This window comes from Cyrtonyx montezumae, unplaced genomic scaffold (assembly GCF_038088225.1).
Source record: "Cyrtonyx montezumae isolate F1298 unplaced genomic scaffold, pur_monq_1.0 scaffold_17, whole genome shotgun sequence".
NCBI classification, from domain to species: domain Eukaryota; kingdom Metazoa; phylum Chordata; class Aves; order Galliformes; family Odontophoridae; genus Cyrtonyx; species Cyrtonyx montezumae.
This window is the reverse complement of record NW_027071903.1, coordinates 3,254,299-3,398,477: the sequence shown is the minus strand read 5'-3', so window position 1 is coordinate 3,398,477 and position 144,179 is coordinate 3,254,299. Positions and strand designations below refer to the sequence as shown.

General features: G+C 39.1%; 4 protein-coding genes across 5 annotated transcripts; all 4 read left to right on the top strand.

Moving 5' to 3' along the window:
- The first annotated feature begins 45,677 nt into the window (after positions 1-45,677).
- LOC136047183 (hypoxanthine-guanine phosphoribosyltransferase-like) lies at positions 45,678-53,024 on the top strand. Its single transcript, XM_065734239.1, is given in 11 exon segments — positions 45,678-45,695; positions 47,999-48,023; positions 48,026-48,036; positions 48,157-48,263; positions 48,704-48,887; positions 49,723-49,785; positions 50,385-50,402; positions 50,620-50,702; positions 51,638-51,684; positions 52,096-52,172; positions 52,977-53,024. Coding segments are annotated over 11 exon segments (681 nt in total).
- A 598-nt stretch (positions 53,025-53,622) lies between these two features.
- Positions 53,623-57,021, top strand: NUDT7 (nudix hydrolase 7). Of its 2 annotated transcripts, XM_065733132.1 has the most exons (4): positions 53,623-53,684; positions 53,947-54,100; positions 54,453-54,611; positions 56,453-57,021. In XM_065733132.1, exons 1-4 carry the CDS (start codon positions 53,650-53,652, stop codon positions 56,834-56,836), a joined length of 732 nt encoding a protein of 243 aa, XP_065589204.1. In that variant the 5' UTR covers positions 53,623-53,649; the 3' UTR covers positions 56,837-57,021. The 2 variants fall into 2 exon arrangements, with proteins under 2 accessions (XP_065589204.1, XP_065589203.1); XM_065733131.1 differs by having other exon boundaries at positions 53,633-54,100.
- A 15,486-nt stretch (positions 57,022-72,507) lies between these two features.
- VAT1L (vesicle amine transport 1 like) lies at positions 72,508-118,328 on the top strand. Its single transcript, XM_065733130.1, has 9 exons — positions 72,508-72,853; positions 77,942-78,071; positions 81,431-81,646; positions 91,912-92,054; positions 92,859-92,962; positions 93,805-93,860; positions 94,372-94,566; positions 114,583-114,666; positions 115,285-118,328. The coding sequence occupies exons 1-9, from the start codon at positions 72,633-72,635 to the stop codon at positions 115,381-115,383; spliced, it is 1,248 nt and encodes a 415-aa protein (XP_065589202.1). The 5' UTR covers positions 72,508-72,632; the 3' UTR covers positions 115,384-118,328.
- A 12,663-nt stretch (positions 118,329-130,991) lies between these two features.
- CLEC3A (C-type lectin domain family 3 member A) lies at positions 130,992-136,666 on the top strand. Its single transcript, XM_065734238.1, has 3 exons — positions 130,992-131,106; positions 132,964-133,044; positions 136,166-136,666. Exons 1-3 carry the CDS (start codon positions 130,992-130,994, stop codon positions 136,549-136,551), a joined length of 582 nt encoding a protein of 193 aa, XP_065590310.1. The 3' UTR covers positions 136,552-136,666.
- The last annotated feature ends 7,513 nt before the right edge of the window (positions 136,667-144,179 follow it).

Genomic DNA, 144,179 nt, shown 5'->3' with positions numbered 1-144,179 from the left:
CAGCAACCAATAGTATTACACTGATCGCCTTGTCCCCAATGAGGAACTAATTCAAACATCTATCTAGCAAATAAGACTTGAAATTAGAGTTCTGGCTGAGAAAGGAACAGCATAATCAGGCCCAAGAAGAAAACCATTTCATTTTCATAGAATCACAGAATTCTCAGAGCTGGAGGTGACATTTGAAGGTCATCCAGTCCAATTCCCCTGCCATAAACAGGGACATACACAGCTAGATCAGACTGCTCAGAGCCTGGTCCAGCCTGGCCTTAAAAGTCTCCAGGGAAAGGGCATCCACCACACCTATGGGTAACCTGTGCCAGTGCCTCACCACCCTCACTGTGAAAGACATTTTCTTACATCCAACCTAAATCTACCCTCTTTAAATCTGAAACCATTTCGCCTTGTCCTATCACCACAGACCCTGATGAAAATTCTGTTCCCTTCTTCCCTGTAGGCCAGGGAAGACCAGTCATCTCAAAGTCTTCTCTTCTCCAGACTGAACAGCACCAGCTCTCCCAGTGCAGAGTAGAGGTGTGCTCACTGCTCAAGCCTGACTAGGTCCTCTCAAGCTTTATTTTCAAAACTTTCCCATACCCACAGTCTCTGAAAGTTTGTCAGTTTTGAAGACATAACTTTGCATAGAACTAGGAACACTGTTTATATCCCAGACTTTTAGTACATTGGAATAGATTAAAAACACTTTCATATTTTGACAATTAAACCACTACTATTGTTCTGTCATTACCAAATAATTACTGATAACAAATATAATAATCAGTAGGGACTATGACTATTCTGACACACACGGAGCAAAGCAAAATACCCTTCCCACTGGGGCCATTGTAATAGCATAAATAATTACATATTTCTGAACTGCAATAAAATTAGTAGTAACAAAGCATGTGAAACAAAAATAAGATTCTGCAACTGATTAAGCAAAAAGAATGGCATTGAGATTATGGTGTAAACAAAATGGAGTTCCAGCTTGGTGACATGACACAAATCTATACATTAAGAGATGGTTGAAGGTTCATATTCTTTCCCTCATTATTCTCTTGTGTTGCACAGAGGTGTAAGAGCAGTTCGGTTCATTTGGAAAAAAAAGAGAATCATATTTTATTATCTTTTCTATGATAATCTCATGTCTTGGGACAAACTATCCCAATGCTGTCTCAGCATCCAAGATACAGATGGATCTGTATCATTCTGCTGTTACTAATCACTACCTGTTTCTTATAGTTCTGAGTTAAGATGGCAGTTTGACTGAAATAACTCAGTTTTATTCAGAAAGGACCAAGGTCTTACATACACTCGCCTCTTTGTATCATAAATAAGCTAACTGTAATGACCAGACTGTTTCCCACTGACAAGCCTAATCCTTGCACATGCACTTTAGCTTGCCCATCAAGTCAATCCCCATGAAACCCCGAGTTATATTTTCCCATCAATATCAATGACATGATCAAATCTTTTCTGGTACTTATCTTTGCAATCAGGTTGTCATTCCTGAAATGTCTCTCATACTTTCCCACAACAAAGACAATCAACAAAGAAACTCAAAAAAATTCACTGTTTGATGAGTACAGATTTGCCTGTATCTTTTAAAGTTAGCTTATCCACTAAAGCTGTAATTAATTCTTATACATGATTATGTTTTTTCTTCTGATCCCAGCTTAAAGCCAAATCTGTGCAATAGGACCAGCCACACAGAAAATCCTTCAGCTATTAAACTAAAAAAAAATAAATCCACATCACATCTTAAAAGATGAAATTCAGAAATGTGTAATGACTACTACATGAACAGCAATCTGAGTACATTTAGTTTCAACTTGAGTGCCTATAATTTGAAATAACCTAATTACACTGGACTTCTTAGTATGTATTGTTCTCTGACCTTTTTGATTGGACTAGGAAACATTAGGAGTCAGAATGTTGAATACTAAATCACATTGGTGAATGATGAGTCATTCTGAAAAATGAAAAGAAGTATTAGTGAAAATACTAAAATTCCTGAACCCCAAAAAACTCTAAGAATCTCTCACACTAAAGCTGCACAGTAAAATGTTCAGCTGAGAGTATAATAATTAAGCACAAACAAAAATTCCAATTATATTTTAAAATATTAGACATGTGAGGCTTTGCCAAAAGAATGCCAGTTGCTTTTATGTAACCCTGTGAGGGAGAAGAAAATTAAATGTAGCTTCTGTTTTAAAATTCATACCAGAAGAACAGAATATCTAAAGTGAAAAACAATCTCATCAAGACTCCAGTGTTTCCCAAACAGAGTATGAATTATTATCCATGGACTTGAAAAAGTATGTTAAAAGACATAAAACCAGGAACATCCAGAAATAGGCTGCAATGATTTGACTGGGCTCTATCAGAATAGTAGGACAGTTAGGTTATTAAGTTATCGTCTCTCAGCTACTGTTTTCTCATGATTTACATCTAAGTTTATGTTATACAAACTAAACACAAAATATAAGTTTAAATTCTGAGTAGAACAATATTCAAACGGTCTCTTGGAGAGTGATGAAATCAAACCTCATTAACATTTCCTGCCTCTGAACATAGATAATGACAGGGTTTCAAAGAAAGACAGACTTTTGAATGAAAGATGACAATAGCTATTGTCATCTTTTAAATGTGCAGAAGCCATTCTGAAAATTGTTCAAAGTATAGGGAAAAAGTTTATACTTTCACAGAGCAGTCACTAAGACTGAGAGAAGCTTGTGTTAGGCCCTTGTCTCCAATTTTCTGCCCTGATTAACTACAAAGACTGCTAACTGTGTATGGATGTTAGTTAAAAGCATCTGGTATTTGGTATCTGTCTAGTCATGTCAAAATTAAAAACTTTCTGTGTAAATATTGGGTCAAGGAAAGTACAATAGTGGTTTTCGCTCATTCATTTTTGTTTATAAATCCTTTCAACTACAAGTATTTGTATTTATATCACATCAAATGTGAATGCAGCCAGTTAAGAAAGCACAAATTAGAAAAAAATCAATTATAAAAATACTCAGTGGAAAGGATGATTTCTAAATGTCATTTATCTGTGGCACAGTTTGTAAACAAAGAGAGGATCTGATTTTCAGCAAGTTGGACAGACCATTATTCATGTGTTGCACATCTAATTTCTGTTTACTGTTGTTTTACATCAATACACAAGTGAGCAGCTAAATTTTGCCTACTTTCCCTTGTCCAATAACACTGACACAGGGCTTCTCAAACATGATATAGCCTGTATCCTGCATGCTGACAGGACCATCTTTGTGCCTTACAGTCCGCTGAATTTCAAGTTCCAATTCACATTTTTATATTGTTTGCCTTTTCATTCCTGCTTTTACACAACCTGATTGATAGGATGATTATTCCGCAATGGGTTACACATCTGGGAGTCCAACATCTGGATATGTTCCCATTTAGAGCACGTTCCCAAGAGCCATCTTACACTGTCAGTGGTGAACTACATTTGCCTCCTTCTAACTTATGTGAAATAATCCAGAAGCTGCTGAGTCCTGGGGGTGGTACCTCAGTAATAGTTTTACCTCCAATCTTAGGGATTAATTTAGTGCCAGTTGCACGATTGCAAGTCATTTAAATGAGCACTAAACCAAGATATTAACTTCCTAACAAGATTCAGAAATCCACTGCAATTAGCTGTGGTGGAAGAACATGTGGATTTGGTCCATAGACTTTAACTCCACCTGGAAACTACATGCATACATAAAAACTATTTAATAACTGTTTAATAACTGATGTTTTAAAGCTTAAAACTGTGTCTTAAAATCAATTTTTAACAGCCTTTTTCTAATGTGACAGCAAAGTATAGTCTAGTGACTTGAAATTACCACTTGAAAATATTCCTAATGCATTGCACAGTGAAGTCCAGTCTCCCTTGTGGTGCAGTACTCCTGGGTGAACATGTTCAGCTACTGAGGAGTCCAAGAAAAATTTGAAACAGAAGAGTTCAGCTAAATAACCAGTTCAGTGGTTAAATAAAAGCCATCCTCTTGAAACTCTCCATGTCCATGGGATTCTAAGATACCATCACTGCACAGTTTCTGTGCTCCTGCAAAGTACTTGCATTCTAATGTCTTTTTTTTTTGTTGTTGTTGTTAATTTTTTACTTACTGATTAAAATGTTCATTTGGACATAAAAAAAAAGGATCTGAGTTTAGCACTCCTCACTGTAAAGTATATTTTAGGACTTGGTAAAATGAGCTTGTGTTCTGATAGTCCCAAAGGGTGCTTCCACACATCCCTTCTGCTCTACACCCTCTACACTATTCCTTTTGTCATTTAGAATTGATACTTTTACCTTTGTCCTACTGCTAAAATAATTTCTGCCACAAATAGTCATTAGATTTCCATTTCGGTCCTTTTGCCTATGCAAATTAATCTTGCTTTTAGCAGAATCAAGACATCTTTTTTCAGGCTTTCACTTGCAGCTGCTTAAAGAAAGCGAAACGTGCCCTATGAGGTTTACTGAGCTCCAAATTAGATGTCAGATGGAAGGGAAGGTTTATATTTCTTATTTGCTAGTAACTTTTTCGTATGTTAGAAGCTCTTTGACTGAATTTGAAAATGATTAATTGGTAAATAAAAGTAAAACCTTAGAAGTCACACTAATCAATTAAATGTGCATACATTACCTTACAGCCAGGTCATATCCACCTCTGACAGCAAGGACAGGGATTTCAGCACAGTTGCAAAAAAGTTACCAGCAGCTCATATTGAGATCAGAGTACTTGTTATCTGAGGACAAATCAAGAAAAAGTTCAGAAAGTAAGGCCAAAAATATTTGAGTTTAGATGGTTGAGAGACTTACAGTCATCAAAGGTGTTGAGCTATGTTTGAGATAAAACACAAGTATGAAATTGTAATGTATCAGAGTAAGTATAATGCCAACTCAGATAATTATTTTTAATGCTGTGGCAAGGAGGCTGAGAGCATTTAAATGAGTTGTCTCTCCCTATTCTACTGGAAGTCACTGCTAGCAATTTGGAGGAGCTACAGTTCTTAGTCTTAAGGAGCATTATGACAGCATTTTCTGAAGGTAATATAAATTGCACTGAATTCTCTTCAACTACAGTTTGTTGTCCTGAATATTAGGACGGTCACTTAGCAGCTTTCAGATAAATGTCGATCTTATATCACGGAATTACTTTTTGTAAAAGAAGACAAAAGACTTTACTGTTTTAAAGTAAGCCAGGTTAATTGAATAATGGGATATGGATTGCACTTCACGTCTCACCGAGAAATTCTGTTCCTTCAGATTATGAACGAGGATTGCCATTTACCACAGCAGATGTTATGCTAACAAGGCATACAATAAAATGCATCCTTAGCAAAAGATGCGGAGTTTATTTTCAAAGGAAAGTCAACAGAATATATAACATTGACAAAACCTTCGCAAAACTACTCTAAGTAACTTCTTATGACTATTTCTGTCCAGCTTCTATGGGTTTAACTGTGTTAAGAATGACAATGAAAGAAAGAATGACATAATCTGTGAAAGATTATTGAAAGATAAAGGGATTTGATTTCCAAATTATTAGTTTATTAATATTTTTTCCCCAGATTCATAGAGGAACAATTTAGATTAGCAGCTCATCTACTTACTTTCATGCTGGTTTTTTTTTTTTGTTGTTTTTTTTTTTGTTTTGTTTTTAATCACACAGAGAAAAACAGATTAGCAGGATGTGTCCAAAATATACCACAAAGTCTCATAAAAACCTAAGAATAGAGCCACACACACAGTCACACACACAAGAACTCCATTTGACACAACTGAGCAGAAGATAAAGGGGCAAAACTAATGTAAGCCACTATTGTTTTCCTGTAGAACAGGTGAGGTCCCCAAGGGGTTTCCAGAATTATTTAGAAGAAGCTGCAGGATGCTCTTAATTATGTCTGTTAAGACTCCAGGGCCACACCTGTTTCTAATGGCCTGCAGCACAGCTTTCCCTTCCCTCCTCCTTCAGGTAATGGCATAAGGGATTTGTTGGCAAGGAAATGTGGTTAGAAAGCTGCTGGAGACAGGAACTGCTGGAGTGCAGCCAGGCCCTTGGCCACAAGCCTTCTTCTGCACGCCCAGCACACCTGAATCTGTTAACACTGACACTGGGAAATAGCTGCTGCTGGTAGAGAGGGCTGCTGGTGATATGTAAAATCTAATTCTACATAACCTGTTTTCTACTTTTATGCACCACAGATCCATACTCCTGCACAGGACATGCAGCAAAATTCTAACAGCAAGATCAATATCAGCGTCCAACAATAACAACAACAACAAACAAAAAAACTGGAAGTGGTTTATTTACATGACTTCCTTCCTTCCTTAAATTCTTCAGCAATCCCCTTGCAATTAACTGCCAACTCATGTCACTTAGCAGTAAGTATGCCCTTGGAGCAAAACATTTTTTGGATGTTCTTTACACCACTTAAAACATGCAAAAGCTGGCTTAGCACACTCAAAAGTCAAATTCTTCACGGCAACTCCCATGTTACAGTAATGTAACAGATGCCTATGCTGAAACCTGAAATTACACCTGAAACACTGTAGCCTTCATTGCTGTTCACTTTTCCATCTGTTCTAATGATAGATATACAATTGCAGTCTCCATGATTATGCTGTTTGTAACACAGTGTGTGACAAACAGTGCATTTAATTGCTTGAGTGGAACTGAGCAGCCCATACTGACCGCTCCCGTGCTTTAATTGTGAGATGGTATCAGTGATGACAAACACAGGCATTCGGGCTGGACTGATGTGCATGCTGGTTACCTGGGGAGACAACACTCAGCCCAAGTTTAAGCAATCTGGCTTTGGCCCCGTAGGGACCATTGAAAATGTGGCATAGATTGTTGCATGTATATTACCATGCATTCAAAAATCAATGATTACTGAGATTTTGTAATCCTGTTCAGATACATACACACAATAGCCCATGGAGGCCACATCTCTCTTCTATCACTGCTGGACTTTATTTGGCAATATTTGGCAAAAACTTCCATGAAGCAGGACATGATTTTACTCTACACTATGATTACTTCCCTAGCGTGCTGTTGGGAGGTTCTTCAGTGTTGCACTTGCCCTCAGAGATGCTAGTGGTACTGGAGGATCTACGGTTGGACCATGATCTTAAAGGTCTTTTCCAACCTTAATGAATCTCTGACTCCATGAACCAGCAGATAAAATGTGGAAGCATACATTACTTCTGTGTTCCCGTGAACTCTCTGAAGGCAAATGGAAATCTGCTTTCTGCAAATGAGAGCACAGACTCTTCACTGCCCTTTGATTTGAAATGTTGTTCTAAAATTTCAGTGCTATGATCGTTTTTTATCGATACTCGAAAATTCTGAACAGATAGGAGATAACTATTGTGCCAAGACGCTAATAGTGTTTGTTCTAGCATTAAGATAAATGTGAACTAGAAAAAATTCTTCATTAATAAATTAATGTGTCAAAAGATACCAACTCAGTTGTTTTAAATGAGGTTCATTTAGTAAGTATAACCTCTACCCTAGACATATACCTTACATCTGTTTAATTTAATCAGAAAATACAGACAGTGTTAATTACTTTCTGATGGCTGTTCTGTACTATGGCTTTGGCAAGTGAGAAAAGACAAATTCCCATGGCTTAAAGATAAAGGAAATGGTTTCTAAGGGATAAAAACCACTTAGGCTGCACAGCAGTACACAATTTGAAGTGTGAAATTTTAGGGGTTTGTATTTACAATATGCATGAAATGATGCAAAAATATGCTGAGATAAGCAGTACCTATTTCTTCATTGTTTATCAGTATGAACTCTGATTTAGGGGAATACAGCAAAGAGAATATGTGCAGTTCTGAAAGGTTTACACTTTGAATACAATTGTCAGAAGTTTGCCACCATTTAAAACAAATCTTCAAGAAGTCACATTTGAACAAAGACTGGCTTCTGAGTTAATACTGCAGGGAGATTTGTATTTAATGTATCTTGAGTTAGCAGTAAAGGAGCATTCATGCTGTTCTTGCTTCGAAGAGTCAGGCTTGCCAGGAAACAGAAACATACTATCTGCTGTGTGTGCAAACTAAAGCAGTGTGATCTGTTAACTGTTCATAAAGACTCATTTGTCAAATGGTTTCAAATGAAAATATCCATAATCATTCCTGTGTCTCACAGGTATTTCGGGTCTATCGGTAAACTGTGTTCTTCACAAGTTGATCCCAGCAATTTGTGAACAAAACAGGAAAAACAGACAGAATGAACAAGGAACACTGAACGAGGACAGCTTCTGATACCAAGCTTCTGCAATATTTCCATGTTGAAATTTTACACTGCAAATTTAAGACTGCATTTGCTTCAGTGTTTCGATGGTGACTGTAGTAATTCTTCTCTTCATAAATGTAGTGAAAATCAGCCAAAAAGTCATGAGTTCTTCTGCACTGCATTGTGAGGTATCAGTTCTTTAGCAGGCTCTGCTATCACTCATTTCAGTACTCATTTAACTCTCAGCCTTCGAAAAAAAAAAACAAAAAAAAACCCAACAGCTTTTCCCATAAGTTTCCCAGTCTATACTTTTCTCATGAATGAAACACTACAGTTTAATCCTTTAGATCCAGCTGCAATATTGGGATTTTCTAATGTTACTGTACTCCCTTTGTTTCTGACTGCTGATCACATGAATGCAGATGCTGTGCTGAAACATCCCAGAGGAGTGTCACTGATTTTCTTCTATCTAGTGTTTCTCCACAGCTTTCTGTGAAAGGTTTTGACACAGCTTCTAACCCTTATTTTGATAATTAGACTTTTATGACATTACGATCTCACTGTAGCAAACAGTCTTGACTAAACATGGTACCATCCTTGAAAAAACAAATCCACAAATACGCTGACTCCTCACTGATCTGAACAAAAATCTATCAATTCTGCTAGTACCAAGAAAACCAAGCAAGCTGTAAGTGCTGGTAAAAGCAAACAAACAAACAAAAAAAGCAAAGATTAAGATATCTAGGTAAACAGCCAACGACCTCCACAGAGCTCATGGACATGACACAGACTTCTGGGAAGCCAAGTCTGTGCTGGTTTAAAATGCCATTTGATGCTTATTTTTGGACATTAAGTCAAATTCCAAACCATTCCATTTTTAAACTTCTTTTTAGTCTTCATATTATTAATGGACTTCAAAATCTTTCCTAACTTCTTCTGTTGTACCTCCAAAGAAAACTTTATAAAAGAAACAGCTGGTAGATCACCTAGAAAACAATGTAGATTTGTAACCTATTGCTCCTCCAAAGGTTTGTTCATCCAGCTGCTCTTTATCTGCACAGGATAACCAATTATGAGATGTAGTATTACACTGCCAAGTGTTGTAAGAGTAATTGCATTTTGAACATTTCCCTATCTATATCATAGAAAAAGGCTTTGCAAATTCACAGAGGTCTTGAGCATCTATTTCCCCTTCAAAACTGTATGTTAAGTCACCCAGCCCCAAAGCCAGTGTTCTACACCCATTACTCCATACCTAATGCAACATGATATATTTAAGATAAGATATTTAAGATAAGAACTGTTCTCTAGGCAGCCAACCCAAACTTTGAAAGGCAAGGATGGTGGTGTTACTAATATGGACCACTCAGATGTTGTAATTTCACTATAATTTTCACAAGTTTGTTCTTAATTTTCTTTAAAATAGGCAGTACACTAAATTCTGCATCATCTTTAAATTTCTGTAAGTGTTTAAAGAGGAATACAGATGGAAAATATGTAACTATCGTACACAATCTTCTTTCCTAGGACTAGGCTCATTCTTTTTGCTTTAGTGCATACCACAGTTTCATTTTTTGGTACTTTTTCGAGACACAATGCCATGTAACTTCTTTTCAAGTAACATGCGACCTGTAGTATGTAAAAACTCAGCAACTGCAATGGTTGTGTTTTATAAATTGCTAAGTTGTTATTTCCAAAAGATTTTTTTCCACTCTGCTACTTTTACACAGATTTCAGCATAAGCAATTCCCAGGAAACTCACATACACAATCTGGAATGACTTCCCAGTGTTTTCAGAGTGGCATGTCTGTGTGTGTCACCAAGCCTCCCCAGAGAAAGCTGCAGTTTCAGAGACCTTCTGCATCCCTTTAACAGAAATAGAGCTAATTTCAAAACTCAGGAGTTTGGTTTTCTGCAGAAACAAAGAACTGGAACAGACCTCCTAGATCTTTAAGTCCTCTGCTATTGTAAGCAACACATCCTATAATTTTTGTCATAACCTCTTTAGCTTACAATAAGAACAATGGTACAGATTTCAGCTGGCTTGAGTTCTGGGATAAACATCTCGAACTTGTGCCGTGCAGTCCCTATGTCACTAGGACAGGCTAACTTCAACTGCTTGACCTAATTAACCTTCACCCACAGAACTACAGCTGCTGTAAATCTCCAGCGGTGTATGTGAAATCTGCAGCTTGCCCTTAGTGGAAAGTCACTAACCAATTTTCAGAGCAAATTAACAGGAATACTATGCGGTGGTTAATAACTATTACCCCTGAGATTGCAGGTGATCTCTAGCAAACGAACCAGTAGAAGACCCATCAGCCTTTTGGACATCTTGTGTGTAGAAAGCTTAAACTGCTGCTTGTCCTATGTGGATTCTATTGCTACACTGCTCTGTCATACTATCCACTCAGCAACAATGCTGAAGAATTTTTTTTGGACTTCTGCTACTTCTGTATGTGGTGAAAAAGGAAATGTACAGTGAAATTTTAGCATATTTCCAGGATATACCTTGGATATACCAAGGGCACGCATGATGGAGACCAGCAAGTTACTTTTGGCCTGAAGCATGCAGGGAATCAGAAAGTGAAAGCTGACATTATTCCTTGTCTGGCCAAGGGTGTTGACTCCTTTGGTATTTCAGGATGACTGAAAAAGCATGATTGATCCAGCTGTGTGTGGTATGGAGAAAATTCAATAACATCAAGCATATTGAATACATACTAGCACATCATCTATCCTCCATGTGGCCACAGACCAAGAAATGGCCATCAATCATTCTTTCTTTGCATCTTCTGAATGTGGAAATAGCCAGATTAAAGAGAGGTCACCCATTCTATTTCCAACACAGACATGTTAGACTTCTTCAAAAGAAAAAATCTTTATTCTACCCATAAACAAAGCAGCATCTTTCACAGCCTTCATTCATCTGGCTGCCTTGCAGACTCACTGCAAAGTGTGCACACGCTCCTTCCAACAGCTACCTTGCTTTGCATTCTTGAGTATGTGGGGTCTCCTATGATAAGGAAATCATTTTCTGACAGATGCTCATAGCAGGTATAATGCATACATGTGCATAGGTAGATTGGTCCAGCTAAGATGAAATCACTGACTGACATTTAACTTTATATAAGAATTTTCACTTCAGTGTAAGCACCTGATATCTAGTAACAGTAAGGAACAAACTCAAAATAAGGCATGGTGGCCTACTTTTGTGAAACTAATCAACGTCAGCGTGGCAGTAAGAGTTGGTGAGCACATTAGTCACCATTAAGTTAAGAATGAAATCCCTTCTTTTCCTAAATTCACATAGGATTTAGACTTTTCAATTTAAATACCTCGGGAAAAACTTCCTTCTGTTATGTAAACACAGTTACAAACATGATAAATTTGTACTAAAAAGGCACACCAAAAAGACTACTCTGTGTCAAAACATGAACACAGAAGTTTTCCTACTTGCAGAACCAGGTCAACCCAAATTGTAATAGAGAAATGAAGAGTGTTTAGTAACTTCTGTGATAAATACAAACAGGAAATTAATTAGTCGTGCCAGTAAAATTCCTGCTTATTTTGGCATGTTCTACCATCACATTCAACAAAACAGAACATTTTCAACAGCCACTGCCTTTATGAAGTCTGTGCTGAGTCAGAACTATTCAGAAGCCAAATACAGCTTGTATAAAACATGTTATTTATAGATCTCTTCTGGCTGACAAGATCTATTAGAAATACAAAATGGATGTTCCAGAATGTAAATGTCTATATTAAAAATATTTAAAATATGCTTTGTAGAAACATTTTAATGAAATCAACAAGATATTTTTTCAATACATGTGGGAATTTACAACAGAAGAACACGATTGCGATAAGATCTGATCCTTAAAAGGAAGATAAAAAATGTGGCTTTCTACTCTTTTTAAATTTGCAAAATAAACCACATTTCAGGAAACCTCTTTTTCTCAAAACAACACTGCTTTCCAGAAGATGCCAAGACAAAATTGGCCCTTGTTCAATCCTATGATAAAATATACTTAAAAGCGTATAATCCAAAATTGAAATAGCATGAGGTTACCTTAAAGCTTACCTACACTCTAAGTGAAATGTACCTATGCACTTAAGTTAGTGCAGTGTAAAGTCTAGAAATAATCTGTGGCTAGTGAAAGGAAATACAGAATATGTTGAAACTGCTCAGTGGATGAATACTGGGTGAAGTCAAATCTCACATCTAGTTTTCTTGCTTAACTGGTCCCTATGCTCACAAATTTCGACTTCAAATATAGAAATAAAATGAAAGTAAGACATGGAATATGCCTTTTTAAAATGTGGAAATGAAGGTATCCTGAAAAATCTATATGAAATCAAATTATTTCAAAGATAACTCTGAATAAAAGCAAAGGTTAGAGACTCTCCTTCAACTCACACTGTAATACAATCTATACCACAATTCTAGCAAACATCTTTAAGAAGTACAGCAGAATGTATGGTAGGCAGCCATAACAGCAGCAGAGCTATGATTTATGCTTATCTGAGAGGAACAATTCATAAAGGTATTTAACAGTTCACTTCAGCCATTCACTTTCAGATGCTGCAAAACTGGTTGTTTAAATAAGTAATGTGCTGTCACTACTTTCTGATTTTACGCCTGTTTCTTTCTGAGTTAATGAATAAAATCATCAAGTCCAAAGTCACAGAAATATCCAACAACACTGAAAGTTCTGGTATTGGGGAAAGCATGCAAACCTGGCCTAATTCTACAGAGCATTTTTCTGAAACTCTACACTTTATAGAAGCAGATCACATTAGGAAAGTCAGAAGGTGCTTTCTGGATTGTTCTCTTCAGTAGTTGAAGAGACCAGTGTTAGTACTCACTACGTTTCTTCTTTTTCTTTACAAGCATATTTTTTAAGACATCGTTATTTATGTCTCTTTTCTACCTGTGCTATTCTTAAAAATTAGCTGTTGTGTTTTAGAAGCATGGTTTGAGTTAATATGGTGTACGCTGTGGAACATCTGAACTCAAATTTAGCTCATCAGCCTGTAAGAAAGAAAAATCCTCCTGCTGAGTTGAAGAAAATTATCCTGTTTTGTTGTACATTATGTACAATAGTTGGAAGAAAGGTGCATTTTCTATACATTTGAAACATGAGTGTTGTTTGGTACAAATCAGTTTAGGAGTTGATATGAGAACGGTAATCTCTGAGGTGGTATTTATTGTAGGGAAAGGAAATGTATTCCAGTCCTGGGTGGACGAGTTGATAATTTTTTGTAAAAACTGCTCTATAAGCAAGAACATGCTCATTAAATATACTGAGCTCCTGCCACTTCCAGTGAAGCCAGAGGGAGGTCAGCATTTCTCAGTGCTGTGACCAAGACACTCAGAGGAATTCAAACAGCCCCGTGGGCTTTCAGCTGTGCCACAGCGTACCTGATAATCTTGTCATGCCAGAATGCATTTATGAGCGTTTGCGTCGCTGAGGGATCGTTTCTGCTGCACACAGCGTTCACAGTGGTCTTCCAACCACATCAAATGCTCCCAACAACCACTTTTGTTATGGGCTACAGACACAGGGCAGGCTCATAGCCCTGACTAACAAAATGTGAGCCACTTCAGACCTTTACATTGAAACTGAGCTACATTAACAAATGATAGGCTTTTTTCTCTCAGAGAAAACTTTAAAATTAGTTTTAACTACTGCTGATTCAGATATTTTTCATTTACTTGAAATAGTTTTCAATACAAAGACGCTTTAAAATACTTGATAACAGTAAAGAAATTTAAAAACTGTGAAAAAAACCCACCCAGGTTCTGGGTTTACTTTTTTATGCTTAATATGGACTGTTCTTAAACACTTGACATCAGCATTTCTTTCCTGCAGCTGGTTTACCAGTTTCACAAAGCTTGTGGAAGGGTTATCTCTGCTTTTCTTCCTACATTCAGCTGTAATTGCACAAAGCTCATTGTCTGATAGTGACTGGGAACTTAAATATGGCCAGTCTATTAAGAAAATGGATTAAGCCATAAGCATGACTATTTGTTAAGTGTGGAATGGAATGCCTCTTATTCAGCAATAAGGCTGTCAGCATTAAACAATTGATATTCCTACCATTTTTTTCATTTAACCTACAGTCCCTTGGCCCCTTTTATTTTGACACAAATATTTGATCACTTTAAAATTACAGAGGGTAATATAAGACATATGTGAGAAATTCACCAAGAGTGTGTTCTACCTTTTCAGGCTCAATCAGAATCATTTATTTCTCAAGTCTGTCTACTTTTTGTTGTCTCCATTCTTTGCAATGTGTCAACATTTATCTTCTAATTAGTCACAATTTAGGGTCTTTGCAAATATTCTGGCTCAAAAACCCTAAGATATCTGGTATTTATTAGATTAGGAAATTTCACCAAATTTGATTGGATTTTAATTGAATGCAGCAATCTAGGATTACATTACTCTCCTACGTGTGACAATACGCCATCCAAAAAATGCATTCATTTTGGAGAAAGAAATGTCCTTTAAAATTAATTTAGTCTTTTAAAATATAACTTTTAAAAATAATGTGTGTTTATGATGAATATTTGAAAGCAATTTTAAACTAAAACACAACCAAAACAGTAGTATATGGAAGCAAAAACAGATTGTAAGTGTCTGATGGCAGTAAATGACATGACAGACCTTCCCAATTGGAAGCCAAATGAAATGATTTAAGAATTCAGGATTGAGAATAGTACACAGAAGAAGGGTATCTTGGCTTTAAGATATCCATGTCAGGAGGAAAACATCTCAGTGTTAACTACAGTGCTTGATTAATTAGCCAGGAATGTGAATATTACATGTGTTCTTTTTTGCAGCTCCACAGAATTGGGCTTCAGAAATTGTGCTTTGATGTAGCCAGATGGTGACAATGTTTCCTGCACTTGCACTGTGTTGTTGATGTCAGTATATGAAGAGGTTTAGGCAAATAGCACATGCTCAATAATCAAATTTTATTTTATTTTATTTTATTTTATTTTATTTTATTTTATTTTATTTTATTTTATTTTATTTTATTCTGCTCACATCAGCAATTATTTTGCTAGGTAGCAAGTTTCACAACTTGGAATCCTTCTGTGATTGTGTAGAACATGCCACTATTCAAGAAAATTAACTCTGAAATACATTTTCCAAGATGTGAAGAAAAAATGCATTGAGCTTAAAAATAATCACTAGCATTTAAAATATTCTAAAACATGCCTCAAGCAATACTTCATATATTCTCTGTGATAAGTGATAACACAATCTTTCTACATATCCCTTTACATTTTCCTACCCACTTCATGACTGAGAAGTCTGACTATCAGATATACTCAAAAGAGTAATGGTTTACAGGATTTTCTTTCGAAGGCAGGCATTTCCTTAAGTTCTAAATATAAGCGGAGAATTTGTGGGCTTTGCATACAGCGTTTCCAACAGAACAAATAACTAATTATTGAAAGTGAAAGACATTTATTTCCGTTTTGTCTTCCTTGGCCTGGTTTCAAGTGATATACTTCTCCGTTAGCCAGGACAGCCAATAGCCAGAACATCTCAGTTCAGGTCCCTCATCTGCTCACCTGTGGTGTGAACTCCAGCTAAGCAGGCAGTTTCTTGCATTTTAATTTCTGACAAGAATAAAAGCATTGCCCCATCTCAAGAGTGTTGTTAAGGAGAAAAAAAAGCCAACAAAACACACAAATCCATCAAAACAACAACAACAAAAATACAAGAATAGAAAACTGATAAAAACTGCTATCTGTCTATGGTAATGGAAGCAAAATGTATCTTAAAATAGTAATAATATAGTAATAATATTCTTTCATTTACTAAGTCTGCAAATTAATCAGGACAAGGAGAGTGTCTTGATCTATTTTGCAAAGTGCAATGAAAATACATAGTGGTACATACATGTTTGTTATTAATAATAAGAAACACTTCTAGATTTGGGAATGAAATCTGATTTTCCTGGCAGAGAACTGCAATTTCAAGGATATTGCATTCTTCTGCTATAATTCTAGAGCCAGTGCCCCAGGATACGTGATATCCCTTTGGAGAGGGGCAAGTCACAATAGTTTTGGTTCTTGGTCAGTTAAAATGGCAATGTTAGCAAAATGCTGCAAATAAATGAGCATGATAAAAACAGAAGATGGCTTGAACTGCCTGGATTCTGCAGAACTTTCAGCTCCTCAGTCTAGGAAGGTAATTTACATAGCCCATTCCACAGTGAAAAATGGATAGTGATATGCCCTAGTGGCCTTAAATTCTACGTTCAGCACTCTGGGGCATTCCTCATGCCCTGAACAGATTCCACTGACCAATTCTTGGCTATAACAAAGCCAGAATCACTCAACTCATTCCAAAAGACTAAGCTGAACTTTGATAAGAGGGATTTGCCATATGGATTTAAAAATGGATTTATTGCGACTCAGAAACTTCTCTGAATGTTCAGTACTCCTGCTTTCTAAACAGTCAACTGCTGCTTGTGATCAAGATTTTCATCGTGTATATCTCTGGGATTTAGATTTACTTTTATTTCTAATACTGACCCTAGGACATGTATTAGGTCCAAAACGTGATTTTGTTTAAGCATAATAGAAGCTATGTAAGGCTGGCCCACTCCAGTTAACATAATCCTCTTTTGTTTTAAAGCTTCACACTTTTCCTCAAGATTGAGAAACAGAATTATATTTTAGATTGTACAGAACCTAATGCTGCCCACAATATGTACTTGGCATATCCTGAATTTGTCTTTTTGCAAAAGAAGCAAGTTGACTGAATGAATAAATACTCTGCAGCATTTCTTCATCTGGCCCTACCATTCTGTTGAGGGGCAGCACACAAAGTAAAGTTTCTAGAAACTGGCTTCCGAAGCCCGTTGACTGCACAAAGAACAGCCAGTTTCTGTGACTTCTGTTTGAGCATATCCTGTACACTTGTGAAGAATAACAGCCTAAACTGATGGCAAATTAGAAACACAACTGAAGATGCATCAGGTTACCTACTGCTGTCAGCATGTGTTGCTGCAAAGCAAATGAGAATCTGTTGAAAGTTTAGAATAAAGTTTAGAAAAGAATAAAAATTATTTATTAAAAAGAATGTGCAGATATTTTACTTTCACAGTCCCACAAATCATGCTTCTTCTCTAGTAGCTTCAGACATCTCTTTCTTTGTTGCAATTTGATAGATAGACCAAACAATTTCATATTTTTTTTCCTGCTAACAAAATTTTGGCCTAATAATTAATTATAAGAAGCCTGAACAATTTTAATCTTTCTTTCTCTCTTTCTATCTTACTTATTTTCCTTCTTAATTCTTTCTTTTCCTTTCTCAAACTTGCTCCATATGTCAGGGTAGCATCAGGAAAACCTTTAACTAACACAGTCTGACTATTTAACATTGGTTCACAGTAGAAAATTGCTGAAAATTAATCCATTAAAGTTAAAGAGCAATCTTTCACTTCACAAATATCACAGAGATTGCAAAGCTTCCATCAGCAAAGCAACAGGCTTTCTCTGCAATATTTTTTACTAGCAATTATTTTCTCAGTTCTCACAATAGGAATTCAGAGTTTTCTTCTTGTACTAAGGTGTTACCCAATGAAATTAAGTAGCAGTGAGGATGGATCCTGTACATTACACAAACTGCTGATGACTTGTGAGAATGTAGATTGGCAGTTGAAACCACCAAATAAGAGATCTGCCCCGCCTCTCCTAGAAGGCCAAGAGAAGGGTTTAGAGCAAGCAAAAATGACCTGAAAATAGGCCTGTATCATGTAGTCGCTTGTCATTATGAAAGACCTCACTTCCCACACTTGATTTACAAATACATGAAGCCCCAAGCACCATTCCAGAATTTAAGTACACCTTGAACTCATTTCACAGATAATTCAGATCCTTCAGATCCTTCTGCCTTTCTTTCTACATTCCCAGCTTAAGAAAATTAAAAAAAAAAAAGAAAAAGAAAAAGTAAAATGATATTTGAATCAGTAGAAGACATTAAAATAGTTAATTAAACTTCCTTTCCTCTACCACATAATCCTGAACTTTGCTAAAATAAGAATGGGAGTTTTTGGCACAGAATCTTTGACTCCTGGTAATGTAATTCCATTGAACCTTTTGCATATTACTCCTATAGGATATTAGTTTCTAAGGTGTACTTTGGGGAATATGGCCTTTCACATTTAAGATTATTGGTGAGATAGTTCTTAATGATAATATTAAAATTAGCAGCAATTCTAAAATGAGTAGAGATTCATCAAAACCAATATTTGCCACCTACATTTCCCTATCAAAATGTGTACGTAAAGTACATAGGGTACAAAACAACAGCATGAGATCCATTATTCAATTACAGGGCTGCCATTAAATCAGGCAGATAATCTGAGATTTTCAGTTACTGTGGGAATTTTCAAAGTAATTAATGGGTTTTGGACAACATGACATCATTGCAATGACTGACATTTGGTTGAACTTAATATGTCACTTAGCGTTCACTGCTAAGCAACCAAGCTTTTGGTATGCTGAATGTCTGAGACATGAGGTCAATGTCTAAAGTGTATATGCAACACAATTACAACTCCTAGTCTGTAACAAAAGTGCTCTGACTTAGGTTATTATTTCAGTAATTCTCCTGTTTCAGAAAAATTGAATCTTTAAAACTGCCTTTCATACAGGCAAGTGCTTTCTCCATAATTTATAGTTTTGCACTTGTTCTAAACTTAGGTACCTTCCTTTTGTGATCTGTGCTGGTGCTTGCTGCTTGAATACAGCAAGGTATGTCCTGCAACTAATAAAGGCAAACCAAGATTAACTGCTTTAGTTTGGATGCCAGTTATCTTTACATTTAACTAAGGTTTGAGCTATTGACCAAGATGGATTTTTCAGGAGGTAAACGAAGATCCAGGGTTGGGTTTGATGTCAAGCTTCCACAGTGATGGACTGACGACAGTGATTCAGGCTCACTTGGTGAAAAATAATTTTACACAGACTCCACAGTGCAACAATAACTCTGATCATATCATCAGAAAGTCACTGTGTTTATTAAGGAGCGATTCTGACCTATATCAGCTTAATATTCCAAATACAGAGCTAACTTTGGTGGATTCTCATTGCAACATTTGTTCAGTCTGCCTGTTCTCAGGTTTTCTTACATAGCACTGCCTTACAGAATATCAGCAAAATGTAACAGCTTTTCACCAAATAATTTTTTCCAGTCACAGCATGTTGCTTCAGGAACTGGCCTCACCTTTTCCAGGAGTAATTTGGAAAAAGTCCCACCTTGGCCAAATTTGACCTCTGACTGATTGCTTCAAAACCTACACACCCCAAATGAGAAAAACTGTCCAGGATAAGACATGTAATAATGATCTCACCTGACAGAATGAGAATGATACAACTGAAGTAGAGCAGTGGAAAAGAAAGCGGATCATTTTCTTACTTGCTTATTTTCTTTGCCAAATACACTCAAACAGGAAGGATAATATAACAGATGATGTACTCTGAAGCTCCAGAAGTCAAGGACGAAAGTATGTGATTCATATATAGTGCAGCTAGTTAAGAAGAGATATATTAAGTAATTCTGGAAGGAAAGCAGCACTTGTCAGTATCATTTTAGTGCCCATTCAAGAAGTTTCAGACAACATAATAACCCAGATAAAAATTGGGATACTTACAAAGGTAACAATAGCTAAAAGCAAGAACAGAACATAATTTGGTGCTTTCATGCTTTATTTCCACACTTTTACTTTTAGAACTTCTCATCATAAAGATCTGTTGTGTTATCTATCTGAAAGATGAGATCTGAACAAAATTTATGCACTAAGAATAAGCACCAGACTGTATTAGTAATTAAAAATAGTTACAAGAGTACATTAGAGACTTATGCAGGAAAGGTAAATAACTTTTTGCCTCTTACTGCATGATACTGGAATGATGTATGGTAACTACAAATATGAAAACAGACTCCACCAGCTTATCGTCATCATGAAGTTTTCAAGAGAGTAAGTGAGGCTCAATTCAACTTTCAGGCCTCTATTTTCCTGCAAACCCTCCTTGAGATCTATTTCCACTAAGTGCAGTAGAATTTCCATTGATCAGGTAGGACCCCAATAAACAACCAGTCATACTCAAAACAAATGACAAAAAGAAGCCAAAAGTTATCATCTTGCTAAGGACAGCCAGTTCCCAGCTAAAAGACAAGGAGCTGCAAGGCTCTGAGAAGGCCTTAGAATCATGCATTTGAGTCAAGCATGCCTGATTAATTTTTGCAATTTTTCTTTTTTTTTTTTCCTTTGGTAACACTTCCACTTCTCAGCATAAAATTGCTTTTTAATGAATTGAGAACTGCTTTCAAGCAGCCAGACTATCTGGGATGGGCTGAATTTCAGTTATTGCTCATCTTGCTTTTAAACTTGCTGGTTTTAAACTGGTTTAAAAAAATGTTTCATGTGGTTGGACTTTGTGGGTCATATTGCAACTGTACTTTTAGTACTCTAACTAGAACATAGAGGCTCTCTTGTTGCATACTCTGCAGTCCTCGATGAAAAACGTACTCATGGCTCACACAGAATCAGATTTGGGATTCAGGACTCCTGGGAACGTTTCCAAGTTCACTTCATATAGGCCACATCGTTCCATGAAGAAGATGACTTGTGCCCACATGGCTACGCAAACAGTTTTGCTATGATTGTTGCAATGGCAGTCTTGTTTAGTAGATCATAAAAACTACCATGCATCCAACAATTCTTTTCACAGTTAAGTGCTAGCGGGGAGGTTTTTTCTGCTCTTTAATATGTTTCCATTTTGATATTTCTCTCCCTGTTTTCCACACAATGCAAAGTTCTTTGTCTGTTTGCTTTGCAGCTCAATATTCGTATTTTCTTGATATAGTTCTCAAACATGAGAATATTACATATGTTAAGAGTTGCAAAAGGTTGAAAATCACAAAAGCCCTAAAGTTTTGGGACTCATTTTAGCAAACTGCATTCTTTTAATATCACCTGCTTCATTTCTGTAGACATTTCAGTTAGACTGAAGAGGAAACCAGGCCCGTTTCATTTTATCAACTCAGAAATTATTATATTGGTAAACATTTAACAGTTGGCTAGAAGTGTTCTCTGCACACACACAGAAAATTAAGGCTATCCACCACTCTTAATTGTAATGATACAAGCTACTTACACCACAGTGCCCTGTGATTAGGGAAGGTGATTAGACACTATACAGTGTGGCCAGAGACTGAACTAGGCTTATAAGTAGAAACATTTGCATGGTAACTGCAGGGTTATAATCAAGGTCTACATGTTTTCCATCACACAAAAAGACAAATTATGAAACTGATTTTAAATTCTACTTCAAAAGCAAGTAAATTTCTCCCCTTCAGTAGTTTTTGGAAGTCAAGCATTCTCTATTTCCAGCCAGAAAACTCAAATATCAGATCTCAGCTGATGACCTCCGGACTCTTCGTTACTAAACAAAAACTGATAAGCTTATCCCATTTTGTTTGATTTCAAGTTTTTCCTTCAACATACATCTGTGTACATATATAAGTCAAGATGTTTTAGTCTTCACATTCAGCTTAATATTAGACTGGGAAGTTTGCCGTTCACTGTCCATTGCTCTCATTTCCAAGGTACTTCCCTTCATCAGCTATTAGTATCACTGCTTATCTTATCTGGTAAGATAGCCAGTGTCAGTTATATGCACAACTGAGCAGAAATGTGAACACTTTGAATGCTCTTCTTTCGCAGCAAGTTGTTTAATTCCTATTGTTACATCGCGTTTTAACTTAATCAGATAAAGTTCAATACTCAGTCAGCTGCATTTCTTTGGGACAATGGGGACATCTGCTGGTTAGTGGGGCAAACGGCATCACATCCCCACGGCTGTCACAGGAACGCAGTGGATCGCAGACTATTCCCAACTTGGAAAGGACCCACAAAGATCATCAAATCCAACTGCTGGCTCCACGGAGGACCACCCGCAGAACAAGCCCCATGTCTGAGAGCATTGTCCAAACACTTCGGCAGCTCGGGGCAGGGAGCACTTCTGAAAGCAGGAGCATCACGGCAAGCATCGCTGTCCCCCACCTATTTTCCATTGGATTTCAAAAGACATATCCTGTAATTACTCCCTATTGCTGAAAATCTTTCATTTTTGGAAGGCTGGTAACAGCTTGCAGTAATGTAAGCCAAGACACATATCTGAAGGAGGAAGCCACTGGCTTGTCACTTCCTTCCCAGTGTGTACCACTTGCACAAACACACTTCACACACCATTGCTTTCAGCTGCTGTGGCACGAGTGGTTCTGCTCACAGCAGGTACTCAGGGCTGCACAGCCTCCACAGTTCACTCTGCAAACAGACCGTCCTATTATTAATAAACCAGACGCTTCGTTCTCACATATTCTCCTCTAAAGAGTAATTCAACAACCAAAATCATAGGCAAAAATTCATGTTGGCTCACTGCAATGTAATTTAGAAACTATCTGGGAGCTCCTGAAATTATGCTAACCAAAAAGTTGACCACAGAAGTAAAACATCCCTGAAAAAATGCATCTGGGTTTGGGGTCACTGACCTGTAGCTGATGAACAGAGCTGTGGCCATGCCTGGCCATGCTGAGCAGGGCAAAAGAGAATAAGTGCAGAAGAACTGAAACTGGGCAATATTTGCTGTAGTTTATCTTTACATTTTGTTTGTTCTAATGGCCATTTCAGGAGAATAAAATGAAGACAACAGAAAAAACACATATATATGGCTGTCACCTTTGAATTCAAATGTATACAAGCTTACCATTTAAGTTGCAAATCCATTCTGGTCATGAACATTTATAGGACTGCTAGGCAAATCACTACCTCAAGATAATAATGCTAATACTTATTCTTAAAAAGTAGCCATGAATATCCTTCATCTTTTTCAAGGGATTGTTGCTGTGAGTCAAGGCTGCTGGATCCAGCATCGCATTTACTGTTAGCAGTAGCAAGAGTAATCAGAAAGAAAATAAGGTAATAAGTATACTTTGTTTGTCTTTTGGATAAAATTGCACATAACAACTCTGACTTGCTGTATTGTATCATAATTTCCCTCTTGACTTCAGCTGTCAACATGTCAGACTGTTCTGATCCCCTTTCAAGCTTTCATGACAAAAGCCCCCAAGAGATTAATTCCTTTCATTCATCAGTTTTCTACTTTAAAGTCTTCCATGCCTTGAGGGAAGGAGAGCAAACACAAGGGGGTCAGGAGGGGGTTAAACATTCTTGGACCATATGAAACAAATGTGCAGGCCTACTAGTTGTCATAGGGTGGTAGTGGGGGAAATTGATTAGCAAATGAAAGAGACAAAATGGCTAACTAATTCTGCACATTTATCTGCCAGAGTTCAACACTGTAGGCTACAGCCTTCTCATAAAACATTTCTATGAGCCTTTCTGGTTTTAACTGCTTTGACACACTTTCCACCAGTGCTTTGATTTTCAGCTAAGTGATTTCTACTTCAGTGAAAAATCTATCCCTTTGGAGAAGCAGCAGGTGTTTTGTTACTCTTTTCCATGCCTTCACCTGCTGGACAGTTTTCTTTTGATTTTCATAGTCTAAATGCCTCAGAAGTGTAATGCTTCTCTCAGTAACTAATACATGGAGGAGAAAAGGAAGCAGGTCCAGGAGTTCCTACTGTTAAAGTGTTAAGTTTTATCAAAATACATCCAGATAATCTAACGTAAGTCCTACCTTAAACTGCTCTTTGGTTAGGTGTTGTGTATGAAACATTTCACACAGCTTCTTTTGGAAATGTAAACTACCTACAGTAGCTCAGAACAAGAAAACTCAGGGGAATATCCCTTACCAGGACTGCATTAAGAGAGTTTTCCTTTCCAGATGACTGAAAATGATAGCTGTTAGTATTTGGTTTGAACTCTTGTACAAACTGAACTAGTTTTTGACTTGAAGCAAGATTTTAGTCGTTTCTAAAAACTGTAACCAACAAGGAGTCCGGCTTCGTGCAGCTGTCTGACTGATTTTTATTGGTCTCAGGTTTAGAGAAGATCGTTGCTGTGATCTAAATGTATTTGACTCTTCAAATTCCATCTTGACACATATGTTCTTAGCAACTTGTCCTTAACAACTGAACTTCCACTTCAAAATGAAATCTACTCAAACTATTGAAATAGTGTACATAAACACAGTGGAAAGTGAAAAAAAAAAAAAAAAACAGAAAATTGAAAATGCAGATAATATTGTTCTATCTACCTTTTTTTTTCCCACAATGCCTATGCAAACAGTAATTCAGCATAAATATAGTTACAGTCTTTCTAGAATTCTTAACGTATTCTGCTAAGAATGTGGCAAACAGTGTTCTTTTCTCTGTAATCCTCTTTATGGTCATCTGGCAACATCTCAGTGATCTTGGAGTGCAAGTGCTTGTGAAAAACATTACCACCTTGGTTCCCAGTTCACTTAAGGTGAGACATTTAAGGAACACAAACACTTGAAATTGCAGTTGCATAGGTAATACAATTATAGGAAGTCCCCAAGTTCCTAATTTCCTCTGTATTAGATTCCATGGTTGCTTTGAAAATCCTATTAATTCTCTAACAGAAATTTTATATGCATTTCAGTGCTGGAACTTTAAAATTGTTCCATTAAATATGTATTTTTTAACATTATCTTCTGAATCTCAAGATTATGAAGATCTAAGAGTTGGTCTCCTCTATGACTGGAATGGTATTGTGTGTTATAACTCATTCTACCCTCTGAAAGTTTTAAAGACTGCCAAGCGAGGAGGACACTCTGAATGCCTCATCTGGAGGCACCCTATTTTGTTATGAAGGAGCAGCTGTTTGGGAGCCACCCCAAGCATTCCCATTAGTAAAAGTATGAATGGGCAACTACCACAGGCACTGAGCATGAGATTTTAGCATGCAAATCTCCAGTAATTCACCATGCTCTCTGCAGTACCAAGCTCTGTCAACAACTTATCCATCCATAGATAGCATCTTTGAACTTTACCCGGAGACTCCCACCTGAGCTGTATTTACTCAGTTCCAAGCTGCCATCAGCTGAGTCTGTCCCCAGCTAGGTTTATAAAAGCATTTATCTGTTATCACCATTTCCCTTTTGATGTACATTGTAAGTGAGACATTTCTGGTGTTTTGTACGAACTTACAAAACAAGATATTCTTGAAGTGAACTCTACAAACATTTCACACGTGTCACTAGAAAGGCAATAATTACAAGTGCTGCACTAGCAGTCTGTATGGCTACATGGACTTTGAATAAAAAGAATTTGTAAGAATGATGATTATCTGGACCTAATTATCCCTATTAACCCTAATTATCACAAAATGTTAAAGCAAGTGCACAACAGTAGCAGTATGATTTCCTAGGTACTATCTTTACAGAAACACACATCTTACATGCCTCTAAAAGCTAAATATATGCAAACATAACACATTCGTTCAACTGTTGGTACAGAACATAGATGCATGTGGAAATGCAATAGGTATTCAAGGCCCTGGGCAAGCAAAGCAAGCTCTGTGGCTATGGCACATTGGCTGTAGCTTTTCCTTTGTACCATCTTGTGGACTGTAATTAAAATTGCACCACCACTCCTAATGACACTATGGGTGAATGAATCTCTTCTGGCACCCTGAACTCTCTGAGTGTCAAAATAGTTTCTGGCAAGATGTGTGATAGGAATTCCTTTATATATTTTTATGACATAAGTGTATAATATTCTGTTCCAATTAGAAGTGCACCAGAAATGGGCAAAAATAACTTTTTTCTGTAATTGGCAAATCCTTAGAATTCTGTGCTAGTTCAGTCAAGCCTGTTTATATCCATGCAAATCAGAAGCCCTCTGTACTCTCCTGTACTTCAAACCTTAGAGATCATCTGTCACAGTATGTTTTTATATATAAGGACCCCAGGACAGAATGAAAGATTTTCATTCCTGGGTATGAAATAAATGATGAGTTAACTACTGTCAGAAACATTCTGGCTCTTTCCGTGCAGAAAGGTTTGCAAGTGGATATGTTAATATATTTTTAGATTCTGTTTGAACAGCTGACAAAGACAAAATAATTGACAACAGATGCAAAGCTAGAAAGTGACAACTGAAAGCAACACCATAAGTCTGGAAAACTTCATATGGGGAGTTGGAGGAAGATGGGCAAAATAGTTTGATTTCTGGGACTGAGTTTCATATGTATCTGATTGTTATATGAGTCAACCTCAGACTACTTTTATTTTCATTTAACGCCATGTGGAGTGCTTGAACTATGGTAATTGGTTCTGGCTGAACGACCTCTCTTGGTTAAAAGGCTAAAACTCAAAGCCTGGAATCAGTGCTTTAAGAAAACTAGAGATTTTACTTGTGGACGCAAGATATGTAAAGACTTTTTAATTTTCTTTTAATTTAAGAGCAGGTCAAATAAAATCTGTAACAAGTGATGTTTTTGGAATGTAGAAGACACATTCAAGACAGACACACTTAATTTTTATGAAAAGTTCAGATGAGATGACTGTGGTTACTTTTAGTCTTGGGAAATTCCTCTTATGCTGTAAACATTTCATAGAAGAACATTCATATAGTGATCTTTAGTTTTAATATATTTTTTGGCAGATCATAAATGAAATATATACTGTCTAAACATGTATAGGTTTCTAATAGCAGAAGAGCCTATACAGATTGCCTACAGCTGTCCTAACCACATGAAACAATTGAACAACCTCCAGTAACCTTATTTTGCTGTTAATTCATTCATCAAATGTTAGATGTTGGGCCACAGATAAATGATGAACAGTTTGGCTGTGTAATATTGTCTGTTGGTACAATCTTTTGCTTCTACAGCAATCCAATCGTTTCTATAGGATGTAGATGAGAAAATATCAAAGACTTGTTTGCTTCAGTAGCTATTGAACTTCATAAATGAAGATCACGTCATGGAAGAAAATGCCTTTACGTGGACTGATTTTCCAATCTTCACTTAATGAAATTCTAAGTTCTATCATCAGAGCAGATATTGGCAACAACATTGCCTATGCACAGGAATCAACATTACCATCCTTAAGCGATAAGTTAAAAGCTTTGTTTGGTTTGGATACGTTAAAACTTTGTTTGGATGGGAATTATTCTACATAACTTAAATCTATACGAGATTTTTAACTGTCTTCACATAGAACTTGCTCAAACTGTGTGAGTTGTTAGTAATTACTGTGTCTCAGACTTGAAAACATTTCCAGCAATTCAGTATTTCCAGTCTCAAGTTTAAACCAAGAACAAACTGAAAGCCAGATTTATTCTGATGTAATTCAAGTGGAGGAAAAATCTGGTCTCAAGATTCCAGACCATGTTTTGAGCAAGTTTGGAAATGCCCCTATTTTATTTTTACTCACATTTGCTTAAGATGTGAAGCAGGATCATGGGCAGCACAGTTTTTCAGTGTAAACTGGAATGAAATTGCATATTATTCTTGAAGACTTTTCATACAACATTCAACAGAGTATATATAAGGCATAGAATGCACTTTTTTACCTTGAGTCTGATTTACCATTAGTCTGATTTACCATTTGTTTTTCACCAAACTAGTTGTATTGTTGTCACATTCCACATTAATCTAATATTCAAACTAGTGAGAAAATGTTATAATAGAATGGGTTTCACCTGTACTTAATTTCTGTAATGAGCTAGTGAAGTTTTAGAAATGGTGACATGGTAAGTATGCATAACTCATAACTGCACCTATATATGAAGTCCTTTATAGTTTTGCTAACGTTTGATGAATTTGAAATTAAAAAAAAAAAAATCAGCGCTGGAACTTCCAACATGTCATTTTGAGTTGCTGTTAAGTATGCATATGTGGGATGGATGGCTAAAATTTTATCCTAGGATTGCCTTTCAATCACTCAGAAAATTCTTCCCCTAAAATCAGAAATGTACCAGAATGCAACATAACAGTGGATTATTGGCCTGTCCGTGTTGTAAGAGTGCAAAATACCAACACAGTGCACATGTGTTAGACTCAGGACATTCTGATCAAGTTTTCTTATTGCCATAAAAGTAAAGTCACTTTATCATATTCTATCAGGTGGTCTTAGAAAGTGCTAAAAAGAGTTCTTCAAATGTTGTCTTTCACTTCATCATGTGTTTCACTCCTGCTCTGCATAATGCAGTTATCAAAAACTTAACAATAGAAAGCCATAGCGTAGTTCCTACCTTCAAAAGGTTTTGTATCCCTTCTGTGTAACAGACAGCTAGATTACTTGACAAGAGGAAAAAGCCAGAATGGCAGACATAGAGCAACTGCAGAAGGCAATTATGGAAGAATAATTTGGGAATTGAGTGTTAGATGAATGTTTTGCACTTTTTTTAATTTGTATTAAAAAAAACTTATTAGGTCTGAAATGAGTTCAAACACAGTTTGGGATGGAATGCATATGACTGCATATCCATTCTTTTCAGCATGAAATAATTGTTAAAAGATCTGAAATATTTTTTCATAAAATGATTATGAGTTTTAAGAGGTGACATTTGAAAGAAGGGTATAAATTATAAAGCAAACATCTAAATGTTTTCATAATGCTGAAATGGTTACTGTTATAAAATGTATTTGATATAACAGGAAGCATATGTTTCATTAGGCTGAACCCACAGAAAATATTCTCTGTAGCACAACTGCATAATCATTCACAGTGAATATGTGCCATTCACCTCACAAAATACTGTCATGTTCTTCACACAACAAACTGTGCTAATAAAAAGGAACTTGAGGTCAGAATTTTCTTATAGGCTTTCAACCAAGAAAGGGCATCTGCTCTCTATAATTTGAAAATATGATCGTAAGAAATGTGTTGAAATACAACTGTATGCTAATACAAATTTAGATGTATGCACTTTGCATACTCAGAGCTCACTTAAGCCACTGAAACCACCTCCATCACACTGAACCCAGAAATGTCCAATGGCCCCAATCTCTCCATTAAATTCATTGGACCTTTTGTAATAATCCATTTGAGTCAAGTAATATAACACTGAGCTCACAGCGTAAGAAATCTAAGAGGAGGATTTTACCAACAACACACCAATCTGTCCTTTTAGCTCGGATGATTTAGAGTTAAATGTTGCTTGTGCTAACCATGTAAATTTCCCACTGTTGTCACTGTATCAAGATAATATGGCCTGACCTCTGAAATTAATAATACATTGTGTACAATGATGAATGAGATTTTAATGAATTCATGATATATATTCTTCAAGTTTCTAACAAAGCATTTTTTTAGCTATATGAAATATGCTTTCTCAGAAAATCATTATCCACAGAGAGTTTTATTCATATCTAAGTGCATCAAAATCCTCAAAGAAAATTAAATAATCTTGATTTTGTAAGTGACACACCTTTGCTAACATTAATGCAGGAAATACACATACTCTTCTGAAAAGGAAGAGTAATTATCTAATCAGCCCAATACAAAAAAACCTACAGTTACGTATCCAGGTTAACTGAATGACCAATGCTAACACAGATATGGAAACAAGAAGTTCAAACATAAAAAGGCCATAAGGCGAAATGGGAAAGATAATGTTTAAAATAATGTTGTGGATTGAGAAAAAATAGATGGATTCCATAATAAGGCAGTCTGAATGAGAGTCTGAAAAGCAGAAGAGAGTCCATTTAATCATCCAACCTCTCAACATACAGTAATCATGAATGATGAAGCGGCTCAACGCCAGTCAGCTTAGACAGAAAACTATTTAGTTCATCATAGCACTGCAGTGCTAACAAACTAAAAATGTGCAGATAATTCTACATCCACTGAAGTCAAAGGAAAGATTCTGCAGTTATTAGTGAAGTTTCCTCATCTATGAGTTATTTATAGAGGAAAAAAAAAAAAAGAAGAGGGATAAGTGATGAAAAAACTCAAGTTCTGAGAATTCACCAGTATAACTGCATACTGAATCCACATAAGGTTTTGATTTTATACTATCTCCTCTCCCAGTTTACCCAAATGGTCTATCTAGTCCACATTCATCTTCCCTTCTTTCACTTGCATTATTGGCAGCTGGTGAGATTTTCTTATCCTAATTCCCAAGACATCTTCCCCAACCCAGTTCTTTTCTGCCCCTTTGACACTCTGATCATCTCTCCAAGAACTGAGTTCAGATTACATTCAGCTTTCTACTCACCCATATGATTCTCCACAAGACAGAGGATTCCTATATTTTACTGTGACATTATCTTACTGAAGAGAAAGAAGTAACAGAATAACTTGTGTGCCAACTGGAGCAAGGACATGGAGTGCTTATTAATGTTTAAGGCCATGACCCATGTCTTGACAATGTGAGAAATGTTCTACAAATCACCAAGTATCCATATTTTTCCTCCTTTTTGTTACTGTGCATACTTTCCTCTGACTATTTTGCTTTCTTTCCAACAAGTAAATAAAATCCTACTATTTTTCTTGCACATTTATAATTTATCAACATATATAACATTAGTCATCAAATGGACAATAATTATCCTATTTTTGTCCTTCTGTCACATAATAATGCATGCACGTCTACAGTAAAAGCCAAAAAATACCCAAAGCCTACTGTTTCCAAACAAATGATTTTGAACAAGATTTACTCTTCAAAAATGACTTTCACAAGATGGTTCCTTCTAAAGTTGTTCTAGATTTCAACGCTCTGGTTATTACTGTATAAGAACATTAGTACGAATTCAGAATGTAGCCGTCACTAGAAATTCACCTTCATCAGATGAAGCCATTCAATATATCTAAGTAATTATTTTTGCAGCTGTTCTGTAAATTAAATAATAGCTGATCCATCAACTCATAACAAACAATAATTTACTCTGTCTCCTCAGTGATAGTCTTCAGAACACACTTATCATTACAAATAATCTAGGTCAGTGCAGTGAAATTAGAATGATGTAAAATATTAGCATTCAATTACAGGAATAAAATGTGATGCACAGGCATGCACAATTTGGTATTCCTTTGGCATCTCCGACCTACCATTTTACTACTCAAAATTTCATTGTAAGCTACCTCTGAGCCAAACCAAAAACCACGCTGATTACTTTACATTAGAGAGTCTCCTTCATTAAGAAGTGGTAACATCGGTAATCTGTTGTTTTGTTAGGAATATTTTTGCACTGAAAGTGAGCACTCCTGTGGTGGGAAACAGCTTGTGGGCAGCTGTTGGGTGAAGGTGCTAAGTGCTACTGAAATATGGTCAGAGTTGAAGAAAACTGCCACATCACATACCAGAACTAGGTCACTCTTCTTATTTGGAATATGATCCACCTAACAGCCAGATGTCAAGAACACTTCTTTCCATGAGTAACTTTCTGCTGAGAAAATAAGGGGAAAAGATGATCTGATATTCATGATTAAAAGCAATTAAAACTGGGAGGAAGTGAGACAGGAGTAAAGTCTTTCAGAAGAGTTCTCCAGATGCATCTCAAAGAATTTGCCCTGACAAAGCAGGCTTTATGATCCCTGCACAAAAAATTACATCCTAAATGTATATCATGAAGATGAAATAGAAATTATATCCTGAAGAAATAAGGGTAGGAAGTAGGAGTTTGTGAAATTTCTATGCATACTCGATCAAGAGATACCAAAGAACAATGTAGCCTAAAGTGCTGCTTGAACCACGTGGTTCTTTCTCCAACTGTCAGCAGCCAGAATGCAAACCTTTCAAAGAAAAATAATCTCACATCTTTTTAAGAAACTCAGCTGATGTCCTTTATATTTTTCATTTGAAAACACTACGAAATCCGATGGGATAGATTAGACCACAGGCCAGGCACAGTCGTGACAGTTTGCCCAAAAGTACTGCCTACACTATTAGATGTTAATTTCCATGCATTGTAGAAACACAATTGCAGCACAATCATCAGATCAACACACTGCCTCACAGAATTTCTTGCCACAGGATGTTGTGGATGCCTCAGGATTGTTACAGTTTGCAAGCAATTGGACAAATTCATTAAGGAAACATCTAAGAAAGGCTTGAAAACACAAAGATGATCCATCAGTTCAGAAATTCCCTGATCTGTTCTAAAGCATCCACCACAAGCAATTATTTTTCTGTTCTTACTTGTTTTCTTTCGAGCAATGATTAAAAAACATTTAAAAGTGAAAATTTTGATTATATCTGTGCTCCTTTTACTATGAGCTGAGGAGACTTTTTACAAAGAAAAGGAACAAACAAGTTCATTGCTAGACTAAGGAAGTTAAAAGCACAAGGTAGTCATATGCAGACGTGGTCCAGAGGAGAGCAGACAGGTCTGCAGACTGCAGTTTTACTCCCATATTTCTGTGTCTCTACTTCTGATGATGCTGACATTTTAAGTTCACTTAGAATATGTGTAGGCATGCAGGCCTGGAAAGAGATGGCTATCTGTGTCATTCCTTCCCAGTACAACAGTTAAGAAATAAAGTTGGCAGGTTTGTCATCTATATACGCAGAGGTAAAACAAAGAAATATAGTCCTATCGAGGAAAGCGTGAATGAAACCAAGAAGGCTTTTGTCTGACCTCATCTGAGCCCATCACACCACTACACAGATTGGAAGACTGTTTTATTTCTTTTTTTTTCTTCTTCTTCTTTCCTGATGCTTGGAAATAATGGAACATAGGACAGCCTTGATTTTTGCCCTTCCTCTGATGCTACCCCAAAGGCTTAATCCTGCTTTCAGAGACAGACTGCTGTCCTGCTTTGTCTCAGACAGGTGTAGGGATGTGTTTATCTTTGGTGAGATAAAATATGTTCCTATCAGGGCACAAAGCCATACATATAATAGCATGTTCCTGTCATCAGGGGAAGAAGATTGTGCAGAGGGACATCATTTCCCTGACAGCTAGACAGCAGTGCTCCAGAAAGCAATACAGAAGCACTTTCAGCAGAGAATAGCAGTGCTCATAGGTTTAGGAAGGTTTCCAACGACATAGATCCATTTGCTGAGGCCTCGAAGACAAGGAACTGGAGGATGACACATATTACTGCTTCAGGCTGCAGTAATAACTGCAGGACACAGTTCCACTGCAACAGGTACTTATTGCTGCCGTCCATCATTCACTGTGAAGAACTCCTGAACAAATTATGTAAGATCACCCTCAACAAAAATTCAGACCTGAGATTTGAGTTCAGATTTACTCCAACCTTTCCACTTTACTACATCAAAACTGTTTCCTTAATAACGGAACATTTCTTCTTCTGGAAGTGTTTCTTGGAAGCATTTACCCTTGAACAAATCTAGCTCAACAGCATTGTTCTAGAAAACAGAGCTATGAAATTGAAATACAAATTGCAAGGGAAAGCGATACTGTGCTCCAGCTAAATAACACAAGGTTGGGTGCTGTTCTTAAATAGTATTAACAGTATGTAATAATGATATCCGTGATAACACAAGCTTTCTTATGGTTAATAGAGCCAACTGCTGGCAGTCTCCAATTCCTGGAGCATGATGTGATTTAGAGTTCACAGCATCAACTCCATACATGTTGCTGTCACAATGGCAGATTTTAGTATGGCTTAAATTCTGCATCTGAATATGGCAAACAATGCACAGTGCTAACAACTGCATCCTTTCAGAGGGACTGATTAATTGACTGGAAGGACACAATGAATTTAAATAATGACACAGTAGCCTTCTTCTGGAGACCTGCAGCTTTTATGAATGAGTTGCTCTCAGGATCCCTTCTACATAATGTTAAGTGCCACTTCATCTTGTTTTACTTGGTGATAAAGTTGAGCCATGAGATGTATTCCTCTACAGCTACCTTTTTATCAACAACTACTTAGAAACTAAAGAAAAAGATGAAGTTTCAAGAAAACACGAGCTGGGGCCAGGAATGGGATGCACTTATGTCAATTATCAACTGCAAAAAAGTCAGTGGATCACTAACACTTCAGAAAGTCTCCCTTACAATTGCACAGATGTTCTTATCTGACAAAAAAGAGTTACTGAAAAGACGAAGTTCACTCCTGAACTTGCACCTCAAAATTCCTCATTCTGCAATCAGTAAAGGTTGAAAGGTCGAAACGGTAATGAGAAATTATACTCCATTTGAGATTCATCTAGCATCTAGCTCACAGCAGAGTTTCCAAGATCAGAAATGTCTTTCTGCCTCTGATAACAGAAAGGTAACCTCTTCCCCTATAGGTAAGGGAATTCAAAAAGAGGGCAAACAGATTTAATGCAAAGGAAATGTCTGAGAAAAACACAACTTTCTCTTTTTATTTTCTTGAGTAGGTAATCTTTTCTTTTTGATTTCTCTAATCTAGCTTCTAATTTATGTGAGTAAAAAAAATACCAGTTCAGGTGGGTTTGATTATGAGTTGCAGGAGGTGGCACATTTCCAACATGCTACCAAGTGAACTGACATGCTTGTTATTCATGAATTCTTCATTTTGTGGGATCTTATCATTTGATTTATGGGTTGTTTGGGTTTATAGCTTTTAGACTGATGTTCAGGTTTGTTTAGTTTTTTTCCTTTTATACTTTGGCGACTATTTATCAAGTCAGAGCTCCAAGTAAGATCTGGCTAGCATTCCTGCACTTTAGCAATGTCTGGGGAAGGTTCTCAACAGCACACACACTTCTTGCTTGCAACGTGCTAATGAAATACTGTTTTCCAATAAACATGATGAGGAATAGACAAGGAAAAAAACAAGACTTTTCCCAGTAAAACTACAGCTGTGGAACAAAGCAAACCTCAAAGAGAAAAGAATTCCACAAACACCAAACATGCTAAAAAATGTTGACCTTAATCCTGTGGTTTCTTGGTAAAATCAGTTCTTAAAAAGCCTCACAAAGTGAAAGTCAGTCACTTAAACACATCAACTAATTAGTGATGGAATAAACTTTAAACGAATCTCTATATGATTTAGCTCAGTCAAATCCCGGAATGTCTGTGGCCCAGTGTAACCAGAGCAACTTTTACTGAATTCACGGTATCTTCTCAGATTTACTCCAGCTGAGGTCTGGTCCTTTTTATTTACTCAGACATCTCAATGGTTTCCATGTCCCTTATCTTCCTCTCTCTTTCCACCCATGCCAAACCAGAACCATCTCTGCTCTCCCAACCCACTCATTCCAGTCCTGTGACTCCCACGTGGCTCAGGGTGAAGCTATTTCAGATTTTATACAGTAAGCAGAATTCCTTCTCCCATCACTTCAGAATTTGAGTTAAGATGTGATTTTGCTGGTTAGTACAAAAACAAAACAAAACAAAACATTAAAACAAAAAACTTGCAGAGAATGTTCTTCCTACCAATAGTAACACTTGGTTTTATGAGCATATTGATGCTGCTATACTTGATTCTCAGGCTGAAACTGAAGAAGCAGCAGTTAAATATCTTCTATATGTGTGTGAGCCAGGATGTAGGAATGTATTTCTGCTGCAAAACAGAAACAAAACATTTTATCAGGACCTGAAAACAGCAACTCCGGCTGATGGGCACAGGGAAAAACAGTAGTCATTCACAACAGGCTGTTTTCCCAGTAGGATGTCATTGTTACGCATGCCACGAGCACTGTCTAAACTAGAGAGGAGGTAAATTCTGTTATCTGTTATCTGCAGAGCTAGTGCTCTGAAAAAATAGCGTCCATACACAAATGGATGCTATTCTCACAGCCTGGCCCCTTGACACCAGTGTACATATTGCCAGAGGGCACTGGATGCATTTTTCTCTGCTGAGTCAGCAAGCTGAGAGTGAACTCCATGTCAAGATGACCACAGCACTTCCTGTTTGGGTTGGCATGAAGCAAGAGCAGCCTGAAATTGAGTCCACCTCTGCTTCTGTGATATTTCTGCATGAATTTCACTTTGTGTTTCTTTTCTAAGTATAAACTTGCCTCCTCTAGTATGATTTATCCAAGGGAAAAAACATTCTATTACCACAGATTGCACAGATTGTGGTTTGAGAACTATTTGTCTCCTAAAAGTGCTATGTAAATGATGAAACACAAGGATAACCATATAGTGAATGTTCATACATGTAATTCACAAAGAGGCCTAATTTTGATGCTGTCATTAACGATACCATAAATATCCACAGTGCTGAAGACCAGAAGCCTACTGCTGAGATTTGACATTGTGACATTTCAGTGAAATTATGAAGTCTCAGTTCCACTGAAATCAAGTAGACTTGCCATTCATTTCAGTGGAACCAGTTTTTTATGCTTATAGTGATGGCAGTTCTTACTATCCTATCACAGACATTTTATTTGCTTTAGAAAATAAAACCATTTAGCTAAAATGAAGCTGAATACCTATTGTCACACTGCAGATGGAAATAAGGCTGAAGCCAAGGCTGACATTAGAGATTCTCATCCTGTTACTGCGACTTGGCTGCTCACCATCTGGTACACTACTATGGTTAAGGACTTGAGAGCTCCAGGGAAGCAAACAGTTCCAATGAAGATCATTTTATCTCATTACTCTTCTTTAAAAAGCGATTCAGACATTTTATGCAGACAACACAATGACCTGAGGGGCATAAAGGCCAGCAGATAAACTCTGTACTACAAGACCAGTTTGTAGCTAATTTTACTGGAAAAATGATAAAATTGCAATGTTTTACATGAATTATAGCAAGGAGTTGCTCAGTGGTGGAAACTACAGACTAGACATCTTGCACTGGGGCTTGACACGCAGCCAGCAAAAGCATTATTATCTACCCAACCACACTTCATTTCCAACATCATTTTTAGGATCATTTTTTTCCATCATGCTAATTAACTGCATTCACAGTTATACCACTATAAAACATGGCTTAATTTTCTCCTTTAAGAATTTTCAAGCTACAATTAGATACAGAGTCCTGGCATACACAGTTACAGAGGCATATTCAGTGAGTATACATGTTAAAAAAACTGGAGTAATCTGTAACATCAAATAAATACAGGAATTAGAATGTGGCCCAAAGTTATCACTATGACTAAGGCTATCAGTCCCTGTATTACAGTACAGACTTGGTAGAGAAAACTTGTAACTCTGACTCTTTGGATGGCAACAAAGTTCAGAGATGTTCAATAAAATACACAGATCAGTAAAAATGCACAAAACCTGAGAATCAGATGTGCTTCAAAAAGATGAAAAAGCTCCTTATTGCTTTCAAATCAGTACTGAAGTAAACTGGAGAAAGAAACAAAAAACCATGTCATACATCGTGACAAGTTTCATTTAGAACTGACAGAATAACTGGTTGCCACATAAATTATTTATTGTATATTTTATTTCATTCCTTTTCTTTAGATATCAGTTTTGAAATTCTACTTTGTATACACTACATTACTCAGAAGGTGCTACACAAAGTTTCACGTGTAAGTCTGCTTCAGCACTGAAGTTTGCACTGTTCTGGGAAGTTGTAGGGGCATTAAGCACCTCCCTAACTCCTGCCTCCTGCAGAATTTTTTTCCCATGTGGCTGTGACTGTTGTCTGGCAGTCCAATAAAAAAACATAACAGAATTTCTTGTATGTTTCTGCACTCCAGGTCTGAACTAAAAAGAGCCCTTAGAAGTGTGGGCACACAGTGCAGAGACTCCCCAGGAGGTTGCAGAAAGCCCAGGACTGCCTGGAGATCACTTCACCTGACCTGTGGATTGATTTCTTGACTTGAGCTTGGACCTGTCTCATGACTACAGTCTCAGCTGCTGACCTGGACTCTTTGCCAACCTAAGCTGCCAGACACAAGCCTGCCTTGCTCTCCTCACTGGGGTTCCGTGGGATTCAGCCTTGGATATGGGGGCCAAACCCTGCCTGTTGTTACTGCGCTTGGCTCCTTGTTCTTCAGGCAGCTGCTGTCCCTTGCAGCTCCCTGGCAGCCTAATTCTCAACATTTTCCAGATAGAAAACACAGCTTGAGATCATGATTTTTTTAATATACTTAAACATATCAACATACTCCATGTTTTAATTCAATGCAGAAGTCTTTATTTATTATAAGCCTACTGACACAGCTGTGTAAGAATACTATTATAACTCCTGGCTATCCAAACCTTATTTTTCTTTTAATAATTGCCTTGTTTTTTCTGGGTCGACTCACTATATGCATCATCTCATCCTCATAGAAACCTCAATGTTACAGACTCATACTAGCAAAGCCTTTATCTGTTTACTTTATTCTACCATTTCAGACAGACTTTCATACCTGCTTCTGAATATAAACATAAAGATTAAAAGTAAATGCCCCTCTGAAGCTAATGTATTGAAATGATTTCATTAAAACTAAATACTGTCAGCAATGAAAAGCCTGAGTGGGCAGTATGATCACAAACCCTCCCTGTTCTCACAGGCTCCTTTTTCTACTGTTTGCTAGTTTACATCTATGATAAAAAAGATTATTCACAGCTACAACATCCCTAGTTGTTGCCTAACATTTAATGAATGTCACATTTTTGTTGCAACTGTCAGGTGAGAAACAGAGCTGTTCTGCTTATGTTTCGAAGCATAAATTATATGCTGATACAAAACAGATATCCTGGTAACTCGGTTTGTTCTGGAGTACCAAGCTGTCTGGAGTGTGACTGCTCTTAGTCGAGGTGCTTCTAGGAGAACTGAAGACAAGCCTGAGTTGTTTTTACTGAATATGCCTATGTTCTCAACACTCTCATTGCCATTGTGAGAATGAACAAGAAACCAACCTCACTGAGTCTGAGACACAGGAGCAGTACCAAGCCTGAAGTGCATTAAAACTTGGTGAACACTTGATTAAACAAGGCTGTTTATAAATAAACAATTTTGATGTTATCAATATCTTTCAAATGAAACAATTTTATATAAGCATGCATAAACTTCAACTACTACATTTTAAATTCTATTATTTGGGGGCTTAACATCAGCAACATTAATTTCACTCTCTAAACAGACAATGGCATAGGTTTAATTACCACTGTACACATATCTTAAAGCAGATGTAAATTAACTCAGTATAACAGTAATAATTTTCAACAATTCGAACTCTAGATTATTTTTCTCACAGATCAAAGTTACCATAAAAGCATAAGAAAATTCTAAAGCAATGTGTTTCCTTAAAAATCTTTTATTTATTCTATTAATGTCCACAAAGCACACCCATCCTCTAAATTCTGGTCAGATTAAAAATGACATGCAAGTAATTTAAATACCAAGGACATCTGAAAATTTGAAGCATAATGAATTGGAAGTAAAAGTTGGATGTCAGTACTTCCAGAGACAGGAGTTGTACACCTGCATAAATTCCTTAAAATCCTGTCTGATTTCAATGAGGTCAAATACCCCATTTGGTCCTATGTATAATGTATAGTGCTGCATAGAAGAAATCAATATTTCACCTACAATTTTTCATGTGAGAGGACTTAACCTGTACCATATTTTACAGATTACAGAAGGAAGATTTGACCTTGCAAGTGGGTTAGAAGGATGTCTGAATGAAGCGAGCTGAAGACGCTTCTGTTGCTTTGATGATTGTTCTCTTGCACACTTCCTTAAGGTTTTTGAAAATGCAAATAAGTCAGTTTCAGAAATATCAGTGCTGACAACTTATCCTCTTTTAGAACTACAACCTAAAAAATATTGCCTAAGGAGGCTCTGTAAGAAATTTATATTACTTTATTAACACGTAAAGATTTATTGGAAAGAAATCTGAAACTAAAGGCAAGTTTCCAGCATAACATCTTCACAACTTTTTCTTGATTCAGTAGTGTCTGTCAAGTACCACAAACAAGACATGTTTAATTTTTAGACAGGCAAAACATATGCATTAAATACAAGAAACTGGCAGTTTGGCATATAGGCTGTTAAAGGGTGAAGAAAAACAATTAACTGGATTGGAGAATATGTGCAGAAGAGAAATGTGATGATCCAGAACTGCTCTGTGTCTGGAAGCTTTTGCTTACAGAGGACTCTAGTAGAGATAGCTGACTACAGTGACTCCACCACTTCACTTCAGCACTGAATCAAAAATTAAAGTAATACATCAAATTAATTACAACACTGTGATGTGTACTGAGGGCAAAATCCATGCATTCCAATTAAAGTAGGAGTTTTTATTACCTCTAATGTGGATAAAAGTGGAATGTTTGAAGTAAATCTCGACTGGTTTTTCAGCTACAGCTTTCTTATATGGTAGAAATAAAGTATGTTGGAAGAGATTGGAATATGTTGAGTGGAAGGAGATAATGAAATCAGAAGCAAATCAAGGACAAGTGTTCAGGGAAGAAGATACTAACCAGGTCAAAAGCTGCAAAGAGAGAAGAATGAACAAATGAGAACCCAAATATTTGCCTGTGGAGAAATGGAGAGAAAGTGAATGGAGAGAAATTAATGCTGGAATAACAGACTGAAGTTACCTTGATGACAAAGATTGCTTTTATGATGCCATTTGTGAGCTACAAGAACCAGGTGGAAATGAGTTCAGTGAGTAAGATGAAGAAGATATGGACAAGGGAAGTTCTTAACCTCATTTCTAGAATAAAAATAATCTTACAAGGAAAGTGAAGATATGCAACCTGAATGCTGGAAATGAAGGAAGGCGAAGTCTTTGGCAGCATGAAAAAAGATTTCTATCACATTTACTGACTTAACAACAGTACAGGCCCCTAAAACGAAGTAAACAGATTTCAAAGAGTCACCTATGCCATCAGCAAAATGGAAGAAGGAATTGAAACACCAAAAATCAGTAATAGCAGCTTTCTCTTGGCTCATTCAATTGTTTTATTTCTACAGAAATTCCAGCTCTGAATTGTCTTCTAGGCTGAAGGCAAGACTGTGCAGCCAATGCACACTAGCAGTGGTTTTTGATGCAAGCTGACAACCACAGAAGGAGCAGCAGTAAAATCCTTCTAACAAAGGGCATACAAAAGTGCCATCTCATTAAACAATTGTATAAAACAATATCTCAAGAAAAAGCATGGGCAGCACTGAAAAAGCTGGTTTTACAGATTGAGAGGAGGTATGCTGATGTGATATAGTAATTGCATGGTATGAGTCCTTTTTTTTTAAATTTTACCAAAATGCACAGTCCACATTTTTCTTACACGCTGTTTTCTTATTCACTGTTATGGACGATGGTATCTTTTCAAGCAGTCCAACATCATTTTGCAGAACAGAACATTGTTAACAATTAAAAATTATGATTATATGTAAATAAAGGGAAGAATTTTAGAGTATTTGTAATTGTAATGTCTTTGGTATGTATGTATTTCTGCCCTATGTTTTAAGGTCTCCAGCAATGGTATAATCATAAAAGGGTAAGACAAATTATCCTAAATCATCTACAGACAGTTCTATCTTATTGTAATTCACACCAAATTCTTTCACTGCACTAAGAATGAATTCAGGAAAATAAATACCCAAGGCGGAATATGGATTTAATTGTTATTGCTGTTACACTGCTAAAAGAAAACAGCTGTGATCACATACTCAGCCATTGTTCAACAAATATTTTTATTAAATTTCTCTGTAGTGAAGATGAGTCCAGCTCCCCAGGAGCCAAGCAGACCACTTCCTGGACCACCCATCGCTCCCTAGGTGAAACAATTCCACCAGCTTCTGGCAGGGAGACGTACTGGACACTATGGCAGCTCTGGAACAACTCATGTTTGCTCAATGACATATTAAACCAGAACAACCATTTTTTAACATTCAAGTAAATAGAACACAATCTTTTTCAGATCATGAATTTGACCACCAACTAATGGCAGCAATGTTTTTTTCAAAATGGCAATTTCCCAAAAATAACTTTGTCCTTCACAGCACACAGAAGAGAAGTATCAGAAAACTATGGTCAGCTCGTTACAGGAGACAACAGGGGAAAAGCAGGCACATAGGAAGGTCAGAGGTACAACAGAAGCAGACATGAAAATAAACTGGCCAGGGTCATATAGCAAATAAACAGTGTGTCAGGGCTGTGAATAAAACCCAGAAGTCCTGACTCTGTCCCTGAGCTCCATTCCCCCTGTCCTAACCAGATTCTCTCTCAAAATGACTTTCAGATACAGACAGTCCAGGAGACTGAAACGTTTTTTCTATCTACAAAACAAATGAGGCATAACATATTTAAAGGTATTCTCCAAACAGTCATACCAACATTTACTTCATGGCTGCAAAGATTTGGTCAGTAAATATCATACATTTCCTCCATGTCAGCAATCAAAATGTCTGAGTCTTCAGAACTGAGTCTTATCTATGCAACAACTCATGTTAGTGTTCACAATAAATATTCAAACTTAAATCTGAGTCACCTTTAACTGAGGTGTTTCCTTCAACTTCTGCCATCAATCAGTCTGCATTTGTTGGACACTGCAGTACAAAAGGAGTTGCAAAACCAGAACAACTTTTCAAGCATGACGTTTATAGATATCCAGTAGTGCCCAAGACCTGGATCACTTTTCTGCTTTAATAAATGACCTCATATGTTCACAAAACGGAAAATAGCCAAGGAAAGTAGGAAGTTTCACACCAACTAATTTGTTTATGTAAAGGAACAATATATTTTCTGTAGCAGTAGAGTACAAAAAATATAATAAAGACTTAATATTGTGAAATGGTTTCTAGTTTCTAGCAGTGCACTGTTTGATGCAGACCTGTTGTGTGTGTCTTCCAAACAGCTTTTTAGCAAGCTGGTTAAGCAGCTGGTGTTACCTATGACTTAAAGCGTCCAACAAGAACAGATTCAGATGGGATCCAAAATACCGGAACAAAAATACTTCCACAGCACATTGATCAGTCTGCCTAATAACGCATCGGTCACCAAATGAAAGTCGTCAGCACAAATGTAAGGCTGTATCAGCCTTCAGGAGTCCACGGATTGAGATTCAGCTCTCCCCCAGTCCCCATAATCAGAAACTGGTCTAAATGTTTAAGAGGAATGTTTCAATACACCTGAATTTATTTGCACTTCATTAAGAGCTGTATGTATATTAACTGAACATGGAGTTTCTTAAGTCTTGAAAGTTTTTTTTTGTTGGTTTTTTTTCCAAAAAATGCTTCTTTCCGCTTGGCAAGTACTGTCTTCCGCGGTAGAGGCTGCCCTCTAGTGGACACTTCCTCTGATGTTTAATTTGAAAGATTTTAGTAAAATAATGGAACAGATACACAATGCATCCAACAACAAAAATCTGCTTCCCAAATTAAATTAAATGGAAATGCCTGACCAGACTTCACTTGTACCTGTTTCTTGAGAATATTTAAAAGTGCTGCAGCACTTAACAGCTCTCCCAAACTGTAAGAAAATGTAGAACCATTCAGCAAACTTAGCAAGTATGCCAACAGCAAGATAACGTCCTGCAAAAGCTACTTATTGATTCAGTAGCTCGGGGAATACATGCAAGGACAAAAGCAGTGGTGTTCTGCATTGACTGGTTGCTGTTACTGAATTGTCAGTGCTGATATGATTAATCTCTTCATGCAGGCTACAGCTACTGGCTTTCAGTATCCTGTTATTTATAGAATGTTGATACCCAGTTCATTTGGTGAGTTGGTTTTCCCCAAACATTTCGCTATAAAATGATGTACTAGAGGTTCCTAAATGGAACAAATGTATATATTCACCAATTGTTTGCTGTATGGGGGAGCGATCACATACTTTACAACTGAGAACCCTACTTAGGATGCTAACTGGCTACACTGTATTTTCATTGCTCAGCAGTGGCAAAGGGCTGTCTTACCCTGAACTTTTAACCTGTAAATTTAGAACGTGTCCATAAAAACATCCACTGCAGCACTAATTGTCATAATGCAAATCTCTGATCAGTAGCACCTGAGACCACTAACACATCTACTGGAACTTCAAGTAATTGCTCAGTGTTAATATGTGCAGCTCCTGACAGGGCTCTACAGAATTACTGAGACTCCAAAATTCATTCAATAAAGGTAACTTGAGGAGTAGTTTTCACAGTTTCAGAGTAAGTAGAGGATTCTTAAATCATCTTTGAGTTTAATGAAAGTGTATATTTAGCTCAACACTCAACTTTTTTTTATTCCAAGACTCACAGAGTTTCCAAGATCCTTCCTTTCCCCACACATGCTTTTGAGCTATTTCTCATGAATCCTTTCAGAAAATATTGGAGGCCACATGGCTGTCCATCTTCCATCTATGGGAATTTAAGCAGAATAGACCTATTTCCCCAGTTTAATGAGCAGAATCTCGTTCAAGCTGAACTGTTGTCCACATCATAAAGCAATGTCATAACAATCTCCTTGGTTGTCACCCCAGGATTTTGAACCCAAATTACTACCTGTTAGAATGGAGTATCTTAAACTAGAAAACAGAAAAGCATGGCTTTTCATAAGACAGGGAGTTCACTAATGTAAGGTAGAAAAAATGCTACAGAATTCATAGAAGGAAGATAATGCTAACTGTATAAAAATAAAGGCCAAATAGTCTCAAGGCATTAACAATACCCAAACAATACTGCTATTTAACATACAAATGAAAATTGTAGATATACCCATTAATCCACTTCGGAGACTGCTCCTGCTCCCAAGTGTTACCAGCAATGATCTAAAAGAGATCCTACAAGATTACAAAGACATGGAGAAAAATCTTTTGTTATCCTGTTCTTCCTCCCCACCCCCATCAAGAAAACACTCAAATAGTTGAATTAATAAAATGTACTCCATCTGGTAAGAACATTCTGTAACTCAATGTGTGCAAGCTGCCTTTAGCTCATTTTGTTAGTAGGATTAATTTTCAAAAATCTAAGACTTTCATGTTAATCCTAGATAATACAAGGTTTGGTACATTAAAATAATCAGATTACAGTGAATGTCAATGCCATTTGATTTAAAATGTTATAGAGTACAGAACTGGAACTATCAACCTCTCTCCATAAAATGATGACCTGGGTTCACCACAGCTCAACATGGGCAGACCTCTGCTTTGAGTCATTGTTAAAAAGCTGGCATTGTTTATCCAAACATTAGTTTTTATGGGAAGAAAAAATTAAATAAGTGGACTTCATTAAAAGAAAAAAACAAACTGCAAATATTGTATAAGAAATTGGTATACAAAATGACTTTCTACACATATACCACTGAATTACCATCTGCTACAAGCAATCAGCAGGTCTGTGTTTTCAGTTAGAAAATTCTATCCTACTCAATCCTTCTAACTAATTTGATTCATGTCCTTCCCTTTTCCATCTCCCTCATTCACCATTATATTCACTCTTCATTGGCTGCAGCAGGACTAATGCCCATTTTATTTCTGGTTAATCTAATTAAGTAAAAACCTGGGATTGTGATGTCAGTACATCAGTAGAAGGAAGTAACGCTTCCTTTAGGAAGGACAGCAGTTCTGACCTTGCTGAGAAGCAGGTCGTGATCTAACCGCAGGATGAAAAGAAAGCAAGACAAACTGCAAAAATAACACCATCTCATTCTCTGGTAACGTAGTTTAAAGTGAGATTATGGCTTGTGGATTGCAGGTAAGAAAAAATGACCCGTTCATATTTGGATATCTAATTGAAGAGAGCTTTGAAGATGGGGGGAAGGTTAATAACAACAACAACAAAAAAAGTACATTTTTAGAAATACTGACTAATTAAAATTCTTACTTTCTATTTTTTACTAAGAAAATTCATCTTTCATAACAGTTTTTATAACAAGTATGTATCTTAATCTCGATTATTTACCATCATGATGTTATATATTTAACTTTAATGTACTGATGTTTGTGTTTTTTCATTCTGCGCTGATGAAACAACACATACTTAGGAATCTCACTGCATCTAACTGTTGTAGCTTGTTGGTTTTATTTCCCCCCCTTTGCAACTAAGAAATCTGGCTACATCAATAAATGAACAGCAAATGAGAATGAACCCCACTTAAACTACCAATTCCTCGAGGTATAAGCTCATGATTAAAAAATTCAGTGACTTTACATTACAGTTTTGTAGGCTTCTTTATTATGAGAGGATGCTGCTGTACTATTTAGCATGTGCCATGATACAAGTGCTTTTGTGAGCCCGTGAGGTAGAGGCAGCATGTTGCTATGGTGATGTGGTGCTCAAACTGGAGCAATTCTTAAGATCCTGTTTATGAACCTCTCAGCAGACCTTTCTTGTTTTAGACAAAGCAGAAAACAAAACATTACTGTAATGATTTTGTTTTCAAAAAACTGTCTTAATGAGCACAATTATTAACCAAATAAAAAGTATTAAACTGTGCTGATGGAGTAGATGTAAGCAATTATCACTATGCACACCTGTATGCTTCAGGATTTGTGTTGTTCAGTAGTTACATTACCACTGGTAAAGCTCAGCCCTCAGTTGAGATGAACTAGGTCTGATATCTCTCAAATACAAATCAGATACAAATCAAATACAGTAGGAAGCTAAATTCATTGGCAAGACCAAACTTTAGCTTTAGTGCAAATCCCAAACTAAAATCACAAAAGCAAATGGGAAGGTTAAAGCTTGTTATATAAGAAATAATATCATGATTGAGAGGAAAAAAATGATCAAAAAAAGTATTCTGCACAACTGCAGTTTAAATGCAACAGAAATGGGAACTGCACCCCAAAGAAGTAAATAAATAAATAAAAGATAGAGCATTCATTACAGTGCTTATTGACACTGATTATTCTCAAGTGCTTTTTCTATACTCCAAATGAAAGTGATGGTTCTGTAATCCTGTTGTTTTAAACAAATGCTGAATTTTGGTTCTGAGCAACGTTCTTAATGATGCGCTATTGTCACTGTGTTGTTGGCAAAATCCTGCATCTTTTATGCATATCATCTGTCAGCATCAGCGACCGTACACACGGAGAGATTACAGCACCTCAAGTTCATCAACTGCTATAAAACAAGCAGCAGTTCGCAGCTCTGTACGATACAGAAGTCTGCTCATAGACACTACAGTCTGCCCTGACGTACAGCTGATACCAGAGTAACTGCCAGTACCTCCTGCAAGATTAATGAGGCATAAACAAACTTGATGCGAAAATAATCCCTTGTCTGAGCTTTCATTTCACCGACGTCAGACATGAGAAAAACTAACAGGCAAAATAGCAGTTCTGACATACTAGCTGGTGCCCAGCTGCAATATTCTGTGTTTAACTGGAAACATCAAGGCCTATTAACTGGGAGTAGTTGCAGAATGCTTAGAAGCTCATCCTGGCTGAACAGTGTGCATTACCTTGCTCTATGACCTTCCAGTCTTTTGAAATTTATGTTAACAACCGTTTGTCTTATTTTATCCTTAAGTGGATTTATGGCCAATTTAAAAGGTGGTAATTGATTATCTCATTGTGACTGCTGCAAACTTAGCAAGTAATAAACTACTTCTGCTCCCTACAGTCCATTTTTACCTACTTCTTAAGCACTCATCTCTCCTATGTCCAAAAAAAGGGAGACTTCATGGCTCACAATATTTTATGCCATCATTACCAAATTCACAGCTCTGTGCTGCCCATCAGCAAGCCAACAAATGTTTGGTTTTCAAGCCTGTTTTGAAAAATCAAAGGATATTTCAGTGGTTGCAGAGTGTCACGCATGCAAAGTCTGACTTACAGTCTCAGCAAGAAGGCAGACTACCATTACATTAAAACCCTGCGTTCTGAAGCAGCTGTCTACTTTGTGGCTAAATAAAATAAGCTATTGGGAACATGATGCTCCAGACTTGCCCATCCCAAAGTTAAGCATGTTCATATTGTTTCTCCATGTGATTCTCTCACTTTTTTCTGCCTTTAAGTGACTAATCTATAATTCTGTAACTTCAGAATCCAAAGTATGCCATGACTGTGCAGAGTACAGAGAAAGAGACAAGGTGGCTTACTTTGCTTCCTTTATGTGCCAGTAGAGACTGGAAGGCTTTCTTTTTTTTTTTCTTTTTTCTTTTTCTCCCCTTGAATGTCTCTGTCTTTACTCTCAACTATTTCCCTTTCAGATAAAAGATGAAGAGAGTGGCTACAACAAAAACCTATTCTGCATTCCTAAGCATTATGAAGAAGATATAGAAAGAGTGTTCATTCCTCATGGACTAATCCTGGACAGGTAAGAGGGTAATAAATAGTGATAATGATGGCAGTGACTGATTCCCTCCAAATGAGAAGACTGCTGCTCTATCCTGTCTGTATTGCCAATAAGAAGTTTGGAAACTCTACATCTGTAAACTTTAAGTTCTACTCTGGAGTTTAATACAAGAGGTTTTTACGGAGAGGAGTCCTCTATAACCCCAGTTAAGTTTCAGATATCTTTAAGCTTCCCACTTCTATGTTTTTTAGACATGGCTTCAATCAACAGTGCATCAAATGGAGTAGGTGTCATCTTGTGAACTTAACTGCACGTGTGACTACATTTCCAGTGTCTTAATTTGGCCACAATTTAGTTGTTAAAAAAAAATCCAAGTTTTTACTTGGATGTTGTTAATAGATGGACAAACAAATACCATATTCAAAACATTTTACAGAAACTGGGGTTTGTTTTTCTTCCAGGACAGAACGTTTGGCTAGAGATATCATGCAAGATATGGGAAGCCACCACATTGTCGCACTCTGTGTCCTGAAAGGAGGCTATAAATTCTTTGCTGACTTGCTGGACCACATAAAAGCATTAAATCAAAATGGGGATAAGTCTGTGCCTATTACTGTGGATTTTGTAAGAATAAAAAGCTACTGTGTAAGTAAGCTTCTTTTCCTTGGAAAACGGATTCTCTCCATATGTTGTCATTCTGGATACTAAATGCTTTAATGGAAATTCCATGAAAACTGAGTTTATCGTGTTTAGAGCAACTTACGTACTGAAAAGCAATTAATAAATTGATTTATTGATCTGCCCAATGATCCAGTAAATTCACTGGAATTTGTGTATAGATAAACACTTCATGTGTCGGGGTCAGGTCTTCATTGTCTTCCTCCCCAGCCTGCAGTTTCCATTTCTCTTTCATATGGCAGCCTTTCTTAAGAGGGAGCTTAGCAGAGCCTTTCTTACTTTCTCTGCCTTCATAACTTGTCATTCCTACAGAGATTTGTTTTCAAAATCCATGTGTTAGGGAAGGGGCAGCTTGCTGAACCAACCCTGGTTGGCCTGAGCCAATTACTGTCAAGTGATGACTTGCAGTATTTTGCCTATTTCACCTTCTCCCTGATTTGAAGGCTTAAGCCCTGCACACTGATTAAATGTATCCCAGCTAAATACAACAGTTCACAATATCCCACAAATCTTCCATGAAATTCTCAAACCAATTGGCAGTAACAAAAAGAGCTGACAGCTGTTTGGTGCCTATTCCAGGAATATGGATGCATTTTCATTCAGAAGTATTGCATGCAAACATGCCTGCATTGATATTTCACGTCCTTGTCTTGTTCTCAGCTACTTACAAGCTCCCTTATTGAAGGAGTGCTGTGCACGGCTGCAAGTGCTACTTGACAGGCAGGCAACCAAAGCAGCCCACGGTTAACACAATGCAGTACTTCAGAGCGTATTTGGTGTGAATTCCCCTTTCTCTTTCCAGAACGATTCACCGACAGAAAAGATCACTATTGTTGGAGAAGAACTGTCTGCATTAAACGGGAAGGTACGAACAAGGAACTTCAGTTTTTTAAGGAGAAAGAGCAATTCTAATGTATCCTCCAGGAAGTCGACCCTTAAGATTTTTGTACTATATAAACCAGCTTTAAGTGGCTGTAAATTAAAATAAGTGAATAAGAAAATAAGTGAATAAGTAAATAAGTAAATAAATAAGTAAATCACACTTTTAAACAGAGTATTTCCCAGTGATCTCAGTGGAAACTTAATATGATCACCACTGAAATACTCCTAAAAATCCTGTTTTATGTTTTTTTTTCCCCACAACCTACAGAAATGAACCATCTTAAACTGATTTATGCAGTATGTCCTCAGAATGTTCTTGCTATACATATGATACTATACGAGACCTTATAGTTTTCTCAGTATTTTATACTTCTATAAACACTTTCAGAAGGACTCTTAGGAAAGCAATAAAATCCAAGTGTTTAAGTAAATTTAAGCAGCTAAGTGACAAGCTGCTGTGACAATGGATTACAACTTGTCTAAGCAAAGTTTATGATAGAAACACATTTTGGCTGTTTAATTTGCTTAAGTGTTGCATGTAAATACTTTCTTTTTTTCCTTCCCTATGTGATTTTTTCCTAGAATGTGCTAGTAGTAGAGGTGAGTAGAGATCTTTTATTTTTGGAGGGGGTGGGGGTGGGGGCTGTCCTGCATATTTTGCAAGGTTAATACTAATTCAGTACGAAACAACACTGAATCACAAGTGAGCTAAAGCATGCGTATCATCTTAATGTGTTGCCAGGGCTGCTGCTTTTCCACTGACAACGCTCTTTTTCTTTCAGACCTGTAAGATAACTTGCTTTTTTATTTCTTTGAGGATATTGTTGAGACTGGTAGAACAATAAAGGCGCTGCTTGCAAAACTGAAAGACAACGAACCAAAGATGATAAAAGTAGTAAGGTATAGTCACATGGTCATTTGTTAATGTGTGGTAATAAGACATAGGAAAATCACTCATGAATCATCAGGATATGCACAAACACATTCATTGTTAAAATAAGAAATGTTTAATGGCTTTTTTTTTTTTTTTGCTTGGTTTATAAAGTCTGATGGGTTCTGCTATGTTCAAAAGAAAACAGATCTTTCCATAGGTTCCCTGTCACCTTTCCAGCTGCCTCAATACGACAATGATAACAAGATATCCCCCCTCTCCTCCCCCCCTCTCCCCCACCCATCCATCCTTAATCATCTGAGTTTGTAAAACCTAATAGCTGGTCAGATACTACAAAATGACTTCAAGAGGCATTCTAGACGTGCTTTTGGGTGGTATCAAAAAGGAATTCTTTGGGATTATCCCTGATTCTCTCAAGTAATCACGATGCTTTGGTAAAACAGTTCTTGGGTCTACTGTGCCAGTTTTGTTCTTTAGCAACTTTCCAGGTTCCCAGCATCTTCAGAAGTGCACAGGAAAATAAAGGATGGATATGACTTTGTGGCAGGAATTGGAGTAACAACTCGCAGCTTGTATTTATTTCTATTCTATCTCCCCTAAAATCTTTCAATGCTACTTGATCTCTCCCATCTATCTATACTACCCTACTTTGCTGATACAGAGCTACATGCAGAGGGGAAAAAAAGATTTGGAATACAGAATTGAAAAGAATTGTATGTAAAACAATAAATACTGTTTGGACTTTTTGAATGACCCTAGATTCGAGCCTTCATTTATTTCTCTATTATAAGGCTGAAAACTACTACATCTGTTAAAATAAAACAATAAAATTATTATAATTCCTTTACTATAGAGACTTATGGGGGAGGGGTGGGAGAAGCAAAGTATACAGCTTGGAGTATGACATTTTAAAAATCTTGACCTTTTCTCCTCTTCATTACAGCTTGCTCATTAAAATGACAAACCGAAGCTCGGGTTACAGACCAGACTGTAAGTACTGCATTTGGATGTCCAAAATAAGATTTAATTTCATGCATATGAAAACTAGTTTGTAAGATTCAGGAAGGACAAAAAAATAGAGAGGAAATATATAAAAGCTTTAAAACTGACAATCAGGACCACTTCATAAGAAGATTTTAAATGTATTCTAAAAAATATTTATATATATATCATTGAATATAATATTAACTGATAAAGATAGCATAGCTTCTAACCTTTGGCATCAATTTTCAGCTCCGAATCTTAAGTGTTAAGCATTCTAAGAACCTTGAAACCAGGATGGAATATTTCCTAGTATTACACTTAAATAGATGAACCATACGTTGAATGCAAACTGTGTACCTAAAAGATATTTCTACTACCTAAATACAAAAAGAGTTGTGGTCTTTGTTTCTTTTACAGATATAGGCTTTGAAATTCCAGATAAGTTTGTGGTTGGATATGCTCTTGACTATAACGAATATTTCAGAGATCTAAATGTAAGTATATACAAATGCACCTTGACTGTTACATGCTTGCTTGTTACCTGTGGTAACAGTAGTGAATATTACCTTATAGAAGTTGCTTCTGGACAATTAATAAAACTTCAAATTTGACTAGATGTTTTCATTAGAAGGGCAAAAACTTTAATATGATCAGTTGATAATTTAAATGCAGGACAACTAGTCCATGCCTTACCTTTCTATGAATCTGCTTCACAAGTCTAGTGGCTCAGCCTTGCTGTACTGCATCCTGATATCTCCAGGATGGTTGGCAGCACACAACCTGCACGCTGCATCTAAAAAGAAATTTAGTACTAATTTGCTTTTGATTTCATGTTTCTTTGTGAAATCCTATGCTGTTCTTCTCTAGTGAAATGTTCAGAACTGGCAGTAAACTGGCTTATGTATGAAGGTGTTTCCTGTGCTGCAGAACATGTCCATCAGGACCTCATCTCCTTTGTTCCATTCTAGTATCCTTAGGCTGCATTGAGTAGTAGAGATTATATTACTTATTATTATTACTTAAAGGGATTATTCTCCACAGCTTTCAAATGCATTTTCATAAATCTGGTTAGATGGAAAAGTGTCTCACTTGAAAGTCTTAAATATGACAAACCAGTTCTGTAATGGACACACACTGAGTTATTGCAGAACGGTGTAAAGGGCATTTCATGGTGAGTATACCATAAATCATCAAATGTGGTGTAGTTCCAACAGCAGAATGCAAGTAGGAATATAACTTAAAATAGTCTTTGTATTACTTTTGAAGGTTAAGTTTGACTTTAATTGCATTTTTTTTAGCACATTTGCATTCTCAAAGAGAAAGCCAAAGAGAAATACAAGCTCTGATGGAGAACAGCTCGTTGGCCTGCACTGTGTGTACGGATACGTGATCACGAGTCATGCTCGTTTCACTGGAGATCTACACTGAACCATGAATGTATTTCTGAAGACACACTTCTATGTTTGTTTTTTTTTCTATAATTTTGTAAAACAGCATAAGGATGGAGGACACCTGACGTGTCAGTGGAATGGGAACAAACATTGGTCATGACCTTGGCACTGCATTGCACTGGAACAGTGTGGATACAGAAATGATTTGCATGCATATATAGGTCTGTACTTCCATTTACTGCAAGAAATAACAGGTGTATTGCACACAAACACGTATAGTTGAATAGGCTGAACGACTGACAAAAGTGATTACGCACAAAATTAGCCAGTTGCCGGCCCCGCGCCCATCCTCTCCCTTGAGGGGGAGTGGCCCGAGGCGCTACGACGCCAAACCGCGGCTCTCCTCAGCGCTGGGCGGGAAGCGGGAAGGGTGAAGGCCCCGCCCCGCTCCCGCGGCTCGCCAATCAGAGTGCGGATCTCGGAGAGCTCGCGTGCCGATTGGAGGAAGCGGCAATCAGTCTGCGAGGGAAGGCGGTGAGCGGCGGGGGGAAAGGTCACGTTCAGGTCGGGGGCGGCAAAGATGGCGGCAGCGGAGGAGTGCTCCTCGCGGCTCGGGTAAACCACGGCTCGAAGGACGGCGGCCCGCGGGCTATGGAGGAAGGATGGGGCCGGCCGCTGCCTTCTTGGGCCTGCTGCAGGGGAAGGCGGCGCCGCGTGCGTTCTCCGCTGGCTACAGGCCGCAGCGGGCTCCGCTCAGCTCGGCCCCGGGAGCAGCGGGACGGGGGCAGCGCGCTGGGGGCGGGGCCGCCGCCGTCACCTTGTGTGCCCGGCCGCGTACAGCGCGGGGCGCCGCAGCTGTGCTTCCGTTTCCTTCTAGAGAGGGTTTAAAAGGGAACGCAAAACTCCGCTTGAGGGAATGTGATGTCGGGGACAAGTTCTCCCACCTGCCCCTGCGCAAGGCCTCGGTGCTGCTGCCGCTGCTGCTGCGGGACGGGACGCTGTGCCTGCTGCTCACCGTCCGCTCCATGCAGGTGCGTGCGGGCGGGCCCGGGCCTGCGAGTCGGTGTGGCAGCGGGTGATGGTTCCCGGATCGGAAGTATTAAAGCAGAGCCATACAGCGTGAATTACGTGATGTTATATGAGCATGGAAACGGGCTTTTCTGATAGAGAGGCCCTGTGTTGTGTATAGACATAGTCTCAGTAAAGCCAAACACCTCCCTGTGTAGCTCCTGACGGGGCCGTTTCTTCTGATCTGTGGAAACCTCTTCACAGCGTCTAGCGCCTTCAGGAAGATAAATCAGGTCTAAAGTGGTTCTGTAACCTGAGCTGTACAAAATGAAACAAACTCATTAGGTGTGACAGTGGTGCTCCTTTAAATTCCAGTTGAGAAGATCACCTGGGGAGGTGTGTTTTCCAGGAGGAAAAAGCGAAGAAACGGATAAAGATGAAATTGATACTGCTCTCCGAGAAGCCAAAGAAGAAGTGGGACTGCAGCCAGAGAAGGTGGAAGTCATCTGTAGGCTTGTGCCTGGAATTGATAAAGTAAGCAATAAACTCTTATTAGGTTATTAGGAAGATATTTTTTTTCATTCAGAGGGTGGTGATGCACTGAAACAGGTTGCTCAGAGGTTGTGGATGCCCCATTCCTGGAGGCATTCAAGGCGAGGCTGGATGCAGCTCTGGACAGCCTGCCCTAGTGATTGGTGACCCTGCCTACAGCAGGGGGGCTGAAACTAGATGATCTTTGAGGCCCTTTTTCAACCTAGGGCATTCTATGAAACTCCGTAAGTCAGTGTATCACTAGAAAGCAAGTTATTTCCTTTTATGTGGTTGATAATGGCCTTTTCAAACCTGTGATCTCAGGTTCTTAAAGTATACAGTCTGAGTTGCCAGCTGAATGAGAGGAAGAGGTTGTTGTTCTCTTTCTGAAGTTTCTGGATTTCATGTGTGAAGTCAAATTAGGGTGTATCAGGAAGACACTGGTAAATTGGTGAGAGCCTAGCACAGAACCAAGGAGATGCCAAGTGGGCTGGAGAATGTGAAATAGGAGTAGAGGCTATGAGAAGTGGGTTTGCTCAGCGTGAAGTTAATTCATAAGTTCATAAGTTCATAAGGTTGGAAAGGACCTATAAGATCATCTAGTCCAACCATCCTCCTATCACTATCTCTACCCAACTACTAAATTAAGTCCTTTAGCACCTCATCTAGACGCTTCTTGAACAGCGCTAGGGATGGTGCCTCAACCACCTCTCTAGGCAGGCCATTCCAGTGCCTGACCACTCTTTCAGAAAAGAAATTGGGATCTCACTGCCATCTCCAAGTACCTCCTGAGTGTTACAGAGAAGATGACACAAGACTTGAGACAATGGACAGGAGCAGTAACAGGTGATTGGGTACAAAGTAAACATTCTTCGCCATGTGGTTAGCCAAACAGTGGAATACATTGCCCTGTTTTGAAGACAGGCAAAATTTATCCAGGTACAGCCCTGAGCAACCTGATATAGCCTCAAAGTTATCTGATTCAACAGCCTGCTCAGAGCAGGATTAATTCAGATTGAAAGGGACCTCTGGGGGTTATGTAGACTGATTGTGTATGGAAACTCAGATGTCATTGGCATTGCAGTCATTGTGTAAGGTAACGGGCTGCCAGTAGTGATATTTAGTATCGTGTGGGAATGGTTTTCCAATAGAGGGGAAATATAAAAGATTTGATCTGTGTTCTTCAGGTAACTTTCTTCTTATTAATGCCCCTACAATCTGCTTCTGTTTGCTGTGCATTTTAACACTGTGCTCCCCATGTTAAAAAAATATATATATTAAAATTGCACTGCAAAATGCTTTTTCTATACAAACACCATAAAAGCCACACACTTCAGAAGCTATATGTAAAAAGGATTACTTTAGTTCTTATAACCGTTTTCCCTGATTGCCTCAGTCAGAAAAGGTAACGTAGTTTGGGACTGCAGAAGTCTGAGTTCTTAGATTGTGCTTTGTCTTCTCTATACATACATTCAGAGAAATCTAATTTAAATGGAGTCACTCCAGACTTCCATCAAATAGCACGAATGTTGAGCTTTGCCATTAATGCTTTCTGTTGTACAGGGATGCTTTATTTTTTTACTAATAAATAGAGTAAGTAATATATCTGAAAGAATTATGGTGTCCTCTTTATACAAGCTACTATTTTAATAGGTTGTGCCTGCCTTTGAAAGGAAGAATGAACATAAACAGCCAGTTCCAAAAAAGTGTATATATTTTCTAGTTAGGAATGCTTCCTGTGCTCCTTTTGTAACATCTGAAATGTTTTTAAAATAAAGGAACTTCTTTTGTTTGGTACAAGCTTACTGTTTGTTTTCTGTCATTTTTTTTCCTTGTTGTTCTAGATGAATCATTTGGTAACACCAGTTGTAGGATTTATAGAGGATACCTTCCAGGCCTCTCCTAATCCAGATGAAGTGAGCGATGTTTTTGTTGTGCCATTGGAGTACTTTATCAAGCCCTTAAATTACGTGGCCTTGCCGTATAAAAACTCATCTGGTTACTTAAGCTGGATGCACTGCTTTACATACGATGACCGTGAACGTAAAAAGTCATTCAAGATATGGGGACTTACTGCACATTTTGCTGTATTTCTTGCTATTGTAATTTTTAGGACAAAACCTACCTTTGAAGTTGATTATGATCTTGACAACTTACTTACGTCTGCTGAGGATAATTTTATGAACTTATATGCATCCATAAATGAAAGGAAGAAGAGTAGTCTATAACAAAGTGGTCTGATAGTCTTTATTGAAGGAGGAGAAAGGTTTTGGTTTGTTTTCTTTGCATCTATTCCTTGATTGACTTTCACATTTGCATTCCTGCTGAATTGGAAATCTGTTTTTTTTTTTTAACATGACCAAGTTGTCAAACACTAAGTAGATTCATAAATTTTATCTGTTTTTGAGTTACAAAAATACAGTATTTTTATTAATTTATCATACAGATTTAGAAGGTGGAGTTCAATTTCTGCCTTCGTTTTGTGTGGTTCAAGACTGACTTTCTGTGCCTTTCTTCCATTTAATGAAATAAAATTTCTGATTTTTGCCTGTTTGAAATAGAATATAAATCTTTTGGGGATCTGTCCATGTCTTACTGTATGATGTATTGCATATCTTCATTGCATACAGTCTTGTTTGCTCTCTTTAACCACTTGAAAAAAACACATAATAAAAATACAAAGGGTGGCAAGTGCTTTCACAATTTATTTTGATTGGTGTTGTGGAGGGAGGGAAGGAGAGGTTTGTTGAGTATTATTACTCTTGCCCTGCTTAATGAACTTCTCTAGGCCATGGGAAGCTTACTGTGTGTGTGTCATTTTACTGATGTTAATTCTTTAACCAAAAATTCTTCAGATGTCCATCTGGCATCTGAGTGCCCTGACAGCCACTGGAGCACGAAAACAACAGAAGGGAAGAGCTGCCTGCACTATGGCTGCAGTTCTGCAAGTTTCACAGTAACTGATGGGAGATTTTTCTTTGGGCAGTCTTTAGATAAAACTGCCACAGTTGTTGAGGCAGAAATGTGAAGAAGGTTTCATCACAGTTCTCATACCTAATCCATATCCTGTTCATACTCAATTTCTCACCTTCAGGAGGGAAGGAATGTGCCCAAGCAGAGCATCCTGAAGTCTGGTGGTACCAGTTTGCCTCTGAATGCTACTACCTCTGTGCAGGAACTGAAAGCATGTTTCCCTCCTCATGGATAAGCGCTCAGTTCAGTTGAGTAGTGCATCCAAAGGGAGGCTGCAGCTACTGCACTTTGTATTTGTGAGGGACACTATGACTGTTGCATGAGATCAAACTTGTACAGAGGCAGTTTCCTGGGGGAGGTGGATCTTTCCCTGTGCCTGGTGCTGCAGGGAAGGTGTGTAAACTGAAAACGCTCTAGCAAATACATTGTACTGAGAATTTCCTATTAGGATGCATTCTGCCCTTTGAATTAGTTCACAGCCTGTGTCAATTCTCTGTTGCATTGTAAATAACATTGTAAGCATCCAAAGAAGCTTTTTGTTCATGGACTACATGCCTTGCAGTTTAACACTGAACACTACAATGCCTGAGTTTTCTTTCAAATCTGTCATGTAATAAAACCCTTCCAAGAACTGGGTGTCCCATTGTTCCCTCTTGTATCATCGCTGAAAATTATTAGAATAGGCATGAATTTTACTTTGAACATGGTGATTTAAGGGACCTCTTTATTTTGAATAATTGACTGCAAGTGCCTCTGTCCTGTGTAACTGTAGTATGTTAATAACAGCTTCCAATCTGAAAATGTTTCATATTTATTTACCCTCTGTGTTTATTCCCATGAACTAATCAGTAAAGTCATTACTCAATTGAAAAGCAACTATTGAAAATACATTCCGGAGTACACTCTCTAATTACGGGTAAGCAGTGCTGACATGACAGTAAAAGTGCAAAGGCTTAGATCAGAGCAAGAAAATTACTCCTATGAAACTAGCTAAAAATAATGAGCTCATTGTGAGTTGTTAGTCATTCTTTTAGTAAAGGAGCAGTGATTCAGCATTTAACAATTCTATGTTTTTGAGTGCTCAAATAATCAGACTCCTGATACTCTGCTTTCCTGTGAAAACTTACCATGTGTCTGTGTTTGATGTGTGAATTAGTATTTAACAATTATAATAAAGAATGTCTAATGGAAATAGCTTTCCAAGGGATATGTGCTAGGTGACAGCAGTTTTGTGTCGGAAAAGCACAACATTCATTTCAAGATCAGTGTATGCAGTTTGATTTAAATGCCTGTCGCAGTTGCACGGCTGGAGTTCGTGCAGGGTTAAGGCACTTACAGCTAGATGAGAACACAGATATTCAAGAAGGGAGATCATTTATATTCAGCCTTTGCCTAAGTCATATAAACAATGGAAATTTGGAGATGGTTTTGTCGTTCAAGCACAAGATCATGTGAGTGCTTACATGTCAACGTGTGTGATGTACCTACTGTGAGGGTTTTTGTGTAGGTTGCCATAGCAATGTAGCTTTCAAAACAGTACATGTTAAACCATCTCCAGTTAAAAACAATTCTCATAAGAAGGGTCATTAGGTAATTCCTTCTTCCCTCTAATTATCACTTCCAAAATCTAACCTAAGAAATGAGAAAAACAAAAAAAAAGGAATCACATTTGTTTCTGATTTCTTGCAGAAGCTACAATTCTGTAGCCAGAATGTTCCCTTAGTGAGTGATTCTGAGCTGCAACTCAGATTTCTTAATTTATTGACAACTAAATAGTACAATGAATGCTTTGTGCTTGTAATTACATCTCCTGTACCGTATGGCTGTCTGTTCCTTGGTACTTCAGATTTAGGCTAGGTTCTGCTTGTTTTCTAAATGGAAAGAGTGCTAGAAAGGAAAATATCCAGGTAATAATGAAACACTAATGGAGAATAATCATCTGGTTTGTCAGAACCTGCTGCAGGGGAACAGTTGCTCACAAGCCACCAAGAGACTCATATTTTTGGATGTGCTTACTGCTTCTACTAAATTCAGGATGAGGATGTCCAGCCATGACATACACCTTTCTTGATCTCCAACCTACTACAAACCACAGCTGGACATGTGGTACTACAGATACAGCTCTGCATTTCGTCCTACGGCTGCTGCTGCGTTTGTCTCCTTGCTCAACTGCTTTAAAATGGGGAGCTGGCATCCCTTTTTATATCCATAGTAATACCAGAACTAACAGCAACAAACATGGGGGCTGTTCATCAGAGGAAAGCTAAATCTGTCTCTGATATCATCATGGTCTTCCAGAGCCTCTGCCTGAGTCTGATACCACCTTGTTGAAATGACAATGAGTAATCTTGGACAGAAAGCTCTCTCTATATTGGAAGGATTAATGATACAGAGATGTAAATCTACATTCAAATAGATTGTAATAGAACCTAACACCTATAGAACAGGACCAGACATTTAAATACTGTTTTGTTTCATTCTCCATTTTGAAGAAAATGAATGGAAGAATTTCTAGTAATTTAATTGCTGCAGATCTGTATTTGGCATAAATCACAATAATTTCACTGGCTTAGGCACAGCTGTACCAAATTACACTCTGAGGCTTTAGTTTGTACAGCATATCTACTTTAACTGATAATGTATATAATCACAATTCTATTTTATCTTGTAACTTTCAATATTTCCACTCCTAACATTGGCATAATAATCCCGTTTGTTTCGAAAATTAAAATAGTTGCTTTTAAAATATTACAGTGACGTTCTAAATCGAATAACAGTGTATTTTTAGGTCATCTACGGTGCTGATTCGCTGATATTTATGGGAACTGAACTGAATAAAGTGGGAGTACTATATTTCAGTGCCAGCTTTCATGCTAAAAATGGAAGCTATACAGAATTCATTATTTACTTTTGGCTACTAATCAGAAAATTGGAGGTACAGCAACTAATAAATTAATAACAAGTGTAAACAAAGGTATGCTAATGGTTAGAAAATTGGGACTACTGTTGTCAGAAAGGAAGTTATGTTAAACACCTGGTACCAAATCGTTCCTTACCTGAGTAATTGTCTACCATCATCAGGCACAAAATGGCTAAAGGGCAGCAAATCTTGTTAACTGAGAGCTTGTAACAGGTTTGTGAAGGCCTGTGAACCTGGACAAAGATCAGAAGGCTGCAGAGAGATGGAGGAAAAAAATCATTTGGAGGTAAGAGCACAGGAGTTCTGTGACATACGAACAGGATCTGTCTGGTGAAGGGAAGCAGCAGGGTCTAGCAGGTCTAGCTATGATTAGCTCTCCCTTCCAATAAAGGAAAAAGACTTAAAAAAAGAATCTGTTAGATGCTAACGGCAGGAGAGCGATGTGCGTCGGGAGAAAAGGGATGAGGAGCCAGCACTGCCTGTGCACCACGAGAGGGTGCCACCTCCAGGGTGCTCCAGACCAGCCTGGCTCAGCCTAGCCAGGTGAGCCTCACCTACGGCAGAACAACGGCCTTCGATGGGCTCTTGTGGCCTGGGGGCAGCCAGATACTGGGTTATCCAAACTGTGATTTCAAGCTGTCCAGAACGGGACTGTGTTCGTTTATCTCCTCAGCAGCACAGGACTGGCCACACATACCTGCCTTTCTGTATTGCTCACATTATGACGTTGGGAACAGCATCCATCCCATTTCCTAAATAATTCTACAGTATGATCTAACGTGCTAGAATACTCCAGCCACTTCATTCAGATGAACTGTCCACCCATGGCTGTGCCAGCACAAAGCTGTGCTAAAAGCCAGGATTTCTGCTTTTCCTCCAGACTGAATAGCAGATAATATCCATAGCCTACCTTGCTCAAAATGTCTTATTAATGCATTATAAGGCTGTTTAGTGAATCCATGGAAATGGATAATCGATTTTCTTAAGCTCTAGTAATGAACAATTTAGAGCACTCTACTAAGAAAAATATTTCTATCAAGTAGAAAGAAAAATCTGTTTGGTCTGAAAACTGTCTTCCAAATATATTCCTGTTATTTAAAACTGTAATACTGATTTTAATTGTTCAAATTTGCTGTTGTATTTGCTCTAGCTGTGCCTAAAGATAAGTGACAACCACATTGGTTTATGTACCACATTGCTCTGAAATTAGGACCATCAGTCAAAATAAAAACTAGAGTAAAACTTCACTGAATAGGGTTGTCAGATTCTGCCCAGATAGTTCACAAGCTATATTGCTGCACTTTAACAAAATACGTGTAACCATGTATTTGATATGTGTTCTCTCTAGGTTGTGCATACCCTGCCATTAAAATACCAAAACTGTTTATTTTCATGTGACTTGATGAAAAATCACCTAATTCCCATTTTCTCTCATCTTTTGTTTGCTGTGGTTTCAGCCTTCTAAATCAAAAGCTCTGTTCCTGAAGTTTAATTTCCACTGTGATTGCAGCTCTTTCAGGCCCAAATGGATGTTCAGAGGCTCTGCTTAAGACATGAGCGTGCTTCTGTTGAGCAAGAACATTGGAGAAGTTTTGCTCTTGAATCTTGCTCACTGAGAAAAGTTAATTTCAAAAACACTTGGCATCAGAGGAGATCCTCAGCTACGTCCACAGAGGCAGAACTGCAGCTGCACACATTCTGTTGGCCACTTCGTGCTTGGCAAATGTGCAGCCTACAGCCTGTGTTTTGTAAATATGAACTATTTCATTGACTTATTAAAAATTAAGGCAGGAAATTAAGCAGGAAAGATGGTTCACAGTTTGGTATGGGGGGCAGTCACACAGCTCCCAGAGCTGTTTGCAGAGCTCAGGGTATGAAGATGTTTCAGTCACATTTAGGCACCGTGAGTCAGATCTGCAGCTGGTGGAAATTAGTGCAGTTTGAGAGATGCTGACAATTGTCTACTGTGTGAAGGTGCCCATTAGAAAAGTAAGCATTCTAAACTGTAGCTTTATTCAGTACAAAAATGTGCTTTGTTCAACAGCTTGAAAAAGTTTTGCTTTTAATGAGACTAATCAGATAAGTAGGACCAGAGCTCTTACTGAATTGGTAATCCGAATTCTCTCCCAAGTGCCTGTCAGAATGAGGCCCTTTACACTGGAGCAGAAGTCAGCCTTTCAGCCACCAGGACTAAGCCTCCTGGGCCTCTTTGCAGAGGAACATGAATTCCCTTCCACCCTCCTGGGCAGTGAAACTAATCCTTTTTGCAATTTCTCATAACATTTCAGAAATTCTTCAGAACGGTCATCAGTCCTTCACTTCTACTCTATATAATTAAACTTCCCCCAGCCTGAATTCCTTCAGTGTGGCACTTTCTGTTGACTTTCAGTTATATGTGTCTGAGAACAACTGTAGTACAATGAGATGATGCACCTTATAACAGTCAGAACGTATGTCTGTTCTCTGAAAGCAAGGGTTGTATCTTAAGTAAATCTTTAGCTGTAGCCATCTTTCTCTGTTTGAATCTGACAGCCCAGAAACATGGCACTGAAATGTTATCTTTTGAGACTACAGTACTTAAGCTGTATGTGGGTTCATCTCCAGGGAAGGAGACTCCACAACCCCTCTGGGCAGCCTGTTCCAGTGCTCCATCACCTGCACTGTGAAGAAGTTCCTTTGCATATTGGTGTGGACTTCCTATGTTCAAGTTTATGTCCGTTTCCTGTTGTACTGTCCCACTGAAAAGAGGTTGGCCACGTCTCTTTGTCTCTCACACTTAAACATTCTTAATTCTTAATTGAATTGACTTTAAACATTGAAGAATGACAATGACTTGGCCTGAGTTCCCACACTGCCAGAAGCAGCAACACTCCTGCTGTGATTCTTTTTGAGATGCTCAGGAGAAATGAGCAGTATATGTGGTTCCACATTTTCATCGCTGTCCAGCTGGGAGGGGAGGAGGCAAAGGGGATAGGTGTGTGATTAGGGATTCATTTGCACATCTACTCAAAATGCTTTGTGCTGAGGTAAAGACGATGCAGAAGACATGAGCTGCTGCTGCATACAGATATGTTTGTTTAGTTAATTGAGTTGTCATGGCAACTACTTCATCTTAACTGCCTCAGTGTATAGGTCGTCACTGGCACCTGATGCCTCTAAACAAACCATTACACTTCCAACAAATCATCAAACCCTGTTTGGCTTGGTTACAAGTTAAAGAGTAGTTTTTACACCCCCCAGAACACACAAACAAAATCTGACTTACTTTTTAATACCACAGCTTCGCACTGGCAGCATTTTTCTGGCTTATTCAGAAGAGCTCCCACGTCATCTTGTAACTCAGAAAATATAAAACAACACAGAGTTGTCCAAAACCTACAAAATAAGTCAATAATACACCTTAAGAGAATGATGATGCTCAGATCAATCTCTGGATACATAATGTAGCAGACTGCTCAGGGTTTAATATGCTGAAACCTGAAGAAAACATGGAACAGTTTAAATTTGAGTCGAGCTACATTTCTGGTGGAGGACCAGCCCTGGCTGAGTGGTGTTCTACCACAGCCCTCTGCTTCCTCTCTCCATTAGCTGGAAGCAGAAAGGAGGAAAGCAGCTAACAGCAGGAATCTCACACCTTTGCTTGTGCTCAGCTTGGCACACAGACTGAAGAGAAGTGGGAGCTATGGTACCTCATGGGAAATGAATAGGTCTGCGAAAGAGATCATTAGCTAAAAATAGATAGAATCTGTTCCTCTAAGTTCTTGCTGAATGGACGTTTATTTTCATGTGCCTGACACGCTGGGGTCTTCTAAGCCACTGAGAGTCCCTGGTGGGTTTTAGTGTGGCCTCATAAGCACAGCTGAGGAGACAGCTCCTCACAGCAGCTCTCGGGAATGAGCAGTGAGGCGCTGAGGAAGGGTAAGTGGGAATACTAAAGTGCTGGAGACTTTGTCTCCATGAGTTGTACATTGACTTACGGTTTGTCAGTTCCTGATAGATTGTCTCCCATAACTCTTCATGGGCTAATCTGTGTACTCTTCCTATCCAGCTGTGAAATAAAGTGTATTAGGCTAATTGAAAAGAGCTTTACCTCACAAACAGAGGCTTCTGGACATGCAAAATCTGCTCCAGCAGCTCAGAGGATAGGAAGCAACTCAGCAAGGCATGACATCGATCACATACATAAATCAATGAGCAGGGAGCTGCAAGGTGTGACCTACAGGTTGTTCTAAGCTCTGCCACTGATGAGTGGCATATGCAAGTTGTGTAGGTGGTGATCCTGGGGTCATAAACACTGGATAATGTATTGCAAGTCCTGCACAAGGACTTACTTCTTAAATGGCACTATTCAAAAGGGAACAGTGATAAAAGGGGATGCATCCACCAGGATGAATCGTGAAGCATGTCCTGTAATTCCATCAAGAAGCACATACATTAAGGGTAGGGATGTGCTTTTATTTAGGTTGGGCTGACCCTCTCAGGGTTTTTTGCTGATAAAGGAATCTCCTGTTCTCCATGCTGACAAAGAAACCTATCTCCTGGCTGAGATAACAGGAGCAGAAAAATCAGAACCCAGCAGAAACCTCTTCCCTGATTGTTCTCTCCTGCAGTACCTCATACTGCTGAACTTCCATCCTGCTATTTTAAAATATATTTCCTGTCTAAAAAGGAATGCTTTATATATATAGTAACTCACTAACATTTTTTGAGAAAATTCACATGGATTTCTCTTCTCATGTGCTTGCTCCCTGTGAAATGATACCAGATTCTTTTGCTTAGGTGCAGTGCCTGCCCTCCTCACTCCTTCATGTTTCCAGCCATGCTTCAATCTCAAACCAGAGCAAGTTCAACCTATCCCTCTACCCTCCCCCCACCTGCCAACATCCTTTGCCATATGAGAAAAATCTTTCAGCACTGTCTGGAGCAGTGTTCACCTCTTATGACCCTAGCTAATACTTTCATATAGGTTCTTGCCCCTCTTTTACCTTGATTAGTGTAACAGCAGCTTTATCTTTTCTGAACTGGAAGAACTTGAAAGTAATTTAAGGCTTCTGCTATCTTCCTGCTAAGGAGGTAATTCCAAGGTGACTGAAGGTTTGGCATCTTCTTAGAAAAATTCCTTCTTTCATGGTCTTTTGGGACTAAACCTCATTGATTTTAAGGACGCTGAGGGAACTTGGAAGACACTCAGCAGCAGTTAAGTCTGATGCTGCAGTTTAACCACGATAACACTGATATTTGGTTCTGATTTAGTAACTCAATCCTCTTCTCCCTATTGCTAAGCCAACCTACATCACCTCTACGTATGATTCCAGATACTAGTCAGCATCTCCACATTTTAAGATGGATGCTGGCTAGTTACCTACAATGAAAGAACACAGCTTAGTTCATAGCTAAAATATTAAGCAGAAAATTGTGTGTATTTTTCTTATGCAACAAAAGAAGGAAGAGCTTTTCTCTTCAATATTACAAAATACTTCCCTAGAGATCTCAATTTCCTTCATTCTAACTTCACTCCCTACAGTAACCCTTCCTGACTTTACTTTTTTACCTGTAGATGTAGGCAGCATTTTGAATTCTTGCTTTAAAAGAGTAAAGACAAATGCCTACACTTGTGCAATCCACCTGCCATGAGCTACAGCTTCCATGTAAAGTGCCCTTTCATCAAGTCTTCTAAGCCCTTTAACAACAGGAGCACTGAAGAATCATTTATCTCAGTTGTAACCTTGCTATGCAAGGCTTATATTAATTCTGTCTCCAGAAAATCACCTTTGTCTAACAATTAGTTGATTGATGTAGAAAAGCACATTGAAAATTAAGCCTGTACTTCTTCAAAGCCCATAGGAAACAGAATGGCACAGTCAGTCCTCTTCTGTGGGAAACAGCAAAGTGGCCCCACTTCAGACTACAATACCTGTGGTCCAGAGGTCTTCCTGAACTATGAAATATTGCTACAGATGCAATAAATAAGTCATAAAACTGGACCACTTATTCTAGCAGCAATACAAACACTGGAAACAATGCACTTACCCATAGAACAAGCATACTTCAAGTATTTCACTAGTATGCTTAACATGAGTCTAAGGCACCACTACCCTGGGTAGGAAAGGCATTACAGTTTTTCAGACTTGATTCTCACCTTTCCAATGTCTTGGTTTTCCTGCAAAAGTTACCATGAAAAGCTGCTTTGGCTCACAAGGCAGGCATCTGCCTTTGGTTGTGCTGCAGGTTGGCCCTGGCAGGCAGCTAAGTCCCACAGCTGCTCACTTACTCCCCCACACCGCGACTCTAAGAAAAACAGAAGGGCAAAACTGAGAAAACGCGTGGGTTGAGATAAAGGCGGTTCATTAAGTGAAGCAAAGCTGTGCACACAAGCAAAGCAAAAGGAGGAATTTATTCACTACCTCCTAGCAGCAGGTACAAAGATGTTCAGTCACTTTCCTGGAAAGCAGGCCCTCAGTCATAACCCCAAACGTTCCCCTCTGCTCTCTTTCCTGAAGCCTTCACTGCAAAGCGTGCACCATATGACACAGGGCATCCCTTTGGTTAGGGTGGGCTGTGCTGGCTGTGCCCCATGCAGCTCCTCGAGCACCCAGCTCCTTGCTGGCCAGCAGCCTGACGAACAGAAAGCCCTTGGCACTGCAAACACTGCTCAGCTAGAATTAAAACATCCACGCCTTATCAATGCTGATTGGTCACTGAACCAAAACACAGCACCACACCAGTGGCAGTGAAGAAAATTAACACCAACCCAGACAAAACCAGCACAGATTGGAGACCCTGCCTGCAAAATCACATGCTTTCATGCACTGTTCCATGTGAGGTCTAACCCAGCAGCTTTCTAGCTGGCAGTCCCATTAACATGAACCAGGCTCAAAGCAAACCAATCTCCTGGTAAGCTGGGGATAAGGGCTGTTTAGGATTTGTTGTTGCTGTTTGGTGTTTTTTTTTTTCCCAATATCACCTGATAGAGAATAGAAAAGAGTGACATGCTTATGGGACTGATTAACAGCATGATAACACACTCCAAAGAAAGCAGAACTATGCTGAATAGCATCCTGTTCCTCTCTTCAAAGGCGCATCAGAGAGGGCACAATTGAAGTGGTACTGAAAGCTGAATCATGAGGCTGTGGGGTGAAGAGTGCTTTGTGTTGTAAACCCAGCAGAGACTGTGCTGTGAATGAGTATAATGCCTTCAGGTCTAAATCCAAGCCAGAAGCACCATTCCTCCCTGAGCAGCAAGGCTTACATCCGGTGCCACTGGACTGTAACTTCAGAAATACACAGAACAACTTAGCTTGTAAATCTAACAGCTCAATTGTGTTGTGGATTGCTTTGTTTTGTTCTGGTTCAAGCACACTCAGGAGGTGCATGCAGTATATGTATAAGAGAAACAAAAGCATCGCCCACAAAACCATTCAATCGATTTTAGTTTGTTGAAGAAAACTTTAAACAGAAATGCAACGCATTATTAAATGCAACAGACAGGAAGACAACACTGGCAGACAGATGCTCCTGATGACACGCACTGTACCATAACCAAGGATATCACCTCCTTATATCCATCACAACAGCTGGATATCCTTCTCAAGCTTACTCCCATGGCCAGTAGAATTCCCATCCTTCTGTACCCTCCAGCTCTGTTGTACGCTTCAGAGGCATTTTCCCACAAGCTTCTAACAAGTTGCTGGGGTTCCATAATTACTGAGACCAAACTGAGTCAAAATGCCAAGTGTGATTATTCTTTCTCAGTGCCTGGAGCCACACAAAATGAGTGCATAAAGCACAGTGTGCATCCCCAGAGAGCTCACTGGCCGACTACTGACCACAGTACTCCCAAGAGCTGATCTAACAGCTGCAGTGATCTCTAGCTATGAATTACCTTAAAGAACACGGTCTGAATAATGTCCTGAATGTGTCTGGTATTCCCACATGGCATTGGAATATCCCCAAAAAAAGTAAGGCTGATGAGCTTTTGAACAATACTACATGTGAGCTGTAAATGCCCAGGACTGGTCATTATTCATATGGGGTAAATAACTCACACAGAGTAGAAATGATGGAGTCGGGACAGGACAGCCAGCCTGCTCACGTTCTGAGTGATGCTTTTAGGCCATGATAGTCCTAATGTACTCATCTCCCTTAATCTTTCTCACAGTCATTTACTGTTCCTCAGTCACTAGTTGGTAATACTTCCCCGTACCAATAATTCAGTTAGTCAAACAAATGGATAGTATGGCTTTAAAAAAAATAGTCATAAATGAAGTTCTGTTAAAACTTTGTGATCAGTGAAAATGTGATCAATTTATTTAATTTCTATCGTATCCATCACTGAATTATCTGAGCACAATTTCCATAAAAGACAAATGAAAAAATCATGAAGAAATAAAAGCCTGTGTGGCCACAAGATCACAAGATAAGTCACATTAGCATACTTTGGCCTTGCCAGTTCTGCTGTGACCGCTTTGTTTTCTTGTTCTTTCTAATTCAGAATGCACTTCCTGATGATTCTGAGGAGTTTAAACCTGCTTCTATCTACTGAAGGAAAAGGTACAGTTCTTTGCAGTGACTGCAGACAAAATTCTTCCTTTGCTTTTATGGTTCATACATAGCTGCACCAGTAAGAAAAAGCCCCTGGCCAATATAAAATAAAATAGTTATCTCAATGTGAATAAACTTTAGGAAAAAGAGGTCTCCCTTGGTTGCAAAAAGCAGACAAAGAAATAAATCTAGCTGCTATATTCTTAGAGGTTCCTTTGAAAACATCTTTGTTAATACAGTCAGGGCACGGATATGGGGAAAAAAGTCAATAAAGCCATTTTCCTACTGATAAGAGATGTTGTGGACTACAGGTTATAACAGTAGCTGAAATAGGTATTCAGAACATGCTCTCAAAACATAAAATATGAGATGCATCTTCTGTCAAGCAAGATGGATGCTTCACAGTGCACAAAGGTGTAAGGAGAACATGTTGAATAAGATGGAAAAGTGAAGCGAGTCCTGAGGATTTGGTTTTTTATCCTTGCTCTAAACAGATCTTTTTTTTTAACAGAAGATTGTAAAGAAAGCAATATTTTACAACACAACATAAAAACTGCACAATTTTTGCACTAAAACAGACAAAAAAGCCCCACTGTTTTATTGCTTTTATAAGAAAATGCATCACTTATCTTAAAAATGTTTTTGATCCTTTATAATTTGAATGATAATATAATTTGATTTATGTCTCAGTGAAAACTACTGAAATGAAAAGTACAGTGTTATCCATTCCGAGGGTCTGGTTCTGCCACCTGAATGTTACTTCCTCTGAGCAAAGCATTATTCAGGGTCTTAACAAAACCAAACCTTGCACTGAACTACTGCAGTTTTTGACTGATTTCCATATGGTCTGTGTTCCCAGTAACGAACATTTCTTTACCTGTCTTACTCCAAAAGTATGGTAGAGCTGCAATTAGATCTCCCCTGTAGGGCAGCTCCACTCCATGAAATCCAAGCATGAACTCTCAGAGCAGTGCCTGTGGTGAAGACAAGTTTGTCCCTATAGTCACACCTAGGATCTTTCGCTGAAAAAAAGATCATGTTCTGAAAATACAGGATTGGAATCAATGAGAACTACTGATGGTAACTGCCAGCATTCCTCCGTAAGTATGCTGTTCTGTTTCCACAGGTTTTCTAAACAACGTTTTAACAATCACTATTGCAAAGACTGAAGCACTTGACCAGCAGCTGAGGATGGAGGCTGAAGAACTTTTAACTGCCTTTTGTACAGCTCTGCTGCAAAAAATAGGAGTTCTATATTCCCTCAGTTGCCACAACCAACGAGGGCAAGTCCTGTTTCTGTCCTGAGCAAGATGTTAACTGTGGAATAGCCATCCATCCTTCAGGCATACTGGCTGGCAAACAGGAGAGGATTAAATAACTCAGGATAAATTACAGTCCAAGACCAAAGAGGAAGAGAGTTTAAATCATTAGTCAGGGTCAATCAAAACACTCCCAACTAATCAGCGTATAGGGGGACTACACCGGCAGGCAAAACACTGCAGCTTAAATGCCATCTCAATGTCCATATTCACCCAGGAATGTTTCAGACCCACAGAGTGATGTCAGTGAGCTGCCCCACAGCCTTGGATCGCTTGGGATGCCACTCGGCTGACACGTGCTACCCATCTTACTTTCCCACTGCACTTCACCACCAGAGCTACAACTGTAATAAGATGCCAGCTGAGTGAATCATCAGGAACACAATGCACGTTATTCTTTATTCAACTGCTGCCCACCTGGTCATGCATTCAAATGGCCAGATCTAAAGTGATGGAACTCCATATTCCTTTTTACAGCACCAAATCAGCCGTGTATAGCAAACAGGGATGGGAATATTCATGCCATTACCAGGGAAGCAAGGGAAGAAAAAATTGCTTCCTGACCTTTAAAGTAACGAGATGCTTCCACATGCTGCTCGGAGCAAAGGGGACAGCATCATTCTCATACATCATAGAGAAAATTCTCGATCGTGTTAATGAGCAGTTGTTGAATCCTTGTCTAAGAGATGTCTTAAGGACAATGTAAAAGACATTCAAGGCATCAGACTTCACTTTTAATCAGATCTGTTTGAACTTCTCAAGGTAATGAAAGCAGCAAAGCTCCCCGTGGCTAGCACTCCATCTCCTTTGCTCCTGAGATGTATTTGTTTGCTGCTTCATTTACAGCAGGCTCAGATGAAACATTCTCAGAAACAGGCTTTAAAGAATATGATACCCACCAACTTTCCAAAGAGTAGGCAGAAAATCCCCAAGTATTACACACTAAGTACAAGGAAATATGGAAACTCTGTTTCCCCTGTATCCCACACCATTCACTAACGTGAACGACAATGTTCTACCCCATTACTCACTACAGCTGTAACTAAGGAATTGCCAAGTTTTTCTGCTTTTCCCAGATACAACGTGAATACATAACACAAAGGAAATAAGTGCATCGTGAAAATAAGGAATATTGACCAACACTGATTTGCAACAAGCCCACAGTGTGAAGAGACAATCCCTACCACAAGTCAGAAGGACCCTGATGTTTCTCAAACAGAACTGAGTCGTTGCAGGGGGCTGGCAGAAGCACTCCATCCACACCCAGATCCATAGAGACGTTCTCTGCATACACTGCTTATTGTATGGAGAAGGGTCCAGGGAGACCTGAGTGCAGCTGGTTGGTTTCTAAAGGGGCTGTAAACGGGAAGGGGACAGACTCTGTAGTAGGGTGCGTTCTGACAGGACAGGGGGAAATGATTTCATACTAAAAGAGGGGAGATCTAGACTGGATATGTGGAAGAAGTTATTTACAGTAAGGGTGGTGAGGCATTGGCACAGGTTGCCCAGAGAAGAGGTGGATGCCCCATCCCTGCAGACACTCAAGGTCAGGCTGGACGGGCTCTGAGCACCTGATGGAGCTGTGGGTGTCCATGTTCATCAGAGGGAGTTGGACCACATGGCTTTAAAGGTCCCTTCCAACTCAAATGGTTCTACAGTTCTGTGAGACATGCATCACACCTGCTTCCAACTCGAGTTGCGCGCTTACATGTGCTTGTGTCCACCTGGATGCTCTTCCATAGCTGAGAGCACCCACTCATCCGACCCCAAGAGCATCAGAAGGACCTGAAGACCCTCCTGGCTCTTCAGCGATGTGAAGGCAGCCGTGGGGAGAAGGCGGTTCTCAGTCCCCGAGGGCAGGGACGGGCTCGAGTTCAGGTGCCAGGCACCTCCACGGAAGCCCCGAACTTTTCGGCCGCGGGGATGCCAGAACCGAGGTGGGGCCGCGGCTGCGGGCTCCTACCTGCGGCTGCGGGACCGTCCGCCAGCCCGTGAGGAGAAGTCCCCTCCGCCGTCCCCTCCTCTGCCTGCGCCGCCTCCGGGCGCTCCCGCCCCGCCCGTCCGCGAGGCGCGCTCCGCTCCGCTCCGTTCCGAGCCGCCTCACGGCCGCGGGGCGCCGCGGGGCCCCCTCCCGCCGCGTGGAGGCGGATGGAGCTGCGCAGCTAGTCGGTGCATTGCGGCGGCGGGCGGACCCGCGCCGTGCCCGCGGCCATTCCACACGGCGGCACCGCGCCTCGCACAGCCGCAGCCGGCGGGAGCCGCAGCCCCGCCATGGCCAAGGAGGGAGCGCAGCGAGCGGAGGAGACGGAGCAGATGATCGAGAAGGAGGGCGGCAAGGAGGCCGCCGAGGGAGGCAGCCTGCGGGCGGCGGACACCAAGGAGATGAGAGCCGTGGTGCTGTCCGCCTTCGGGGGACTCAACAAGCTCCGCGTGTCCAAGAAAGCCATGCCGGAGCCGCAGGAGGGAGAGCTGAAGATCCGCGTGAAAGCCTGGTCCAGTATCCTCCGCCGGGGCGGGGGTGCGCGGCGCCGAGGGCCGGGCGGGGCCGGGTCTCCTGGGGGGGGGAACTTCCCCACTCGTGGCCGCCCGTGGGCCGCCCGTGCCCGGCTGGAGGCGGGGGAGCGGGCGCGTGCTGCCAGGACCAGCGCCGAGACCGAAGTCGTTGATTTTCCTGGTGCCGTCGGGGAGATACGGGGAACAGCCGCGTTCGTTTTGTGTCGCCGAGAGCCGTCCCGTCCCCGCGGTGCCCGGTCCCGGTCCCGGTGCGGTGCCTGCCCGCGTAGCGCGCTGCCGGCGTCCCGCAGCCGGCTTTCCTAAGCGGCTTTTATTTTCCGCAGACAGTTGCAGCGGGTTGTGCTTCCCTCAGGGGGAACCCTCGGGGGCTGTCCGCCCGCTGTCCTCTTCGTTTGGGCAGCACGGTGCTTCCAGAGGGCGAGCCCTGAGGGGAAGGCTGAGCTGTGCCACGGGGCAGCGCGCTCGGTGTGGGCCATGCACCCCGTGGATGTGCCCTAGGTCTGGAGCACCCCACTGGGTTAAGGGATATTGCAGCCTGGGAGGGACGGACACCAGGGGATAGGAAGGGTCGTGTGGAGGAATTCAGCCCCAAGGTATCGCCCACAAGAAGGGAGATCCATAAACCTGAACGAGGAGAGATAACTATGGCTTCTGCGTTGTTTAATTTTTGACTCTTACTAGCCATGATGAGAAATGTGAGGAGTGCCAGACTAGATAAATAGAAGTAACGGTAGCCCATCGAGCTCTTGGGTAGCTTGTCATGCTACCAAGCAGGGCTGTTATTCCATTGAGGAACAGGTTCTGTTATTTTCTCAGTGATACTTTCAAGCTGTTAACAAAAGTTGTTTTGCAAAAGCTTACATATTCTAAGCACGTGTGGCCGTATTCCTTTGTATGGCTGAGGAATTTACACCCATCTTCACTGTCTGTATGAACTCTGTTTCCATCAAAGCAGTATGTCTCAGATATCAAGCCTCCTGCACAGGAACTTTCCTTTTTTCTTTTAATAGAGATTTTGTGCTCTGCTCTGGTATTATTGTTGGTGAGCTGTGTGAGTTGCATGATTGCTGTTTCTGCCATCAGTGGATCTTCTCAACTCTTTCACTGTTACTGGCAGACCACAGAGCTCTGCATGCTTCCAGAGCTTCCATTCATGCTGGAGGAGTCCATCAGCTGTGTGGTGTGCTCATGTGGACATGGATGTGGGGCTGATATGTGATCACATCACCAAAGTTTGTTTCCACACCAGGCAGAATCAGTTGGCTGATCTTCATTGTAAATACAGAAGACTGGTCAGGGTGAGGATGGTCTGGTGTGGGAGACAGAGACAGAAGTGTCTGCTGGCTTTGCCCAGTGTGGCATCCACCTGTTTATGCACACAGTGCTGAGCTTGTCAAAGATGCTTCTAGGTCATATTGTTGCTTAGTGGAACAGATTTGCAGTTGACTTCCATGGCAGAGTTAACTTGTGGAGAAAATTAATCTTTGCTTTAAGACTATGTGTGTATGCATGATAAATAATGCAGATAGTAAGCCCACTTAAATTATGTGTGTATGCCTATTCTATAGTATGGCACTATAAATAGAGGTGATGGAGGATACGTCGCTGTTAGCATGTTGACTTATCCTTCTGAAGGCCTGGAATATCAGTGATCCAATTGAAAACGTCTCTGTTGTGATGAGTCATGTGTTAGCCTCACTCTGTGACTAATGGATGGAACAGCCACCGATGTCCAAGCTGAGTCACAGCTTCTGCATGTCTCCTGAAATAATTTTTGGTTGATAATGACAGAGCAGTAGAAACTGCTATATTTGTTTTCACTGCAATTTGCTGCCTACAAAATATTAGCGTACGTGTTGCTTGATAGATGAGACAAATAGCTAAAGCAAACCCAGACAGACATTGCAGATGAGATGTGTGAGTAAGGGGTGGTGTCCTGCAATTACCTCCTTTTATTTTTCTTTGCTGTAATTATTTCTTCCTTGTGCCATTACATATGTGCGTCATGAGGAATGAAGTGGAAGTGGCTCTTCTGACCCCCGTGATTTTGAGATAGCAGCACTTATAAAAATTGAGAGCAAATACAAGAAATCCTAAGAGTAGCAGAGTGGGAGACAGTGTATCAATTTGCTTTGTAAAAGGAGTCTTGTTCCCACACGGTGGCTGTTTCTGGATGAAAAGCATGTGATTTTCAGGCAGTTTACTTGCTGGCATAAAAGGAGACTTTTAAGAACGCAGAACTCAGTACTCTTCTTTCCTCTGTATTTCAGTGACTTCTGTATTTAATATCAGCACTCTTACAGCGAAATAAGAAAGAACAAAAGCAACTCCTGTCCAAACCAGAGTGCTGACGTTGGTCTGTGAGATCTGATGTTTTGTAGTGGGAGTTCTGGGCTTCCTGCAGCACGTGGATCAGAGCAAAGAGAACCAAAGTGACCATTGCTGATCTGACGATGAAAGAAGACATAGAGTAGAATATGGTGCCCACAGAAGTTTCCACAGTTCGTAAAAAATGCAGCGCAGTTAAACCTCAGTAACATAAATGAATATTCAAGAGCCTCAAAGCTATTAAGGCAAAACATTGCAGACTTAGAAAGTCAGATTCAAAGATAATTCAGTTTTGATAAAGTGTGGCTTCAGTGATGGACACGTAAGTCAGTCTGTGTAGCTCACATCACTGTCCGTGCTGTTCTGCAGAGAGCTCCTTGCAGAGCCTCTGTGTCAGTGTACTGATGCTATCAGTAGTTTCTATGCTCCCCTATCTCCCTGTGCACAGAGCTGTTGATTTATGATGTCGAGTGTGAGACTGCAGGCAGTTGTGCACTTTTCCTCTCTGGGTCACTTCAGATTTACTCTTCTCCCTTTGCGTATGCGTGTTCTGAAAGTTCAGCAGTCACTTTCTTGTACTGCACACTAGAAGAGGCAACAAGAGATAAATGGTGTTTATTTTCTAGCATCTCTTACATTTTCTTGTGTTATTCTTTGCAGCCAAATTCCCCTTTTCCTGTATCTGCTGTAGGTTGAATCTCATGGAAGGATTTGACAAGCTGGGATGTCCTGGACATAGTTCCTAAGATAGCTACTTATTTTTGGGCTCTCCATTTGATTAAAAATAATAATAATTTGCTGGTTTTATCATACAACCCAGTTGTGCTTTCAGCTTTGTTGTTCTGGATAAGGCTTGTTCAGATCTGGCTGGTAAAAGAAGACAGTTCATTTATACAAGAGGGTGCAGAGGAATGAAACCAAGTGCATAAATGAGAGTAACGGGGACATGAAAACATATAGAGCTAAAGGAGAGTAAAGGTGAGGTAAACAAGGTGAAAAACACTAGAAGCAATTAGAAATGCTCTTCTAGCATTCATCCCAGGTGGTAATTAAAATAATAAAAACATGTAACTTAAGTATTGTGTACCTTGAGAGGGCTTTTTATTTTTCCACCTCATCACAAATGTTTTAGTATTAAATCTTTTAAGTTCACTGTAATATTAAATCTTTTAAGTTCACTGTAATAAGAATTTAATTCAGAAGATCATCACTGAAGTTAATGTCCTTAAGCACAGGTAGCCACAAGGTGCCTTGATTGTTTTTTTTCTCCTTTGTAGTGCTTTGGTTATGGTTGTTTTGTATTTTTTTTATGTGTTTGTTTCATGGTTGCTCATTTTTTTTTATCATTGTATCTGTTTTGTGTATCAGCTTTTCCATGGCAGTGCAGGGCTGGCCTTGGCCACTTGATAAGAAGTGACCTTTCAGAAATAATTTCAAAGCTCCAAATCCAATTGTGCCAAAACCCTCCTACCCTTCCACGTGGTAATGTAATGAGCTTTGTGAATCTGTATACCTCAATTACAAATGTTTACATGTGGTGAAATTTTTCTTCCTTTTTTTTTTCCTCCCCTCTCCCTGTTGACCTACATCTGATGAATGCTGTCTTGTCTTCGTGTTTGTGCTGTGCGTCTCTTCTGTCTTTGCTTATTGGGTCTGTTCAGCCTGTGTGCGTCTTGATTAGTGTCTGACTAAAGCTCCATCTCATAAATACTTGTACACATCAGTAATTTGATGTATCAGAGCAGTTGTTGGTATCATATGCATGAGTAGGACTGGCTGTGTGCATAGCTTCATAGACATGGGGGAGTTAGTGAGCAGCAATTCCATCTAACAGTGAACACAGGGCCGTGTTTTACAAGGATGGATTGATGCCGGAGCGTACTGTTAGAGTGTTGCTAGGGGAGTTAGAAGTGTTACCTGTATCTGCTGCATTTGTTCCAGGAGTCAGTGTGTATACGTAGTGGACAAACACAGGACCTTGACGTTGGTTTTTGGTTTGTTTCATTTTGTTTTGGAATCTGCCCACATTTTATTCAATAAAATTGGATGGCATACAGAAAACAAAGTAAAGATGCTTCAAGATTTTTTGCAAAGCTCATGCTATGGGGGGAACTGTGAACTTCTTGAACAGCAACCCTGAGGACTCCAAAGACCTCAGTAACAGTTGTGGAACTGTGTAAAAGTGGTTCAGGAGGAAGAGTTTTAAAGCAATGGCCTGTCTGAAAATTAACCACAGTTTGGATTCCTGCCTGAGGTGAATGCAGGATTCACTCCTGGAGTTGCTTCTGGATTTAGTACAGTTCCATCAGATTACTTTTGAACCAAAACACCTGCAGTGTCTGTTTTGTTGTTTGTTTGTTTCTTAAATAGAGCTGGCTTCATCTGCCAACTAGTGATGCATTCATGGAAATCATGATGTTTCCCTGTTAGGAATTTTAAATGGCCCTTGTGAATTTCTGCCCGTGACTCCTAGGCTCTGGGGAGCAGCTTAAGGATAGATGCAGTTGCCTTGAGCGTGTGCTTCTGCCTGCAGCCTGTGCAGCACTGCTGTGAAGTCAGCCTGCTCCGTATGTGAAGGATGGGAATGTCTGCTGGCTCACTCCTGTGCTGTGGAGCCCACGTTTTGATGAAGATTTCTGGCTTTCTCATCACTTGGGTCAAGATTTCCCCACTTTGCTTTGCTATTTGATAATAGTTCTGATTTTGTGTTGTTTGGTTTTTTTTCCTTTGTTTTATAGTGGTTTGAATTTTATTGACTTGATGGTACGCCAGGGGAATATAGACAACCCCCCTAAGACACCGCTTGTTCCTGGCTTTGAGTGCTCTGGAATCGTAGAAGCTCTTGGAGATAGCGTGAAAGGATTTGAGGTAATATTTTCTTTAATTTCAGGGAAAGACTAAATAAGCACCTTTTCACTGAGAATGTCATTGCTTGCTTTCTGTTCTGCCAGTGCCAGCAGCCTTCATCTCCCTGTTGAGATCTGGGTAATTTTTCCTTTCTGCATGAGAAACGTGAGGATGACCTCTTCAATTAGTTTCTGAAGCCACCACTATAATCTTCTTCAGATCCTTCCTGAAAAGTCACCTGTACCATGTGCATAACCAGATGGTTTTGTAGGAACTGATAAGCTTTAAGAACGTAAAAGAAGCTGTGTTAACTTTCCTTGGCCATGCTTGCTGTCATTATAGTTCAGTTCCTTGAAGCCGTGTGCTACTGATCCTAGTTCCTGTTCTTGATCTTGAGTTAACAAGGCCCCATCTATGATAAGCATTGTTTCTTACAACTTGTGAGGTGCAGATAATAATGGGGTCCTGATTCTGGGTATGTGACCTCCAATTGCCTGATGGAGTACTGATAAATGACAAATAGTTAAAAAGTTTTTGTAAACAGCACTGTGTTCTACGTATGCTCTTCATTATTGATATTAAATACATCTATTCCCTCCAATCTTGTACTTTGTTACTTACATTAGATATAACAATTCTGAAATAGGAAGCAGCTGAGTTAATCCATGTCAGTCTTAGCTATTTGCTGATTCTGTCATGTCATTAAGCATAATTGGATTTCTATATTCTTACTGTATATTGATCTTAAGAAGGCAATTACCTAAAATTTTGTTAAAATAATTTTGCTATTCCAGGAAAACTTCAGAAATTATCTGTTGAGTAAAGATGGCCATTTTTGATTCCAGTAGTGTCAATGATAATCTGCTCTTAGGACATTTTTCTATTTTCCCCTTCCTGCTTTGTCTCTGCCATGCAACAAATCACACTTTGTCAATATTTTGTGATAAACAACTGAAGAGAAAGTTCACTATTTGAAAAACCCTTTTGTTTCAGTTGTTCAGCTCTAGTATTCTATTAACTACAGTCCATTTGGAAGAATATCTTATGAAAGGACAATTGAAAGTTTTCTGATCTAGATCAGCATTCTTACTTTAAGTGTTCCTGCTATTTTTAAAGGACATCATAAGTCTACATCATATGATTCTTGTCTGAGTAACGGTGCACCTCAGTGAGTGTACTGGGTCTCTGAAGGTTATTACTTTGTTCTGACTGTAAAGCATGTTTGTGTTCCAGTGTATTTCCTGAAATCTAAACAAGTCACGATGGTTTACTTTTTACATGTGGTCTGCATAGCCATGGTGGTGTTTAAGTAATCCTAAAGAAGATCTGAAACTTAAAATAATGCTGTGCTCAGGTGTGAACCCATCACCAGAGGAATGTTCCAGAATGAAGATGCAATGATCTTCTGTTGGTTTCTTTATGGAACTTTTACATTGAATAGGATGCCAGATGCTCAATGTGTTGCTGACGTATGCTGTTGCCTCTGTTTGTAGTGACTGCAGGAATTGCAAAGATTGCGCCCTATATCTTATGACCTTCTTTCCCTTGGTAGATCCCTTCCAGTTCAAGTCCTGTTCAAGTTGCATTGTGCTCAGGCCATCTTATTGTTGAGACATTGCCAGCTCCTTATTGTCTTCACTAGCTGTAATTGCATTATTGTGTGATACGATGACATGGAGTGGCAGTCCATGTCGATAGAGATGTGTAAGAACATCATGAATAAAAGCCCTTTTATTTGGGAGCAGTAAAGTAATTCTTCTTCCTCCCACCAAAAGCAAAAGCTGATTTCTGCTGAGCTCAGATGCAGTAGGTGTGATCTATAGCTGTGGGGACAGTTCTTAGGAGCTGAGACCCAATCTGACATGATGTACAGGTTCGTATAATGTTCATAGTAAAATATGACTTTTATTATTATTAAGAGGTCCCTTGGGAATGACCAAGAGGGATCTCTCTCCTTTGCATTCTTTTTGGTAATCAGTTATGTTTGTTTGGAAGGATATAGGACATATGAACATGTTCACTAATTAATTGGAACAGACTTCAGATTTTATACACTTTGCTAACAGCAAAAGGGAATGACAGAATGGTTACCAGTGATGCATTGCTAATTTGTATGTGAATTTCAGACAGAGGAGGCATCTCATTGAAATCAGAATGACAGTTCTGTTTCAGCATCTTCATTCTAAGAGAGATACAAACCTTTCAGAACTGTCAGCAGCACCTTAGCATTTAGCAAACCCACAATATCCCAGAGCCAAAGTGATGACAAGTACTTGGGAGACCAGAATGTGCCTGTTCTACAAACGTTTGTCTTGAGGTACAGACACTGTGCTTTATTCCTTTGCTGTTGAATGTAGCTTAAATAGATCAAGAACAACACATGTTGTGAAAGCATTAGTGGTATTAGTAGAATGTAAGGTAGAGAATATGAGGCAGACAAGCACTTATTTTAGGGGAGAGCCTCATTTAGTTGTAGCTAAAATACCAAGTCCTAAAGTTTGATGCCTCTGCCTCATTGCTTATAGTGTGGTTCCATTGAAGAGGTACTGTCATGATTAAGGATGCTATTTTTACTGGTGAGTTATAGAATGACAAAGAAGCTGAAGGCAAGATAAAAAATGCATTGGAACCGCTGGGGGCAAGCTATTGCTGCAAAGCTGTAAGAGTCATGCCTGTGAAGGTTTTAATATGTGTTGGCCAGATGTTGCTTTCTGTGGCTCTCCGAAGTAGCCCTCATGGACCAGTTTCCCCTTTTATGCAAGTGTTGCTTTCTGGCTCTGATTGTACCCCTGAACCCATCTCAGAGCCATGCTGCCACTGCATACATCTGTGAAGGTTCACTGACTCCATTTAAAAAACCTGAAGCTGAAATGAAAACCATTATACAAATGTAAGAATTGATATATTTGGACCTCTGAAGTGTTCCTAGGAACAGCTTGACAGTTTCTGATATTACCATAAAGCCTTTATTTCTCCGTAGTGAAGAACTATTTCACTACTATATATTTTCTGAAGAAATGGAATAGTCAGATATTGCATTTGAGAAGGATATTTCATTGTTTCTTTGAATCCTGTCTTAGGCTCTGCGTGCCTTAGTATACAGGCATGGTTTTCATGTTTAAGATGTGGTGCATTTGAAGATGCAGTGTCAAATTCCACTGTGTTGCATGGCTGTAGAATTAGCAGTCATTATGGACCTCTGGTGCTACAATTGGTTAATTGAGCTGACAAAACTGGAGAGCAGCTACAGACAGTGTTCACTGTTATCTTTGCTATCTGTCATCCACAGCTTGAGTGAGACAGCCGCATATCTCAGAAGTTCAAGTCTGCAGTTTAAGTTGCACACACAACCTCAGTGTTTTTTTCATCCTCATTTGTAGATTGGAGACAGAATCATGGCTTTTGTAAACTACAACGCATGGGCTGAAGTTGTATGTACCCCGGCAGAATTTGTCTACAAGATCCCAGATGACATGAGTTTTTCTGAAGCTGCTGCATTTCCCATGAACTTTGTAACTGCCTACATGATGCTCTTTGAAGTTGCTAACCTAAGAGAAGGCATGTCTGTGCTGGTTCACTCTGCAGGAGGTGGGGTGGTAAGTCTGAGCTTCTCTTACTTTACTATCAAGTCACTGAAAAAAGCCAGATGCAGTTTGATTTGAAACCAATCTTTCCTATGTGAGGGATTGTGGTGCAGGGACTATATCAAAAAGTGATGCAAGCTTTCAGTGAAATAAAAATGCTCTGACAATCAACTCTACCCCAAAAAGCACTGAAAACGTTTAGAAGGTGCTCAGAAATCAACAATTGTTACCTCAGACTTTGTATCCCTAAGTTTCTGCTCTTTGTACTTCTTTGTGAAAGAACGCTGTAATGAAAGGATTACATACAGCTCCCTGCATGAGGTCTTCATGGTAACAGTAATCCTCCTTGCAGTAAATGGCCCTACTGGAATATTCCTGCAGGTACTGCATGCAGATGTGATGTTTCTCTGTGAAAGGCAGCGTACTTTTCTTCCTGTGTTGGGATTTAAAGCTGTGAAAACTACTATCATGCCAAATCTGAGGAAAACACCATACAGATGCAGAATTGGAGTGAGAGGTGGCTGCTGTGTGCTGCATTTTAGGTTGTCAATAAAGAGGCATTGCATTGCATGGGCGTAGCAATGGCTGAATGGATTGGGTGGAATACTAGGGCACACAGTGATATGAGAAGGCAGCATTTGGTGTTACCAGTTGCTTAAAATATCTTTGGAAAAATCTCTCTTGAATAAAATATTAAGACACCTACATGGAAATCTGTTTTGGTTAGAAATTATGCAGTCCTCTTCTGTAAGACAGATTTTATGACCTTAGAACATGAGCTGATCTCAACATTTTAAATTAGAGTGCCTCCTCTGTTTTACTCTTATGCCTTATTAACACTAAATTAATATTTTGTTGTCTGCTGAAGTACCTGGTAGGCAGCCCCAAACACCTTTTCCCTGATTCTATGCCCTTAGACCTTATTTCAAGTTCTCATGTAAATGAAGTCTGTAATCAAAGGAATAAATTCATCAGTTCCCTGCATAAAGTATTTTTAGCTAACGATAATCCTGCTTGCAGTTAATGATCCTCTTGGAAAACTTCTGTAAATGAATGGAATTTATAATCTTATTATGTTTCAGCTCAATACAACCTAGAGCATTATGGCTGACTTTATTGTTCTATAACATTAAATCTTTTCATGTGGAATTTAGGACTGTTAAAACAACTGGAGGCCACACATTCAGAGGAACTGGATATTCAGTAGGACTTTAAGGCTGTGTGTTTACCTGTAAGGCCACGAGCCCAGCTGACTCTATATGGACCCAGGCTGAGCAAATTGAATTAGCAAAACACCCAAGAGTGTGTGCATATGCATAACTTCAGAGAAAATGGACTATTAGAATAGACCGTCTAGACTGTCTCTATTAGGATACAGTGTCCTTGCTACATTTTTCTTTTTTTTTTTTTTCTCTCCCTTTTTTTAGCTTCACTCATTGCTATTACTTCATCATCATCTTCCTTAAGCTCTGTGAACACTAAAGCTTTTCCCATTCCTTGGTAGGTCTTACAGGTAAAACCTCATTCTGCAGATGGGATTTTCCGCTCCAGATTTCAGAAGAAATGTTGTGAAGGGATGTATTCCCCCGTAAACCACTCTTATACTCTGTTAATCCTCTGAAAAATATAACAACCTCAACCGAGCAAATTATTTTCATGAAGTGCTTTGCTAATAAAACACAAAACTGTCACTGAAGTCACTTTGGGAAGAGATTTGTGTGTGTGTGTTATTGCTTTAATAGATACGAAGTCCATTAGCATTTTCAGCAAGTAGAAAACCTGTCCAGTTCGTTTTTAAATGCCACAGAAATTCCAGAATGCTCTAATGAGACAGTAGGCTCCCTGTGGAACAAGAAGCTTGTAATTTTCTTTTCTCATTATACACGATCATTATTTTAGCCACTTCAGGCAGTTTATTAAAAAGAAGAAATAAATGAACTTGTTGCTTCAGACACTTTTGTGAGGTTCTGTGTTCTGCTCCTTAAGGAGAATCCTGCAGCTTTTGCAAAAGAGGAGTCAGGAAAAATTCTCCGGGACCTTGTGTTGCCTTGATTTGTTTATGTGGCCTTGTTTCTGTTTATAGATATTTTTGGTAGGGAGGAATCTACGAAACTGCTTTCACATCTGTGCCTGGGGTTTGTGTAGTATGTGATGGTATTATTTGGTGTGTGACTGGGTGTTTTAGTTAAGGCGATCTACTTCTGGAAGTTTCAAAGGATATCATAAGATAATGTAGAATAAAAGGAAATGCTCCCTGCCTCTGGCTCAGCTGAAAGGTCAGGGCATCATTTGATCTTCAGGGTAGGAAAGATGGCTGGTTGTAGGGAAGCATCTTGCCTCTGAACCAGGAGGAGAAATGCAGGCAGTCACAAACTGCTTGTAATGCTGCATGTTGTATCCTTCCATCTAATGAGAAAGACCTGCTGCACTGCTTAGATAAGGGGATTTGAAAGAAGAGACTGTGTTTACTTTGTTTCCTAGGGTCAGGTTTTTGATTTTGACTGTTTGGAATGGGAGCTGCAGTGTTTTGTTTCTCCTATGTCTTTTTATCTGTTGAGATGGGAGAAGTTAAGAGAAACTCTGTCAGTTATCCTGGGAGGTGAAGTAGGCTAGAGAAATATTTGGGGCCTTCTGGCTATCATTTTTCATCAGCCATAGATAAGAAATTAATATCTTGCAAATCTTATTCCTCTGTTGCAAATCAAGATGTAACAAGAGCAAGGCTGGTCACAGGCTATGCTTAGCACTTCTGCTGAAGTGGACCGCTATGCTGAGTGTCAGGGCAGTTCAGTACTTAACAAGATAAAACTGTGCAGAACACAGGGGTTTAAATGCTTAAAGTGTAAGTGCCCTTCTGAACTGATTGCTAAAATGGCGAGGTCAGTTGGCAATGAACTTTAAAAACTTACATGTTACACGCATAGAAATCAAAGCTCAAAAGTGTGAGGGGTTTGCAAGAACATACTGCAGGGCAAATACCCAGGTGAGAAAGTAGATTAATTTAACTGCAAAGCTCTATAATTAAGGTTTGAGATGTCTGTAAGGCAGTGGTAGAGTAGGTCCCTTCACTAATATACTCAAAAGTCTTTTTTTTTTTCATTTTCTTTTTTTTTTCCCAAGGGTAGCAAGGTGGCAAGTGAAAAAATAGAGTGAGAAAACATTAGCATGCACTCCCCTGGGACTGATCTGCCATGTGAAGCAATTAGTTCTTTAAAATGAAGACTGTTCAAGTCAGTGCATTCGGTGTAAGTTTCAGTACAGGCTTGTATGAGATTACATTAATAATTTGAAGAACAGCTCTATAAACTTGTGAACTGTATCTTGGATTAATTGAATTAGTGTATTTTACAGGATTGCTGTATTTAGAAAAAAAAAAAAAGGAAAAAAACCACCATCATCCTTTCTAGCTGTAATAAATCCAATTTCTATATTATATCTGCTTGGAAGATGAATTCTTTCATGGATTTAGATTTCTTAGAGTCTGCCATTCTGCCCATTTGCTCATCTGTTTAGTTTTTATGTACTGCCTATTCCAACTGTTCAGAGCACAAAACATTGGTCATCTGCCACAGCCATGTAAACGCTTCGATGTCATTGCTTAACACCCCAGATACAAGGCAGAATTACTTTCCATTACTTGCCAGTTCTTTCACATTTCAGCCTCCCAGCTGTAACTAGGCTGCTTCTAACGCAGAAATATTGATTGCTGCCCTGAAGCTGTGATCTGACCTTCCTTCCACGCTCAGCAGAAGAGGAAGTAGAGGAAGTTATAGATGCAAGCTCTCGTATTTGAATTTGAAGGATAAATCTGACTTGGCAACAGATTTAGGTCATCCTGGCAGGATTGGTTACTGGTTGGCAGGAACCCTTATTTTTATTTCATCTCCCCTGCATAAATTGCAAATATTTGAGGATGTGTTCCAAAACGAATCACCAAATTGGTGATATTTATCTGGCAAAGAACTGGCGCTCTTTAGTAGTTAATCCAATGGTATCACAGGAACCCCTTCAAAAGAAAGATCAGATTTCTTCTTAAAAGAAAACAAAAATGACCAAAAAAAAAAAAAAAAAGAGATCTGCATTTATCCCTTCAAACTTTCCCTGCCCTGTCTTACCTGGTGAGAAGTCTTGCTCAATTTTCAGGCTTAATTTGTATCCCTGTTATCTTCTGTCACCCCTTAATTTAAATTAGCTATCCTTTCATCTTCAGACAGATTTTTTCATATCTGTTTGGTAGTATGTATATTTGTATATGGTTACAAGGAAGATGCTCAGAATCAAATCTTTCTTTAGCCTGTGTTTTTCAGGTTGAAAGCAGGTTTGCTTATTCACACTCCACTTCCATAAGGTCAGATGTGTGTTTCCTTGGGCATCCCACACACACTACTTCACACGGAAATATTTGCTGGGCTTTGGGTGGCTGCAAAGCAGCAGTGGGCAGTCTGAAAGCCAGCCTTCTAAAACAGGTCTCTTACTCCCTGATCCTTTTTAACCTTGTATGGGCTCATGGACTGATAGAATTTAGGTCTGTCTGCACGTAGCAGGTAGGAGTACATTAAGTAGCACTCTTGACCTGTGTTGGAGTTAGTTCTTGAATATGTGTAATTGGAATCTACTCTACTTTTCCTGATGGTCTTGACCAGCATATTGCACAACAGCATTACATCTTCCCAATTTGACAAAACCTTCATCCAGTACCTTCCAGCCTGCACTGGCTATTTTCTTCTTAGTAGTTCATAGACATGCTGCACTTAATAAATGCACCCCAAGTGCTTTTCTCCTGTTTCATCTCTGTCTGAAAAGGAAGAGAATAAATCAGCCCACACAAAGCTGTGTGTAACCAAGGCTGGGCTGCTTTCAGCATCCAAGCTGTCTCACTTGAAGCCAGACAGGGTATCTTTACGTTGTGATGCCCTACCACGTGAATGCCTCTAAAGTAATGGATGTGCTCCCTAAGCCGAGGAAAGTCCCAGTGCCATGCCCGAGTCTATTTCCAAACACTGCCTCAGAGCATAATCTGTTAATCAAACACAAAAGCTTGGCAAGCCGTATGTAGAAAGCAGTTTTCCTGACCAAAGCAGGCTATGGTCTCTGGAGGCCTTTCTTTCTGTGCTCCCCAGAGGACGTGTCCTTTCTCCGTGTCCCCTGCTGCATCACCTCACAGGCTGGCACTGCTGAACTCTTCCTCAGCTGTTCTGCCTTTTCTGATAGAGTTTGTGGCAGGTGAATGTTGGTTGGTGTAGAGGGTTTGCGCCATGTGTAAACACAGCCATGAGTTTTGGTTGCACCCTAACATCACAATTTTTCAAGGGAGGAGGAGAAAATATCCCCTGATTTTTGCAGGAAGTCAATCTTAGGGTAAAAAGAGATTGTTACCTCACCGTGACTCTCCTGCTCCCTCTCCTCCCAAACTTACTGTGGTGTACTGAGTGTAGCAGATGCTGCCTTAACGCCTGCTCTGTTTGTCCACTCTGCAGTGTTCACTTGAGTTCTTGGTTTCCAATTTCCTCCGCTGTAACAGAAAATTAACACCCTCAGGAGATGCAGAACTGTGCCACTGGCTTCTCCTGACACCACAAAAAAGATTTCCTTCATGCCAAGAGATCTGTAGATATCCTCTCTTGCAGTTTTCTTGTTCTTTGTGTACTTCATACCACCTTCAAATACAGATATGTGGCATCACTGCATTTGGGAAGCGTGAGTTATCTTCATGTTCAGTTCCAGACAGCTTTTGTGTGCAAGTGTATGCCTGAATGAGTTCTGAAATGCCATAGCACCTCAGGGCTGCAAAAATGTACTCCTGAAGTGATCATTTCTTACTGATGCTATTCTCACAGATGCAGTTTTGCTGGGGGTTATCTTGTAGATGTTTTGTTCACTCCTGCTGTAAGGCTGGGCTCAGCTTTTTGTATAACAGTGAATTATAAAGAGCAAAAAGAGCACGTGAAAGACTACTGATGTGTGACTGCTGAACATCAGTGCAGACTGGTCTGTCTTGTGCCTTTTGCTCAGAACCTTTCAGGAATTCAGGAATTTCTTTATAATTCAACCACTGTTAGTATCACTAAGCTGATTAGATGAGTAAATTTTCATGGTAGTCATGCTTTTCATACTGACTTTTCAATGTCTGTGACATTTACATGTTTTTAACTTTGAAATTGCTTGAATGAACAAAGCGGTCTGTTTCATTTTTGTTTAAAATCTGCTTTTCCCTTCTTTCATGTCATTATCTCAGTATGAGAAGTTTCTGATCCCACAGGTTTGAAGTTGGATTTTAAAGCAAACAAATGTGAAGAAATTTCAGTCTTATTACTGGAACTAAAACTGATAGAAGCTTATCCACTTAAAATAGATTCTATAATAATCACACATTTAGATTAGGTTCAACACACTGATGTCACAAATTGTCAGGACCCCTTGAAAAGGAATCCATCAAGCAGACTTTGAAGCTATTGAGACGCAAGTCTCCTGTGCCAAGTGCAGTGCACGAGACATGCTTTGCTTCCACAGACACTGCAATCCCAGCTGCTCATCAATTTGAGGACAGTGTGGAGTTCTGTATGATAAACTGTGTGTGTGTACGTAGCAAGATTGCTGTGAAGGTAATGCTTTCTATTGATCTCCATGGAAACTACAGCAGGTATAAAGAGGACAATAACTATTGATAGAGCAAATTCTCAGCTCCTAAAGACTGTTTTTCAACGTATTCACCGCCATGAGCTGTGCATTTTTCCCAGCAATGAACAAGCCCCACTGCCATACCAGCAGCATCCATTTCTAATGTCGGACAGAGATAATAAAATAGGAGTCATTACTTTCAGAGCAGTCCTCCTACATAGATTTTAAAGCAGATTAATACCCTTGTGAGGAAATATTAGTAACCATGTCTTATCACTTCATTGAAGCAATTGATCTGTTTATGCAAAAGCAGCTAAATCTCCTTAAATGTAAAATTAAGTATCCATACAAGAGTTACTTTTTCTGCCCTTTATCAGTTTTCCCTCCTTCAGGAAGTGTCTGCTTGATAAACTTGCAGAGAAGCAGAAAAGTTAGCCTATGTGTGCCAAAAGAGGTTCAGAAAGCAAAGAGCAAGGTCTTGCATTTGGGTTGGGGTAATCCTAGAAATGTATGCAGTGTGTACAAACTGGGAGAAGAACTCCTTGAGATTCTGTCTGGGTAGGGGGCTAAGAGAAGACAAACAGCCTTTCTTCTGCCTACCACAGAGTAGTTTAGGGGAAGGGAATGGCTTTGGAATGCAAAGGAGATAGTAGTGCCCTATGGTCAGGATGAGTGTGGTGGGGCAGGAGTCAGCAAGGAGTGTGTACCTGCTCCTCCATACCCCAGGGAGGAGGATGCGCTTCCATCCAGCTGCAAAACTCCTTGTGTGCATTTCTTTTGTACACCGTGGACATTCTGAACACTGGGGCCCCTCACATTTGCAATTAACATGTATAGTGCTCTACAACGAAAGCTGCTAATCCAAAAGTAGCTAAATGACTTGAGGGATTAGGAAAGAGACTTAAGAGCGACTTGCATAGCTGCAGTGCTGTTCTGGAGCTTAGTGGAATTCCACAGAAATGAGTGAAACATTTGAGTTCATAGGGTGAGTTCAGTTCTCCTGTTTAGGTGGGGTAAGCTTGCTAAGTCCAGTATCAGCCTTTATTCCTATGTTTTTGAAATTCAAATATTAGGAATACTTTGCATAAAAATATCCCAAACCAAGGCTGGTCAGGATCTTCAGAAAGCTGTAGAAGAATGTCTCATGGAATTGACTCAGAAGAATTCAGTGATCTTATTCATCCAATTATAAAAATACTGGTCATGTGAGTCAGTGTTATGGTTTAAGGATCCACAGAAATCTGGAAAGTATTCTCATGTAGGGTGGTCTTAGATACGCTTATCTCTATGGGGGGTGGAAGGAAGAAAATAGGTTGTGATGTTTTATATGCATTTCTCCTATTCATCTGTCGGTCATTTAGTTAAGTGTTAATCAGGATTAAAACGTGTCCTACTCTAATGTTTGACCTTTTAAACATATCCTGTCTTTGATTCAGGATACACTCGTCATCCCTTGTCTTCCTGAGTTACACTGAAAGTGTGGAAAACAAATTAAAGAACAGATCAATAATTTCAGAACTTTGCTCAACTTACATATGGTATAAATACCAATGCAGCTATGCAAATTATGTGTGTAATGGTCTTCTGGAAGACATAGAAAATGAGAAGGTGATCACTAATGAAAGTAACAGGCAAAGGACAGATGCAAAAGTCAGATTAATGTAATTGTAATTTTATGTTTTTGGAGGCTTCAATCTGAGTTGATAAGAAATAGAGAAAGGAAGTATGAGAAGAGTAAAACTGTGCTGCTAGAAAACATCTCGTCATGTGATGTTTTCCCCCAGGAAGACATTTGCCTATGATTTCTATTAGATTAAGGATTCCAGTCCAGGAAAATAGTGGATGATTTTAAAAAGAAAAGGTCAATTATGTTTGGTATTGGATTATTGTGTATGAATCTACCTACGTTCAGGTCTGGGTCCTGCTGTAAGTTTCTGCAAGCTGTTGGTCATGTTGTTCAATTTGCTGTGCTATTTCCACTTCTCACCTGTAAAGGAAGAATTAGAATGCATCCCTCCCTTGTTCCCTTCTCTTCACCTGTTAGAATCTGCCCAAAGGATCACAGAACTGCACTTGCTGTATGGGTGTTTACTAACTCTATTTGCGTGTCGCCATACAAAAATACTACTGTCATCCTCTTGAGATGTTCAGCTTTGATGATTGTCACTAGCAATTACATTCAGCATTAAATGGGAAGATGCCAAGACCCCAGGGTATGCAGGATTATCCAATTATTCTACTGTAAATAAAAGCCAAGCGCTGATTACTGGTATTTACATACTAATAATCAGAGTTTCTGGTTTGAATGAGCTGAAATGTGTTTATCCATGGATGATTTTACTGGTCATGCATGCTGTTTACAAATGACAATATTTGGGCTGTAAGTGTAAGTAAGAATCTGATAAATTCATTTAGATGTAATATCCAGAATCACAGTTTTGTTTCTTGCTTCTGGGGATATCCATGTAACCCTGCTATCTCCAGTGGAATAATGTGGTTGCAGTGAGAGGTGGAATTTGGCTACCAGAAGTCTGTCTTATTTTGTTATTACAGTTTCTATAACTGAGGGATACTTGTACAGTGTGGTACCTGTGTGTCAGTGGACACTATGAGTGTGTGTAGATTGGGAGGAAGTCAGGCGTGCCTGTCATGGAGCATTACGAACTTCTCTTTTTCACTACTGTAATTTCCATCATGGCAGTAGAATGAAACTGGAGTTCTGTTTCAGAGCCCAGAAATTAAAAACATAACATGAAATACACATATTATTTACTGCAAGAAATTCCTACAAGTTCATTTAAACACAGACGTAGGGAAGAATAAGCTCACTCTGTGAAAGTCATGGAACTGAGAGGAGAACAACTCCCCTGTCTGTGCTTGAGGGCATTCTCTCCCCTTCCCTGCTGATTAGTTTTGAAGATGAGGCACTGGGCTCTGTGGACCTGTTAGTGTGATTCATGGCTATTCCTGCATTCTGAAACATCAGTAATAATTATTGTTATCTAGAAGAGGGAAAACAGATTTGCTGTACTACGCAAGATTTGCCACACCAGACTGATATCTCCTACTGAAACTAGAAGAAAATGTTATCACTTAGAAAAAGTAGACTGTATATTGCACTGGGACCACAGGAATCTGAGGGATAAAAGCTGTATCATTATCCAAACCAGTTATCTGCCATAAATTTTGTTATGGCAGAAAGTGCTGTGAGGCCTTGTGAACAGAGGTTAGAATCACATGTGGAAGCAGACACAACTGTTCCGAGGTACAGAGTGCCAATGTTACTCAAAGGATATGTGGGGAAAATGCAGAGTAGAAAGTGTGAAATATTTCTGATGTTCTCTTTCAGCAATCATTTTTTATGTTCCTTGTAAATTCATGCGGTTTCCACTAAATTACACTGCCTTTGTTAAAAGAACAAGAGCTCTTTTCCAATACAATTCATTTAATCTTGGTAATTACTTTGTCTTCAGGATATCCATCTGATTTAAGGGTGCTTTTTCCTAAGACTGAATTACACTGCACTGGCAAAAAAAATCAGTGTGGGAAGTGCTTGCACATTCGGGGTTGGATTTTGCCCTGTCGTGAAAGAATCGGTAACTGCATAGACTGACTGCCAGTTTCCATGTCAATGAACTAACATAATAATGTGCTTGCAGGGTCAAGCTGTTGCTCAGCTCTGCTCAACCATTCCCAACGTTACTGTTTTTGGAACAGCTTCATCTTTCAAACATGAAGCAATCAAAGACTCAGTAACTCACCTGTTTGACAGAAATGCAGACTACGTGCAAGAAGTAAAAAGGTATTTTTTTTTTTTTTTCCTGAGCATGAGTTCCATAGTATCTGGCAAAATACCATGAAAAACACTGGGCTGATCATATCTATGGGAAGAGATTACACTACTGAGTTCGGGAGCTGAAGTTACTAAAGATGAACTGTTTAGATCTGCACACTACAAGTAACAAAATAGCAAGCATCTCCTTATTTCTTTATAAGCAGCGTAAGATTTGAAAGTAAATACAGTGGGAAGAAAAATACACATGACAACAGAAGACTCCACAGCTATCTGCATATGTAGTAGCTTTCTGTAACTTAACAGAGTAAAAAGTTTTCAGTGAATCTGAATGCTGTCCACGTTTTAGAGGAGTTCTCTGGTGTGACTCTGCTGGTGCTTCTCTCTTCTGCCAGAGACTGATATCACAGCATGTGATGTCTGTTTTAGCTGCGGATCCTTAGGTTCTGTTTGTTTACATTTAGATTAGAGTCATCCTGTTGCCTTCTGAAATCCTGCATGCTTTGTGTGCTTCTGTTTCCATGTGTAAGCTTTCAAATACCTTTTTTTTTTTCAGTTTGCCTGACTGCTTTTAGATAGTGGTCTCAATAAAGGTGGCAAAATTTTGGAATGAATAAGAAAATCTTAGGGAAAAAATGTCTTTTTTATTTTACTTGACAGATAAATAAGAAAAAATGCTTCTTCCTGCATCTGGTGTCTGCTAAAATACTGAGTTATATAGTTGGGCATAACACAATACATTTCTCAGTCACTCCAAGGCTTAAACTACTGTGAATCCTATTGCAAAGTGAGCTTTCTTTCTTGTTTGTTTAGAATCTCAACAGAAGGGGTAGATATTGTTTTGGATTGTCTGTGTGGAGAAAACACTGGGAAAGGCCTCAGTCTTCTCAAACCACTCGGGACTTACATTTTATATGGTGAGTGAAAGCAGACAGGAATATATTCCAAACTAAACCTTTGCTAAGCTTAAAACCATCCAAGCCACTCATTCCAAACCTGGATATCAGTATGGGTGGCCACCATGTGATATTTTAGTGTTTCAACCATTTTCAGTCAAGGATTTTGGTATATAAGATATGGACAGGCTAAATTCTTGAGAAACAACAGCTAATACAGAGAAATTCTTAGATCAAAACCATCTGAAAATAAATGTGTGTTTGAGGCAGTTAAATGCTGAATTCTGCAAGAGGAGCTTAGGAGCAAGCTTGGATCTCTCATTCTTCACACCACAGGAGTCACACAGGCCAAAGAGCTGTAGCTTAGAGCAGGCAGGAGGGAAGCTTAGAGGAAGCTTTCAGAAAGAAAACTGGCATTTCTGTTGACACGACTTTGAGGAATTCAGGCACAGGTTTCTGTTAACACATTTACAGTTATGTACGTGGAGTGCTTCACGTACTGAGTCAGCACATCTTGCCTGCAGTCCTGCCAGGTTGCCTCGTTGTTTGTTGGTAACACTACCACAGTCAGCCAAGCTTCCAGACTTGTAGTCCGACCTTTGATGGTCAGATATATTTATCTGCTGATGGAAGAGAGGACATCACTGTGTGATAGATGCTGCATATTTATAGAGATGAATGTTATTTTACTGGGAATAAATGGAGAGATACAGAAGAGATTTGGTATCAGAATGACTAGTAGCATTTAACCTGTTCCTGGTTTTGAAAGAAACTTTCTTGGAATATAAACATTTCTACCTATAATAAATGGTTTGATTGTCAGCATGTAGTAAGTTATGTGTCTATGAACTCATCTTTTACAGGTTCATCTAACATGGTTACTGGGGAGACAAAAAGCTTCTTCAGTTTTGCAAAATCAGTGAGTGTCCCAGCACCGTGATTGCATTCTACTTTCCTCTAACCTCAGTCTTTTCTGATGTTCCTAAATAGAAGTTTCATGGTTGCGTAGTGATCTGACATGTTTTATTCCAATATGACAGCTATACAGGAATTGAATCTGTAGATTGTAAATTGAATCTTTGAATTGTTATCTATCAGGCATACATCTGTAAAAACAAAGCTGGATAAGCAGTGTATAGTTCCTTGTTTTGAGAACAGTCAAGAGCTGTTTGCAAAAGGTGGGAGATCCATTATTTCCAGTGCCGAGTCCTAAAGCTTGACACACAAATGTGTTTTATTTCTGCATGTCAGTCATCAGCTACCTGCTTTTTAGCCTTTTAAATAAAATCCTTATGCTTCTCTTGGCTGTTATTTGAGAACTGACAGATGAGTCATGTAGCATATCTGCATAGATAGCTTTCTTTGTCAAGTTTTTGGTACAGTTCATGAAGATTGTTTCTCTAACTCTGCTGCTGTTTTTTCCTTTCCAGTGGTGGCAGGTTGAGAAGGTGAATCCCATCAAGCTGTATGAGGAGAACAAAGTCATTGCTGGATTTTCTCTCTTGAACCTACTTTTCAAACAGAATCGAGGTGGCCTGGTCAAGGTTGTGATGGACAAACTCCTAAATCTATACAACAATAAGAAGATCAAGCCTGTAGTTGATTCCTTATGGGCTTTGGAAGAGGTAGGAGCAAAAATTTGTTTCCACCTATTGAGTTTTTTTTGTTTGTTTGTTTTTTAAGTATATGCTTTCTTAGGTGCAAAATTGGTTTTAAATCTGTATTCATGCATTTCTTTAGTAAATATTTCTGGAGTCTGAAGCGCTCTGTGCAACATTCTTCAAAATACTGACAAAATGTGGGTTTTCAATCTTAGAAAATTGTTGCTGATTCCTAAGTGCATGAAACTCATGACTAACTAGTGCAGCATGAAGTGCAAATGTTGTAATTGAAGACAAAATATACTTTAAGGAAAAGATCAAATACATAAGCTTTACTTCTGTTTTGTGCTTGTGAACCTCTGAAGCTTGAAGCTTTTTATGAAGGTACTGAACACATATTACAGACAGTAAATTAGAATTCTCTTTAAATGTATGTTAATCCTCCAGTGATTGATTTTTTTTTTCCTTCTTATTACTCAGTTCTCCTTAAAGAAATGTAAATGGACTAATCTGATCACAGGCTGTAGTGACAAGCCCCTTGACCAAAGAAAACTTTATCACCTAAAATGCTTATACTTAAAATGACAGTAAATGAACATAAATATTTTCAGAGGTTTGAGCAGACATTTACATACAAAGAAATGCCATGATTGTTGCAGCACTGCCAGATTCAGCTTTATTTGTCTATGAAGTGCATTGAGCCTGACACGTCGTTAAGATACGTAATTGCATAAGAATGCAGAATGTGAATTGTGGTTGCACAGTTTCTCTTCAGAAGATGCTGTAACAAAATTCTGGCTTAGTACATCAGCTTGTATTATTGTGCATCCATGAGGAAACAGTAGTTATCAGACAACAAAGTGTGTTATTATTAACGTTTTAAAGTTCTGAACGGCCTGATGCATTGCAAAGGTTCAGCAGGCTTCAGAGTGCCTGGGCCAGGTGTTAGGAGAGGAAGGTGGGTACTGCCTCAGGTCATGCAGTAAGGGAGCTATGAGCATCTCATCCTATCTCTACACCTGCTCTTAGTGTGCCCCAACATGGCACTTCATGTTTCCCAAGAGATGCAAATGATCCAGCAGTATATGGACTCTGTTTGTTCCTCTCCAGCAAAACAGAGAGCAATTACATTCTCATCTGTATCTTTCCTGAGGAATCTGTTACTGTTTGTTTAAAATGTCTGCCTGGGGCTGCACTGTCACTAACACCAGCAGCCTTAGCCTTACCAGCCAGTGGTGTGAAGGGTGGCATTCAGCTCACCCGTCGCACTGAAATGGCTAACTATTAGAGAGAAATCAGATGTGGTTAAGAGCAGCTGGCTCAGAGCTCAGGCAAGGCAAAATTGCTCTGTCCTTGTCTGAATGGGAGAGCACTTTTAAGAGCACTCTGAAGTAGAACTGCGTTCACATTTTGAGTTTTGCTGTGCTTTCCCTTGTTTATTTAGTAAATAACTTTACAAAGCATTTAAAACATTCAAGTGGCAGAAGGCTAGATAAGCATTCTGCAATTTCTTGTTCATATACTTTTCAAATTTTGGTAAGAAAAAGATCATAAGAATAGTAGCAGTGTCTTTGATCAAGATATTTCAGGCTAGAATGTGAAAAATTACACATAGTAGGCTGATCTTAATAGCCAACATGATGAGAATTTGTTGGGAGACTTCTGTTTGATAACATTTCATCTAACATTTGGCAGTAACATGTACCATCCCTAGCATTAGATTGCAAAATGTGTAAATACATCTGTTAAAGAGTGCAGTCGAGGAAACCAGAGCTCATTTATCACTCCTGCTCATTTTTCATCTGCTGACAATTTACAAAGAAATTACTGGCTATATCTTCAGGGGTCTAACAGCACCAGAGATGTCCTCAGTCCATTGCAAACTATTTCTGAATTATTATTCGTTCTGGGCATTATCATTTTGGGATAAATTTTTGTGGGTATAAAAATAACTCCAGTCATATTCTCAAGATAAAGTTAATATGATGCACAGAAAAGTGTGTCATAGCTAAGGACTAAGAGGAACCAGAGTTAGGAGAGGGCAATGTATATTTTTGTTCTGAGAGGTTTCTTTCTTCTTTTTCCTTTTTTTTATTTTATTTAACCTCCATGCCTGTACCATCCCCTGGCCCTGCAGACTGACATTCAGTTTCCTTTCCTACTGAGTAAGCCTTCTTGAATTGTCCACGTTTGTTTGACCGTTCTTGGTCTTGTTCTTTAGACAGTAACCAGTATGACCACAATTTTTACCACTGGTATTGGCTGAGGGAATATCCTGACTTTAGGAGCACTGAGAATAATAGTGTTTGAGTGAGAGTGGCAGACATGGACTTCCAGGATGGCATTTGGAAAGGAATGATTTGAATAGTTTTCTTTGGCAGAATGTCACCCTTTTCAAAGGCTCATGGAAGAATGCACTTGTCTTCTGACTAGAAATTGACTCATAGAGTTGAGGTTGAATCCATTAATTGACGTAAAAATGAAGATATTTTAAGGAGAAATCTCAAAGGAAACTTAACCATGGGACACCATTCCAAATGCTTAATATTAAATATCTGGTTGTGTCATCACATACATAAAAGTTTTTATCTATGTATGAAAGGGTCATACCCATCATACTTTATTAACTCTGCATCTCTGTTTATCTTCATGTATTCTTTCTTTCTGCAGATGTTAATTCACAAATGAATTGGGTTTCATCCAAAAGCATATCACAATACAAACATTTATTTTTTCAGTCCTTTGTCAGTTGCAATGGCCAATGATATATCAAGGCTGAAAAGCATCTTTGCAGTCTTAAAAGAGGATGAGTTATATCTGGCGTGTTTTATTTTCTGCTTAGGGCAGGACCACTTGCTTCACAATAATTCCAGAATTGAGAGTTTTATGACCAGGGCCTTGAGAAAACAGCCAGAGGAAGGTTTGCATCTGTTTTAGTCGCTCTCCATGAACTGTAAAAATGATTTCATTGCTGTAAAATCCTGGTATGGTCCTTGAACAGAACTTTCTTCATATTTTCTGTAGGAGTACTCAGTTTGAATTTATAAGAATATACTGATTAGAAAATTGTAACTGCAATAAGTTTTTCCATTTTAAAGTATTTCAGGTGTAATTAATACAGGGTATAGGGAAAGACAGTAGATTTCCAAGTCTTTGTTGAATTGTAGAGCAAATGAAGTGATGTCTAGTTGATTGCTGATTAACATTCAAGGTAGCGTTCAAGAATTGTTATAGAGACTTAACTTGATACTATTTCTGTTGAATAGTGTTTCTGTTTGTGTCAAGGAGGTCATTCCAATTAGGATACGTTCTCTTCCAGTGTTCTGATTTCTGTTCTGCCCAATCTTCTTGTGCCTTATCCAAATGCTATGGAAGTCGATGAAAGGACTCTTAGGTTCATTGGCCTTGATGTAGGATGAGGATTGCCCTGCCTGTTCAGCACAGTCGGCTCTGATAAATTTAGCAGTTAAGTGAAGAGAGAGTGGCACAGAACTTCCTCTGGGTGGAATTGGAAGTGACAGTTTTCTTCAGTGCATCCACTTACTACTGACACAAAGGAGTTCAGGTTCTAGACTGCTGACTGTTCCTGTGGTGTAGCACTGTTTGTGTTGCTGCATTATCAGTTGGTGTTGGCTTAGGAAGGTTACTTTTTTAACCTCAAATTTATATCCATAAAGCCTAGTAAAGAAAATTGTATTCTCAATTAGGCCACTAGGGCCATTTTATGATGTTAATTCAAGAAGGATTCAACTAAGAAAAACAATAACAAAAACAGCACATATGATACTGTATTTTCCTCTAAACAAATCCTTTTCCTTATATGTTTTAATTTTCACATATTTTTCCATTTTTTTGCATTAGTTTTCAGTGTTACTAGCATGTAAAGGAAAACTGTAGAAACCTTACATCTAGGATCACAGTCTTCCAAGTTGCGATCCCATGGCAAGAGAAGATGGAAGAATGTTTTCCCTACATACTATCCTTTGGTGAGGGCAAAGCAATCTCAGCATGTCTGTTTTTAGCACTGCCCAGTAGCTTCAAAGAATTCAGATACTGTAAATCTTTTCTTTTTTTACACTGAACACATCGTTTGGCATCAATTTCAGTGCATTTAAAATATCAACAGTATTCTAGGAAAAAGAAAAACTATAGACCATGCTAGCAAAAGTGTGACACCCCCTTACCTTCGTCCAAGGCAGAGACCTTAATTTCATCAAAGACAAATCATGCCTTTCAGTGATCTTAGCTTTAAGGCAAAAAGCCTTTCATGTATCAGTTCAGGAGGACATGGAGGGAACCAACACGTTAATTATTTCTAATGTAGTAAGAGGATAATCTGGTAATATCAGATTAGGCTGGCACCTTGTTATTAATAGTAAATGTCATCATGTGCTCTTTTTTCCTTCCATGTAGTGACATTATAATAGTGGCTTGTGCAGCTGTTATTTTCCTTTTATCTGCTAGATAAAAACAAATTCCTCACCAGAAGAAATGACACCTTTTTTCTCTGCCCATTTTTGAAGTCAAATGTATCGTTTACATCCTGCATTTATTCTTCTATTGTATACAAAGTAATCTAGGATATCATTATAAATATGGAAGTTTGCTAATAGACAAAGTAATCACTCAAAAAAAATACACAAAAAGGATGATTTTTTCAAGAAGTGAAATCTCCCACCAGCATATTGATGTTTCTTTTGCTGCCACTGCTCCTCTAACTTTAGAATGCAAAGTCTGCTTGTTCTGATAGCACAAATATTTCCTTGATAGTACTTCAGTTGCAGTTATTCTTGAACAGCTTTCCTGGCATGCAGGTATTAGCTCTGCTTATATTCTGTCCTGTGTGCTGGCGTAGAACTTTGTTCTCCCTATGTGTGAGATTTTGTTCCCTTTGCCCGTACAAAGTAAACATCTGTAGCTCCAACTAAATGTAAATGTTTTATCTGTACATCACCAAATTTAATTGCTTTATCTTTACATCATCATTTTTAATAACAAGTCACAGAATCACAGAACTGCAGGGGTTGGAAGGGACCTCAAGAGATCATCGAGTCCAGTCCCCCTGCTAAAGCTGGTACCCTGCAGCAGGTCGCACAGGTAGGCTGCCAAATGCATCTTGAATACCTCCACAGAAAGAGAGTCCACAACTTCTCTGGGCAGTCTGTTCTCCTTACCCTAAAGAACTTCCACGTTTGTATGGAACATCACATGTTCAGGATTTAGGCCGTTTCTCATTGTCTGTCACTGCGCGCCATTGAAAAGGGCCTGGCCTCACCCATTTACCTCCAGCCTCACTTAAGTATTTATAAACATTGATCAGATTCTCTCTCAGTCTTCTTTTCTCCATGCGGAACAAACCCAGGTCACTCAGCCTTTCCTCATACAGCAGCTGTTCCAGGCCCTTTATCGCCTTTGTGGCCTCTGCTGGACCCCTTGGAGGACTCCTTTAGGACTTGGGAGCCCCAAGCTGGACACATATTCTAAGTGTAGCCTCAATGCAACAAACTGAAAACAAGCTTCCTGCATGTATCAAAGATTATCAACATTCAGGGAGCTGAGTGGTACTGATTTGGTAGATTTCAAAGTATGAACATAGGAAAAGCAAACTGAGAAGAAAAGCTTGAGTAATAGCTTCCTTCTGTGTTCATTATTGAATTCAGTTAATTACATTTTAAAATTAGGGAAGAGTAAGGGAAAGCTATTTCACTTAAAGTTTACTTCATTAACATTATATGTAATGAACACAAGTTCTAAATTTATGAAAATTGAGCCAAGAGTAAGGTGATTTTTAATAAAGATCTGTGCAAATAATTTTTTTCCTAAGATATGTGTCTTAAGTAAATATTAATTAAAACTCCAGATAATTTCAGTGCAATATGCTTGGAGGAGTAAACTGTACCTTGGAGGAAAAAATATACCTTAGAAGTACTGAGGACTAATTAGGCACTGCAGTTTTTTCCATCTAAAACATTGTGCATACCTGATTATGGAGTCCTTGCTGCTCTTTCATGAATAATTGTATTCCTACCAAACACCAACATAATGCAGTTTACTTCTCTTCCCCGTGCAATGCTGTTTAACAGGAGTTAGTATTACTTCCTAATTTCCTTCTGCCTTCTTAGCTGCATCACTACATGTTGACATAACCCAGTAGTTTCTTTGCTTTCACACTCTGTTGACAGCAGTGTAACATGACCATGATTTTGCTATAACCATGAGATAGAAGAAACAAGACAAGACTTTGAGACGGGTCCATAGTAACACTTCGGATGTGCAATATTAGCTGTGATTACTGCAAAATAGGGTTGGGTAAATGAGCTATTTTAGGAAACTCATACTTGTCAAGTCTGTTAAATATGTATGCAGAAGTCAGTTATTTCCAGTTGCTACATATTGTTTATAAACACTGCATAAAATTCTAGCTACATAAATGGAATGTAATTTAAAAAGTAATTTATTGTGCTTTTTTTTTTCTTTACAGCTTTGGAAGTTGTTTGTGTTGTCTAGCCTGCCAGTTGAATTACCTGTGTGTAACAAAAAGATTTTCCTTCTAGAATCTTCAGAATGTTGCTTTACACATGCTGAGAATATTCATACTAGACTACTAGCTTGATAGATAACAGGAGAGAGCATGGTGTCACTTCCCTGATGTTATGTTGCATGTTAGTGGAAAGATCTTGGGTGAGCCTGACGTCTCTGACTGCCAGTTCTGGTTTCCAACAGCCAAGCCCCTGGGCTCTGCCTCAGCATGGAGGGCCTTTCTGATTCTGAGCAAGCCCCAGAGGCTCTCATTTCAGAATTACTCTTGTTTCAGTAAGCTGGTTAGTTGCAGGGGAACAGGATCTTAATGTTTTAGAATGAAGTAGCAGGCACGAAAAAGTATTTTGGCAATATTTCTGATGAACATTGATTCTGTATTCAAATATTGCTGTTCCAAAGGTTGGAACCTGACTAGAGTGAGACTGAAACTCTTTCAATTAGCATAAACACAGCCTGCAGCTACAGTACTTTTCTGATCTACTTGGTGAGCACTCCGCTAAGAATTAATTAAGTATGGAGATACACAGGCAGAAAATACTTTTCTAGAAGGCATGAGACACTGGAAATTGGAAGCACAGCAGTGAGTCATGGTACGTGTTTTTGGGTCAGGACAGATTGCCATTTTTGTTTGCCCTTGTGTGCCACAGAGATAATAGCTTTCTCTGACTGCAGGTCAGAAAACATCTACACTTAGTTCCTGAAGGATAATGTGAGGCAGAAAAAAACCAAGAAAACAACAGTGAAGGAAATAACAGAGAAAGCATTGATAAATTCTGCTGAGGAAAATGTGCACTATTAAAGATAAACTAGTCACATGCTTCCACTTAATTAAATTAGCAACAGGAGATTGTATGTGTGTTAAACTAGTACGTCACTTCTTGGAAGAAACAAACCTGTTAAGTGGAGCAAGCTGCTGATTAATTATTGTGAAGAAGCAATATTTTACAAGAGTAGTCTGCTTGCTGAAGTACATTAGCTGGCTTTTAAGCAATAAATTGGCACCCGTACCCTGTGTATTAAACTGACATGATGATACAATATCCTTGCAAAGAAGTAATGAGACCTAGCTAAGGAGAGCTTTCCCAAAGCAGAGTGGATATATTTAGACATCAAGGACAGAACTATGAGAGATAAGAGGATGTTCCTTTCATATTTATCTTGGATGTTTGACTCAAACAGGTTTGCTTTACAGTTCATTATTACTGTTCGTGCCATAGAATTTAAGCCATATCCAAGACTTAAAAAAAATAGAATTTCATGGAGGTTTTTTTCCTGCTTGAAAACAATTTATGGAACTTTTATTTTATGAAGTAGAGAGAACAGAAGCTACTTGTTTTATACTCTTGATCCTAATATGCTGCAATCAATTCCTTTTTATTTCTACCAAATAATGCCAATGAAAAATCTGCCTGTCCCCTTGCCTTACATAAAGGTTGATTACATATCAGCCAATATGTTACATTCACTGAGAGAAATAATTTTAATGCAATCTCTGAAAGTTTCCTCTATCTCCTTTCAGTAGAGTTGGCAGTGCCAACACAATGAGTGTTTTCTGTCATTCAGAGTAATAACTGTTGGACGCCGTGAATGAGAAACTCCAAAGCAGGTATCAAAGGGAAAATATGAGAGACCAAGCTTTCAGAGGCACATTCAGACACTATTTTACCCTTGTGCTGTGCACTTCTAGTGGGCTTAGTTTAAGCCATAGAGCATATAAATGGAACATAGGATTTTTATCTGTGTCAACAATTCCACTCTTGCTTGTTTGTTAATTAGTTCAGAAAGAATGTTGTCAGTTGTACTGGCATGGGCTGCTAGTGTGAGAAATCCAGCTTTTCTCCCAGAGTTTGTGATAGGTTTGTCAGTGATTGTTTTCGTCCTCTTAGAAACATTATGATCTCTGTTGTCTCAGGTGCTGAGGATTGTCATAAAACTGAGGTTTTAACACTGAAGGCTACTTGGTGATATTGAGAGAGCTGAGAGTTGTCATCTCTGTTTGTGCTGCACAATACAGAACACAAAGAATTCAGTCTTCTCTTGCCTTTGAAGCCTTCCCATTTTCAGTCTCAGAAGAGAATCCCTGATGATTTCAGATGAGGTTTTGCCTCTTTTTTGCAGAAGATCAGAATCGTTATTGGTGTTTCGGTGGTGGTGTTCTTTGTTTGTGGGTTTTGTTTTATTTTTCTTGGTTGGGGGATGGTTCTGGCTAAAACTGAGGAGTCCAGGTACTTCATTAACCAAAGAGTGCCTGGAAAGCTACCCAACGAGTAATTAAAAAGACTCAAAAGGAAGTGGGAGATGAGAAGAAGGACAATACCTCTGTACTTAAATAGTCCATTTTGCCTAAAAGATGCTACTTTGGCAGCATTGGACCCTGTGGCCATTTTCCATGACTGATAGTGAGCAGAAAGATTTAATAGAGCAGAAGAGAATGAAATGATTCATGAGACTGCAAAATTACCATGGTGATAGACGTTAGTAGGTAATGTGCTTTCAGCATTACTTCTCTATATTTTGCTTTCTGAGTGCAGTAGGGAACTTTCACTGGAAATAAGTTTATTTTTCTGGTTCACATAATTTTACCCTGAGTAAAATGCAGTGATTGTATCCAAAATAACATTTTAAGTTGGTGCATGACAACCATTAATCAAGATGAATGTTCTCACCTAATGAGTATGGCTCATAAATTCTTCTAAATCATTTTAAACATAGATGAGTTTTAAAAGCAAAATTACTCTTACACTTAAAGACATCTCTTAGAGTAATATAATCCAATTTTAATGACATAATTAAGAGTTTTATTTGGTACTGCAGCTTTTTAATGATATTATTACAGATAATGATATAAATTAACACCAAGGCAGCAAAGCGGATGTATTGTCGATACTAAAATGGTTCTATATATACATCCTGCTGTGAATGATTGAACACAGAGATGTCTTGTAGGGAAGATCTGTGTATTTTGGTCACAGACTCAGATAAAATAGGCAGCATAATTTAAGGTCTTCAGCTGAGTGACTGACTCTCAGCTGCTCTGTTTTTATTCAGTATACTTGTTTCAGTGTCGAAGTTCAGTTTTTGAGTGTGGTATTAAACTGCATGTGTTTGGGAATCCAGAGTGTATCTTTAAAAAAAAAAACTAAAATAAAAAATAAAAACCAAAGCTAGCTTCAAATCTTTGTTTATATGCATTTCGTTTAATGTAGTAAAGTTCATGTGCAAGTGAATTCCCTACCATCACAAAAATAAAGCCACCACACCAATCTTGAGAATAACATACATTTTACTCTATGCTATGGCTACATCCTGCATAAGTATCTTGAAGATCTTGAACTTTCAAGAGAAGAATGGGTGTAGCCTTTCAGTTCTTAAGCAGAAGTAACAAAATGCAGTTGGTTGGCTTTGTTTCTTTATTTTTCTTTTTCATTCAGTGTGTGTTTTTTAAATTTTTGCCTATTTTCCTGAAGTGCAGCTCATATACACATCATGTGAATTTTTGGTGCACCATTGTCTGCTTGAATTAGATTAGAAGCTGTCTCAGCTGATTGAGTGACATTCTGCTACTGGAACATTTCTGCTCTAGCATCCTTGCTGTGAATTACATAGCAATTTTATTTCAATCAATATAATAATAATTATAACCAAATAAGTATTCACACACAGCCATTAAAATTATCAACTAAATCACTCATGTTGGTACAGGGTTAAAAATCTTTTACAAAGTCTCCGAATGGAATATTTTGAACCGTGACATAAAAATATAATAACTAATAAAGCAAATAGGACTGAAAAATATAATGTAAAACTCATCTGGCAAGCAACAGAATAAACTCAAATACCTTTCATCTTACCTAGATGAATGACTTCAATCATAGTGTTAACTGATCTAACTCAAGCTGAGGGTAAGCACAAATCACACAGTCTAACATTACAACTGAAAAACAATTTAATATATCTGTGGTTTTGGGTTTTGCTTATGTAGAATTTTAATGAAGGCATAGAGCAGCACCCAATGGCCAGATCTGCCTTAGAGAGCTTCTTGAATAATGGCAAAATATGACTATGACTTATGAGTAATTAGATTTGCAATCCTCATGGTACTACTTTATGAGACCAGAAAATTTAAACAAGAAAACAAAGAAGAAATATTTTTTCATTTGGATCTTCAGAGTCCTTTGGTATTTACCTCACTTAGATTCAAGAATCTACATAATTGACTTACTGCCTAGGGAGGGAGTTTATTGCAGAGCATCCGTTGTTGAGAAAGAACAATTCTGGTTTTTTTTGACACAAAATTAATGCGCTGTTGTAATCTGATCCTAGTTGGTGGGTTTGTGTATGGAGCTTCCCAGACTTTGGAAATGATAGCGTCAAGTCATTTTAATGATTACATCTCTATTGTCTAGAAGACTAAATGTCTGCTCTATTTTGTAACCAGTAAGTTTAGTTTCCAAGTCTGGGAGTATTTTATACTGTAGTTCTGGAATAGAGAACAATTTGTTGTCCATACTTGTAATCAAGAAAGACTCAGACTCTGGATAAGCAGACTGAGATTGTACAGAAATTTTAAAATGTGTTTTGTTTGTTTGCTTGTAGTCCCAAATAGTGACATTAAGTTCAATACTGTCTGAAGAATGCATCATAGAAAGTCTTCGGAAGTAATCTTTGGTCAGTTTCATCCCTCGAAATATTTAGAAAACAAGATTAAAAGTTGCAGTGGTAGAGGAGATGTTGGTCATGTGTTCTGTGCCTCTCTTCCAAGAAGATTCATCTTCCATTTGAGAAGAAGCACGTTTTCATGAGGCAGTATCTTATCAGCGCTCAGGAAATAGGAGAAAACAAGGCATGGTCAACAGCCCTGATTACTGCAAGGCACAGAATGTATGTACATACAAAAATGATAGAATCAGTGTTGGTTCTTGAGAAGTACACGTTGAAGAATCACCTAATATGGTACAAGCAGATCTGTTTTTAACATTTGTCCGTTTGCCCAGAGGCAGTTCAGGCATGCCTTGCCTTGGAGCACCTTGCAGCTGGTTTGCTTCTAGTGGCAATCAGTAATACAGCAAAAAGGATTCTTCTGTCTCTAAAAAGTGCTCTGCAGATGTCTAGACAGTCCATGTGAAACACTGTGGTCCTGGAAGCATTTCAGACTTGGAGTTCTTATATGTCTGTGTAACAGTACAGTTCCAGAAAGGCTGTCTAATCTTCCACTTGTGTGTGAAGAGAGCTCTGTGTTTGCCAGCTTCCCACAGAGAAGCAAGCAGACGGGATTGCTGCTGCAAGGCTGTGCTGGGAAACCCACAACATCAACCTTCTGCAGTCTGGGCATCATAATTAGAAGGACAACAATGCACAGAGCAGTGTGCGTGTAATGGACGGTGCATTTTCTGGGAGTGGAGGAGGGGGAGTTTAATGACTCTCTATTAGAATATGCTGATGGGAGAGAGAACGAATGAGACATATCTGTGGGTTGGTGCAGCTCTTTTCCAAATATTTTTTCAGAGACATCACATGTCAGCACGGCTGGGGCAAGAGTTTAAAAACTTATGTCACAAAGTTGGATAATCGATAGTAACATAAAATATCTGTTTTTAATTGTAGTGTGATAAATGTCATAAACTGTTTCCTGCCATAAGTTGTGAAGACGTTGTGATGAAATGCACCAAACTGAACTTCATATTTGATGAATTCCACTTACACAAGAGACTGCTACATCTTAACCAAATACACAGGGCTTGTTTCTTTTGCCTACAGCTGCCAAAACTCCTTTGCAGCCAAAGAACTTTTCCTCAGAGAACGAACTGCTGTTGCTCCGCAGCAAACCGAAGTGGAATGTGAGCCACTTCACTTTAGAATATCCCAAAATCAGGAGTGTTTGGGGCATCCTTGTGTGAACAGTTGGCTGCAGCATATTATAACGTGCTACTACTCAGAATGAGGGAAGGTGCCACAAAGGTGATCATTTCTAAGGGTTTAAAGGGTACGTGGGTTCTAAGGGTATGTGGGTTTTGGTGTGCTTGTATAATCTGGGCTCATGCTGCCTTAATTTCTACCAGGAATCCCAACGACTCAGGCAGCAGCTGAGAGCCAGTGGCTCTCAGGTATATAGCAGCAACCAGAAGCATAGTGTAGGAAGGAGGGATCAGTGCTCAGTGGGTTTGAGGAACTCTTCTTCACAATAGTTCTGTCTCTTCCATGAAACATTGCGCTCACTTTCAGACTGGTTAATCTCACTCTAGGGCTGATATGATTGTGTTTTGCTATTGAGCAGACAGACGGCTGCAGAAGATCTGTGTTCAGGAGTCCTGGCTTTATTGCTACTCTAAAATAAATTCTACCACTGGATTCTAAAAGCTTCTTGCTGTTTCACAAGATGTGGCTTTTCTTCTCATATGTGTTCTGGGGATTTTTTTCACCAAATCTACCCTTCAGAAAGCACCCTTGACTTTGAAAGTAATAAGGCATTTTTTTACAGTATTAATTGCTATTGCAAAAGATTTTCTTCAAGCTTATGCTAATAATAAGTGATAATGAAAGAAGCTACACTGTGCTAGTTCAGATCAGTATTTGCTTGCCTTCTCATTCTGCAGGCTTTTCTAAGGTAATACACATAGTCTAAGAGACATATTCCTTCTGTAGTGCTACTCTTACAACCAAAATGCTGGCCTTCAACTGTTGAAGAGTTCTCTGTGTTGGTGGAACCAATGCCAAAGCCTTTTTTTCTTTGTTTACTGTGTGGGAAAAGCTCCCACCAGATTTATAATCTAGATCCTATTTGGTAGTTCTAAATATTTAATTTTTTCTTCTTTTTTCTGCTTTTTTTTCCTGTTGGCCTTGTAAATAAAAGCTGGCAAGATTTGGTTCAGTTATTCTGTAATTGCGAGGCTTTAAATCTCTTTGAGTTTCATCAAGGCAAAAATATTCATTGGTGTCAGCAGGAGCTTGTAGGAATAAGGCAAGAGTGAACAGTACAGTTGTGCAGCTGTAGTTCTCCATCTAAAAAGCATATAACGTAACAGATCTGTTCAGTAGCCAAGGGAGGACTTGAGTCAGAATTTGCCTGTAGCATCAGTTTTTATTCCTTTGACATTTTTCTCATCTTGGGTCTGGTTTTAGTCTTGCTGCCATGGCAACGTACAGTGATGCAAAAAGGTATTCCAGCGAAAAGGTCTCTCCTCGCTGGCGGGCAGCAGGAGGGAGTGGATGCTGGAGCTGTACTCTGCAGCTGTGAATAGCAATGGAGGAATGAAAGGGATTTTAAAATGATTTCCTATTTGCATGTATACAGGAGAAGATATTGGTGCAGAAGTTCAGTGTAACAGCAAAAAACAGGTGAGTCAGATTCAGGTCATTTTTGGTTTCAGGTGGGTACCAGCAGGTTGATGTGATGTATTAGCTTCATTGCAAGGAAGCAGACTCCATTGCCCAAGTTACCTTCCTCCTGTGTCTAAAAATTCTCTAATCAGATCAAAATAATTGCTGACTGTACTAATTTCTTAACACTTCAGCAGATATTTTGATTGTATCTCAGTGTTCTCCACACTTTTTCCCTGTAGCTGTTGGGTCTCAGGTGCCCTGACACCGACGTGTCTTCTTGTATATGGTCAGTCCCTGATTTCTGAGGTAAGAACTGACACGAGCAGGAGTGGAGCCCGTTCAGAATCCTGTACATACTGCTCTTTTTTTTGTCACAGTGGCTGAGTACTAGAAGCACTTTCCTGCCAGCTGTTTGCTACATGCTGCAAGCTGAATATTCCTACTACGAATAGGAACTGTTAATAGTGCTGTTACAAATGCAGATTAAAAGGGAGATATTCTTCTGCTCGCCACATCCCATGCCCCAGCACTGGCAAAATCTGCATAGGGTAGAATACCAGTTTGCTCTCTCAGAGCTACCAGCAAGCTTGGAAAATACTGTCCTTGGTTCCTTGAGCTTCCTCCCTTCCACAGACCAAAGCTGAACAAACATAACCCAGAAGATAGGAACTACATAGGATTTCTCCCTGTATGGACTGCTGTGTTCAGTGTGGAAGTCTGTATATGCCCATGACATGAAAGCAAATTCTTCTGGTCTAAGAGGAGCATCTGCAATTATGATGCAGCTCACAGTTCATATTAAAGACAGCATAGATTTTAATAGACCACAGCAGTGCATCTGATAAAATCATGTTGCCTTATGGTGCTTATGAAAGCTGCAGTATTAAAAGCTTTACTTATGGGGTGTCTCGGCTAGAATGGTCTGCAGCATGCATCTTTTCCCTCATTACTGCATACAAATGATGCTTAAATAAATACTATTGATATTAATGTTTGAAATTCTAATGGAGATAGCTCTGGGCTCATGGAAATAGTGGCTGTTATGAACAGCAACAAAGCAGAACCAGTCCTAAAATGAAAAACAGACAAGTTCTTAATTCAGATGATTCTAGCATGAATCTGAGGAAGATTTGGATCATTACCTGTGACACTTGGGTTGCCAAAGTAACCTTGACTAGCCAGCTGATGTTTGCACACCGCATGACACTGTCACCATGGAGACTCTGTCCATGTGATTTTGCAGACATGATGCAGTTGCAGGCTCTGCTGACACACGACAGTGAGATAGAGAGGAATTAATTGGTAAGGAACGCTTTTGCCGGCAGCTCTTCTTTCTGCTAGAGAGCAAGCCTGCACAGATGGACTGCAGAAGCTAAATTTCTTATTGTTTTAGCTGTTTGTAGGAGAGCAGGATGAGAGTCATACAAGCTCTCTTGGCTTTCACAGGGAAAATTCTGAATTCTCCTGATGGGAAGTTCATGCTCTCCGGAGTTTGGAGAAGTGAGAAAATACTGTTCTGTGCAAAAAGCATGATTGAGAGATAACAGTCATCTACAGAATGAATGCTCAAGTGATAAAAGCCTATTGATCATTGGTAATATTCCTTTATCAGCTCAGACTTCCGTCCTCCCAGCAGCTGCTCTTCTCATCCACGTGCAACTTTGAGGTGTTAGGAAAGTTATGCCAGGGGAGCAGGGAGTGAAATTTAGCCCCACACACAAAATACTTCATTTTTTCCTGTAGAAGAAGCTGCCATTTTCCTTTGAGTGCTTTCCTTTCCAGCATATGGGGTCTAGACATTTTCATTGTGTAAACTGAGGACAGAAGGTGATGGTTGGAGATGATTTGTGGAAATAGATAGCAGTAATGAAAAGGTGTGGAAATAATAAAAAAAATACAGTCGTAGATCATGAACTGAATTGATGCTGTGTTCCTCTGTGTCTGTTTGGAAGTGGGGGCTGTTCACATTATTTGGGCACTGATCTCCTGCACAGCCGATGGTGATAGAGGGGATAGAACAATTGGTGAGTGTGGTAGATTATCACTAGCACTAGAGTTGCCCAGAAGAAGAAAGTCTGAGCAATAAACAGCATTCAACATCATGCAGATAAAAGAATATCCATTTTTCTATTGCACTGATGTCTTTCAGTTGCAAATTGTGATCTTCTAAAGTAAATGATCATATTTATGATATTACTGAGCTGAACAGCATTGCATATGATGATAAAACCATCATGTTTTAATGATCCACTAAGAAACTTGCCCATGGCATTTATTGCTTCTGGACTCTAAACGTCTGTATTACGAATGTGGGGCTAAAGTCTCCTGTGTGTTATACTGGCATAACAAACAGTATAGCACTCAACTTTGCAGTCTTATTTTACTCCTGAGACTGATTCCTTTTTAGAGCCAAATAGAGAAATGGGTCATAAATAGAACATTCTCTGACCAGAAGCATGAAGGTATTTCTGCCTTTCCTCTTCTCCCAAGGTCTGTTGGTGGTAATTGTTGCTCTTCTCAGTGTGATACACAATATAGTAGGGCAGAAATGGCTGTGGTACAAGAGAAGCTCTGAGATCCCAGCCATAACATCCCCCCAGGAAAACACCCCTGGATAGACTTTCTCACAGCAGGCTGTCTTACCACCTTTGTCATTTTCTATCCTGTGTTTGTATCAAGACTTCTCTGAAGAACTATGTTTGAGTATTGGTAGCACAACATCTCTTCAGGTGTGCGAGTGTGTGTTAATAGATGAAATTTGCAAGAAATGTTAAAGCTGCTCTGTTGCCTATGATGCTGACACATGCAGTGGATCTGTACGTTGCCACTTAAGCTCTATCATTACCTTTCTGCTTGGGTCCAACAAAGTGGTATGACTAAGGAGGGGGAGTGCTCACAGAGCTCAGAGAACGTGTGGCACCTGGGGAGTTATGATGGAAGATGAGAGTTCTGAGTGTTTCTCACAGGGCCTAGTAACTGTGACTTGTTATTGCATAGATCTTAATTTCCAGATTTATTGCCACTGCTGAACGAGGATATTTAATAACATATCCACAACTGTGCCACTTGTCAGCCTGAAAGGGATGGGGGAAACGTGCTTGCTCAAAGTTGTTTCATCAATTATAAAAGGATATTCCCTAAAGCAAATGCAAATTGTTTCCAACTGGGCTAGAAAATTCCTTTTCCTGTGTTTATTATCATTTTCCATCAGACTGAAAAGATATAGAAAGCCATTTATGCTATAATGCTTAAAAATACAATACATCAAACTAAAAGAATATTGATGCAAAAGTGTGAATTGTATTTGAGGGAAAAGGCAAACTTGGGATTCCTTTCATTTTTCCTTCACTGTTATTAATTGTTTTCTTCTCTTGCTGCCTGGGGTGGTTTATGTTGGATTAATGGGACTGCATGGCTTTTCTTTCTTTTCAGCAATGAGTTTGACAAATTTCCTTAGACAAATAACATGGAAATTTGAAAGCATTTTCACATCGTCCACTAATATGTAGAAACAGTTCAGAGTCCAGTGCAGAGCTTTATTATATGTACCATGTGAATGTTTTGCTTCTCGGGGCTCAAATCTGTAATTGAGCATTAGTTTAGACACAAACACTGTAAGGAGTGAGTTATAAGGAAAGGACAATAGAAAATTTGTCTTTTATTCCAACAGAAACTCTTTAAATTAAGAATGCACCCTTGCACCGTTTCCAGTCCGAGTCTTCTGCTGATGATACTGCACAAGAAGAAACTGAATTTATGTGTCCGTATGGAAAAAGTCTGATTTATTTACTTTCATTTGAGATCACAAATACAAATGGTAACAACTGGTGAAAAGTAATTTAGGGACTTTAAGACGAGGGAGGCCCTCTTGATCTTTGCTACTGGAAGGGATATCTCCCTTGAATCAGACTGAATTCAGCACTTAAAAGTTCACATGAAATAGCAGATATTTTTGGAGTTCACGTAGAACTACTTAAACTGTAACCATGCTTAATTAGTTGTTAATGGTCTCTCTTCTCTGCAGTGGAAGAGGGAATGGTTTTAATATTCAGGTGCACTGGGAAACAAACATTTGCAGTTAAGGCTGAATAAGTGAACTGTTAGCAGCCATAATCTTGAAAACAGAAGATTTACTCGTTTATAACACAACTCATGGTATTGCACTAGTATGAATTGATGAACAGTTTGATGAACTGGGTAGGCAAGTTGAAAATGGCACTGAAGGATGCTCATGTGGAATCAAACTTTTGTATTTTTTATGTATTTTAACGGTTCCATCTGGATCCCATAGCCACTGTTATTGTTAAAAATCATATCATTCCCTTTTCCTATGTCTGCTGTTTGCATTTGTAAGCTACTTACGAGCGTACTGGAAACCACTGAACCTTTCTTCAGGGTCTTAAACTTGATACTGTGCCTGTGAAAACTGAAGGGAAGGCACATTTTCTCAGATTTGCCTTGTGAACTGTGATATGGTATAGATTAAAATCAATGTTGCATTTGCTTCTTACATGATGTTCTGGTAATAAATTTCAAAGATGGGTAAATGTGTTTGCTGATTTCTCCAATTCTGTCTCATCTGTATGAGTGTTTATGCTTTGCTATGGACTCCTGAAAGCTTGATTTGGCTAATAAGATTTATCAAATAATATAGCTGCTGCAGCTGTTGCTTCAGAGTCATTGTTGGATATTCTTAAAGGAATACTGCCCATATTGCAGGAGCAGTGTTGTAGGTTTAGGTAAAAGTTACTGTGGTTTTTGTTGGTGCTTAGAGTCGCCCTTTTATCCAGTGGAATTCATACAACACTGTTTTCTGTGGTTAATCTACAATTATGTCCTAAGTCAAAAAGGTTTGGTTTTTTTTTTAATCATTGCAATTTTTCTTTTGTTCTATCAGATTAGTTTTTTTTATTTTTTTATATATATGTCTGGTATTTACTAATGGACTGAACCACTTGGTAAAATTAAAGTGGTAATGTTGAATTCACCGCAGCCAGCTTTCAGAATGAGGCTGACAGATGGTAAAGACATTTTGTGCCCAGTATCCATTAAATTTAATGGAAATGTGAAAGCTGTATTTGTTCAGTGTCTTCAGAAATATTGCAGCACCTCCTGTATTGGACATTCACTAATGATCTTGGGTGCATGGACCTCCATTCAAGCTTTTAATGTACTGTGGGGCCCACGTGTTCCAAGTCAGCATTTTGTTTCTAGCTTCTATGCCATTATTCTTCAAATAGTCAATAAAACTATGCTACAGGTGGCAGATCTATTAACATAAAACTCTTTCTTGCCTCAGTATATCCTGTTATGCCAGCAAAAGATAGTGTGATAAAGCTATGGAAAAGTCTTTCTGTGGCCTTTACTTTCAGTTTTCTGATGTTTTCCAACATGACAATGAGGAATTCTTGACATCTTCCAATTTCCAGTGATTTAATAGTGGTCTGCATGCTTCACATTGTATATACTGGGAAACACACATGAAGTTTCAGTTCATCAGCACTGAGCCCCACAGAGTTCTGTAACTTCACATAAAAATCAGCTCCTCTCCAGGGCACTCATAAGAAGTTTTCCTTCCTTTCTTGTATGTGCTAATTGCTGCCACTTATTAAATGTCTAGTGGTATTGATAAGACACTATTTGTTAAAAGAAATAATAAAAAATATGGAGAAAGATATAGGAAAACATACTCACCCAATTGGAGCCAACATGATCTGTCACAGCCACTGCCTAGACATGGCATTCTCTCTGTAAGAAGGCAAACGATTCTAATTAACAATCATAGGTCAATTAGAAAAGGATTTCACATTTTCAATGAAAGTAAAATTTCTTCACAAATATTTTGCCAAGAGAAAAAGAAATTAATCTAATGAACAACCTGCCACGATTAAATCTCCGAGCCTGCTTGTCTGTGCACCTCAGCTTTTGTTCTGCAATACCATTGTGGTGGTATTACACTACCCAGAAACTGTCATGAAGATTTGCATCCCATTGTGACAAACACAAGACAAAAAACTCAAGCCTTAAAAAATCCCCAAAAGGTGTTTATCTGTATTCATTTTGTTTAAAGCCTCAGTTTGAATGTCATTGCTCATAGTGTGCCTCAGATTTTGAAGAAAGGCTTTTCTGTAAACCAGTGTTTATTGGTTGTACATTATCAACAGCTTATCTTTCTTTCAGGTGAAGGAGGCCATGCAGAGAATCCATGACCGAGGTAACATAGGAAAACTAATTCTGGATGTGGAGAAAGCACCCACTCCCCTGGTGAGTGCAAAGCACTACATGCATGGCGTACAGTCCCACAGGGTGAAACGTGACATTTGGAGAAATATCCCTTACAGTTTTCTCATACATCATTTTCTTCTAAATCCATAGCACCTAATTAGAACCCATAATTAAAATTTATATTTTTAACCCAAGCTGAAATACAGTTGTAACTGCTACGGTCCCATCAGTTAAATTTCTATGCAGCATAGCCATCTCCGTCTCCAGAAAAGTGCCTGCCACTCTTAAATCAGGATAAAACTGCCAAGTCTATTTGTGTCCCTCTGACAGAAAACAGATAGACATTTAATGAATACAAAATTCCTGTAGTAGGGAGGTTGAACTGAGAAAGACACATGAATATTACTTCAGTGTATGAACACAGAAGTGCTTTCTGATTACAATGCAGAAATCAGGGCGTACCTTTGGTACCTCAGGTAGCTTACAGTTTTAGCTGAAAGTGGTGTTGTACAACAGAAGTTTTGTTCTGACAGAACATTTGTTTTCTTGCTGCATCTTCCATTGTTAAAGTCACTTTATGAGATGAATCAAAGTGGAACAAGACTGGGTAAAACGGTGTGACAGGTGCTCTGATATTCTTCACCTTTCATGCTGTAGATGGCCAACGACAGCACGGAGACGAGTGAGGCTGGAGAGGAGGAAGAGGACCACGAAGGGGACAATGAGAATAAAGAGCGCATGCCATTCATCCAGTAACAGCCAGAGGTGATGGAAGCAGAATGATTGATTCAGGAGAAGGGAACAAGACTGGGAAATATTCTCCGCATCAGTGAACAAATGCTGTAGTACAGTGTGTGTTGTATTTGTCTGCAGTCAGCTGAGCTATGAGCTGTTGATCATTGTTGTTTTGAACTCAAGTGCCATTCTCATCCAGTGCAGTATTATGACATTCCTGTGTAATACCCAATTTCCCTGTAGGAGTCCCATGGATTTTTCTGTTTCAGTTTAAAGCCTCATTAACTTACTGTGTAATTTAGATGGGCATCTTTCTCATGCAAATTCCAACTTTTTTGCATAAAGTTATCTGGAGGGTTGAGCTTTTTTTTGCAAGTTGACAACCACAGTAACAAAAAGTATTCCCACTTGCTGTCTTGAAGATTCTGCTAATCAGAGGGAGGATTTTTAAGTCTGCACATTTTTCAGTGTTAAAATAGTTTTCCTTATATGAACCACAGATAAAAGTTTCCAAAATTGTGAGTTTATATCCCCTAATAGCGCTTCCTTGTTTTATAAGCAATCCCATCTTCATTTTCAAAAATACCTCACTTTGGATTGTGGAATCTGAAATTGTGCAAGATGTCATTAATGGACAGACTTTGATTAGTATTGTATAATCATATTAGTCATCCGCACCAGTAATTAAACACTTTGTTCAGAGTGCCAGCTATCTTGCTTTCCTGTTGATCTGTTATCACCCCATATGTTCCAGGCACCAGAGGTCAGTTGGCCACTCGTCTTAGAGCCAGAACAATTTGCACTGTTACTGACAGTTCAGTTCATGTTCTACAGAGGACGCATTGACTCATCTGTGTCTGCAATCTGAAACATTTGTAAATTTAACTTTATATCCTATTAGTAAGGATCACTCTTCGATATGTGGAAAGAAATTTGTCGGCAGAGTTTACTGCTCTGAAATCAGTATGTATTGATCAACTATGAGCTGGAGCTGAACTTCTACTGAAGTTAACCCTTTAAAAAGTGACTTCTAGACTTTAATCCCATCAAAAGTTATGCACTGGGATACCTTTACCTAGGCGGGTAATTCCGTTCAGAGCTCTGCTCCGTATGTACAGTTCTATTTGTGATTATTTGAAGGATCAAGAATACAAAGAGCAGCTAGTCTATCTACCTCCCACTAGTGGAAACTATGTCTAAACATGACAAAAGTAAATATTTTCTTGTCTTTCACCTATCCAAACAGCAGCTACTCAGGTCCTCGGTGGTCTTGTTGAAATAATCCTTTTAAAATAACTGCAAACAACTTCAGTAGAAATGCTAAAAGACCTTGTTATAATGCCGTGTATATTTGAATTAATATATTTTTAGCAAAAGAAATATTTCTCCAGGCATGGCCAGTTGTGCACCTAAATCTACAAATATGTACTACTGATAGAAGTTAAGAAATATAGAGAAGGGGAGAGGGATTGCTTCTCAGGCTTTTCTTAATGTGAACGTAATTGTGAGTCTGGATGACTTTTATGTGTGGTTTTAGAGGTTTTTTGTTTTGTTTTGTTTAATTTTTCTGCTTGGTTAATCTTTGCTGCCTGAGTATTAATGTCCATCTCTTCATACTGTGCTCATGAAGTTGCCATTCTACTGTTCTAATACTAGATAAGTGTGCAGAATGTTCATTCTAAGCAAGTTTCCCTTGAGTTAAACAAATTCAAAAATGATGAGAAGAAATAACTGTGGAGGAAAATGCCAAAAAAAGCTTTTGCTGAAATATTAGTCAAAACAAACGTCAGTTTTCTTTAGATGTGGAAGCAGAACTTCATGCTCATCGATTTCCTTTTTGTGTTGGACTTGCCTAGGCTTCCGGTGCCATATCAGTCCCAAACAGGAACTCAGTATGCAGAAAAGATATATATTCAGTGAGTTTTCCATGTGTTGGGATTGCCAAACGAGCTTTTAAGAAAGGCCATTAAGTTTTCACAATTCAGTAGGAAACATGCCCAGTTTTGTTTTGCAGTTAGTGTAACGATGTTGTCCTGCAACAAACCTTAACATAACTAGAAATTTTGATTTGACGCCAAAGTGAGCAATATTGCTGGTGACCTTTGAACTGGCAGTAAAGTGGCATTCTCAAGGCCTTAAATTAGTAGGGCAAGCAGAATAGCAAATCCATTCTTCTGTTATAAACCACAGTATGGCTGGCTCTACAGTTAAATTTCCCTTAGAGATAAACAGAGAGGGGTGATGGTGGTCATGGCCACAGACACCATGAGGACAACAATCAAATGAAATCATTTTGGCTAGTTCTTCCTGGTTTTGTTAGCAAGGCAAAAATATTTTTCATGCTAGTTCATCCCAATTTCAGGGCCATTTTCTGATCAGCAGAATGTCAGGTAATTGCAATGAGTACGGAGGACTATTCTGGATCTACCTAAGCACTACACAGATCAGTATTACAATCACTGAGCTAAATTCTACTCTGTGTTATAATGGTATTAATGTGACACATATGAAGGTTACTACTGAAATGAATGGCAAGTTTTCAGGTACCTGTTTTGGAAGCAGGGATTTGTGCTAGCAGAATTTGGCCCATAAGCCCTGAATTCTTACTAGAATACCACAGACAGTAGTATCACATTTGAGGTGGTAGAGGGCATGCCATACAAAATGATGGCGAGGCTGTTGTGACTGAAGGAGCCTTATTGCAGCAGAAATGAAGGGTTGTGTTTACTACTGATGCTTGTGTTTAAACAACTCTAAGACAATTTGATAGTTTCTTCAAGTGAAACAAATTATTCCTTAAATTGCCTTAAAGGAACTGTGAAAGCTTCTCTTTATCTTAAGCCTGATTGAAGTGAACTGAAACACTGTTTAATTGTATTTGTTGCTTTAGAGCTTTTGTTCTATTGTGCCTACAGAGCAAATTATGTTTACATAAAAATATAAATAAAATATTGAGCATAGCATTATCCTTGGCTTACATATTTTATTCTAATACGCTGTTCACATGAGGGAGCTGACTTGGAATTGGTTAAGAGGAAAATCTGAGGTCTCATTTTCCATTTCAGTTACTGAAGGATAAACAAATATTGTTTTTTTTATTACAGAATGCATCAAAGTTATTAAAATGGCTGAGCATGCTACTTTACCAAACATTAACAATTTAATATAAAATGCTGAGTGTTACAATCTAAGAACTGCAAAACATCTTATAAGCACCATTTATGAAGTGTCAGTGTTATTTTGATAGGGATAAAAACTACTGTCCAGAATCTTTGCCCTCAGATTGCACTGAGAGGAGGACATGTAAGTTACCCTCAGAGAAAAAGTTCTTTTTAGAAATAAAGTTACTGCAAGGGAGTCATCTTAAAATAGGATCCAGAACAGCCACCACCAGATTAGCTGATTGAAAGAACAAAGTCATGACTGAATCAAAAATCCTATTATTCCTGGGTCTTGGACTTAACCATGGGCTGCAAGGAGGTGGTTCAGTTGACATGGTATATAAGATTACATCTCCTGAAATAATTCTTACGCTTTTTCTTTCAAAGCACTCTTTATGGTTACCAAACCTTACTATGACCTCAAATTTGTACTTGAGTACATGTCTTTAAAGATCTCCCTGTATGAAAGGAAGAAATGGTTCAATGAACTTCAGTTTAATATCTGAATGAAGAGAAAATGTAAGCTTTGGTTAATTTCAGTCATGCCAGACTTGTTCTGAAGCCAGTTATGTCCCTGGAAAATCTCACTGTAGCAGTTACTGGATCAGTCCTATAATCTAAAAGATGCGAATACATATTGATTGAGAAGAATGGGAGAATAAATTCCTCCCCTCTGTTTTCCAGTGTTGATAAGCAAATAATGGTCAGTGCATCCCCAATCACAGAGTCAGGATGTTGCAGAAAGCAAACAGCCTTTTGCAAGCTGTCTGTGATTACTAACAAAGCCCTGCCTTTTGCCAGCTTTTCCACTGGGCCATCTAGGCGTAACTGTCGCAGAATCTAACAGACAGAGACTGCTACCAGCCACACTGGGGTGCAGATTTCACGTGGTTTCTGGCCAGACAAAATGCAAAAAAAATCATTTTAATTTGCTGAGCATCCCTGATCCTTACTCTGTTCCCTCTTTTTGTGCTTGTCTCATTTTCTGAGAGCTTAGCCATTAATCCTGGTAGCTTTTGCCAGAACATACTCTCCTACCGTGATGGTGGCAGCACACAGCACAGTAGCCCCAGCTCATAGAGTACCACGGAGGAGAGTCCCTTGCCAGCCCTGAGCCCCTTGGTGTGAGCTTCGTTTCAATATGAAAGGAGCCAGAACAATCAATACCCCATAACTGATATCTGCAGCAAGGCATCTCTTCCAAGTTAATTTCCACATCCAGGCAGACACTCTAAAATTTCCCTATGAGAGAGTGGGTTAGAGTATAAATGCAAATGTGGCTTTTATCTCATCAGCCTGCACTGTTGCGCTGATGAATTGCTTGATCCTAACTCAGCCGTCGCTTTCATGCCTGCCTCAGCTTTCTCTGTCTGCAGCAAATGGCACTGCTTTCTGAACACAGGCTTCATCTCAGCCATTTCCAACAGTGCTGTGTTGGGCACCTCGCTGCCAGCATGCTGTTCAGGAACTGGAAGGGGTGAGAACAGTGCAGATAATAAGCCATCAGAGGATGAATGTAGGAAGAGAAAATAATTATGAGTACCTCTGCCTGGGAGTGACAAATGAGCAGTATTTATAGATTACCTGTTGATTTACCTGTGTGTTTTACATCTATTCACCATACGCCTGATTTGATTAATAGGTATTTGTGGTGATTATATTTCTCTTTTAAGGAAGCTTGAACTCCTTCAGCAGTGTTTAAAAACTGCATGCATATATTTAGGGGTGATAAAGAAGAAGCCATCTGTCAAACGTTCAGCGCTCTCTCTGCCAGTTTCCAGGGTTAGAAAAACGGGCACTTTCTTCATCATCTGATTCCTGTCCTTCATTTGTCAGCAAAAGTATTTTCAGGAAATGCAACAGTTTGCTAACAAGTTCAGGCTTCCTTTTGGTAACTATACATCCCAGTAGCAACCTTGGGTCCACAGTTAGGAAGAGGGAGGGCTGAGAATGAGTCGGAATCTCCTTCAGTTTGTACACACAAGCATGCTTTGGACAAGGGTTTTCTTTATGGAAGTCTGTGCTGCGAAAATACAGGTATGTGTTAGAGTTACAAAGAGCATGTGTTAGATGTTACGAATGTTGGCATTTATGACTTGGGAGCTTCTCCTGTTCGAAGTTAGTACTGGGGAGAGTAGTCTCTCCATGTCAGGAACTGTCCATTGCTTAGAAATAAGGGCATAGTCACTATTATTTTGTTTTGTTTTGTTTTTAATTTAAAAAGGCAGTTTATGCCCCAGGGAGATGGTGAGCTGGAGCAGCCCATGCCCCTGCAAAGCAGAGCTAATCAGAGAGGGAAGCTGCAGGGTGCTGTGCATCAGTCCCTGCACTGTGACTGCACACCCCTGCCTGTCAGCCTCAATGGGATTCTGCTTTTGCTCTTTTTCACCTCATGACTGGAAATGTGACTCAGTTCAGGGGAAGCGTTCAGTGCAGTTTCGCTCCTGTCTCTGCATAAGGACAAGCATTTGCCAGGCAGCAGAACAGCCCTGCAACAAAGGCAGGGCAGGTAATTCAGACAGCTGCACCGTCGCTCCCTTCTCCAGCCTGCCAGGCTTGCACAGAGCTGAAAAGGGGAAGGCTCAAAAGTTGCTGACTTCTTGAGTGTAAAGTGGTCCCTGATGCACTGCTGTTGCTTAAGGCCCTGTCCTCCTTGGCGCAACCCTTAACAACCACCATCTTGCATCAGGTTGACATGGGGGCCTCTGTCTTCTCTGTGGGGCTTCTGGAGGCCCTGCAACACTCAGTGATTGTTCTTGTTCTCTGGTAGTGTCTCAGGAAAATTAAGTTTTTACCTCCTGGAGGATACTGGGTCGTGCCCACTTTGATCCCCTGCAGAGAGTGACAGATGAAATCTTTGTGGACTTAACTGGACTTAACAAAGGTACATTACTGCTATGGGAACCTTGATTCTCCTCCCCCAGGCACTTTGGGTAAGATGAGAAAATAAAGCCAGGAACAAGCATCATCTGCCTTCACAGCAATCAGGGTTTAAAAAAAAATTCAAGCACCTGCCAGATCAACCTTCTTTCAGAAAGATGTAGTCTTCACAGCTGTTGGTAAAATTTTGAAAACTGATTGAAAGAAAACATAACCTAAACAGGCAAAGGAAGAATCATTAAGTTTGCAGTTTCAGAACCCTCATGATGTTCTGATATCAGGCAGGGACATTGCTAGTCCCCAGCATCCCTGCGGAGTTTCAAACTGGGCATCCAGGGAATAAAAGCACAGACTACGAGATGCCACTGGTACTTGATAGTTTAGGAATCTGTAGAAAGGGGGGAGAGGGTTGTGGTGTGGCTGTGGCACTCAGTAACTGAGTGAGGACTGCAGGGACATGGGTCTAGTTGGTTTTTTTCAGAGCTCAGATCGGCTTGGACTTGTCTGGAGGAGCTCCAGCACCAGAACACCACTGCCATCAGTCAGCTCTCCACCAGCTGCAGCCCTGGCAGAACTGTGGGCTGCATTCTGCAAGGCATTAGCTGTGCCCTGCCAAGCATTGTTTTCCTGATAAGCTGCAGGTACCAGTACAGATCATTTTGTGCATTTCTGCTGGGTAGTCTTCGTAAATACATCTCCCACATGGAGGGATGTGTTTCAGTACATCGTGCAGCAGGAAGCGGTGCAGCATCTCAGCTGCTCCAGAAGAACAGAGTGAGGCTGCAGATACATTTGGTGCATTATTTATAATAAGAATTTCTGTGCTTTCACTGAAATGTCTGACTGCTGGGCTGGCTGGGCAATGAGCTAACAACCAAATACTATTTAGAAAGGCTGGGGGGGAAGCTGGCTGACTGGTATCTTTCTGCTACTGTCACCATGTGGCCTGAAGGACACATCAGGTCTGTGATGTTTTCCAGAGGCCTCTAGGAGAAAACATTCATTTTATTGTTAGCAAAGGAGAGAGATAAGTGAAGTGTTTTTCTTTTCCATCAGTTTGCTTTGGCAGATTGTTTTCCTGTTTCCCTGCTGCAGTTTTTCCCTTTTAGTGTCTGCATTTCAAACTAGGAAAAATTTCCCACTGTAAAAAAAAAAAAGAAAAAATAATGAAACCAAGTGTCCTGTGACTGGCCAACTGCCCCACTGCTCTGATAAAAGCATCCCCTCAATGGTGCCATTGAGTTTCTGAGCCACTATGGACAGGAAAAAATAAAACGAAATATTTTGTCCAGGACCCCATTTATTGCTGTTTATAGGTTCATAGGTTCATAAGGTTGGAAAGGACCTACAAGATCATCTAGTCCAACCATCCTCCTATCACTATCCCTACCCAACTACTAAATCAAATCCCTTAGCACCTCATCTAAACGCTAAACTGTTTAGTTTAAGGATTTATAATTCTCCAGGATTTAATTCTCCACTTACTGAAAGAATCTTGATTAAACTTAGCAGCTGAGTTGGAAGTTTTTCCTTTGTGGCTGAAAGCTGTGTCTTGAATCATACTTGCTCCAAGGCAAAGGTGATGCACAGAACCTTATGCTAGAAACCTTCAGTTGACACCCTGCCTGCAAAGGCCCATAGAAAACCATGCAGTTGAGAGACAATAGTCAAGATTTTCCTTGCTCTTTCTCATCAAGCAGGGTAGCTCAGAACCTGGAGCAGCAATGAACATTAGAAACATTTTCTACTATTTTCCTGAGCATCCTCTCTATACACATATCAGCAGTCACCACCTGTAGGGCACTGCAGGAAGAAGGAACCACTTGAATCCCTGACCCCAGCCTTTTCTGCCAAGCAGTGCCTGGATTAATAGGAGAGCACAGATCCATCCCTTCTGGCTCATCTTCACCTTATGGGCAGAACAGGGATTACTCCATGTGAGGATCAGATGGAAAACAGTGTTGCATACTGGGCTGTAAAAATTTATGCCATAATTAAGCCTGATTGCCAAATGATGTTGCACTTCTGTGTCAAGGGTGTGTTTATGCAGTGTGTGACTGAGAGAAGCACTGCTTTGGGAGTCTCAGACCCATCTTTCCCATAGGCATGCAATGAGAGATTTACACAAGGAATTGTCTTTAAGTTCCCACCTGAGCCATCAGTCTGCAGCTGCACACCTACACGTATTAGATGCCGTTGGCTGTGCTGTGCAGTGCTGCTCTAACCAATTCTCACAGTTCACATATTAAATGTTAGCCTCATTTCAATATTATCTGGCTTGCAGCACATTCCCTGGCATTGTAGGTTAACTTAATAAAGCATACATAATATGATTCATATGAGATTTTTGATCTGCATTTTGTACAACATGACAGCAATGAATAAAGTTATTACACGATGTTCTGTTTGCTAATCATCAAACAAAACAGGATAATAAAAGGATAATTATTACAAGCTTCCTTCCTTATTCCCATTAAGACAGTAAATTCAACTCAAACTGGAATCTCATAGGAGTTTCACCACCGACTTTGATAGGGACAGCATTGAGCTGATTGGTCCTCTAAATGAACCTAGTCATGGCTCGGTATTAAAAAATCAGGCTGTAATATTTATTCCATGCCACAGCTTATTAAAAAAGATTCTTTTTTTAATCCTTACTCAGTTCTCCATATTAAAGTGCATTGCCCAAACCGATTGCCTTTCTTGAGAACACAGTGCTGCTTTATACTGGTTTTATGAAGCCTCTGAAGCAAGTAAAGAAAGGACTAAATGAAAAATCCCTGCACAGAGAATACAGCTGCTGCTCTGCACTTACAGCTGTGCTGCTCCTGACATTGCACAGCCCCTGCTCTACCACAGGCTGCACACAAAGGCTGGCCAAACTCCAGCATCAAGTGCCAGGTTGTATAAGAACATACAGGTTGGAAATGTACAGCAAGCATTCGTCTGGTAGCTATTTGTTTCCTGGTCATTTTAGATACCTTGCAAAGGAACAGCCTTGACAGAGACCATTCACTGCTTGCAACCTGGGGAGTATCTCCTCCATGCAGCACTTTGTGGAGCCAAGCTCCTCATGCTAATGGAGTCCCAAGCTATTAAGTCTATGTAGCAACATGTAGGGCTGCTCAAACCTGCAGGCTCCTATCTGGAAGCTGTCTTGCCATTTCAGCAGGCCTACAGCTGCACAAATAGAACTGGCTTATTTCTGTCCCTAAGCCTGCTTTTATATTTCCAGCTTTGGTGACATGGCATCAAATTGCTACTGTGGGGGGAGATGATCCCCTAATTATCTAATTATCTGATAGAAAGCAAAGGCTGCTGGCCTTACTCAGCCACAGCTCTGCAGCCTTTAGAGAGGATTTAACTCCTAGGGGCAGGGAGCAAGGTGAAGGCTTAGTAGGTCATGTTAGCTGCAGGTTTTGGGTCAGTGGGGAGCCTACCCTGTCAAGGAGGGCTCTGAGAACTGCAGAGAAGATGTGTCCTGTGGCTGGAGAGGCATAAGTGTGAGCATGGCAGTGTATGTCAGATGAGGCTATGTCAACCCATTCACTCCCCCTCTGCAATGAGGCAGTATCAGCCACGCATGATCCTGAGATTCAAAGATCTTTACAAGTCTAATCAGGCAGTTTAACCTGCCAAATGTCTGTACAACTTGGGAAATCATAACATCTCGTTAGATGAAGTTAATTTAGTCCACGCAGAGCCTGTAGCATGATTTAAGGAAATAATAGTGCCAAAGCCAGTACCAACAACCTCCCATTCCCTTTGAAATCACAGTTATAAGAATATGTTTGATGCCTGTCTCAGCTGCTCACCCTACAGTATTGAACCCTCAGAAAAACGTGTAATGAGACCAATCCTGACCCTCTGCTGTGTAACACCAGGGGAAAGCCATACAACACAATGGATTTACCCAGAGAATCAAGAAGAGAGGGAACCTGGCCTTTTCTCTTTCATTTTAACTGAAAAACAATACAAAATCAGACTGTCCTAGTCATTCCTAGGGCACTTAAGACATCTGCTGGAAATGGGAATAAACTGCAGTAAGAGTGCACGTGGCAATGACTAATGCAAGAATGTAAAATTCTGCAATTTTTACATCTATGCAGTGTCTAAATTACTTGGCAAATGCCAGAACAATTACCATTTGAAACAATTGTTTGAAAACATTTGAATGAAAGTGCAGAACACATGGTAGTAGGGCTGGCTTTGGTATTTGTCCTGTGAGGCTGGGCCAGCTCCACTTGCCACTGCTTGACTTGTCTGTAGACAAGCAGATACCACCCCAACATTTGCATGCAGATCATTTAGATGTTACTTTTGTTTCCTGATCAGGCAGATAAAAAATTCCTTTAACTGTTAAAAGAAAAGTGTTTTACTTGGACTGCATCACATGTTTTCTAACCCCAGGGCCTGGTGCATGAGCTGATTATGTTTATGCATGGGGGAAGTGCTGTCTCTAGGACACATAAAGCAGGGTCAGCTGTTTGCAGATCCTGTGACAACCCTGGGTCACAGAGCTGTGGTTAGGCTCCTTGCTGCAGGCCAGCCTGGCAGCCCCCAGCTGAAGCCTCTTGTCAGCAGTCAGGGCAGCAACAGGGACCTCAGTGGTCACATGGATATAGCTGAGGTGGGATCTCAAGCTCCTGTGTTGCCAAAGCGAGGGATCTCAGCCCTCGAGCAGAGCATTCAAGTCCTCTGTGAAGTGCAGCCACCAAAGCAAGACATGATCACACTCCTGAGAAGCTCTGTTTTTCCATCTGCTATAGGAAAATCCTACAAATGTGTACACAGGCCAAAATGCAGTCCTTCCTCTGGCCAGCCCTACTGGCAGTAAGCAAAGCCACACTGTTAGTAACCTGCTACAAACCTGAAAATGTGCATTTCAGACTGTCTTGTGAGCTTCAGAGGGGCTAAATTAAGGCTTTGTCCAAATTGTGTTGTTTGGCATTTGCGCTGTAAGGAGCCCTTTAAGATCATGTTAATGTGAAGCTGTAAAATAGCAGAGGGACCGTGGTGATCTAATAAAATTAAAGGGAGAAATTAAGTGCTCAGGATGTTTTTAGATCATTTCCTGAAAGGTGAATTGGTAGCAGACGTTGCAGGAGAAAAGTTAGCAGAACAGGTATTTTAGGTTTACAAAAGAGAAGCATACAGATTCTCACATGCTCCCTGAGGGCTAAACAAGCTGAGCTGCCGCCAGCAATTCCCAACTCGGAAACCTTGCCAGCTCCAGCATTTCAAAAGACCCCATTCAACTGCTTTATTTGCACCTGGATTCCAAGGAAACCAAAGCTTTAAATTTTCTCCTAAATTCCCTTATCTTCAGAGATGTCATGAAGTCACTTGCTCTGTGAAGAAGTCTCCGGTTTGTGGGGGATGGTGTTCTGCTCTTTGCACATTTCACAAAGCCATCGGAACGTTAAACCCTGGATGAGAAGCCATTTCCTTGGGGTCCTGCCTGCCCACAGACAGAGGCAGTGGCTATCGATAAAATGCTCAGTACCACTTATTTTTGCCGGTAAAGCTTTGAATTAAGACTTGGCAACGCCGCAAGGAGGCAACTTTATCAGTGCTCAGCAGCACTGCACAGGTAACCAGAGAGCAATTGCTTTGCTAACAATGGCTTATGTAGATGTGGTGAATATCTTCTGAATTCTGAATCTCTTCTGAGTGTGATCAACATTACTTTTTCAGATGTACAACACATAATCTGTATTCACTGCCACAGCAAGAGAATGAAAGGAATACAAGTGATACAGTTTGGTCACAGAGGAGATACAGATATCTACCTTAAATATGTGTGATAGACAGAGGTTACTGTGCTGCCTTGCATACAGTTTACCATCCTCTGCCTGCTAAGGTCCAGCTTTGAGTTGTTGATATGGCAAAGGCCCCAAGCAGAAGATGCAAAAACTCTCATTCAAAATGTTTTCATTTTAATCTTTTCAGTACACCTATTATTTATATCTTAAACGTCTTCTTTTTCTGAAGTAAAAGTGCTTGGATTTACAGTGTGGTAAGTGAAAAGCACCAAACCTGTAGTTAATGCAGCTAGCTTTGAACTGAAAAAGAAAACTAGAAAAGCCTATTCATTAATCCCATTATCAGTGTCAAGGTGAGGATGTATTTGGGATAGGAGCCTTGCACTCCTGAGAAAGACATAAATGCCCTCATTTGAACACTCAGTGACTTTCAGGTCACTGGTGGACAGCCTGTTTTTGCAACAAACTGGTAACTTCCTTTTATTTTAACAGACATAGCAAAGCCCTTATAGCTAGCAAATTTCTTTTTAAAAGGGCAAATTTGTATGATGGGAAAAACATTGAACCAATTGTACAAACCCAAAATATCATTAAGAATTTTCACAGAACCTCACATACCATAAGGTTAGCCCTTCCCTTTTCTGAATACACAGCTTGCTTGTACAAATTTCCCCTAAATAACCTTGGTGTTGGGATGTCAGCCATAAACCTGCCTCATACCTGGCTGGACTGAGACAAAATCCTTCAGGAAGAGTTTTTAAGACTTTTCAAGGCCAAAGAAATCAAGCACACTGTATTTTTCCAAGCATGACATAATTCACAGTTAGCAGAATTTGCAAGATCTCTTATGTCTAATTGAAACAAATGAAAATCAACCAGTGGATCCCATATACGACCCAAATCATTCATAAAAACTGATGCTTGGGAAGTGATGAGCTGCTGTTGGCTACATTGGATTTGCCCCACTTGAAATTCGTTAGTCTGGCAACAGCTCTGATCAGTTCTCATTTTCTGTTTATACTGAGTAGAACAGGAAAATAATTACCCATGTACAAGCTTCTTCTCCAAATCCTACACTGAGATTTCTGTAACTCAAATGCTGCAGAAACAGTTGCTCAGATTTGATACAGCCCCTCAGTTTCCCATTTGGTCCAACAGACAATGATGCAGTTAACTCTGAAACCTGGAGGGGATGGCAGACTTCAGTAAAACACAGATATTCTAATAGTAATTTGTGCTTTTCAAGATACCACAGTATCTTTCTTTAAAGATATTTTTGCAGGTATTATTTTACTTGTAGCTCAGGGGAGAACAAAGGACACAATCCCCCTGCATAGATCTTATTCCTCATAACAGGAAATGTCTGCTGCCGCCAGACTATTTCAGGATCTCAGCCGAGCATCCAGTCCACGTCTCACACTGACTTCTCATACTCTGCCCAGTTGCATGTTCTTTCCACAAACTCAATGATGGCTGAGAATGGAGAGGAAAAACAGCTGCACAAAGAGTTTTTCTGAGCCAGTTTACAGGAGCACATAAAGGTGGAACTGTCTCTGAGGGGAATAGACATTTTACCTTGAAGAGACTGTGGAGAAACTGAAATGAACTTTTCACCAAAGGTTGCTTAAGTTTTGAATGGTTCAGTTGTCTGAAAGCAAATGGAATGAGGCAGGGAGGCAGGAGCCAGAAAACCACCCAGGTGCCTGTGCACCAGCATCCAGCAGCTCTGGATTCTGCAAAATGTTTCTTTTCGAACCAACAATTCAAGAGAAACTGCAGCCTTGACTTTATGCAGAAGTTCTACTGTACTGGTGTGAATAAAAAGCACATCCTAGTCTGGATCCAGCTTTAGAAGTATGAGTATTTATATTTGTATAGCACATTCTCATATGGAAAGAGGATTAATTTGTCTCAAGAAAAAATACTTTCTTACATATGTAACTCTGTTCACTCTCTGGGCTGTATGATATTACTCAAACTATGCCTGTAAAAGAAAAACTACAGCTCTAAATGACATTCTTATGCAAGCTTCTAGACCATACACAGGGCAAGTATTTACTGTGGTGGGGCTCTAGGCCTCCTATGTGGTACTATTTTCTACTTCCTCACACCAGCACTCAGAGTTTACATATTCTAAGCAACATATTTTGATTTTTTGTTGACTCTCCCGCTCACACACTGTAAACAAGAAGTTTAACTTACTTTCTCAGTTGCTGTAGATTAGTCAGAAGTGTAAAACCTATTTTTTAGGTACTCTAGACAAAATCTAGATGAACAATCCCTTGTACCCTTGTGTGTATTCACAGCAGATGCAAGGACAGCTTCACGGTTCAGGTTTTAGGAGGAAGGATCAACTAAGCTACTTGCATAACAGTAAAACTGTCTACTGAACAAAGTGGGTGAAGCTTTCAAAACAGTTTCAGTCTGCTCTTTTAACATTGGTCCTGAGGTTTCCTTACACAATGTAACATGCTTCAATACTTTGAAGCAGGAATACTGAGAATTTAGGAAAAGTTTACAAAGTATTAGTTCATGATTAATAGATGTGTACTGGCTATGGAGAATCCAATTAGTTGTTTGGTATCTAAAACAGCTGGGGTGGGTGTGTTTTACATTACATGTGCTGAAGTGATTTTAGGCTGGTTAGGAAAAAAACAGTATGCATTCATGTAGTAAAACAGCATGACTCTAAATCTCGGCTTTCTTTTAACAAAGTAATAAGCCTCTTGCTGTTACAGTTCCAGAATAAAAACACTGATAATATGAGTAGAATGTAACCAAGGCAGATGGCAAAGAGGGATCCGGAATAACAGCTTCAATGTGGCATTTCCTGCCTGCACCCACTGCTCAACATTGACTTCAGTGTCAACGTTTTGAATGAACCCTCTTGCTGAAAGTCTCATTTGTCCACTAAAGTGAATGAGAGGTGTTACTGCTTATAGCAATCCCAATTAAAAGGTATTCCCAGAAAATTCAGTCTCAAGGCAAATTAAAGAGCTCCAAAAGCAGACCTCTCCATAGCCCAGCACTGTCCTGCTTCCAGTAACTTCTATATTACTGTGAGCAGTATCTCTTCCTCTGGCAATGTAGTCAGGACTTGGGAAAATGTGGAAGAGTATCACAATCTTTTGTTCCCCTGACTAGACCCTGCTGATAACACATAATGTTCTTATTCAGAAGCATAGTAGTATTTAGTAGGTATTTATGAACTCTTATTAAAATAATAAATGAACTTTTGACAATATGATCTTAATGTATATATACTGTGTGTTTGTGTGTGTGTGTGTGTGTGTCTGCCATGTTTACTAAGGGGTGATGCCTTTTATTGTTTCAGTGTAAATAAGATCATGACCACCATCCAGACTTAACGAGTATGGGACAGAGCCATGCTGGGTGAGCCTGTTACTGTAGAAATCTTTTGGTTACCCCTAACACAAGGCTGGCATTACACAAGGTATTTTTGAGCATCCATCTGCTTTTGCATGCCTTTCAGCTTCAAAGATAAAGTGTTATCTTTGAAGAAATGGTATTCATTTGTGGCAATTGGAGCACTGTTCAATGTCCTTAAAAGCAACCTGTCTCAGTTGAACCTAAAAAGGAAACAGGAATTTCAGATGAGATGTGAGAACAAGGGGGCACCTTATGCTGCAGCCAGCTTAAGTATTAAACATGTTTCGTAAGCAAGGAGTACAGCCAACCCTGTCACTACACTTTTATAAAACTGACCTCAGTCAGTCCTGGCTGCGACGTGTCTGTGTGACTTGCTCTCATAGCTGCAGAAGAGAATCTCTTGAAGATTTCTGTAAAGTTCTATAAAGGAGAGATGGCACAAACTGGACTTACGATTTTTCTACTCATAAGCATATTACTGCTGGATCAGACCATCAGCCAGGCTTCCAAAATCAAAGCTAGGAAGCACAGCAAACGTAGAGTGAAAGGTACTGGGTTTTAAGTGGGAGGAGGGATAGAGGTTTATAGACTGTGCAAGTTTACTAGTACTTAACATTGTGTAAGAAAGTAGCACTATACAAATGTTTATTAACAAACGATAGTCAAGTCTATACTATGCCTGTCTTTCACATATTTTTATGTGAGTTAGTAGAGCCAAGAATAATGTGCTCGAATGAGTTATAGAAATAAAGCTGCACTGCAGTTATAAATTTCTTGCTCTGTTATGGCTGTTCATCTCTGTTGACAGCTGACATTATTTATGATACAAAGGTAAAGCTGCGAAGACTCAAGCCAATCATTCCTAGTTACAGTTATACTGACAGAGAGCAGAAGAATGGAAACTCATGTATACATGATGGAAAAGAACAGAAAATTATGATTGTTCAGGTTTTTGTCCATTTCCTAATTTTAAAAGAATGTCTGTGTGATATTCGTGGGACACTACTTGTATGAGTGATATGGTGAAACTGCAAGTCAAATTAACAAAAAATAATTTCCAAAAAGAAGAATAAATTACCACGGCAAAGCTTACAGAGCAAATGCAGAACCATTGACAGTTTGGAAATGACTGTGTATTTAATTTAAAGGCTTATTTCTAGTAAAAGAGTGCATGGTGGAGGTTACACTAATGGCAAATACTTAAGCTCCTTGTCAGTGAAGAAATGGAGCCTTGATAAAGTCATTGTACAAGGCAGTTATACTGCTTTGGAGCTATAGACTTATATGTATTTATTTCTCCCTTTGAATCTTTTCAGTTCTTAGCTTGATGTCCTATACCCTTGTGCTGCCAGCACATTTCCACTGATAACTTCTGCATTTGCAATAGTTTGGCAAAATAAGGGGTGTCCTGAGGATAAGTTACACAAAATTATGAAATTCAGGATGTGGGTGCAAAAAAAAAAAAAAAAAGATCTGCATTAGTGTACCAGTACAAAAAAAAAAGTTGTACCAGGAGCTCATCTGTTCTGCTTTTTCCCTCTTTCAAAGCAGAGAGGGGTCATGGAGAGATTACTGGGAACTGGGAATCATAGGGAAGAACATGGACTGGGAGTCCTGCCATGGGGAACACGAAGGACAGCTGAGGTCAATCCCCTCTGACTAGTGAATATAGAGAAGGGACAAGCTTTCTGGGGTGGAGCTGGTGGATTAGGTGATGTAACACAGATCTGTAGGAACTGTGGCTTTGTTAGTTTTTCTGCTTATTAAAGAGCTTATTTATTCCTCATGCTCATTACTGTGGCTTCTGGAAGGTCTGCTTACCGCTGCAATCAAACTGTAAACTTGTGCAATGGAATCCTGCCTGTTATCTGTTTGATTGTGGTGGGCCTCTGTAATGATTAAGGGGACAAAAATGCAAGAGAGAACATGAATTATTATGCGCAACTTATCATCTTTTCTTGTCTCATCATCTTACTGGTACTTTAGACAGTGTCACAGAATGGTGACACAGGCTGGGCTGAATGCGGGTGACTCAAGTCACCGACGGGGAGGGGAGGTTGCAGCTCAGCAGCTTGTCTGCATGCATTTAGACAGCAAACATAGATTATATCAGCTATCCTTCACTGTGTTAAAACAAGAGCTGTGTAAAACTTGTGTGTTCATGGAATTACATATAGGTTGCACATACAAATATGTACACATACACCCACACACCACAGTGTACAGGTGCAAATGTAAATAAGCAAACTGCTATAAACAGAGACTGGCAGCTAGAATACTGATGCTTTAAAATGGCAAAATACATCTTGGCAATTCAGAAACTCAACAGTTATTAAAATAAAAAATAACTTTTTTTTTTTTTTGCATGCATATCAACTCATTTCCCTGTATTTCTTTTATTAAAGAAAAAGATGACCTCAAGACCCAAATTGACAAATTGTGGCGAGAAGTGAATGCTCTCAAAGAAATGCAAGCACTTCAGTCAGGTAAAGCAGCTTACACTGGTCAACGGCATCCAGAATTTTCACTGCCTTCCCTCTCTCACACTCTTCAGCCTCACTCATCTCTCTAAGACACCCTTTGATGATATGGCTCCTTATACACATAGTATGATACAGCTATACTGATGAAACAAGAGTTGAAGGAATTATTTGGGCAAAAGCAGGTATGAACTTGTGGTACAAGTGATGATTCTTCACTAAGAGCAATAATTATTCTGGAGCAAGGACTACCTTTGTCTTTGCTATTCACAACTTCTAGCCGTGATTCTTGCACATGTTAGGTATAATCAGACATAGGCACCACGATGATGGTTGCTGGATTTCAGAGCTTAAGTGGTCAGTAAGTTGGGTCCCTTGGATAGGAACATGGGCTAACTATTAAGACAAAAACAGTCATTGTAAAGGCTGAGAATATCAAAATATAAGCTGAAAGGAGTGAGTCTTCTAAATTCTGGGAATTGCAACATTCAGATGTGTTCCACTAAAGCCTCAAAGCAGCATCCACTGTGAGTTCAGAAATATCCTCTATCAGTGTGCAGTACTTTAAATATTTCAATAGTTAGATGGAAACTTCCAAGCAAAATAAGAAGGATAAATATGTGCACACCTACAAGACAGTTCTGCTTTTTTACAGCTGTTGACACAAAACCTGACATTTAAACACATTCAAGAGGACTCTACAGAGGAAATGACATCATTCATATGAAACAGAACATATTTTGCTTTTGGATGGTAATATGTGGGTTTGTCTTGTTTTGCATCCTGGGTTGCATAGAGCTTTTTGAGCTTTACTAAATATTTTTCTTTTAAATTTATCATAAGAGGACTATAGAAATTTCTTAAAAGAGGAAACCTGTGCTAGACAAGTAACTCTTGTTTAAAAGTAGTTCTTGTATTGCTTCCAGAGGGAGTTTGAAAGTAAGTAAGCAGTGGCTTAGAAAAGAAACCAGAGGCAGGAGATTTGCTCCTCAAAACTTATTTTGAGCTATATTCTAAATTCAGAACCCACACTGATCAAATGGATTCCAAATTTGGCAAAAAGAGACCTATCACCCTCTAGCTCTGACTGCATTCATTAATGGCCTTATAGTATTTCAATAAGTAGCTTTTTTAGTTTATAGGAGCTTTCAAGACATACTAAAATCTGATTCCTTTTTCTTCGTTTTGAGTTTCCTAGTTCTCCTTTCTATGTTCTGTGAAATGTTGCCACGTGCCATTTAGCAACATGAACTAAAGAGGAATAGTCTCTGACATTACTGCAGAATTGCTGAAGTAGATAAGGTCTCTCTGATTTTCCCATGAATATAAATTTGTTAAAGAATTCAAAATGTATCAAGAACGTTAATTACTTTTCTTTGGCCATTGTCTAGCTTAGCACTTGGAAAGGACAAAGTTTGAAGGATAAGCCCTAGTATAAAAGGATGATCCTGAAAATGCAGCTAAGGAGTGCAGTGACTATTACAACTGAAAATACCAAAGAACTGAGGGCTATGGGATATGGTCCAGAGTGTATTCCCATATCCAGATGGATCAGATATATAATTACCTTTTTCTTTTTTTTTTTTTTTTTACTAGAACAGTTGACAGGAATTAGAAACAGACTATAGGATACATGAGGACAGAAGATGTTCATATTGTTTCATGACATTTCTAATATAAGCACAAGATGAGTTTAAGCAATAAATGAAATGGACTGGAAGCAGGCAGGTGCAAGATTCCAAAAATAACTATTTTAGTAGTTTACTCAAACCCTTTGCTACCTTTCTCAGCTTCGAAGTAAAACTCCTTTGAGGTGGGTTCTGTTCTTGCAAATACTTATTTTGGGAGAGCCAGTTTTTCACATATGTGCATTAGGAGAGCTGGAAAGTGAAGCTTGACGCTAGATTCCCACAAGCCTGCCCGCACAGACTCTGGGCTGGAAGAACTCTGAGAGCAGTTCTGCAATGCAATTCCAGTTGCAGAGCAGATGCCAAATTCCTGTTCTAGCACACTTGTACTTTACATCAAGACTTCCCTGATATGTTCCAGCAGAACTAAATCCAAACAGATTTATAAATGCAAATGCTTAAGTTACTTGGTTCACATTGTCATGCAAGCTCAGTATGCTCTTCAGAAAGTTTTTATAGGTTTAAGTCACTTTAACAAATTTGAGTTTCAAGGGATAGACTTTGATGGAAAGACCAGAAATTAAGAACTAAAGAGGTGAATTCCTGCTTATCTGCAGGTGGGAATATACTTCTATCAATCACTCAGAGAGATCTGCATTATGACTTTCAAATCAATATTATTCTGGCAAGCAGGACTTACTTAAAACAGCATTCCTAGCATTTGCTTGCTAGGAAATAGGCCTAGTTTATGCATAACACTTTACTCTGACACTTGAATATCATAAATATGAAAAGACCTTTAGATCCGTCGCTTTAGTATAATGCCAAGTACAGATTTCCTAATGACTAACTCACATCTGCCTACAATACAAACATCCATACCCATCCATTCCACCAGTTTTAAAAGAGATGAAAAAGGTGAGGCATAAAAAGAGGACTATTTACAAAAACAAGTGAGAAGACATACTGACAACAGGTCTGGGTTATATTTTATTGTTCAGAAGTAGCCAAATTAAATGTAAAAAACCCAAACTCAAAAAAAGCCACAAACCTAAATTAAAGGAGGAACCTGAGGCTTAAGATCACGCTTCAGGTTCATCACAGTAAACACAAGAAAGATTTTCCAAAGTACTTTATGGTGTTAAGAACACAGCTTTATCTATCTTTTCTCTTAACAGACTTCTCTGCAGTAGCCCTAAGAGCACACTCTGTTCTTGGCCATCTTTTACACCCCAGGGGACTCTGCACTGTGTGAGCCATCTAGACTTCCCAAAGGCACTAGTGTGTTGGCTGCATTCTAGGTAGAGAAGTAGCAGAGAAGTCTGCACTTGATGCTCCTGCTCCTACTTCCAGACACACTCTTCAGGTGCAAGAGCTTTTCACTTGCTGAAGGACATGACTGCTTAACCACCTACATACCCTTAGAAAAACATTGTTTTAGGAAACATCATTTAAAGCTCAAGCTTTTACTGAACTTACAAACTAATATCTATTCACAGTCTGCCTTCGTGGGACAAAGGCCCATAAGAAGTGCTACCTTGTATCAGAAGGCACCAAGCATTTTCATGAAGCCAATGAAGACTGCATAGCCAAGGGAGGGACACTGGCTATCCCAAGGAATAGTGATGAAACGAACACCCTTCGAGACTATGGCAAGATCAGCATGCCTGGAGGGTCTGAGTTCTGGCTAGGTGTCAATGACTTGGTAAATGAAGGGAAGTTTGTTGATGTTAATGGCATGGCTCTACAGTACTTCAATTGGGACCGTGCCCAACCAAATGGGGGGAAGCGTGAAAATTGTGTTTTCTTTTCATCACAAGGCAAGTGGGTGGATGAGGTCTGTCGTACTGCCAAAAGATATATTTGTGAATTTCTGATCCCATAATTCCATATACAAATGATCATGTCTATATTTTGGGTTATTAACATGCCTTTGTTTCTTGTTAGCAGCTCCTCCCACTTAGACAGTGGTGAGTTAAAAATATCCATCCCTCGCATTATACTCACTCTTTCCTGAAACAGATTTTTTCTTCATTAATTTATTTTCTGTTCAGATGCTTAAAATGTTATATATAGTGAGTGCTCTCATCATGTATAGGAATATGCACTATGTTTTGACCTATATTGCATCATATTTTGTCCTATTCTTTCAGCCTGATGTTCAGGTTGCTGGGGTTCACCTTCATTTCTGCACTTTGTATCTCTATGGTAGAAAGGTATTTGTTTGATCTCAGATCTCTAGTCAATGTATTGAAAGTATACAGAAAGATTGCTGTATGGAGACGTGTCCTAACAGAAGATGTAGGGATCCTGTTTGTTCCAGTGCTTATGGAGGACACTGGGGTTTATCCTGGGAAAAACAGCCATCATCCTTACAGAGTTTAACACGATGGATTTGTGACCAAGACTTTTTCCTTTGGGTCAAGAAGGATAAAAACAAAAATCTGATGTTAATTTTTAAAGTACACAGGGTTAAATGAGATACAGTGCTTCAAAATGGGGGAAGGAGCTATTCTAAATATCAGGTCTGAGCATGGTTGCTTCTAAATGTCTCAATTATGGTTAAATATTAGATGTCACTTAGAACATTCCTGTAGAAGAAACCAACCTGGGACTAGATCATACTGTTAGTATCTGATGCTTTAGAAAGATGTGTAAATGCCTCTCCTGCAGGATCAGAATGAGGCTTTATACTTCAGGAATGAAAGGAGATGAAGGGGCCCCTTTCTGGCACAACATTCCCCCTCACTAACCTCTCTCCATATTGTGGGTAGCATGCCTTGCTGGCACAGAGGAGTGGGTCCAAATCACCACTCACTGTGCAGATTTTCTCATCTGATACCCAATATTTGTGCTGGTTATTTTTTTCTATTCTTAACATCACAATAAAAAATTGCCTTCATGTTATAAACTGCAGTTTCTATGTCATATAAGGGAATTTCAGTAAATTATTTAAACATGTTATTGCTTGGAGGCTAATTTCTTCTTTTTCTCTCTTAATTGTGCAAGATTTTCTTAAATTGTGCAATAAATTTGCAATTACTGGTATTTAAATGTAGTAGAGTTTTTGAGAACTTAAGCATCCATGCAAAGACCATTATTTCCAAGTGCTTATCAAAATAAACCGTCACTACCTCTCAGTGCACCTGTGTGAAGGGAGTTCAGAGCGAGGATAAGTATCTGCTGGCTGGTGGGCCACCCATCCTTCCCTGATAGTATTGCTTAGATTTTCCATTCAAGCAGATTAGGCTTCCTTCTCCAGTCTTTTCTCTACCTAGTCTCTTACAGTTAGTTTCTGAAATCCTCTGAGGTTTCCTGGTGATGTTTTCAAGTTCCAGCTCTGGGTTCTTCATCTCTGCACCAAGTTGTGCAATGGGATGCAATTTCAACTCATAGGTACACAACTGCAAATCAACTCAGAAAAAGCTCCAACACTCCCACCCAGTGGTACAGTAGCAGAATGCAGAACAAAACTTTGAAGCTCTATTTAAATGCTATTTATTGTAGAAAACATTGCTTTCAGTTCCTTCCAATTATTTTCTATCTATGTAAGCAAGAAAATAGAAAATAATTTTTTTTAAAGAGTTCACGCTAATTTTCAGAAGTGCCTATCTTTCAGCAGCTAAACATACGTTCTTCCTATTTTTGATGAGAAGTACTAGCAAATGTTCATTTTAGGCAGGAAAAATAAGACTTTTTTGAACTCCAGGTATGTTACAGGCACTGCCTTAACAGCATGACTGCCTTGCTGCAGAGCTGTATCACTTTGCTTCTGTCATATGTATTTTAGCACATATTAGCATATGAGCTTATACACACAAGTCTAAACATAGCCCTTTTACTTACTAATATCTCTTTTTTTCCCCCACCTTTTACTCCAGAATTTTTCCTGCTGCCATTTATTTTTCTCCATACATTATTCTTTTCCCTCATACATACTTATCAACTCCTCTGAGAAAGAAAATTTTCCAGCACCTCACAAGTCTGCTTCTGTGTCCAGACCTGTAATCTATATTACACTGGTTCATGCCGAACTCCGCTGTCCGCCGCGCCGGGCCGGCCCCGGGAAGGCGCTGTCCGCCCGCGCCCGGTGCTGAAGTGGAGGCCGCCGCCACCCGCGGGGCGCCGCGCAGGGCAGGGGCAGCTGATGAGTGCCCCTGGCTGTCCCTGTGCGAAGAGGGTCCTCCGAGCGGGGAAGACTGCCAATGACTGCACGGAGGAGGCTGTGTGGGGGTTCTCGACGGGTCATGCTTTTGGATGGGTGGAGTGCAAAAAGAATAAGAGGAGGAGAAAGAAGAGATGAGGGACTATCAAGAAAGGAGAGAGGAAGGATTCAAAGCACAAACTTTTTTCTTAGGATAGACTCAGATTTACCCAGTAGTGCCCAATAGGAGCGGAAGTAACCCTTTCTAGAACACAACCAGTTTGTTAAAATTTTACCAATATGTAATCAGAGTTGCTTCTTCTAACTTATAATATTAACATATGTTGTTTTCAGGTCCTTCTTGTGTACATAGTAAAACAAAGCCCCTGTTCAAAAAAGTTTACGGTCTAGATAGAAAAAAGAAAGATCACAAACCCCATTTTACGTAGGAGAAGATGAAGCATAAGAAAATTAAGGATTGAAATCAAGCATTGATGAGCAAGGAACAACAACAACAACAACAAAAATAACAACAACAACAACAAAACTTCTGTACCCACTTCATTAGCTATTAGATTATCCTTGTTTCCCACCAAATTCCCACCACACACCAGTGTGTGAGAATTACAGCAAACACTTTTGTCCATCCTGAGTGCAGCAGTTGAGGGTGCATGGTGGGAGTGGTACAGCTGACCAGGCTCTGAAGGACTGTGACACTGGACTGCAAAAGCAGCAGCTGTGTCTATGACAGCAGTGAGGAAGACAGAGTCCTCATGCCTCTTCTGATAGAGACCCTGAATTTTCCTCCTGTTAAAAAAGGCCACATCATGTCAACTTTATTTTTTATTCTAGGATCAGATAATGCTACCTCTAGCATTATCAAGTATTATATTTCATATTAACTCCAGAACATCTAGAGTAATTATGTTAGTGTGTGCTATGTGATTAGTATCACAAGTGAGCTACTGTTGAAGTGCTCTATAAATCTAACATACTGTTAAATTATCATTTTATAGATTTAGCTGAGCACTCAATATGAGCTAGCTAAAGCAGTGTGAAAAGCAGCAAGATTAAAAGCATGAAACAGAATGTGGCTAGTATCTAATTAATCAGGGAACAATATAGTGAAATGAAAATGTGGATAATGCATGTGAATTTATTATAGAAAACCTGTTCAACTTTGACAGGACACTATTTCAGTTAATTTACGTTGAAGACTGAGATATCTGTCTTTGTTCAAATTTTGTATATTTACAATGTTATGATTGTAAATACTTAGAGAACTGGAAAGAAAAGAAAACAAATTCTATTTCACCCCAAATATTTTTAATACACACTACACAAAGATAAACCATTCCACATGAAAATATGGCTACTATAAAGATTTAAGACTGTGTAGTCTGTAGCCTGTAGGCATAAGTACATGGATACAGTGGATGAAAAACATCCATGTTATGTCCTGAGCACTAAGGTAAGAGGTTCAAACATTATCTTCAAACATCTTTACTCTTACCTGACTTTATATTGGCTCTAGAGTTAATAACATAATTAGTCAATTTTTATTATTACAGTTATTATTACATTATAAAATGCATACAGATTGGTTTTGAGGTTTAGCAGCAGGTATGATTGAATAGGGTTTTTAGTCAGTAAATTACAGGAGGTAAGCAAATAGATTCCTCTGCTACTTTCACTTCACCTCGTTAGAAGTTATACTCGCAATAAAGTCACATCAAACTTAACTGACAGGACATATGCCACAGCAAAACACTAAAATTTTGAAGATAAACTATTATCGTTAGTAATTTTTCTGAGCATTCAACTCCTAAAAAAACCCAAAAAAACAAAAAAACAAACAAACAACAAAAACCCAAAAAAACTAAACCAAAACCAATCCAACAAACAAAATAATTAGAACTGCTGAAGTGTTTTGCCAATGCTGGAATTATTTGTTCTGAAAAGTATCAGACTTTTTCTTGAAACCCTCTGAATTGATCAATATTTTTGGTGGGCATAAGCACAAGTTGTCTCACTGGCCTCAGCAGCCAGGTAGTCAAAGAACAGATGACAGGCTGGCAAACCCAGCATTTGCCCTCCATGCACTAACATTGCTGCTGAATGGTGTTTATAATACAGGTGATTTGCTTCTAAGAAAGCTCTGGTTCACACATCCTGACTACTCCATAGTCTGTTGGTGAAATCAAGTCTTGCGATTCTTGGAAGCAGCCTATCACTAGTTTGTTCTGTATCAATCATCTAATATTGCAAATCACAGATCTGTAAAATCTGGTCATCTCTATGAGAATTACTTATGAAGGTGAGTGTGCGCTGAAAGGAAGACAAGTCAAGGTACACAAGAATGGGTATTGCAAAAGAACCAGCTCCCAGTGGATGAAAAGATGTGATGCTAAAGTAAATCCATGAATTAACAATTGTCCAAATACAAAAATGAGAGAAAAGGAGTCGAATATATACTTATCACATTATTTTCTTCTTCATTTCATTACTATACATTGAATCTGTAAAGCTGTCTGAGGTTTTTACTTTACAGGGACCATATGCTGAAAAATAATACATGTGGTACCATCGTATCTGTTACCTCAAACCACCTGATATCTTCTTTTGCTGATCAGAACACAGCACTTATGAAGCATATTGCTTACTAAAAATCACTGCTGCAACACTGAGAACTTTTTAAAGAATTGTTTAGTCCGGAATTAGAATCTTTCAAATAAAGTCTAATATTCTTGATTCTGTTTTCTTGTTACTTATGAGCTTGTAACTTAAGAAATAGGGCTACATTTCCATGGCTGGTATGCCCATTATAAAGAATGTGAACTACTTTTTTGTGTATAAAATCACATATGAACATTCTTTATGAACATTCTTTTAAAATTAGCTTTCAGATGTAAAGGAATATTTACCACAAGAATGCCCTTCCCCACCCCCAACCAAAAAACAAAATAAAAACAAATCCTGTGGCAGTGAATGGATTTGTGGACAATCCACTTCAGTTTTTGGGATTAGTTCAGATTACACTGTGGAATCCTATAATGTATACAGAGCAAAGGAAGCATTTGTGATCAGAGGTAAGAAAGAGAAGAGCTTTGTCTTTTCCCATACTTTTCTATACTTTTTCATTTGAAATTTTGATTCTATAATGCTATTCTTTTTCTTACAGTATTTTTGCTTATGTGTATGTAGCCTCTCGGCCCTTCTAAATGAAATCTCACAAGTCATTCTATGCGTGTGACCAGACCATTAAGGAACAAAGAAAAATGGATATGCTTATGTTTAGAAGAATAAAATGTAATACATTAATATGAAATAGTATGGCAATGAAAATAGTCCATTTCTAGAGGGCCTGGCAGTCAACACTTATTTCTTTTCTTCACGATTGTAGGTGGCCCTTTGTTTTTAGTAAGGTTGAGAAGTATTCTAAAAACATCAAAAGGGTTTTTGTAGTTATGAGCAATTTATTGGTTGGCTGGTCCACGCAATAGCTGTTTATTGTCATACATTAATCACACTGTAACCTTTAACAAATTATTTATAAGTGTTAATTAATAAAAAACATCTTTTTGTTAGCACGCTGTCAGCATTATTAATCTGTTCTCAGTATTATGAAAGACATATAGCCCCAATAGTCTCATTCTGCTTTCTTGGCAACTAGGAATAAGTAGGAGTGAATAGGCAAGGTTACATATGAAACATTGATTTGAAGAAAATGATTACCATATGAATTGGGTAATTCTACTGAAATATTAAGGGAAGGTGATAAGAATAGAATGTTCTGGAGATTCTGCCAGTATCCTTTCCCATGCATTGCATTAGTAGCACTGCAGTGTTAATCCATTCAGTCATTGAAAGAAAAGAGAAAAAAGCCATTGGTGAATAGGCAGGGAAATGTCAAGCTTTACGCAAGATGCAGATGTTCTTCATTATGCAGTGTACAAAGACTCTGAGAAAGGAGCTCATTAGTAGTGCTGGGTAAAAAATGTGTTTTCTGGTTCTGTGGTCAAACCAAAAAAACAGGAGAGGAAAAATGATCAAAGTAAGCAAAAAATTTTGGGTGTTGGCATTTTTTTCTTTTCCTTGGAGGGAAGAAGAAAGAAATTGGGTGCAGGGAAGGGAGGAAGGGAAAAAAGAAGCAAGAAATGAAAAGCTGATCTCTGAACAGCTCTACCTTGTAGCAAATGTATAAGCTATCCTTTTATAACAGCTGATGAGAACAGATACTCTTCCGAGTCAGAAAGAATATAGTATGTCTATGGTATTAAATGGTCTAAGTCATACATTCTGAGACAGCTAGACACGATTTTCCTGTTCAAAATCTATGTAGTCACTCAGCGTGGAACTATATCTGAGCTAACAAGCTCTGCTGAGAACAACTGTCTGCCTCACACGCTAAAGATGCACATTTTGTCTTTGGACTGAATCGTGAGAAAGTGAGAGCACACTAACTGCCACAATCTGTGACTGGTTTACATCCTTCTTAGTTGCACTGTCAGTCAGACGGCATAAAAGGCGATTTTATGACATCTTTCTTTTGAAGTATAGCTTCCTGTATGGACAGTAAGATTTGCTTGAGAAGTATTGGAAGGCAAGAACCTCTGCTTCTTATTTTTGCTTCTCCCCACCTTCTGGCTCAACAGCATACTGCAAGGATATCTCTGTTTTATTGTCATGAACTAGGAAACTTCACATTCTTCTGAAACGTCAAGATACAATTGAATTCCACTGAGGAGAAATAGAATCTCTACTCCCAGCTAAATCACGTTTGTTATTAGAAGCTAATGAATAGCATGAAAAACATTCAGGAATACAATCAATAGCTGTGAGGACTGAGATCTGCTTTATAACACTGTCATGTGACATTTGAGAACTCTGAACACTTGTTGAATGCTTGTTGCAGAAGATTCCCACTAGGGCCTTGTGTCTGGCTTAGGGATACAAAAGTGTGTGTTTGAAGATTTTTATTAGCTTATTTTGGGGGTTTCATTTTACCACCAATGATAGAGTAAATGTGAAGAGTTTTGTGAGTTTGATCAGAGATTTAAAACACTGGATTCTCTCCAACTACAGAATAGAAATTCCAGCACAGAAAAGTTTCATGCCAAGAAAAGCAATTTAAACATGAGTAATGAGGGTACACTGTTAACCATTACTCTTTAAAGATCTATTTTTCATTTTTAAAGGCTTCACAAGCACAAGAATATTTCTGGAAGCAACCTTCCTGTTGGTCTGTCTTCAAAACCACAGAACATACATTCTCATTCAGAAAGGAAAGGCAAATACCTTATTTCAAACATCTTGTACAATAGAAGCCCAGACTTTCAAGGGAAGTCATGATTAGGTTTTTAAGAGTA

Excerpts from the sequence above, each read along its gene's own strand:
- NUDT7 (XM_065733131.1), top strand. The coding sequence starts at position 53,732 with ATGGGGCCGGCCGCTGCCTTCTTGGGCCTGCTGCAGGGGAAGGCGGCG. Across the intron at positions 54,101-54,452 it reads TCACCGTCCGCTCCATGCAG|TTGAGAAGATCACCTGGGGA; the intron begins GTGCGTGCGGGC and ends TTTAAATTCCAG. Across the intron at positions 54,612-56,452 it reads TTGTGCCTGGAATTGATAAA|ATGAATCATTTGGTAACACC; the intron begins GTAAGCAATAAA and ends TTGTTGTTCTAG.
- VAT1L (XM_065733130.1), top strand. The coding sequence starts at position 72,633 with ATGGCCAAGGAGGGAGCGCAGCGAGCGGAGGAGACGGAGCAGATGATC. Across the intron at positions 78,072-81,430 it reads ATAGCGTGAAAGGATTTGAG|ATTGGAGACAGAATCATGGC; the intron begins GTAATATTTTCT and ends CCTCATTTGTAG. Across the intron at positions 94,567-114,582 it reads CCTTATGGGCTTTGGAAGAG|GTGAAGGAGGCCATGCAGAG; the intron begins GTAGGAGCAAAA and ends TCTTTCTTTCAG.
- CLEC3A (XM_065734238.1), top strand. The coding sequence starts at position 130,992 with ATGGCACAAACTGGACTTACGATTTTTCTACTCATAAGCATATTACTG. Across the intron at positions 131,107-132,963 it reads CAGCAAACGTAGAGTGAAAG|AAAAAGATGACCTCAAGACC; the intron begins GTACTGGGTTTT and ends CTTTTATTAAAG. Across the intron at positions 133,045-136,165 it reads AATGCAAGCACTTCAGTCAG|TCTGCCTTCGTGGGACAAAG; the intron begins GTAAAGCAGCTT and ends ATCTATTCACAG.